Consider the following 144179-nt stretch of genomic DNA (forward strand, 5'->3'; position numbering starts at 1 on the left):
CACACATGTGCAGATCCAGGCACAAAGCTCTGTAATACTAGAGCTTGAGGTCACTAGTTCACTCCACTCAACCTTCATTTTTCAGACAGGAAAACTGAGGCCTTGAGGAATATTAATTCAAATAGTCACTCTGTATTAATACTTGGGTGGTGTCCCATAAATTCACTGATTTAGTCAGTTATTTGAAATTTGGTACATATTTTTTCATTAAGAAACAATATTACAACAGAACATTAGACTCTCTACAAAATTACAATTAGGATGGATGGTGATGATGATAATATAATCATGTAAATGTGCTTAATATCACTGAACTGTACACTAAAAAATGGTTATGATGGTAAATTTTGTTAATGTATTAAACCCAATTTTTTTAAAAATTCTTATTTAACCCACTAAGTGGATGAAATGTAGTACAAGGAGAAGAAAGAAGAGAAGAAAGAAATCCCACCACCTTTCCTGGGTCCACCTGAGAGCCCCTCCTCGAGTAAGTCTGATTAATCACATGTGCAATGTCCATTTTCCCCTTCGTCTACCACTAGCTCCCAAGTTCCCTTAGGGACCTGCTCCTTCCCATTCTCAGCCTTAATGGGGCTGACCCCAATCTCATCTCCAGCAGTGGCCAGCCACTGACTGGCTAGTCCCCTGGTCACAGTGCTGGTTACGAGCCATTTTAGGCCAAGAAGATCCAAGAAGTGCGCGTGCACACGTATTATATTTCAGAGGGCGGGTGGTATCTCCGAAAACAGGCAAACAGAACTTTTGCCTCTCTGCTGAGTTACCATAAGAGAGGCCAGCCCATCCTCTAAACGGGTGAATGGGAAACCCTGAATCATTGTAGCCACTGCTCCCACAATGACAAATGTCAAACCAAGGCCTGAGCCGGCACACAGAACTGAGCACAGCAAAGCACACAGTGTTGAAAGAACTTCAGAGAAAGGGAACAGAAGCCCTGATGAAGTCAGGAACTTCTGGAACAAGCCATACCTGAAGCTAGCAAGACCTACCCCTGAACCTTTCACTGGCACAAGCCAATAATTCCATATTTCACCTTAGCCAATTGCATTGAGTTTCTGTTTATTTGCAACTGAAAGATTCCTAACAGATACAGTTCCAGAACAAAGTTTGAAACAGACCAAGTGTGATCTTCATTTACTTCCCTTTCTGAAACCATCTCCCACCAGCCACTGTTTTTCTCTCTAGGCACCAAATGCCCTCCTTCTGTCCCAAGGTCTCTTCTGATACCCAACCCAGGCCTGCACTAACTACCAAAGTGCTTTAGACTCCAGTATAACCTTCCTCTTTCCTCTTATTTTTCCTATTCCAAGCCCCCATTCAAATTCATAAGACAAACATAAAGAAAAACACAAAAATCATCATGCATATATTAGATATGCATGTGTTGATGAGACGAAGAGGAGATTCAAAGTTTGTCTCTGTTTACATCAATATGTGCAGGTCAATACGTATACCTGGGTGGGAGTGTCACTGTTAGAAGCAAGTACAGCCCTGGGGCAGAGGCAGATTGACACCTGTTTCCCAGTGTAATCTACGAAAGGAGAGACGCCAGCTGAAAGCACAGACCTGGACATGTGAGATGCAGGGCACAGCCAGTGTTACTCCAGGGCCCAGGGTTCAGAGTCGGACCCAGGGATGAGGAAGTCTGGAACACAGCTTATCCAGAGAAGCTGAAGACTATAGTGCTCTTTGTCACCTTTGAGATTTTGCCTGAGAAGCAGCATCTTAGTAAGAAGGAGGCAGGGTCCTCACAGATAAGCAACCTGTAGCAGGAGGAATCTCCTTCAAAGGCTTGTGGCAGACCAGGTCAATAAGAGATAGACCTGTGAGCACCCCCGGTCTCAGAAATAATGGGCGGGCTATCAGGAGGCAAGGTGTTACAGTCCTCTGTCTACAGGTAGGCAAGGTGGAAAAGCAAAAGGGAAATGACTAATGTCTCTGCATCAAGACTTCCTCTCCCAGCTGCTCTCCTTCTTCTTGTTCCCCACGATTAGTTAGCAGATGTCTACGTAGACCCACAGGCTGGTGGGGCATGGGGACCTCCAGTTTACACAGAAGAGAATTTAATACGGAACAGTCAAAACAGAAGATCAGGGAGTGCCCGAGAAGGAGACCCAGAGCCGTATCACAGAGCTTCACGGAGGAGAAGGTTCTAGAGGGGTCTGACAGCTGACAAGATCATCATCAAGTGGAAACAGTGAGACCTCCTTCCAGGAGCAGGATGGCACGACTGAGGGGGTGAGGGGACAAGGGCAGAGACTGCGCTGAGTCTGGCCAGGTGGGCTTGTGGTAAAGAGAAGACACGGGTGGGAAAGGACACACAGCTCCAGGGAGACCGGGATCTTTGTGGGGAGCCGTCTGCCTCGCTGGGTAACAGGACGAAACGCGCTTACCTGCAGGCAGTGAGTCAAACCATGATCATGATCACGGGACGAGTGACGACAACCCCTGAAGACTCCTGGGAAGGTGCACAATTTTAAAATAGACTGCTCGTTAACCCAAATTATCTAGAAACTGATCGGATCTCAGACAGCGGAGGAAGAAGAAAACAGGTGCTCTGGGCCAGAGCCCCAGTCTATTCCCACCCACCTTCCCACGCCCAGCCTGGGGTTCACAGCGCCCCCTGGTTCTGCTCAGCTGGGGTCCCCACTGCATGGTGAGGCGCTCTAGGGCATGTTTCCTGCTGCTGCTGTTGCTTCAAATAAGGTCACAGTTGTATTTGGAGGCCTGGACAATGGTGGACATTTTTAGTGTATTTCAAAGTAGGTTATATTAAGTTTTACCTGGTCTGCACTTTTAAAATAACCTGCCACATTCATTTAAAAAACAGCTCTAGTGAATGGACTTAACGTCACTGAGTTATGCCTTTAAAACTGGTTACAATGGTAAAGTTTGTTATGTGTATTTTTCCACAATAAAAATATAAACATAATTTTAAAAAAACACCAAAAAAACACACAAAAAAACACCAATGTCTTTTTTTTAAACAATTAATCCTTTTTATTCTTCCTATGTAGAAATACTAAACAAAATACTTGGAAATATTAAATTTGCATTTTATCAGGTGAGTTTAAACCCTGAGCATTTCTACTAATGTACAAGGAACAGTAATAATAATAATACCCATGGTACACATTACTCTTACAATGTAAATTTGACAGTTTTCTAAAAGATATTTTATTTAATCTTCATTTCACATGATCAAAAGAAGTATTCATAGTAAAGTAACTGCATAAGACACCCAAATGAAAAACTGAGTCTTCCCTAACCAGAAGGTCTTCCTACAACACTGAGACCAAAAGATTAAAAAAAAAAAAATCCCCCAATCAAAATCACCCCTCAAGCTCTCTGAAATTAGCAGAGAATGTTTGCAGCTGACCTATTTCTCCCCCACACGACTGTGTTGATAATTGACTTTTGTCCCCCAGGGAAGTGCTCAAATATAATTGAGCAGCACCTGCCACACAGAAAGTACAGTTTTATACACCCAACAATTCCCATAAATATTGTACTTAGCTTGGGACTCAAGCACTCTGCTTTCTCATTAATTGCGTCTCTCACGGAAGAAATATAATTTACCAGAGCTGAGTTATTATGGACATGTAGATAAAATAAAACAAGTATTTTGAATTGCGAGACATAAGGCCTTTCTATTACTAAAAATTATTGAAAATGATGGCAATGACCACTTACATTGCTCAGACACTTTTCTTTAATCCTGTCGATCTCATTCTATTACATAAATCCCTCCTATAGATGGGAGTTACTCAGTTTTGTTCAATCCTGATGACAAGAAGGCCAAGGTCAGGGATTTGATTTTCATGCAGGTCAAACAGTTTTACCCCTGCCCCCCAAATTCAGCTTTACAGCCTGACACTGCAACTCTAAAATGAGTCAAATCATCCACCCCATTTACCACCACAACTTAAAATGCTGTCTGGATCTAGGATTAAGAAAAGGCAAGTCCCTTTCCACAGGCAAGCAAATGTTTGCACATTTAGACCAGCAGCTATGACTGGAAAACCTTCAGTCTGGTGTTGAGAATGTGTTAATGAAATAATCCAAAACCAATCCCAAAGATCACATATTACTGTATGATTCCAGTTACATGAATGTAACCTGGAATGAAATGTTCAAAACAGGCAAATCTATAGACACAGAGAGTAGCTTAGTGACTGCCCAGGGCTGGAGGTGGGCTTTCTTGGTGGCTCAGCGGTAACGAATCTACATGTCAATGCAGGAGACATGGGCTTGATGCCTGGGTCAGGAGGATCCCCTGGAGGAGGAAATGGCAACCCACTCCAGTATTCTTACCTGGAGAATCCCCATGGACAGAGAAGCCTGGCGGGTTACAGTCCATGGGGTCACTAAAGAGTCAGACATGACTTATCAACTAAACCACACCACAAAGGGCTGGGGCTGGGGGTAGGAAGGAGGTTGGAGAATGATAGCTAATGGGTGCAAGATTTGATTCCAGGGTGATGAAAATGTTCTAAAATTAGATTATGGTGATAACAGAATTCCTGAAAGATGACTTCCTTCTTTCTGTTCTACACACACACACACACACACACACACAGAGGCCAAATAATTAAGCCATGACCACAAAGCACTCCAACCATAACAGTGAAGATTTTATAATCAGCCTTTGAGTTATCCTAGCACTGGGCCCCTGGAGAACGAAGTGGGACAGGATGATAAACTCATCTACATGAGTTATTATGCATTTCCATTACTAGTGGTCCTTCCTGCATGAAAGAAGAAATTGCAAAAAAAAATTTTCCCGAAGAGTTAAAAAAGAATATCATAATATTCAGTACAAAAGATTACCATTTCTAGTAATTCTGACAACCTAGGGGAAAAAAAATGCAGATTCTTTTCAAGTTTGTTTACAAAATATTTCCTCTCAAAACAAAACTAATGTTCCAGCAATTTAAATTGCAGCCCTGGAGAAAGATACCTCTACCAACAGAAAAGAACATAAAATGAGAAATAAAATAGGCACACTTTGTCATCCAAATGATTACAGGGACATGATCAGAAAGATTCAGTGGGTGTCCCTCATTTTTACAGCCCCACCTAACACTTTCAGTACATAAAGCAACACGCTTTACACCATCCCTTCTGATTCAAGTAATTATCTCTGCTCTGTTTATGGATGTCATAAGGACAGAGTAAAGAAAGTAGGCAAGTTTACAGAAGCACATGTTTTTCTAGTTAAAATGAAACCATCTTCAAGGAATTTCAAAGCACCGTCTATATTCAAGCCAGGTGTTGGTAATTCATCAGCCTTCTCATTTTCTGAATGCGGGCTGTGGAAGCACACAGCTTGTCATTACTGTTACTTGAAAGCAGTAAAACCATTCCCTTAAAACTGAATCTATAATTTAGCCTCTTCATGGATTCAGGCTTCTAGTTCTAGCCCTCCCCCTCTTCCTGCCTGAATTCACAAAGTTAAATCCATGTAAAATTCCTGATGCGTAGTCTGTAGTCAAGTTCATAACCTAGACTCTTCAAGAATGAAGAGTGCTTCTTCTACGTTTTCCTGGGTCAGGAAGAAAGAGGGCATGTAACTGTGTGAAGGCAGGATCATACCCACCTCTTACATGAGGATGAGGTTTTATGGGGGTGCTTGGGGGATAACAGCCTAGCTCGTCTTATCAACTTGATGAGTTCAAATCTGCAGAGGTGTTATCTAGAAAATGTGTGATTGGGGATGGTAAGGAAGTGCTCTGCACACCTCGCAAAAGAAATACTAGTGCCATACCTGGGCTCAAAGGAAGTAAACACCATCCGGGGGCTCTGCCTACACAGATAGGGACTCGGAAGATTCTCTCTCTCACATACACACTCCTGCTGAGAAGGGCAGACAGGCAGAGAGGGTGGTGCTGTTTTAGGAAGCACTCTGCAGTGACCGAGCATGGGATGGGGCTGCCTGTCTGGTTCCCACAAGTCTATGGCCATTTCCTAGGGTTCAGTGAATCTGAGTGAGGTACAGGCCCAGTCACCTGGTTCGGGCTTATGCTTCCTTCTGAGTCCAAGCCACAGAAAGGAGACCAAGAAAGGGCCAAACTGGAAGGACAATGGTGACCTTGGACAAGGTCACAGCCTAAACCAGAAAAGATGGGTCAGAACTCTATGTGCTGGGCCCAGCTGAGCCCACTGAGTCAGTAGACTCATCAGGGGCCAAGAGACTGATTTCTGCAACCAGCTCTACAACATGGTTGAACAAAACTACATTCTTTTCCACCCTGCCCTTGCCTTTCCCCTTGATGAAGGAACCGTCTCTGCCCCTTGATTCCCAGGGATGACATTGTCTAGGACAGCATGTGGAGTAATTACAAGCAGAGGGTCACAGTGAAGCCAAGGTCATTTTCAGTTTAAGTTTCCATGTAGCATCCTATAATTTTCTAGAAGTATTAAAATGTGAATCAGAATTTATGTAAGCTTCAATAAAATCTTATCAACCTAAACTGAAGGGTAAATAGTTCTTTATTCTACAAAAATGAGATTTAGGGAACTCAGGGTGTCAAGAACAGAAACTCGGAGAAAAGCAAAGATGACTGCTTAACTGGTTAGCTGTCCAGTAATCAGATTTCTCAATCAGAAGCTTCATAAATTCGGTTCCATTTGTTCAAGCCCAAGAGCCAGAAGGAAGCACCATTTGCCACCAGAGGCAGAGTTCGTTTTTGCTTTATCAGGTCTCAATTTTGGAAGGTGCATTCCAGATAAAATTCACAAAGGAAAGAGGTATCAACTTTTCCTTAAAGTTCCCTGTCACTGGATTATACCGTTTAGCAAGGACGGTCTACTTACAGTGCAAGGAAAAACTTCTGATTTGGCTGGTGAAAATGATTCACTAATATCTTCCATGCAGTTAAAATATAATAATGGAAAAAAAATAAAATAAAATAACGGTTGTGCCCGTCCTGGCCTGTTTTCCTCAGAGTCATCCTCTCCTGTTTCTGCTCTGCTTTCTGTCTCGGGGGGGCCACGGCCTGCAGGCAGTTTCCCAGCCTCCTACGTCAGATGGTGTCCAGCTCAGCCAGTGAGAGACGGGGCAGGGGTGCAGTGGGGAGCAGGAGAAATTAAGAAGCCAGAGTGTTTCTTCTCATTTTCTCCACCTCAAATGGCTTCTCTGGCTGTATCCCCTCTGTGTCTCTTGCTCGTATGAACAGTACCCCAGCGGTTCTAGCATCCAGCAGGTGATTCTGGCCCCTGGGTTCCAGTGCAATGTCCTCCCTTTGTCCTTCTAGCCTGGAGGTGATAGGGGCTTGCTGATGTTCCTAACCCTTAAGTTTAGCTTCTAAGCTCTTGCCTCATCTGTTCAATCCTGTCTCTACTTTCAAGTCCTTTGAGTTTTGTTTTGTTTTCTGGTTAGACTGGCAACTAAAATGACTAGAACATTAGTAAGTAAAGAAAGTAACAAACCTCCATGAACCATAAACCATGCAAACAAAAATTCCACCCCATGATAAAACTGGGAAAAACTAGAGTCTCCAGAATCTCCAGGGGTTGCTTTGCTCTTCACAGTAACCATATAAACTAGGAATATTTCTAGGATCTAAGAGGAGTAAGTCTTTTCATGTGTCCATATCCACGTGTGTTTGTGTGCCTGGCTTGATTATTCAGGGATGAAGTGTACTGTGGTGGGGAAACTATAGAATCTGAGCTGGGGTCTCCTGTCTCTACTATCTATCGGTGTGACCTTGGTAAGGCCTTACCTCCTCGGGTCTGTGTTTCATTCATCTGAAAGTGGGGAATCAAAGTACTTTCCCTCACAATCTCTTCCTGTTCTAAAATTCTGTGATTCTAAGCTTATGGATAAATTTTGCACATATGCATGACTTCAAACATATGATTATTCTTAGAGCTATGCACAAAGCATATACCTTCTGTTGATGAATTTGCATTTCATCAGAGAAATGTGTCTATAACCGGTGCTCAAATTAGAACCTGAAGAATATTTTTGCCAACTTGCTTTATTATAGTATCAACTTAGTATCTGAATGTGTTTTACATATAATGTGGGTTCACTGAATCATTGTCATGATCATCTGATTAGCATATCTAAAAAAAACACAGAAGGAACCCTGCTTGAAAGTAGATGGTTCCAAAGAGGGCTGCAACGATATCTTCCGTTCCATCTGCTCCTTTGTAAGATGACCTTGCTGCACCCCATCAAAAGAGAGTTTATTTTCCTTCCCTTTGAAACTGGCTGTCCCTTTGATTTGTTTTTACTTAGCGATTATAACAGAAGTGAAGTCATGTAGCTTTTGATATCAACTATGAAGTCTACATGGCTACATAGCTACATAGCTACTATGTAGCTACTATGAACTACAGGGCTACATAGCTACTATGAAGTCTGCAGTCTACATAGGCTTCCCTCCTAAGTCAGTAAAGAATCTACCTGCAATGCAGGAGACCTGGGTTAGATCCCTGGGTTGGGAAAATCCTCTGGAGAAGGAAATGGCAACCCACTCCAGTATTCTTGCCTGGAGAATCCTATGGACAGAGGAGCCTGGCTACAGTCCATGGGGTCACAAGAGCTGGACACAACTTAGTGTCTAAACTACCACCATGAGGTCTACAGCTTCAGCCTTTACTTCTTGGGATGCTCCTGCTTGGAACCCAGATACCATGTTGTGAGGAAACTCAAGCAACTACACTGACAGGTCCAGGTGGGTGGAAAGTGAACCTCTGCCAAAAACTCCACTTGAGTTCTCAGCCAGCAGCCAGCACCAACCATCAAACACACATGTAAGGATACTTCAGACCTTTCAGCCTTCTCAGTACCCAGATAACATCACACAAAGAAGTGTGTCTGCTTAGTACACAGAAAAAAATTTTTTAATGTTGTTTTTTTAAGTCACTAAATTTGGGATAACAGTTAGGAGGCAATTTCTCCCCCATTAAATAAAGAGTTTAATATTGGAGCAGAACCTCATGCCTAAAATATATCAAGATAGTCTTCCATCATTCCATCTACCCCTTCATTCTTTCAAATTAGAGAACTGCGTCTATAACCAGTGCTTCTTTTAAATATTTATTGAACACCTACTATGCTAAATGCTGAGGAGAAAATGGAGACCAAATGCAGACCTGTCCCTGCCCCAGTGGAATTTGTTGTCTGGATGGGGAAATGGATATTAACAAAACATGTAATGACATGTTAAATAGTTAAATGTTAAATAAACAGTGATGGTACCATTGAGAACAAGCACAGTGTACTCTGGGTACTTGGTTAAGGAACTGACCTTATTAGGGAGATTAGAAAAGAAGTGAAAACTAAAGTTAGGTTTCAAGGCAGATTGAAAAATCAGCTAGGCAGAGGGGAGAGCCTCCACACAGAGAATTCCACATGTGCATAGGGCCTGTGGCAGGAGGGAGAGTGGTATGTTCAAGATCTGTTTCCAGAACTAAGATCGTGGCCTAGGATGAGGCTGGAAGCTGGTAGGAGCCAGGTCTTATAAGACTCTGCAGTTCTCATAAAGGCAGTCTTAAGGAGAAGTCAACAAGCCACTCTGATCAGATTTTCCTTTGAACCCCAGAGGAGAGAAAACTGGGAGTAACCCCAGAGAGAGTAACCTGGAGCACTCTGCCACACAAACTGCACGTGCTGTGACACGCGTGGTATCTCATATACTCAGCACACATGGGCATTCTGCAGATACCCTAATTCCTTGCTCCATTTCACCGTATTAATTGTATACATCTATGTCTCTGTAACTATATCAGAAAATCCTTTAGGTACAATGGCTGTGTCTCATTCATCTTTTCATTCCTATTCCACAGTATCTAGTGCAGGGAAAGGTACATATCAAATGTTTAGGAAGTGCTTCCTAAAAATTTAAAACATGAATAAACAATCCATTCATAAACAGCCTGTCAAAAGTGATCTCCTGAGAGAAAATTCTACAGCCTTTCTTGGAAAGCCATTTCAGTGATATCAACACTCTTTGGAAAGTCTCGCTAAAAAAGGATCATTCCTTTCTAATTGTAGCCAATTGTTGAGCTTCATCCTCCATGAAGACAGAACAGCCCACCACATTTCCAAAGGACAGTCTTCCTGTACACTTTGAGGATCACTACGGGGTCACCCCTAGTTCTCTCTCTTTTTTCAGTGACAAAATACTTAACCTTCTCACCTTTCCTCAAAGAAATCATTTAGTTGCTCCCTGGATTCATTCCAAAACCTCCATCCCTCCTAAACTGTGGAGGGCAGCAATCTAGCAGATCAGCAAATAAGGTCAAAGATGCCTGAGGGGTTTTGTGAGCAGTCCTCAGGGGCAGAGACAGGCTCTCTGCCTTAGTCTGTTCATTTTCAGGCCAACTCACATGTGTGCGTGTGGATGTGCGTGCACGTACATACATTTGTGCATATATACACATGAACACTGAGTTTTTTTTACCAGCTCAAACAATAAACACTGTTCTATTTGATGAGTTTGCCAACTGTCCTCTATTCTTCACCATCAGCCCGGATTTTCCTCTCTGATTCAATGCTTTTTTTTTTTAATAAGTGAAAGCTTTACCCCCATATCTTTGTAGATTATATGGCAGAGAAATGAGCGGCACTTTTTTTACTGATATCTTCACTATCTTCTTCTTGTGCAAAGGCACTACACAGAATGTGAAATAGATCAAGAATTCAAAAACAGTAAATCACTGGTCATTCTACAAATAACAAGTCTCCAGTAACATTAAACAGCTGCTGGTCTTTCTTTAAACAAATTTTTTTTTTTTTTTTGGCATTTGGGTGAAAACTGTTCAATTTAATTTCAAAATACAGTGTTAAAGTTCCATTTGGAATCATTTTTCATTTCTTGTCAAATAAAAATTCCTCAGTTATTTTATCATAGTCATTATAGAAGTCTGTATTATGACATTTAAAGAAGATCATATACAGGATGCTTACTGAGCTGTAAATGCTCATAAAAATTATGTATTATTTCTGTGCAGAAAAATTAGTAAGATTGTGTATATGTTAATAACACCATTACAACAAAATGTCCAAATTTAAATTAGATCATCTTATTAAACCAACAAATCCTAGCCTAGTTTCAGAAAGACTTAAGAAATATATTTGTTCCCAAAATCTACGACAGTTTAAATTACTCTCCAAATTATTCAGCATGAATACTTTTTACATTTTTAAACCGACACACACCAGCACATTTAACAAGAACTTATACATGCCTTATCTCAGTTATTATTTAACTTGAGGAAAGAATAAGATTAATAAACTATAAAAAATATTGATTGTGCTTGGAAGAATAAAACATTACTGAAGTGATGGTATAGATAAACTGAAAAGTGTCAGTCAAACGTCTCATGGAACACACTGCTGTATAATTAGTATTTCTAAGAATCTATAGTAATAAAACTACCAAAAATAGGCATCTACAAAACAAACATAAACAAGATCTCAGTCACATAAGTCAATTTTTGTAAAAGATGAAGACTGTGTTTGCTTTATTAAATATGTAAATAATCTAAACACTGCAAAAAGGATAGAATACACTTTTTGAATTCAGAATCCAAAATATATTTACTTTAATAATGCACACACTTAGTACTCACTGAATGAAACAGTAGTTGCAGTAATTTCTGTTCCTGAAGAAAATGAATGCCTGTGTAATAAATATTATGTAAATATGCTTTATAGGCTTTTTAGGAGAGGTCTGAGTCCAATTTTGAGTCTAATGCCCATTCCTCAGGGGTAATCTGTTTAAATTGAGGATAATCACTAAAGAAAGATAATGCAGCTGCCATCATAGGTTAAAAACACAGGACACGATGATCTGAGTTACCTAGAGGGAAAAGAATTCCCCAAGGTCATTCCAGCAGCCCGCAGAGGGGCCTTGGTGCGATGACCAGGGTCCTCCCAGGGTACCCTGAACTCACACACCTCGATAGCTTCTCTTCCAAAGAGAAATCAAGGTGATTCCTTTTCGCATGATCTCTCTAGCACCCAGCAGCTATGAAGGAGTGGTTTCTCTGTAGCCCGTGGACAGTACGAAATTAAGGACCAATTTCCTGTGTCAAGGTAAAAGGCACTTCGGCATTCGGTGGAACCAGTGATCTTTATCACACTCAACGCGCGCTAGAACCACGCAGAAGAGCACCATCACTAAGAAAACAAGCAGTAAGTGTAGCAGCACCCAGACCCCAGAAACTGGGTGCAGATCCTCGCTTCCTTGGATTTAAACAGATCCGGCAGTCTTTCCCTAACCGAGCGAACCAAAGAATAGGTCCCAAAGCGAGACCAAACTTTCTGCTCCAAGTGTCTTTCCTTTTGACCAGAGCTCGGAGATGACAAACCAGAGTATTCAAAATAGGGCAAAACAGAAGAGCGTCTAACAGCCGAATCAAAGCAGTTGTCCGGCGCCCGGGGCTCTGGTCAAGTCAAGTCACACGACTTAAACACGTTTCCTCGCGCATCGAAGGTGCAAAAAGAAATACTTGCAGTCTTAAATTCAACTAGGTCCCAGCCGGCTCGCGTCCACACGTACTAACTTCCCGGGACCCTAAGACTTGGGAGCCGGGACGGAGGGAGGAGGACCAGCTGCAGGGCACGCCGGGGGAGCGAAGGGGCGCGCGGGGATCCCGCCCGCCGCGCCCGCACGAGGGGGCTGCGCTCAGCTCCGGGACACCACCCCCACCGCCCCCCGCGCCCGCCTCCTACCTGTCTGAGGATGAAGCTGGTCGAAGTGGTGCTGCCATCGGATCTTTTCAACCTGCTCCTCCGGGTCGTGGTGCCTCGGGCCACCTGCACTCGACACACGGGGTCGGAGAGAAGCGCATGAGGACGCGGCAGTGGGCAGCCGGGCGACCACCCCAGGCTAGAGTCTGCCTCGGGACCAGCTCCCCGGGGGTTCCCCAGAGCCCGCACCCAAGTCTCCTCCACGGTCCCCACATACAGCCTCCACCCCACCCACCCACTCAAGCCTCGACGGCTGAAAAGATGCCCGGGAAGAGCCGCCCGCGAGCACCCACCACATCCATTAACAAAGACTCTCAGGGTGCGGGGTCCGAGTCCCCGGCGGCATGGGCTGGGGAAGGCTGCGGACTCCGGAGCGGGAGCGCAGAGACCGGACGAGGTGAGAAGGAGCAGGAGGAGGAGAAAGAAGAGGGGCGGGAGGAGAGAGGGACGCCGCGCAGGGGTGGGGGAGCGGGGCCGCTGACTCCCAGGACCCGGGGCCCCGCTCGCCCGGCGCAAAGGCGGGGCGGGGAGGGGGAGGAGGGGGCGGTACCTGCGAGGCTGGGGAGTGCTGCCGGTCCGCGCTCCGGTTCTTGGCATAGGAGGAGGAGGACATGGTTCACAGCCGCATGGCCCGCCCGTGCGCGGCGGGCGGAGGACGGCGGGGCCCCCCGGACGCTTGCACGCGGGAGGCGGGGGAGGGCGGCAGGACTTCCCCACCCGCTTCGGGACCCGCGCCGGCTCCTGCGAGCGCGGCGACACCTTAAAGGGATCCAGGCGCTCACCCCCGCGCCCGCAGCGGACCTCCGGGCAGCGGCCCCCGCCGGCGGAGGTCCCGCGGAGGGGGGTTTGTCGGGATCTCGCCGACCCAAGCCGATGGAGAGACGCGCTCTCCCACCTAGCGAGCGCCTTACATCAGAGCTTTCCAGTGGAGGAAGGGAGAGGGGGAACCTGGGAGGGGGGTGGGAGGATGAAAATAGTCTGCACAGTTTAAAATGAGACAAAGGTGGCACGGTTCATGAATCAGGACTAGGGGAAGGACACTGGTGCAGCGTGGCGGGGAGTGGGAAAAGCCGACCCGGCGTGTGTGTGTGTGTGTGTGCGCGCGCGCGCGGGTGTTTGCTGCACTGGAATTTTAAAAGGGCAAGAGCAGAACGTTTCTTCGGCGACTTCACCCATCAGCCCACTGGGGTAAGGCATGGGGTTCTGTGGTTTGGCTTTTGTCCGTGTCTTTGTATTGTTCTGTGAACTCTAGCTTCAGAACCGCCAGCCGTGCACACCCGGCAGCCCCGGGGGATTCTGCCAACCTGAGTCTGACGGGGGTGCAGCCCCGCAGCAAACCGGCGTGTCCTAAGGAGTTTTGAAGGTCACGTAGACGTGCTGAAAAGCAAGAGTTGGCCACGTGCCTCCCCTTTCTAGGCGGATATCAGTTTTCAAGGGAGAAAACTCATCTCTGAAATCATACATCTTTGGCGTTGTTGCAACCCTAAATTTCCTCCTGCAAAAACATACTAGAGATTAACTGGGGAACAAATAAAAGCGAATTGTGGGGAGGAGGACTTTGAAGTAACAGGAAGGAAGAGAAACATGCGAATTCGAAAATACAGAGACCCTGTTTAATTGTAAATAGTTACCGCAGGAGAAATCCATGAATAACATTTGGGTGGTATCTTAAATTACTACATCAGCCCCTATCACCTTGGGTTCTAGTATTTTTTGAGGGAAACAGCATGTCTCTTTTAACAATTGGTTGGCCTTATTGAGGTCCTGATAATGTTTTACCATACACCAGACACTTTCTTTCCATTCCCACCCCCTTCACTTAATCCAGACCTTCAAGTCTTTGTAAGAGTATTATAACTAGTCTCCTTGCCTCCGGCCTTCCTCTGCACATACACATGCACACACCCATACCCACCCACTTCATTCTATCTACACACTACAGGCAAAACCATTTTTTCTAAAATCTCTTAACTCACTCTTTTCTAAAAAGCACTGTTGACTTTAAAAAAAATGTACAATGTGAATTACATGCTGTATTATTTGGGGAAAAATGAGGACTGCGTCCTGGGAAATGGTGCCTCAGGTAGCCCTGAGAGACTGCTCCAAAGAGGCAGGGGTGAAGGTCAGTATACACCTGATTCTGACAAAGGGGGAAATACATACAATCACGCACATGTACAGAAGGTTTCTGCTAGTCTCATGAAGCTTTTTGCCAGTGATGAGAAACAATCATCACCATGAAGGATTTTAGTGCTTTTCTAGATATGAGGAGACAGAAGAATTGGACCTATAAAATGAGATCCTCAAAATACCTATCTGAAGATCCTGCCAGTTCCCCCACCCCACCCCAAGCACAGAGTGCCTCATTTCTGAGCTCCACCCTAAACTCCTTTCAGAGGCTGTTGAAGGTCAGCAGCACATGCTTTAGTCCTTATAGAGGTAGATGGCAAGTGTCAGTTTGTTTGATGGCGCTCATTGCTCTCAGCAGCCCCCAAGACAGAGTCCAAACTCCTTGGTCCAACAACCAATCTCCTGCTTTTTGGTCACCACCACTTTCTCCAACTTGATCACTGAACAGCAAGCAGACAGGTCTACTCATTGCTCCAACACACCAAATACAATCCCTCTTCAGCACCTCTGCCTGGAATGTGTCCTGCCCCCAATCCCACCCGCCTGAATCCTACCCTTCTTCCAAGCCTGGTTCAGCACACTCTCCTTCCACAGAAATCTTCCCTGACCATGCCCTGAAAAACTGGAGCATTTATTCTCTGGGCACTTGGTGCAGGCAGCCTTGGTTTATGTGTTCTCTTTTTGTGAAAATCTAATTCCTAAAATAGATTTTTAGCTTTTTATCTTCCATTCTTACATCTCACATGTTATATTAATAGATATTCCATCAAGTATATGGATAATGGTATGTCTGCCAATGCAGAACCCATTGCTTTAGTTGCCATCAACTCAATCCATTTTTAGTTCTCAGCCATTTTCATAGTTGATACCTAATCAATACTTACAGAGTGAATTATTATGTGGGCACTGGGATTTGAGTTTTCTGGCTTTCTATTGCCTACAGTCTTATGACTTTGAGTTATCAAAAAAGGATCTACAGTGGCATGACTTTGAAGAGTTCTCTGTACCTACCTCACAGCAAAACTGGTGAAAATAGTTTCTAAAAAATTCTTTAATCTCTGTAAATGGTCCTAAGGTTATGCAGCCACTGAACAAACATTCATTCAGGAAAATTTACTAAAACTCAGTAAAAAAAAAAATGAGCTTGTGGTATTTGAACCAAGACTTGTTCTCCCCAGCCTCACCCCCTACCACCTTCATCTGATTCAGCAAGAGGGAAACTCTGGCTATCTGATGCAGCTGGGAATATAGGGCTCCCTCTCCCTTCAGCTCCCAGTTGGAGGGTTATTTTCCTGGGAGGGACAGGACATTTATCACCCTGCAGCAGCCACCTGTTGCTAAGGCTAAGTTCCCCTCAAATACAGCAGAGGTGGGGGCTCCTATCTTTAGCCCAGCCGCCGCTTGTAGAATGGGGGTTCTGCCTGGGACACAGTGCCACAGAGAATATGAGGCCCCAGCTGCTCCTGGAGAGACAAGCCAGGAGACCCAGGCTTGCTGCCCCTCACTACCAAGCGCTTAACTCCTAAAGTGAAAATGTCACACAGAGAACGCCATTGTCCCTGCCCCCAGAACTGGAAATCAAAGAATGAAGTTGGGCCCCACTTTGCACCACATACAAAAATTAACTCCAAATGGACCAAAGATTTAAATGAAGAGTTCTTACATAAAAGTGTAAAACTATTAGGAGGAAACATAAGGGTAAATCTTCACGATCTTGGATTTGGCAATGGATTTTTAGATATGTCACCAGGAGCGCAAGCAACAAAAGAAAGAAAGTAAATTTGAACTTCAAAATTAAAAATGTCTGAACTTCTTAAATTTGGGGGCACTGTCAAGAACGTGAAAAGGGCACTATCAAGAAAGTGAAAAGACAACAGAATATGGGAAAATATTTGTAAATCATATATCTGATAAGGGACTTGTATCATATGTGTGTGTCTATATGTAAATATATATAATTTATATATGTGTATTTATATATGTATTTATGTGTGTATTGTGTGTGCGTATATATATATGCATATATATATAAAACACACATATATATATAAAACTCTTACATATATATATATAACACACACACACACATATATATATATATATATATATATATATATATATATATATATAAAACTCTTACAGCTCAGTAATAAAGAGACAAATGACCCAGTTTTAACATAGGAAAAGAATCTGAATAGACCTTTCTCCAAAGAAGATATACAAATGGCCAATAAGCTCATGAAACAATGATCGATGTTTTTAGTCATCAGGAGAATGCAAATTGAAACCATGAAATACCACTATACTATCCACTAGATAACTATAATGAAAACCTCAGATAATAATTATTGGCAAAGATATAGAGAAATTGGAAATCATAAATTCCCACTGCTGGTGGGAATGTAAAATGGTGCAGCTCCTTTGGAAACCAGTCTGGCATCTACTCACGTGTTTAAACAAAGTTACAAAATGAGCCAGCAGTTCCACTCCTGAGTATATATCCAAGATAAACAAAAACATATATTTGTACAAAAACTTGTACAAGAAAGCTCAAAGAAGCATTACTCATAATAGCCAAAAAAGTGGAAATGCTCCAAATGTCCACCAGCTGAGGAATAAACAAAAGAAATTGTGGCATCTCTATACGATGGAATATTATTTGGCAATAAGAAGGAACTAAGTGTTGATACAAGCTACAGTATGGACGAGCCTTGAAAATATTAAGCTAAGTGAAAGAAATAAGTCACAGAAGGTCATATATTATTCCATTTGCATGAAATGTCCCAAACAAATAAATCTATAGAGACTGAAAACAGATTAGTGGTTGCTTAGGCCGGGGGAGGTTGGGGGGATATTGAAGTGACAGTTAAGTCTGCAGGGCTTCTTTTTGAGGCAAAGAAAATGTTAGTACAGATACTGAAGAGCACTGAATTGTACACTTTTTCATGTTTTATCATTTATTTTTGCACTGGGTCTTCGTGGCCGCACTCAGGCTTTCTTCAGTTGTGGTGAGTGGAGGAGGCTGCTCTTCAGCTGCGGTATGTGGGCTTCTCACTGCGGTAGCCTCTCGTTGTGGAGCGTGGGCTCTAGAGCACTGGCTTAGCAGTCGTGGGGTACAGGGCTTAGCTGCTCCACACGATGTGGGGTCTTCCCAGACCAGGGATCAAACCCACATGCATTGGCAGGTAGATTCTTAACCACTGGACCACCCCGGAAGCCCTTGAATTGTACATTTTAAATAGATGAATGGTATGGTATGTGAACTATCTCAAAGCCTCTACTGTGAAAAATTCTTCAGATTTTTATAAAAAGCAAACTCAAAACAGATCATAGATCTAAGTACAAAACTTCAAAACTTCTAGGAGAAAAAATAGGAGAAAATCTACATGACTTTGGGTTTGGTGATGAAGTTTTGGATACACTACTACTAAAAATGTGATCCAAGAAAGTAAAAATTGACATGTTTGGCTTTATTAAAATTAAAAACTAGTGCTATGTGAAAGACTCTGTTAAGAGAATGAAATGACAAGTCACAGACTGGCAGAATACATTTGCAAGACACAAATCTGATAAGGAACTTGTAAACAAAATATACAAACAACTCTCAAAACTCAACAATAAGAAAACTAACAACTCCGTTAATAAATGGACAAGAGATTTGAATGGACACCTTACCAAATATAGTAGCAAATAAGCATATGAAAAGGTACCCAACATCGTTTGTCAATGGGAAAATACAAATTAAAATGACAATACAGTACCAACACACACCTATCAGAATGGCTTAAAAACAATTTTAATTGACAGTAGCAATTTTTAGTGAGGATTAGAAGCAACAGGAATTCTTATTCGTTGATGATGGGAATGCTAAATGGTACAGCCACTATGGAAGATAGTTTGTCAGTTTGTTAATAAGTTAAACACACCAACAGTCCAGCAGTTGTGGTCCTAGGTATTTACACAACTGACTTGAAAGCTTAGGTGCACACGAAAAAACCAGCATGCAAATATAGGTAGCAGTTTTATTCATAATCAACCCAAGCTTGGAGCAACCAAGATGTCCTTCAATAGACAAATGTATCTTTTAAAATATAGTCAATCATACAATGGAATATTATTCAGTGATTTTGAAAAAGAATGATCTAACAAGCCATAAAAAGACATGGATAAACCCTAAATGCATCTTGTTTAATGAAAGAAGACAATCTGAGGCTACATTTGTAGCTACATAAATGATTATGTGAGTGCTAAGTTGCTTCAATCAGGTCCAACTCTTTGCACCCCTATGGACTATAGTCCACCAGGCTGTTCTGTCCATGGGATTCTCCAGGCAAGAATACTGGAGTGGGTTGCCATGCCCACCTCCAGGGGATCTTCCCAACCCAGGGATCGAACCTGTGTCTCTTACATATTCTACATTGGCAGGTGGGTTCTTTACTACTAGTGCCACCTGGAAAGCCCACACAAATGATTACATTTATATGCAATTTTAGAAAAAGTCAAGCTAAACAACAGATCAGTAGAAAGGAGGAGGGTTGAACAGATGAAGCACAGGAATTTTTTAGGATGCTGAAACTACTCTGTAGGATACTGTAATGGTAGATATTTGACTCGAAGCATCTGTCAAAACCTAGAGAACTTTACATCACAAAGAGTGAACCTTAATGTGTGCAAGTTAAAAAAGTCATTTAGAAATTTTGGACATTCCCAAGATGGGAGGCAGAATGTGACAAAAGAATACTATTATTATGGCAGCAAACCACAAAACAACTTCACTGAAGGACATGGGGGGAAAGGTGCTAGTCTAAGTAATGATTGAAATGAGTAGAGTCTATAAGACTAAGGCAAAAGGAACTGTGCAGAAGCAGTACTGTACTGCACTTGACAAAGTTGTTCCCTGAGGAGGATGGGTTAACAATTCTGAAGTCCCTACACATATATACTGAAATGGAACAATTAGGTAAATGGATGGCAGGTGTTGGGAGCCAGGTTTTCTACTGTTGGAGTGGAAGGTTACAGATGAGCAAGGGGAGATGTCTAGGATGATCTGTGTGGTAATGGATTAGGGTCAGAGACACAGGTGTGAACTCAAGTGTAGCTTAGTGTAAATTCAGAGGGTTCCATATAGAAATATGCAAAGATATGCATGGGTTAGCATATACACACTTATTTTCCTGTCCTCAGTTGAGGGCCTAGAAATAACTGCATCTCAGTAGCAACAAATGCATCTAGAATTCAGGTCTTGGTTTCTAATACTATCCTCTAATAAAAGGGCACCTTGAAGAAATGGCTGACTCTAGGAGTGGGGCAGGAAGTATGTAAGATAAGCCTGGAGCATTATCATGTCAGAAAGTAAAGAAGTGCTTAAAAAAAAAAAAAAAAAGTGACTGGGTATATATATCAAAGGGGCACAGGAGCAAACTGAAAGAGCTGTCAAAGGCCAAAGTTGGAACAATTTGAGCAATAAAATAAAGTAATATTGGAATATATCCTAATGTATAAAATAAATGTCTATGAGCTCATAGTGATAAAAATAAATGACTGAATAAATAAATGGAAGAGAAGAGACAATCTCCCACGAGGAAGAATTCCAAATAATCTATTAGAAATGCCATAGCTACCACTCCTTCTGTGTGCACTGCACAGTGATCTTCCAAAGAGGGCAACTTGGCCAGGAGCAGTGGAGAAAGGTAAGCAACACTACCTCAGCCAGGTCTTTAGGATCAGCATCGCCTGACCAGGAGGACGATACATACCCTTGATGTCACAGGAGGGCAGAGGCACTTTCCTTTTAGGGCCTTCTCTGAAACCCACAAGCCCAGTCTAATCATGAGAAAGACACTGTGCAAATCTCAATTGAGGGAGGTTCTATAAAACACATGACTTAGAACTTCTCAAAACTGTCAAGGAAAGTCCAAGAAACTGTCACAGCCAAAAGAACCCTGAGGGGATGTGATGACTAAATGGCATGTTGAATCCTGGATGGGATCCAAGGACAGAAAAAGGACATGAGGCAAAAGCTAAGAAAGTCAGAATCAAGTATAGACTTAAGTTAATAACAATGTATCAAAATGGGTTTTAGTGGTAACAGATGTACTACAGTAAGGTTAGATGTTTATAATAGGGGAAACAACATTTAGAACTCTTTGTATTATCTTCACAACTTTTCTGTAAATCTAAAATGATCCCAAGATTAAAAAAAATTTTTTTAAGTCTAAAATGTTGTAGCTGGAAGGGAACTTAGTAACCATTTAGAACAAACCCCAGTTTTAGCTAATTAGGAATCTGATCTCAAGAGAATGACTTACTTAAGAGCAATTGACCACTTTTATACTGTCTTCCTTCCTAAAACGTTGAATGCTGCTGAATCACTTTGTCAGCTGCAAATACTCTTAAAACTTTATTCTGTCACTTAAATACATTTTGCAAACTGTTTCCTACAGTCAAAATTCTGTCTGAAGTACTGTTGAAAAAAGACATGATTTACAGAGCCCACAGAGCTCAGAATCGTAAGATGGCAGTAATTTCACGTTTAAAAATAAAGTCACAACACATTTTGTCTAGGGTCCATGCATCTACAAAAATATTACTTATATTTTTAAGCTCAGAGTATACAGAAATCCTAACCGTAGCACATGTACTCAATTGCATTCATAGGTTTGTGTAATTAAACTTTCACCTTTATATCATGATAATCCCACTGTAAATGTCTGAGTTTTTGTCTCAGGAGGATCTACTTTGTCTTGTTCTAAAGAATTTATCCAGAGTTACCTCTTCTCCTCCACCTCTCCCCTAATACTCTGGTTCAAACTTTGAAAATCTGTTTCAAAGTCACATAAGGCCACGGACTTCAGGATATTCAAGATTGTTATAGATTCAAAAATTGGAAAAAGTCTACTTTCTTAACCCTAAAACGCTTATATGCTATAAAACCCAGTGAAAATATTGTTTTCTGGATACAATTTTAAAGAGTACAAATGATTCAGATGGTAATGGAAGTAAATTTTTAGATTTAAGTTTGAAGTATAAATACTGTGAAGATGACTCACACACCTTGTGTGTGCACAGTTGGCCAGTCATGTCCGACTCTTTGCGACCACATGGACTGTAGTCTACCATGCTCCTCCGTCCATGGGATTTTCCAGGCAACAGTACTGGAGTGGGTTGCCATTTCCTTGTCCAGGGGGTCTTCCTGACCCAGGGATCGCATTGTACGCAGACACTTTTACCGTCTGAGCCACCAGGGAAGTCATTGAGATGCTAACTATTAGCTAATTTAAATTTTTTACTTTTTTTTTTTAACCAGTCCTATTTGTCATCTTTGCTTTAGTAACCAACATTTATTTATTCACCTTTAGCTGCGCTAGGTCTTTGTTGCTGTGCCTGGCCTTTCTCTAGCTGCAGCGAGTGGGGGCTGATCTTTGTTGTGGAGCTCAGGCTCTAGGTGCAGGGGTTTCAGTAGCTGTGGCTCATTGGCTCCAGACTGCAGGCTCAGTAGTTGTGGCGCCTGGGCTTAGTTGCTTCAAAGGTGTGTGGAATCCTCCCAGACCAGAGATTGCACCTGTGTCTCCTGCATTGACTGGCGGATTCCTAACCACTGGACCAACAGGGAAGTCCCAAATCTTAGTGGATTACAATACCATGGATCCCATGTTTCTGGTTCAGCCGATGGCTTGTCTCCGCTTGTCTTCCTATTCCCAGGTCCAGGCTAAAGAAGCAGCCCCAATCTGAGATGTACTAGCTCTGAAAAGAGTAGAAACCAGAGGGCTACAGGACTTTTGAGATGCCTCTTTAAGCTTCTGCTCAGATGGGGGCATTTGTTGCACCTGCTCACATCCCATTGGCTAATACACAACATGCAACCATTGCAAAAATCACTGCATGGAAACATACTACTCCAGAAGTCAAGAGCATGGGCAGATATGTACAAGCCTCTTCCAGGAAAGGAGGAAAGCAAAAACCTACAAACAACAATACAGCCCTCCACCTGAAGGATAACTTATTGAACTTGGCTTATAAAATAGTTATAAAATGTGACCACCTCTGTCCATCATCTTCATTGTGCCAGTTTTTGGTGGTTGTCATGCTGCTTCTGCTTAGTCACTTCAGTTGTGTCCAACTCTATGCACCCTACAGACTGCAGCCTGCCAGGCTCCTCTTTCCATGGGATTTTCCAGGTGAGAATACCGAAGTGGGTTGCCATGCCCTCTTCCAGGGCATCTTCCCAACCTAGGGACTGAATTCAGGTCTCCTGCATTGAAGGCAGATTCGTTACCACTGAGCCACCAGGGAATACTGCTATTTCTTTCTATAGTGTTGAAAGGAAGTAATCTAAAAGTTGAGGTTAAGGTGCTGAATGATGTTAATTAAATTCCAAATAATACTCAAATACTAGTTTTCCTACTTTTCTGTCCCCAGTAAAGAACACAGGCTTATAGAGATTCAAAGTTGTCAGAGAACTCAAATGAATCTATTCATGTACCAGTGGTTCACAACCAGTATAAACATGTAAGCATGGGACATGGAAGTGGAATATCCAGTGTTGTCAGGACCGTCACACAGAATTTTATTTTTCCTTAACCTCTACATCCTCGTGCTGCATCTCTTGCTAATGTTGCCTGCTCAAATTATCTATAACCTTTCTTTCTAGAAATACTTGGCTGCGTGGGGTGTTTGTCGCCCTTGCTTTTCCTAGCTGTGCAGTGCAGACTTCTCTCTAGTTGTACACATGGGCGCAGGAGTTGCAGCTCATGGGCTTAGTTGTCTCACAGCATGTGAGATCCTAGTTCCCAGGCTAGGGGTTGAATTCGCCTCCCCTGCATTGGAAGGTAGATGCCTAACCATTCAGCCACCAGGGAAATCCCGACCACAACCTTTCCATCTTCTAGGTGACTCCTTTATTTATTGTTCTGCATAACCACTCACTCCTTCTCCAGCCCAGGGCAAGGTCTGTGATGTATTGTTACCTACAGAGTCATGAAGAAATATTCACTGGGCTTCTGCTCTGCTGCCACCCCTGGGCTCAAAGTAGAGAAATGAACATGCTGTCCTGGAAGGTATCCATGAGTATTATTTGCTAAGCACTGGAGACACGAAGACTTTTATAAGAGCTACTGACCATATTGACAATGACAGGGCCCTTTGTCTCTTGATAGTTAAAATGGAATAGTCCCTGGATTCTAAGATAACTTGGAGTTTAAGATGCATCACTGGTAGAATAGCTCTAAGGGAAGAAAATTAAGTCCTGCAATACATGCCCATCCACTGTAAAATAAAATACATCCTGATTTCACACATGTTAAAGTGGAATGATTACAATAAGCAAGGATAAAAAAAAAAAAGATGAAGAAAACTCATAGTTTTTGAATGCCAGGCACTGTGAGGTGCTATGCAGCTCTCTGCTAAATCAATTTTTATTCTTCATTCCAAAAATATTTTATATGCCTCTGCTAGGCCCTGTGAATATACCAATGAGTAAAACAGAACTCCAAGTTCTGAAAGATTTTGTAGATCTAGTGAAGGTAAGAATATTTTCAGATACAAATAGCAAAGCCCTACTAACAGTAACCTGGACAAATAGGGGTAATGACAGATTTTTTTTTTCCCCCCACACAAGAAGTCCAGAGGAAGATAGTTTAGAACTGGTGTATCTCTCAAAGGTGCAAACAAAGAATTAGGCATCTTTAACCTTTTCTGAGCCATCATAACTTTATTCCTCATGGTCACAATATGGTTGCTTTATCTCTTGACACTGCATCTGCCTTCTAAGCCAGAAGGGGTAAGAGCCAAAAGCCTTTTCTTTTAAAATTCTTTCATCCTAGAAAGCTCTCCCAAGGAACTCTGACCGATATTTCATTGACTAAAGCCTATGTCATTGGGTCACCCATGGCTACAAAGGAATCTGGGAAGGCAAACATTATTACCTTGTTTGCTGATTTCCATATGGAGGAATATTAATAAGATGGTTGGAAATTGGATGTTGAATGAGTCAAGCTGTAGTATCCGACCTAAAGACAGATCCGTATCACACACAGACCATTCCAATGCAATGTGTCAGCTATTATTACAGAGTTACAAGATGCTACCTGCAGAAGTGCAGCAAGGTCTAGGAGCCAGAATAAGAATTTGGGCTGACACAAAGACAATTTATTAGGTGATCAAAAGTGTTTCAGGCAGAGAAAAACAACAGGGCCGAACACAGGCGCGCGCACACACACACACAAAAGCAATATTAGCACCTGAGGAATTTTGAGCTAATGTTGAAATCTAGCATGTATGTGAGAAAGTGGAAGACATTAAGAAGGGCTGCCAAGGGTGAGGTCATAAAGACCCTAACTAGTACATGACTCCTAAGTTGGTCCCTTACTGAGTATGTGACAGGACTCCAAGCTCAGGTTGGATGATTTTTTTCTCAGTAGCTTTGGTCCTTGGAGAAACCAACCTGTATGTGTGGATGCTGGGCCCCAGATTTCAACTCAGAACTAGTTCTCCTACTTCCAATCAATCTCAGTTAGCTGTCACCTGCTTTCTTCCTCAAAGCAGGTGAATTTCATTCTTTTCTATTCAGAAAACACAGAGCACTGTCAGGATCTCAGAGCCAGTTTGTTTGTATCAAGATCTGGTCTCATCATCCCCGCTGTGTGACTGAGCTAACTATACCAGAAGGTACATGTTAAACAGATCCAGCCACTTGTATGCTGCTCTTTAGATGAGCACTCCCACATCTGAAGGCATTTTACCCCATGTGAGCCCTCTGGGACCTCAGAGACTTGTGGGAAAGAAAGTTGTTATAAGATACTAGCTGACAGCCTGAATATACAAATCACTCCCAGGTAACCATCACACCAGTGTAGTGGGGAAAAGGCACAGGCCTGGGCCTCAGACAGACCAGGTCATAATTGCAACTTTTGCCACTTAACTGTGACCTTGTGAAGATGATGTCACCTCTTTGCCTACCTAACAAGTGATAGGAGAATTCGATGAGAATGTATACGAGAAGTTTTTCATCAAGTCAAAGTGCAACTTCTGATTTTATACAACTAGTTAGTGCACGGCAAAGCCACAAGCACAACGCAACCTTGGAAATCCAGTTCTTAGCATCCCCAGCATGTAGTACCTATGTTATTATATGAATTAATTAATGAATGTTAATAAACCTGTAATTTCTTCATGTTTCAAAATAGAAATGACAGGAGCAACTTAAAACTTTAATCCCCATCTCTATAGACTTCCAGGGTCTTCTTGGTCTCTCCTGAGGAGATTAAAAAAAAAGTCCCAGTTTTACTGATCAAGTCAGATGTAACTATGCTAATTCTAGCCTTTATTGAGTAAAAACTATGGTATATTTATATTAAAGAATCTTAACAAGAGCTTATTTGACCATTGGACAGCAACAGAGCAATGAGTCTGAGTTTATTTACCAGGCAAATCATAATACCAGGTTGTAAACACACATGCACATCTCTGTCTGTGTGTCAGGTACTACAGAAGGGCTCACTCATTCATTCCCAATCATCTCCTCCCCTGCCTTCTCCATATAGAGGCTGAAAGCAAAATACTCACTTTCCCAGACTCACTTGCTTTTAAGGGCAGCCTCTTGACACAGTACTGACCAGACATGTAGGTGAAAATCTCTGGGGAAGGGTTTCCTAGGAAAGAAATGCTAAAACCTACTTTAGTCTTAGGTTCTAGGTCCCATTTTAAAAATTTAGACAATGTACTTTTCACAACGCTTGTCTGAAGTTACTTGGAAGGAAAAAAAAAAAAAAAAACTTACAGGACAGCTAAAGGCAAATCTCTACATTGACACCCAACGTATATGTTCATGGGCTAATCTGTTGACCACTGGGGACAATATGACAAGCTAGCACTACAGAAGTGACCAGATGAGGACAAGGCTATCACCTCTTAGAACTGCAAACTATACAGCTATGCAGCTGATGCACTGCAGCTAGAGGACTTGGGTTCTAGAACTGACTACCATTAGCGTATGCTATAGCAGTGTCAAAAAGTAGCTGGTCAAAGAACTGTCTCTTCAACAAATGGTGTTGGGACAACTGGATGCCTATATGCAAACGAAAGAAGCTGGAGTCCTACCTCACACAATGCACAAAAATTAAATCAAAATGGATCAATGACCTACTTTCAAGAGCTAAAACCATAAAACACTTAGGACAGGAGAAAATCTTCATGACCTTGGATTTAGTAATGAACTCTTAGATATGACATCAAAAGCACAAGCAACAAAAGAAATTGTAAATAAAATGGACTCCATCAAAATTAAAAACTTCCGTGCATCAAAAAAATCATCAAGAAAATAAAAAAGACAACCTACAGAATGGAAGAAACTAGATCCAAGTCATGTGTCTAGTATCCATAATATACCAAGAACTCTTACAACTCAATGACAAACAATCCAATTTAAAAAATGAGCAGAAGGCTCACAGATATTTTTCCAAAAAAGATATACAGTGGCCAAGCACATGAAAAGATGCTCAGTACCCATTAGGGAAACACAAATAGAAACCACAGTGAGGCACCACTTCACATCCATCAGAATGACTATAATTTTTCAAAACAGGAAATAAGCATTGGTGACAATGTAGAGAAATCAGAACCCTCAAGCATTGCTGGTTGGCAGCATGAAAGTTTGGCAGTTCCCCAGAATATTAAATATAAATACCATAGTTACACCCTTATGTATAGATACAAAAGAACTGGAAATTGGTATTCAAATAACATGTACACACACATTCATAGCAGCACAATTCACAACAGCAAAAAGGTGGAAACAGCCCAAGTACCTATCAACAGATGAATGGATAAATAAACCTATGGTACATGAACCTCATTTACCATGTTATATGTGGAGATATACCTTGACAACTTCAGGCTAAGTGGAAAAAAAAGACACAAAGACTGATTTGGGGAGCTGGTAAATGCTACTAAAATGCCACTGTTCATTTCAAAATGGCTAATTTCATGTTATGTGATTTCACCTCCATTTTCTTAAAGATAGCAGGCTCCCTAGACTACATATAATTAGTAGAGGTTGTTGACCTGCTGTGAAAGTATTGGAAAGTCTTTATTTTATGATATAAAATAAGAACATAATTCCATTCTTCAGTAGCCTTTCTGGAGAATACTCAGTTTTCTGGTTTCTTCTTCTGTCCCTCTGCTTGCCTTGAACATTTCTCCTTTTGTTCAATACCCACTAGAAGAGCGAATAATAACTGCATAAGCTCTGGCACAAAGAAATCAATTAATGAAATGCAGATTTTTTCAACCACTAAAAATGGGATTATCAGGGGTCTTAGCTTCATTTATCCATACAATTTCATTATAGTTTGAAAAAGATAATAAAAGTCTAGCAGCTGGACTTATTTGTCTCAGAACTCTCGTGACAATTTTAACCAGTCTCGTAAAAGTCTGGAATGCCCGGTATTCAGGTTTCACCATAGACTTTTATTCAAGTTTATTAGTTTCCTAGTGCTGCCATAACAAAGTACCTCAAACATAGTGGCTTAAAGCATTGATTTCTTGTGAGTTTTAGAGGCTAGAAATTTGAAATCAAGGTATCAGCAGGGCCATGTTCCTTCTGAAGTCTTTTAGGGAAGAATCTGTCCTGGCTTCCTCCCGTTCTGGTGGCCCCAGGCAGTCCTTGACTTGTGGCAGATTAATTCCCATCTCTGCCTCCATCTTCACAACTTGCTGGCTGTGTCTCTGTGTCTTCTCAAAAGGGCACTGTCATGGGATTTACAGCCCACCCTAAATCCAGAATGATCTCACCTTGAGATCCTTAACTAATTACATCTGCAATTTCTTTTTCCAGATAAGTTCACATTCTGACATTCTAGGGAAGCATGAATTTTGGGAGGACGCTCTTCATCCCAAGGGGAACTTCCTGACCCAGAAGCTGAACCCAGGTCTCCCGTATTGCGGGCAGATACTTTACCGACTGAGCTACATGGGAACTTCCCTGGCAGCTCAGACGGTAAAGCGTCTGCCTACAATGTGGGAGACCTGGGTTTGATTCCTGGGTCGGGAAGATCCCTTGGAGAAAGAAATGGCAACCCACTCCAGTATTTTTGCCTGGAAAATCCCATGGATGGAGGAGCCTGGTAGGCTACAGTCCACGGGGTCACAAAGAGTCAGACATGACTGAGCAACTTCACTTTACTTTCATTCATCCCACTACTCAATGTAAGCAACCTAATTTCTCTTTTTGACACAGTAAGGCTTTTTCAAAATGCAAATTTAAATTTGGCTTGGTAAGATTAGAACCAATCTTCTGTGGAGAACTTTATTTAAAAAATCTTTAATCTTCAAAAGAAACTAAATCAAATCCCTAGAACTGAGTATGTAAATAAGAAAAATGCCTTTTGATAGAAACAAAGCATGACAGATTGGTGCTATAGTATTTATAATTTATTATTTACAAAAATAACTTCAGCTTTCTCACCAAAATGACAATAACTCCTCTCCCAGAAGTCAGGGGCCTTGGCACAATTTTTACTAAGAAGAACTTTCTTTTAAAATTCCTAAACAATAATTTTTAACATCTAAAATCAATTTTAAAAAAATCTGGATGGTGATACTTTATAACTGTCTTCAAAATATACAGTGATATCTGTTATGCAGTCAGGTATCAATTCTTAATTGATAAGTATTATAATTATTTAATGTTCAGGTAATTTTATAAACAAGTTACCAAATTACAAGACAATGTTGGTAGACCATATATTTTTCAAAGTGTAAGAACATATCTCACTTCATATAGTTTAAGATCTAGGGCAGATTTTTTCCTACATCAGTGAAAACTGTATTATAAATTGTCAGGAATTCTTTCTAATGTACCAAGATTTCCATATGAAAAAGTAGAAGTTATTTTTATTTTTTATATAAAATAGTAAGTATGAACCTAATGTAGAAATCTGATGTTAGATAATTCCTTTGGCAGAAAACACTGAATTATAAACAGGTCTTAAATACATCCATAAGATCATGAAAAAGAAAGAAAAATAACCCTGTTTTTCTTATTAACACCAAAAATATCATCTCAGTACACCGATTTAATAACATTTTTATACTATCAACAACCTGAACACAAAATTCGCTACAGTATGGCAAAAATAAAATTATTTTTAATTTAAAAGGGAGAAGAAAGTTCCGGATATATAAAATTTCACAGATAAATGCCAATATACACTATATACACGTTTCATGTTATATCATTCCAAAACTACATTAGTTGAACTTAAAAATGGCAGAACCCAAATTAGTGGGTGTGCAGTATTTATTGTAATTCAAAGACTTACACAGAATCAAGCTTTTACAACTCAGATCACAATTATACATAAATTATTTACACAAACATTAAAATAACTTTATTAAATACTGTTTGGGGGAAAATGTAAGATTTTTCATATATTATGCAAACGCTAATTATTATCAAGAGTAGTTTTGTAAATGTTTTTTCTGTTTTGTTTTCTTTATAGAAGATTCATTTCCAACAAAGTAAGGTGCTATTTTAGAATTTCTTACAAGTATATAACTGAATTCACATGGAAGGAAAATACTGGATAAAAAACAGAGGACAGACATGAAAGGTTAAAAGTTTCTTTCCAGTTACTTATATCTGAAATAAGACAATGACAGAAATTGGGTTTTTCTAATATTGCTTGTTTTTCCCTTTAAATGTAGACCAAGTAGTATATAGGAGACTGTTTTTTCCCAGGATATAGTTTCTTTGAAAAAGGAACATATTTATAATGGAATTTTTATAAATACAGAAATGACAAATATTTCCAGAGCACTATCTTCAAATGGATTCTTAGTAGAAAGATTAAGGGCTTTCTTTAAAAAACAATATAGAAATCTTGCTTCCATGCAAGTTTATTTATTTTGGCAGCTTGCAGGATCTTAGTTTGAATATGGACCCCAGTGAGCCAGGGAATTCCTGCGAGTTAAATTTTTAAAAACTCAACTTTACATCCATTGTTTCTCCCAGTCGAAATACCATGGATCTGTAAGCATAATGTATTCACATTCTGTGCTATCTAAAAAGTTGGTAGATGATGCAATAGTGGTGCAAATTCTTAGGAAAGAAAACAATCCCTATTGGTTTACTACCTAACTCCCAAAGTACGTGGAATATATTAGCACTTCAAACTCACCTAGAACATAGGCTTCAGGAAAACTGTCTTGATGGCTTCCCTATAAATCTACTGCCTGTTATTATTCCACAAGCTCAAGATTGCTTCCGAAAGCAATGGCCAAAATTGTCAACAGTCTGGCATACCATTGGTACTCAAATCACCTTTTAAAAAAAACAACACATCAGTAAAAACACACATCACTCATGCCTGGTATACATTGCATCATGTTATGAGGAATGTCTCATAGCTCAAATTCACATAGTCTGTAAAATGGAAATGCAGCGTCTCTGCACACCATGCTGCAGAAAAACAAAACCAACCAACCAACCAAAAAAAAAACCAAATGGACCTTATATCTTCATTAGATGATGGCCAAAACCACTTGAAAAGGTTTTTAAGTGGCAATTCTAAATGCTAAGGTCCCTTGTAGGAAAAAATGTTTTTTATTTTTTTCCCAGGGAATGGAAATGTTTCATGGGGCATTCCTCAACCCACTGTTGGCATGACTGGAGAACTGGCTAAATACTGTAACACACATCTGCATTTACATGGTCTTCACTAACAATAACAGAAAACATTTCCGTTCCTCCCAAAGTGCTCTTCCTTCTGTAGACAATTCTATGCTAATTATTACTCGACACATCACTGAGAGCAAAACTGACAGTACTGCAAACACAACTGCAATTTAAGGAAACGAAGGAAATACGCAGGGAAGCTAAATGCCTGCACAAAAACATGTTCGTCTTTCTAAACAATGGTGTGTGGGAAACTGAAAAAGAAGAGAAAAAAAAAAAGCAGACAAAAAGTACTTAAAGGTTTCAGTGCTTTCCCAACTACCATGACATTTAGGGGTAAATGGTGGTTTCCTTGTACACTCCTACACTCCCCTCTCTTGTTGTTTAGTGTCAGAAGGCTACTTATTTGTTTGTCCAGATTTGTGTAGAGAGATTTGAAAGTAAGAAAAAACTAACTGGATGCAACTTGAAGCTGCCTCTGATCAAAAGGCTGACTTCAAACAAGCTGGAACTGGAAAAGAACTTTTTATGGCGTAATAAGAGTAAGACAGGTTTCTGTGCTTTATTTATTCATGGGTCTTTTCAGTTGAGAAAATTTTTTTTTCCTTCTTTTAATATTTTCAGATTATAATCACAAGGGTTGAGTAGTACACTTATGAAGGCTTTCAAGAGAATACTTGGTTTGAGTTTAAAGGAGAGGCTGCTGTTGATGGTAATTTGTTTGCGGCTGTGCAATTGAATGAGCTGGAACTGCCACGGGAAAGCCTGCCAACTGCGGCAAGTTGGAAGTAGTGTTCTGGTAAGAGGACATATCCACGGACATCCCCATCTGCTGCGTGTAAGCCGCTGCAACAGGAGCTGACTGAAGGTTAGAGTTCTGGTTCATGTAAGTAGGATTGGAAACAGTGTCTTGTCCAGTGCTGCAGACAAAATTTTAAAGAGAAAACCGTATTTACTTTGCGTTGTCTGGGTTACGGTCAGAGATCAATCACTGTGACAAAATAAAAATGTCTTTTCCATATTTCTAAGTTTATATAGCTCTACTATTCTGATTATAATTTAACCACTCCAGCTATCCAACACTGTTAGTGTAATTTTCATATTTGAGAAGAAGGAAGTAGTCCAAGTGAAATAAAATATAGGATTATAAGGCCTACTAATTTTGTTTTCCCCAAAATCTCTCATGGAAAACATCTGGAAATCTCCTGAGGAGATGCAGATTCTTTCTGCCCCTGGTGTCCCGGACCAGGTGTGGTGGGAACAGGACCCCAGCTCAAGGACACCCTCAGCCCGTTTTCTCCTGTCCCCTTTCTCTCAGTCAGCACAGCGGAGACCATGTTTCTTTACCCACTCTTTACACTTTCCTCTGGTAGCGCCCTTTCCAGGCTGCCCCTGGCAGCTTAACCTGAATCCCTACATAAAAGTAATACAAGCAGGGAGAATGTGTAATCCACGCAGGACCTGAATCTACCCTCAACAGACTGTATTAACACTATGCAAAAACAAAACAAAAAAATCCCAAATCCCTACTAAGTTGAAAATCACACCAAACTGTGGGACATCTATTTGTTCCTATAATTACTATAGTGTAGCTTTTATTTCGGAGAAGGCAATGGCAGCCCACTCCAGTACTCTTGCCTGGAAAATCCCATGGACGGAGGAGCCTGGTAGGCTGCAGTCCATGGGGTGGCTAAGAGTCGGACACAACTGAGCGACTTCACTTTCACTTTTCACTTTCACGCATTGGAGAAGGAAATGGCAACCCACTCCAGTACTCTTGCCTGGAAAATCCCATGGACGGAGGAGCCTGGTAGGCTGCAGTCCATGGGGTGGCTAAGAGTCGGACACAACTGAGCGACTTCACTTTCACTTTTCACTTTCACGCATTGGAGAAGGAAATGGCAACCCACTCCAGTACTCTTGCCTGGAAAATCCCATGGACGGAGGAGCCTGGTAGGCTGCAGTCCATGGGGTGGCTAAGAGTCGGACACAACTGAGCGACTTCACTTTCACTTTTCACTTTCACGCATTGGAGAAGGAAATGGCAACCCACTCCAATGGTCTTGCCTGGAGAATCCCAGGGACGGCAGAGCCAGGGACACGACTGAAGTGACTTAGCAGCAACAGTAGCAGCTTTTATTTTATTTTTTATTTATTTACTTTTTTGGCTGCATCAACCCTTAGTTGTGGCACACGGGCTAAGCTGCCCCGCAGCATGTGGGATCTTAGTTCCCCAACCAGGGATCGAACTCACGTCACCTGCATTGGAAGGTGGATTCTTAACCACTGGACCACAGTGAAGTCCCAACATAGTGTAACTTTTGAAAGGGCCTTCCCCAGTAGCTATAATTTTTAATTGTACCAAATATACTGCTTCAATACAGGAGGATCCATGTCTATACTCCTCTATAGTTTTTCTCTCTGTAATACCTAATGTCACCCAGGATAACAAAATTTTTACATTTTAACTGAGTTAAATACCAATGTGAACAGATTTATTTAATTACCAGATAATATCTAAAATTTATACTCATGGAATTGAAGAGTGGGAAGAGACTTTCGAGATCATTACACATGACTGAACTAAAGAGACATTTTGTGTTGTTAAGCAAAGTTAACAGAAGGCAAGCTTCAGACATGGTTTTCAGGGCAGAAGTGAAGAATATAAAAAAATCAGATGACAAATTCCACAGCTGAAACATACTTCTTCTAAGAGTCAAAGCAGCAAAGGGTTTTGCTTTTTAGGAATACCCACTCCTAAAATACATCTGAGACTACATTGTTGTTGTTGTTCAGCCACCCAGTCATGTCAACTCTTTTGCGACCCCACAGCCTGTAGCCCGCCAGGCTCCTCTGTCCATGGGATTGCCCAGGCAGGAATATTGGAGTGGGTTGCCACTTCCGTCTTCACCGAGACTACTAATTAAAGCACCGTGCTAAGTGTATCAGTGGCTTGGCTTCTATAAGGGAAGTTAGCTGTATTTTTCCCCAGGGACCCAGACTATAATCCAGGTCTGGGCACCGTCTCAGTATGGGTAGCAAAGCTAAGATAGCACCATTCCTGTCTCATGGGATCTTGAATGAGCACTTCTATAACTTCATCTCAACAGCAAAAGAAGGCACTATTATTGTAAAGAAAAAGGTCTAATTACTCTCATTCTGAACGTCTGTGAAAACTTAATGTATATAATTACAAAATTAACATAGCTCCCAAAAACTTACCTTAAGTACGGAGTTTGAGCAGGCTGTGTTGTCACTGAGGAATTCACAGTTGGAGGCAGAGATCTCAGTGGACCAATCTGATCTGGTCCTAGGCTGTAACTCTGGGCAACAGTGACGTGCTGAATACTTTGACCCATATAGTTTCCACCATGTGGTTGAACTGGGTATGTCTGTTAACCAAGGAGAAAAGGTTGACTCACTGATTTCCCAAACAACTGCCTAGCAATACATTAAAACTTTAAAAGACTTAAATGAAATAAAATGAAGTAGTTCTTTGGAGAGCAATCTGATTTCATCAATCTGTCCACCCTGGTATAAAACATGGAGCGCTTCCACATCATAGTGTCAAATCCATGGAAGTTTATGATTTACTTGCTCATTCTTTTATTTTGCAGCACAGTGAAAGGAAGGGAGGTGGTGTATTTTTAAGCAGCAGGTTGGAATTCATCTAGGCTGTCTATTACTAGGTAACATGTCTTGCTGTTGAGCCACAAGGAAGACTATATACTCCCTTGAAGTCAGCACAGTATCACTTCAAGTCACTATGAGAAAGATGACCTTCTTCACCCCTATATCAGGGTGCCTTATTCAACTTCTTAAGAATGAAACTTAAAAGAATAAATTGAAGGATAAGTGGTATCAAGGCAGGGTGCAGGCCCTCTCTGGCAATGCCTCCCTCATCCTTCCTGCAGGACAGATAGGACAAAAGGAGAGAAGAATTCTGGGTAAAGGAGATGTGCCCTCAAGAACTAGCAACATGGTCTAAGTCTCTTTGGATATTTATATGTATGTGTGCCCTACTTAATTTCCAGGGTAACATCTCTTTCAGGACAGGATCTACAACCTGCTTACAAAATACAACATTCAAAACAATTGCATGTTTAACAAGTATCATATAGTAACTATCATCACTCCAGTTTTAAACTAAGCTATTTTTAAAGCAAAGACCAATAACATGAAAATTCAGAATTTTTAAAATGCCAAATAAACTACTACATTGACAACTATAATCATGGGAATTCCCTAGCAGTCCAATGGTTAGGGGGCTTCCCTGAGAGCCCAGTTAGTAAAGAATCCGCCTGCAATGCAGGAGACCCCAGTCCAATTCCTGGGTCAGGAAGATCTGCTGGAGAAGGGATAGGCTACCCACTCCAGTATTCTTGGGCTTCCCTGGTGGCTCAGCTGGTAAACAATCCACCTGCAATGCGGGAGACCTGGGTGCGATCTCTGGGTTGGGAAGATCCCCTGGAGAAGGGAAAAGCTACCCACTCCAGTATTCTGGCCTGGAGAATTCCATGGTCCATGGGGTTGTAAAGAGTTGGACACGACTGAGAGACTTTCACTTTCTTTCCAGTGGTTAGGACTCCATACTTTCATTGCCAAAGGCATGGATCTGATCCTTGGTTGGGGAACTAAGCTGTGCGGTGCAGCCAAAAATTTTAAAAAGGAAAAAAAAATCATACTACCTCCTTAGCAGACACACACAGCCCACTGACAACAGGCTAAGATGGTGGGAGTGGACCTCTTCTGCACGTTAGGGTTCCTGAATGGCCTTCACAGATGCAGCTAATGGTGTGTTACTCTAACTTTTTCTAGTATGAACTTTTCTTTTTCAAATTAGCATAGGAACTTTAAATATTTCAAATGCTATTATGTGTGAATAATATAGATAATATTCTATGAAGAATCAAACTAGACAGAATGCTAACTTTTTAAAGGAATAAGTTCTGCTTAGCGAAACACGGATTGTAAACAATATGCAACTAAACATAAAAATCTGACACAGGAAGGACAAATAACCCTTTTTAGACACACAAAGAAGTAAATACAATATCTAGTCCTATAACACAATGGTGCAGACATTTCTATTTTGTTTCATGTTCACCGCAGCAGCAGATAAACAGAAGCAATACTGAATAAACTCCAGCTGTCTTTTGCACCCAGAAGTCCTTTCTACCCTCACATGTAATGACTCTCATCATTTTCAGAAGTTCGGGGAACAGCATATTTGATAAATGCATCTTGTCTGATGTGACAGTTACCATAGTAACTATTCTTTTTTTACTTAACAATTATGTTGTGTCAAGTCACCTAGATTATGCATCCACATTCTGTTTCTCCTTGGTGTCTCCTTCACACACTCCTTTACATACCAGTTTTCATACATTAACATGAACTTTGTTCATCCAAGCTCATTCTGAATTCAACTGCTAACTGACTGAAATTTGAAAAAGGCTTCAGAATACCGGATACTGACAAATATATATATTCACTTCAGCTGGGAAGTGCAGAAAAGGTGTAAAAAGCCCTAGAAAAGATGTTCATGAAAGGCTCAAGGAACCTCTATGTATAGGCCTGCATCATATCCTCATCATGTGTGGATTTTTAACAGTATAAGCCATACATCTGAGAAAATATAAAGCATGATCTGAGAACAAAATAAGTTCCTTAAGCCTTTTTAATAATCATAGAAGTTAAAGAAATCTTAACAGAAATTTATAATAAATGTTAGATTTTGCTTGCTGAGCAACAGGAACAGCATCAGTACCTCATCTGGAGGACTCCTGACATGCCAGGCTCTGTCCTAAACCAAAGGATTTATACTTACAAAAGCTTATGAAGAATAGAACTCCCCTCATATATTTAATGGCCTCTTCATTATGTTATAAATGAACCTAAAATATATTTGTGAAATATGAGTGTCTAATTGTCCTGGTGAACACTTAACTGTTTATCCAACAATTTTCTGACGGAGATGGATTTTATAATATTATTCATGGACTACAGAAATTTTAATACTATGCTTTTTTTTAATTTAAAACTTTTTTTTACATTTTGAAAAATGTTCTCAAATGATATGCTCACCTGAATTGGAACTCCAACTGATGAAGATGGGAAATGTGCTGGGTGGTGGATCTTTGAATAGACTGAATATACTGGCGCTTCATTCATCAACTTATTATAAAGTTCCAGAGCTTCTAAGACTTTTACATTCAATTCAGACAATTCTGAATGCTTCCTGATATAGAAGAAAAGCCCTTTAATACTTTTCAAAGTTTTTAAGCATTTAAGCATATTTTTAGCAACATACTAGAATAATGAAAAGAAGGGCTTCCCTGTGGCTCAGATGGTAAAGCGTCTGCCTGCAATGCAGGAGACCCGGGTTCGATCCCTGGGTCGGGAAGATCCCCTGGAGAAGGAAATGGCGACCCACTCCAGTACTCTTGCCTGAAAAACTCCACGGACAGTCAGTCGCCTGAGGAGCCTGGGAGGTGACAGTCCATGGAGTTGCAAAGAGTCACATGACTGAGCGACTTCACTTTTCACTTAGCAACATAAATTATTTTTTAAAATTTACATTTTCTATTCATATTTTAAAAGATTCTACTGTGAAAGAATATTCAAACAGGGAAAACAGGAGGAGGAGTTATTTACTTCATGTAATGACTAGGCTGATATAACTTCATAGTATTAGGGGAATTCCTTTCCACAACTTGTAAAATGCAACCAGTTCATAATTTTGGCGCTAGAAGAATTTTGTTTTCTTATGTTACAGGTTTCTGTTAAAAATTCAATTACAAACAAGAGTAATTTTTGAATTTAGGAAGAGTCCAAGTCTTAATTAAAAATCTTAGTAGAAGAAGAAAGTACTCAGGCAAGGACCAGAGTCAGGTGTGAGATACAATATGACTGAGATATAAGCACATTCACAAACAGAATAACACAATTTTTATTTGCTTATACTCATGAAAGCCTCAACTAAAAAAAATTAATAATTATCCTTAAAAATGCAAATGAAAAAAATGTATACATAAAGTAGTCTCTACGGCTTGTTCATTCGTTTCTTTTGAAAGTGAGTGAATATAGGTCCAAATAATAATATTTTCAAGTTTGCATCTTCGAAACTGCCAGGGAATTGCAAAGTCAGGCCTTTCAGCCTGGTACAGTTTCGCTCTCATTCTGGGGCACTCCCTTCACAGCTGACAAGTTCATAGAAGTTAAATGGCCACTTAATCTGGCCCAAAGCACCCACAAATCTGTTTGTTAATGTAGCTTTTAAAATATATACACAGAGAGACTCAAGAGACAAGAAGCAAAGCAAGCAGCCAGACACAGGGCTATCCAATATATGACCTGGCCTGAGTCCTACCAGGACTTGTCACCTTTCCTCCATCAGAGACTGTTATGTCTGAAATAAAAAGTGCTGTTTGCTCTCTTGCATGTGTGACTGTATCAAGGAGGTTGAACTCTACTTTCAGAAATATTGGTTGTAAACTGCACAGGAAGTTTCAGAAATGATCGTCCATGCTAACAGATGTGTCACTAAGAACCATAGGCTCCAAGAACCAGAGTCCATATAACCCAGTATTATACTAATGAAACACCAGAACACTGAAGGGCAGGCTGAATGCACACTTGAGATCACCTTCGAGGATTTGAGACACAATCCCAAAGCAGTAACAAATTTTTACTAAACTGTGCCCGACACTATCCTGGGACAGAGAAATTAGGCAAAAGTATCATTCTCTCCTTCAGAAAGACTGCAGTCTGTTACGAAGACAAGGCCTGAAAAATAGCAAATATATAAGACAGCACATAACCGAATGCAAAATTCAGTGAAATAGGTAGGGGACCGAAGAGTTTAGAGGAGGGGATTAATGTGATTCACAGGGTTTTATGGAGAAGCCGGGACTTAAGCTGGTACCCCAGGAAGGATGGAAAGGTCAAGCAAAAAAGGAAGGCCAAGTCAGGTCAGTGGGACAGTGTAAATTAAGGCAACTGAAAGAAACAAGAAGGGTACACAAGGGAAGAGTGAAAAGGTGGTAGAAAAGGCACTTTGACAGAGGTGGTAAAAATGGTTTTTGGAAGGCAGTAGGAAAGAACGTTAGAACAGCCTGAAACAGTTAAGCTCAGGCTATGGATCTTTCTTCAATAACTCTATCTACACCTTTTTTTGAAGTCAATTTACATGTTTATCCAATATAATTTCCTAGTATGATAAATGCTACAAAATTTCATTCTGTACAATGACAGAAATGAAAGCTAAAATTTAATATTCTGACAGTAAAGTTATTTTTCTTCTTAGGAAAAACAAACTAATGTTGATCCATTCAAGGGAGGAAACAATATTTTCTTCATCTCTGAATGCTCAGCAAGGGTAAATAGTCAATAAAAGTTTGTTGAAGAATAGCAAGCATTTTCCAAAACAGGAGCTGCATCTGCAGTCAGTGGGCAAGAAGCAGAAAATGCCAGCTGGCCCATTCAGAGACTGAAATTAAAGAAAGAACTGGTCAACAGGTGAGCTTTCACTCAAAAAAGTAACTCATATCCTAAGTAAAGAATATCTTCAGAGGAAAACAATGAAAAAAATAGAGTGATTATTTGTTTTCCTCTGAAAATATTCTTTACTGACAAAAATAAAATTATACTGTCATCTCTTTGGCTTTTTTCACTACATGTCAATAGATGTTTATCAATGATAATGCTTTTTACTGTAGAATGTGTGGATGTTTAATTTTTATAAAACCAATCTCACACTGAAAGACATTTTAGTTACTTTCAAGTTTGTTATTATAAATAACACTGTGAAGAACACCCAAAGAGCTAAATTTGCATATATCCCTATGTATTTAGTATTGGCCTGAAATTGCCGAGTTAAAAGATATGGACTATTTTTAGTCTTTAGAAAGGTTTATAATAATTGCAGCCCTAGCCACACCTAAGATAATACTATTTTCTTTTTAATCTTTTTAAAAAGTAATTTTATGTATGTATTTATTTGGCTGCGCTGGGTCTTCGCTGCTGTGTGGGCAGGCTTTTCTCTAGTTGTGGTGAATGGGGGCTAGTGGCAGTGCACGGGCTTCTCATTACGGCGGCTTCTCGTCTTTCTGAGCACAGGCTCGAGAGGGTTCAGGCTTCAGGAGCGGCAGCATGTTCCCCGGCTCCAGAGCACAGGCTCCGTAGCTGTGGCACACGGGCTCAGCTGTGCCGTGGCACATGGGATCTTCCCAGACCTGGAATCGAACTGTGTCTTGTGCGTTAACAAGCAGATTCTTTAACACTGAGCAACCAGGGAAGCCCTCTTTTTAATCTTTTCCATTTGATTATTCACTAACCATTAATATACCTGCACTGAAACCAAAATAACAGATTATCAGTAGATATTCCATGCTTTCTTCAAAATAAGACCAAAAAATATGATGAAATTGACACCATCATTTCATTTACTGAGACAGGGATTTATTTTTCATTTCTATAGAAAATACAACAAATTTATTAAAAAAAAAAAAAGTCCTAGGGAACAATGCTTATAATCTTCAGTGACTAGAAAAAACCTTGCCACTACTTTTCTCTGGCAAAGGCAGATAAGAAGTAAAGTAGTTCCTGTTCTTCCTATGCTGTTTTATACCCAAGTTCAGTAAACAGATACTAGAAGGGGAGGATGGTGGGACACTACAGCCTTCTTACTTGTCTGCCATTCACCATGGCTGCCCCCTCTGACTTAAGATATAAAGCTCTGAGGAGTAAGAGAAGGGGCAAAACTAAGTTAAAAGCTCAAAACCTTGACAGTTTGACCTTCAGTGCTGCTATCTCTAAGGAAGAGTAAGACTCGATGGGATAATGAAATTAAAAGGAAAACAGAAATACAGAAATACAAGGAAGAAATATGAGAAGAGAAGGTGTGTAAATCGGATTTAGAGTAAAAAAAGAAATTTCATTGGAAAGTTTTACAAATACTACTTTTCATTATATAATAAAACAGTACTTGCCTATGATTCCTGTTCTCATTTTGTACTCTATTCAAATTTACTCTTTATTATTCATTAACCCTCAACTCCAGCCCAAGTACAAAAATGAAGATAGGAGTTCATCATTCTACATATAATACACTGCCATGAAAAAAGCTATTACCGAAATCAGAAGTACCATTCTATTAGTATTTTTAGAAACAGAAACAATTTCAAAAGATTGAACAGTTCCACAAAAACTTCCCAGCTTAAAGTTCTGCTTAAACAAGTCAACGTAAGAAAACTACACTTGTCATTTCCTGCATGAAGAATCTCACCTATCAATCTCTTCAAGTTTTTCATCTATCATTGGACCCATCTGTTGGCAGATATCTGTAAACGCAAAAATATTTAAAAATCTTGAAACTAAAAAACCAGTTTAAGTCAATTTCAACAATTTTTAACAACAGAGCACCAATATGTAACACCATGTAAAATATAAAGAGAATTAAGTTATGCTAGAGAAAGGACTGTAATAGACCAAACAGTAATACTATTCAGCACCAATATTAATATCATGTGACCAAGGCAAAGTAAAAATCAGAACAGAAATCCCACCATGTTCTTTCGAAGTACTACTTTATAGACTGAAATTTGGAGTTATCTCAAAAACCTTAAAAATACTTAGAAAACTATTATTAGTTACAATAAAATGAACCTGTCACAGTATAATAACATAATTATATACAGATTAGATATGAACATTTTTCTTTTATTTAGACCATTTAAAAATAAGACAGTTTGTATATCTCCAAATGTAAACATTGATACAGTAGCACAATATTCTATATTCATAACCAGACTTTCTTCTATAAAAAATTTAATAACATTTATACAAGACTGCTGGGAGAAATATCAATAACCTCAGATATGCAGATGACACCACCCTCATGGCAGAAAGCAAGGAAGAACTAAAAAGCCTCTTGATGAAAATGAAAGAGGAGGTGAAAAAGCTGGCTTAAGACTCAACATTCAGAAAACTAAGATCATGGCATCCAGTCCAATCACTTCATGGCAAATAGATGATGAAACAACGGAAATAGTGCAAGACTATTTTGGGGGGCTCCAAAATCACTGCAGATGGTGACTGCAGTCATGAAATTAAAAGATGCTTGCTCCTTGGAGGAAGAAAAGCTATGACCAACCTAGACAGCATATTAAAAAGCAGAGACATTACTTTGCCAACAAAGGTCCGTCTAGTCAAAGCTGTGGTTTTTCCAGTAGTCATGTATGGATGTGAGAGTTGGACTATAAAGAAAGCTGAGCACCAAAGAACTGATGCTTTTGAACTGTGGTGTTGGAGAAGACTCTTGAGAGTCCCTTGGACTGCAAGGAGATCCAACCAGTCCATCCAAAAGGAAATCAGTCCTGGATATTCACTGGAAGGATTGATGTTGAAGCTCAAACGCCAATATTTTGGCCACCTGATGAGAAGAACTGACTCATCTGAAAGACCCTGATGCTGGGAAAGATTGAAGGGAAAGAGAAGGGGACGACAGAGGATGAGATGGTTGGATGGCATCACCGACTTGATGGACATGAGTCTGAGTAAGCTCCAGGAGTTGGTGATTGACAGGGAAACCTGGCGTGCTGCAGTTCATGGGGTCGCAAAGAGTCAGACAACTGAGTGACTGAACTGAACTGATGATACATTTATCCCAGAGATTTTTCTCCCAATGGATTTTTTAAAAAGGCACAAAAACATCTATTTTAATTGCTTCAAATTTCTTAGAGAGTAAAGACACATCAGCATGCATCAAATACCCCTACATTACAAAGTAAACATAGATCATGTATAGTTTTGACCTTTAAAATTCTAATACAAGAGAATTAGAAGAAGAATAAGAATTTCTAACATTTTGACTCAGTTACTTCATGATGCTATTTCTAATTCTGTCCTTTTTTTAACTGCAAATTTCATGAGTGGGCTTATAGAAAAGTAAAGACTTCCCCAACGAAAAGGATAGGCAGGTTGTAACAACATCTTCTAAGTCATATGTTTACTATTTTACTACATTAGTCTACTTCCCACCAAAGATTTCTAATCTCTGGAAGCAACCTGAGGCAGAAAAAATTTAAGACTTTATAAATCGCTAAAACATTAAATGACATTAAGGTAATCCCTAATATTCACTTAGTACCTTCTAAGTCCAAGAGGTCTTGGGAGTCTGGTTTTGAATCTGTTGGATCTATACTCTGCAGTACCTGCAGGGCTCTATCCATCTTATCCTAAAAAAGTAACAAGACACTTTTACAAAGAGTTTTAATTTCAATGATTATAAAAATTTATTTTCAAGCATTCTCAAGAATAACACATTTTAAAAGTCTTGACAGTTTAACCATTAAACAAAAGAATGACTTTACCTCATCTATATAAACAGGCTCAGGCTCTGATTTCTTAATTTCCTCCTCCTCCTCATCAACTATATTCAATTTGTCGACAGCTGCTATGGAAACAAAGTAAACTTTAAGTTCCTCAGTATTTACTCTAGTAGTTTAGTCATTAATTTATAAATAGCCTGTGATTATTCATAAGAAAAAAAAAGGAAACACTAAATAATCACAACATTTCATAATCAATGTACGTTATTACATATGTTCATTGATTCATGGCACAACTATCTATTTAGCCCTTACTATATGATAAGCATTGTTCGAGGCATTGAAAATACACTAGTGAATAAAACAAACAGGAATCCTTACCCCGATATAACTTACATTCTAGTGGAACAAGTAAGCAATATTAATGGGAACTGTCATTACAGGCACCTTCCTAAAACTGAGTGTTATTGCTAGGGTGAAAATATATATATGAGAGTAGAGTATTATCTAATTAGCTAATTTCAGAGTTAAATCTATGAACTACACTCTTTCCTGTTATAAAAAATTATTTTCTACATGTAAAAAATAAAAAGAGACCTGACTGCAACCTGATAATAGTTACAGCAACACAAAACAAACTTTTTTTAGAAAAGAGAAGGTTGAAAAATAACTTAAAAAAAAAAAAAAATATATATATATATATATATAAATAAAATTATTTAAATGCTCACTGGAGAACTGCCACAATGTACTATATTTTAATAAAGTAAATTTGAATTAAAAATTATAATCAAAAACTATATAACCAAAGAAGTTTTAAGTCCCAACAGTTATTTCAAATATTTAGTTAACTTTCAAGTATGCCCTAAGCAGCAGAGCTCAGCATAACATGAAGATTTACTGAAAATCCAGGGTATTTTTTACTTTTAAAAATAGAAGGTCAATTTCTCCAGTCTATAGTGAATTCTACGGCATTCCTTAAGGATGGTCTGTCAAGCTTTTAAACCTAGTGTCTCCAATGTTCATATCTACTTAGTCAGACTGCAGGAAAAAGAAGTATTGAGTGGCAGAATACTCAGTGTTCATCTCTCTCAATTTTAATTGAATGCATCATTCAATCTATATAAAGATGACGCTACATATGCTGTAGAGCTTTCAATTTAAATTCTCCAGAACTATAAAGATTAGAAGCAGTATGTTCAGCAGCTGTGTCAGTACAAGTACATTCTAATGGCAGAGTAGCCGACTTCAGAATCCTGGCTTTACCTCCTACTAGCCAAATAACCTCAGCCTGTTTTCTTATCTATAAAATGGGATATCAAAAGTAACTATCTCACAGACTTCAGAAGATTAAATGAAATAGTGCAAGCAAAGGACTTTGCACAACACCTGATAAACGAGTGCTTAAACACCACTGAGCAATTTTATTTCTGACCCTCACCATCATTAGTATTATTACCAGTTGTTCTACACACTCAGCACCACCACCCTGCCCCCCAACTCCCTGCCTGCCTAACAAATGGATGCTTTCTTGGCATGGCTGGCAGCAGCTGTGTGGAACTGTCTGTGGCTGCAAAACTGAGGGAAGTTCAGAAGATGTGAACTATGAATCTACTGTCTTGATTACATTACTTTGTTATTGTTCTGGTTCCCTGGGACCAAATCAATGAAAGGAAAAAATCTACAATTTAGGAGTACTCCTAACGCCTGTAATCACACTCAGCACTTGTCAACAGACCCCCCAACCTGCCTGCTTTGATACTGTGCTTCAATGAAGAATAAAACATTTTTTGTTCTAGACATATGCAAATTGCCTCTTAAACCAAAATTACACTGATTTAAATATTTACATGGTCAAGCACAGCTTACTTTATGCCTTACATGTACCTATGCAGATTAACTCTCAAAGGATTTAAAATATAATGATAAGGAAATAACTCTTATTTGGAATTGACTTGGGATAAGTTAACCCCTTAATTTGGGAAGAAGTAGGGTAAACTGTATTGCCTATAAATAAATTATTCAAAACAAGAATCAAATGCCAATCTACTTTATATTTCAAACCGAATCATAAAATTTAAACAAAAAACTTCAATAGATTTAACCATTCCATAGATTTTAACTTACCTGCCTCTGATTCTATATTTAAATTACATGTTACAAAATTAGATGGGAAGAGTCCTATTCCTCTGTGATTTTCTCCTTTCCACCAATTAGCATCACTGAAAATACAGTACAAAAAATGCCATTTGTTACTCTATATTTCATTTCATTAGTGTCAAGAGTAATTAAGATAAAAATTAAATTTAGTCTACTTTGAAAATACTAGTTCATATTCCACTATATTTAAAAGTAGTTCCTATTAAACTTGTGTGTTAGTTGCTCAGTCGTGTCCGACTCTTTGTGACCCCACGGACTATAGCCCTTCAGGCTCCTCTGTCCAAGGAATTCTCCAGGCAAGAGTACTGGAGTGGGTAGCCATGACTTCTCCAGGGGATCTTCCCAACCCAGGGATCGAACCTGGGTCTCCTGCATTGCAGGCAGATTCTTTACCATCTGAGCCACCAGGGAAGTAAACTTAATAAGAGATATAAAAAAGTACAAATAAAATAAACATCTATATTGTCATACTTAAATTCAGAACCTATCAACAACTGGTCATATTTGATTCTGCGCTTTAAAAAAAACCAAAACATTACAGAGAACACTGACGTTTCCTTTATCAAGACCTCCAAATCCCAAACTCACATCCATCCTTCATACCACCACCAAGTTGATATGTCACCTTCCTTCAGATGTATTTTTTATTCATTTACTGTATCTATAAACTCTATATTTATCTAAAGAATTTACAGATATAGATATATACAGATATCTATAGTCAACTCTATAGATATTAAGTTTGTACAAAAGTAATTGCAGTTTTGCATTGTTGAACTTTGCCATTTGATACTGGAGTATTCTTAAATAAATATGGTTATGTTATACACCATTTTAATGCACATTTCTTGCTTTATATTTTTTTGCTAATGACTTATTACTCATCATATAAAAAATGACTTATTTTATATTTATTTTAGACTAGGGAAGTGATGCTAGACAAAAAGCAAATTGAAGCGGTTTTCTTGTTTGAGTTCAAAATGGGTCGTAAAGCAGCAGGGACAACTCACAACATCAATGACACATTTGGCCCAGGAACTGCTAATGAATGGACAGTGCAGTGGTTCAAGTGGTTCAAGAAGTTCTGCAAAGGAGACAAGAGCTTTGAAGATGAGGAACATAGTGGCCAGCCATCGGAAGGTAACACCACCATCAAAGCTGATCCTCTTACAACTATACGAGAAGTTGCCAAAGAACTCAACGTCGACCGTGCTCTGGTCATTTGGCATTTGAAGCCAATTGGAAAGGTGAAAAACCTCGGTAAGTGGGTGCCTCATGAGCCGACCACAAATCAAATAAATCGTCATTTTGAAGTGTCATCTTCTCTTACTCTACGCCACAACAACAAACCATTTCTTGATCGGATTGTGACATGCAACAAAAAGTAGATTTTATAAGACAACTGGGGATGACTAGCTCAGTGGTTGGACTAGTAAGAAGGTCCAAAGCACTTCCCCAAAGCCACATTTGCACCAAGAAAGGTCACAGTCACTGTTTGGTAGTCTGCTGCCACTGTGATCCACTACAGCTTTCTGAATCCTGGCGAAACCATTGATCTGAGAAGTATGCTAAGCAAATCAATGAGATGCACGGAAAACTGCAATGCTTGCAGCCATCCTTGGTCAACAGAAAGGGCCCAATTCTTCTCCACGACAACACCTGACCACATGTTGCACAACCAATGCTTCAGAAGTTGAACAAATTAGGCTACAAAGTTTTGCCTCATCCACCATATTCACCTGACCTCTCACCAACTGACTACTTCTTTCAGCATCTCAACAACTTTTTGCAGGGAAAATGATTCCACAAACCAGCAGAAGGCATGAAAATGCTTTCCAAGAGTCAAATCCCAAAGCACAGATTTTTTTTTTTTAAATTTTTCGAAACCACTTTCTTAGGGTTTTAACATACAAGGAGCTGTACCTATTTACTGTACAACTTGATGGATTTGCAAATTAGTATGCATCTGAATATCATCACCACAGTTTATACAATAAATATATCTATTACCTCCTAAAACCTTCTCCACCCATCTCTATTAATTTTTGGTGATAATACAATGTAAAATCTCCCTTCACAGCAAATTTTAAGTGCACAGTACAGCATTATAACCCTAGACACAATGCTGAGAGTAGAACCCTTTAGGATTGATCTGGAGCACAGATTTTTATACTACAGAAATAAGTAAACTTATTTCTCATTGGCAAAAATGTGTTAATTGAAATGGTTCCTATTTTGATTAACAACGATATGTTCGAGCTTAGTTATAATGATTTAAAATTGATGGTCCAAAACCACAATTACGTTTGCACCAGCCTAATATAAATGTTAATCAATATATATCTTTAAAATTTTATAGGTTAATTCTTTCAGATTTTATTAATCCCTTTTAAAGATCCATCACACAGATATGGCATATTTGATGTGCTCATCCCCATGCAGGCAGACACTTAGGTCATATCCAGTCTTTTCTTTCACCCTTATAAAGGCTGGGGTAATAATCATTCTAGATTTTAGGGCACACATGCAACAATTCTCTAGGCATGTTCACAGAGAGAGGCTTGCTGGGCCACAAAACCTAAGCATTTTCCATTCTCCTAATGTTGTCAAATGTTCCCTGAAGTGGTTGTGGCGATTCACCAACCTCCTTTCCCTCAGCAGCATGTGAGAATGTCATTGTCGCTCACACGTGTCAACTGTCCAGGCAACACTTGGTATTGCACAGGAGAAATCACCTCTTACTGCCGTGCCCATTTGCAGTTCCGAGCATCCAGACTGCCTCTTCCGTAGACTGCCTGTTCATATCTTCTGTCCACTTTTCTTTTTCCACTGGGTCATTTGTCTCTTTTCATGAATATATAGGAGTTCTGTACATATCTGAATAGCATTTGTTTGTCTGTATTATGCAAATACCTTAAACTCCTCAATCTATTCTCCTTCATATTTGCCTAATAGTTTCACATTTTCCTTTATAGCGCTCTTCCACATCTAGGTCTTTATTTGGGATGAAATTTTATGTACTGTGTAAAACTGAATCAAATTTTATTTATACTGCATAGAAAGTCATTCATCCCAGCAAAATTTATTTAATAGTACATCATTTTTCCTACTGATTTATGATAGTCTATCTTTCAAACAGCAAGCTGCTATCTGTTCATAAGCTTATTTCTGGATTCCATCCTATTGCAATAGTCTATATTTAATATAACATCTTAATATGCCTTGATACGTGACAGGAAAAGTACCTTCTCTGTGTTATTGTAGACCTTCATATTTCCATATTAATGTCAAAATACAAATGTTTCCAAGTCCTCTGAAAAAAAGCCTTATTGAACTTTTAATTAGAAATGAACTGTTTATGTATTAATATTAGAAAAAGTAATCTTTACAATATTAAGGTTTCTTCAGCATAAATGACATCTCACTCCATTTATATTTATTGATATATAAATATATATTTTATTTTATATTTTTCAAAGGATTTATAATTTTTTCCATGAAGTCCTTAAGTATCTTTGTTAGGTTTATTTATGCCTAGATCCTTTATAATATTTGGGAGCACTGAGAATGACATTTTTTGGTATACTCTGTTAATAAGGAATCTGCAGCTGTCGATCAGTTAAGTATTTCTTAAACTGAAGTCTGAGAATGATATATTTTCAAGAGACTTCTATACATGAAGTTTTAAATTTTGTAATTTTAATTGCAACAGAATATAAAAACAATGGATATAGTCATATTCTGGATCATCCAGATGACCTCTTTCTTAATGCAAGACGGCCATTTAACTTTGGTACCCAAGTGTGCATTTGTGTTTAAAATCTTGCCAGTAATAACCAATCTCCTAGACTGACAACATTTAACTTATGTGTGTTGATGAGCACATCTATGGCAGTTTTAAGATTGGGGTCTCCTAACATCAAAATGACATTTAATCAACCTACATATTCCATCATATTCATATTGAATTCTCTTAGTAGTTTACAACAGACAAAAACATTCTCTTTTGCAAGGATAAGCCTTAACTGAAAATAGTTTCGTATGAGTCTAAGTTATTTAATGGATTTGTGCTTTAACTAGACATCAACAAAAAGACACATGGCTTCACAATGATGTAACCCTTTACATACTGCAAGCCCGCAGACCGTAACAGGTACATAATGCCACATGAACATCAAATGACATCAAGGGATATGGTGTGTATGAAGGAGTCACAACAACCACATAAGAAACAATCAGAAGAAAATTGAGTTATCAGAGCAGTGAGCAGAACAGACTTTAAGAAAATGAGGAAGCAGCTGTGCCACTGATCAGTACTGTTATTTACCTTGTGAGCAGTAACTTACACTGGAAAATTTTCTCATTACATAAAAATAATGCTCATTTTGTAGTTTTGCTTCTATTTATTTTATAAATGTCCTTAATTTTATGCTTGTATAAAAGTATCAGAAGTGTAAACTTAAGTTCTTCTATAAACATTTTACACCCAGAAGCCTGACATTTCAGACTTTCAGCGTTCAGACCTCATACTAACCCTTCACATTCACATCTATTCTCCGTCAGGGATCATGTACTCTACTCCAAATGATTATTTAAAAAAGAAAAACAAAACAGACTCTTCAAGGAAAAAAAATGATTATTTTCTAAGTAAACATAATGTTATCTTGACTGTGTAAGAGACCTTCACTTTCCTGTTTTGTAAGATCAAAGTTCACCCATAATGAACCCACTGGATAAGCCTTTTTTCCTAGAGGTGTGTACCACGCGCGACTCTGCTTTCTTCTGGACCCCAACATTACCTCTTATGGCATTCACAATCTTCATACCACATACTTACTTGTAAAGTAATCTTAACTCCCTTACTTTATTCTAGGTTTTATGAAGAAAACAACTGCTTCCTCATTCTTTATTATAAACACAGCATATTCATATAATATTTTCCCAATAAATATTTACTGCAACAAAGTAAAACCATTTTGGGTATTTACCCATTTAAAAATATACTAATGTATCCTTACTAAGTTATTTATAATGGATACCAAGTACATTTGCAATCTGTTAGTAACGAGTTGTTAGGTCTCAGTCTTGCTAAATTTCATCAATTTCTTTTAAAAGCAAACTAAAGTAGAATTAGGCTCAATACAGACAAATCTATTCTTTATTACAACTTTAAGTGATAGAGAAATTGTGAGGGAGAGGCAGCAGCAGATTAACTGGGGAGGAGCCGAGCATAGTTTTTAGCTGGGCTGATCAAAGGTATTACAGCTATATCTCTTCCTAAAGGTTTTTTTTTTTTGCCAGTAATTTTGGTATATACCATTCTCAGTGTAAATACATTCAGATGACTGAATGTTTCTGCTTACCAACTGTGATAATAAACAATATTATTCAACACATTTTTAACCCAAGATACAAAGAACACTTTATTACCAAATTTAACAAAAGAATAAGAAACTCAAACTACCCCGTCTAACTAATTAATGGCAGAAAAGGTTCTAGTATGATTTAAATACACCAAAGTCAAAAGCTGAATATTCAGCATTCTAAATTAAGGATATGATACCGAATAACTTCAAAATATTCCAGAAACATTTAAAACATACCTGTCATCCAAAACAATAATAATTTCACCATGTTTAAAGGTGAGTTCATTGTCCTCAACGGCTTCAAAATCATACAAAGCTCTCACTTTCCTCGCGACTTTCTGATCTGACTGAATCTCTGCAGATGGATACAAGGGTTTTGTTTCTGTGTGCTGGTGCTTCTGCTCTTGCAGTGATAATTCAATAGCTAGTTTGAAAAATTAAAATGCAAAAAACAAGACAGCCAGTATTAACTCTGGTTTTTTAAGAGTTTAAAAAGGAAATATTACATAATATACTATTTAATAAGAATAAATCAGGTGAATGTTATTTGTCCAGTTAAATACTGAACAATTAGCTTTTGTGGGGTGGGGGTGGGGGGCAAAAGGGGACAGGGCAGACAACTATGACATTTTTGAAAATAAAGTTTTTGCTCATTCCTTAATATCACAGTCTGTCATACACAGCAGCTATTATTTTTACAGCAAACAGATTGTGACATTATAATATGGGTAGCTTTCCATATAGGACAAGTCATGAACATATTTTTGTGCTTGACTCATAACTTTGGCATTAAAGAAAAGGTGAAATGTAATCTCTTCAAAGGTAGGACACTAAAAACTATTACTGACAAGCACTATGAATTCAATTAACCTTATATCATGTCAGTTGTTTCTCTTAAGTTTTCAGACTCCACTAGTTTTTAGATTTGAGGTAAAATACTACAAGTAAACTCAGTTTTATTTTAATTTTTATTTCAATAAATCATTCTGCAAAGATCAGCCAACACTAAACATGTGCTTAATCCTTTACCTTTAGCTATATCTTCATCTTCTTTGTTTTTGTTTGATGACGTACCGTTCTTGGCAGTAGCTGAGACAGTCTGTAATGTATAAGTAAAATGAACACAACTACCTTTTCAAAGAAAACACAAGCTCTATAATTACTCGCACATGCTAATTTTAAAAAAAACAACTGATATAACTAATGAGTTTTACTTAAAAGTGAAGGTCTTTATGATAATTTTAAGTAGTTGTTTTCAATACTACAACAGAACATCAGAATTTTCAAGAAAATATGAAAAAAATCACAAAGGGCATGAACTGGCTTACATTTTGCATGAATCTTAGCATCTGACTCAGAACCTGACATAAAGAAAAGTACTTAAATATACATCTTTCCTGACTGCATTTCCTGATCTTGGTGGTCCAAAGTCTAATTCAACGCGGGGGCTACAGGAGAAGTAGCAAGAAGCCAGGCTAATGACTGAAGAGCAGAGGAGGGACGCAGACAAGAAGCGCAGCTCTAGGCATCCATGTTAACCCCCTTCACTACTCATTTTGTTTGAATGGTGGTGACTCTTCAGACATAGCAGAGGACTAAGGAAGGTCATGCTTAAACTTAAGGGCATGGAAGACAGAGATGTCCAGGGTTCTGAACTATCAACCAGTTCTTTATCACAGATTTTTGAGAATGACTTGCAGAAAGGACAGAGCAAGGAAATGCTGGCTTTCTATTACTTCTAAGACTTTTATTTTTTAAATTTATTTTTAATTGGAGTATAACTGCTTTACAATGTTGTGTTGGCTTCTGCTGTTTATGACAGTGTGAATCGGCTATAAGTATACATATATCCCCTCCCTCCTACCCCATCCCCCATCCCGCCCATCTACGTCATCACAGAGCACTGAAGCTGAGCTTCCTGTGCCATAAGGCTGCTTCCTGCTAGCTATTATTTCACACATAATAGTACATACATGTCAATGCTACTCTCTCAATTTGTACCACTGTTTCCCCACTGTGTCCACAAGTCCATTCTCCATGTCTACAACTCTATTCCTGCCCTTCACACACGTTCATCAGTACCATTTTTCTCGATTCCATTTATATGTGCTAATATAGGATACTTGTTTTTCTCTTTCTGACTTATTTCACTCTCTGTAACAGGTTCTAGGTTCATCCACTGCACTACATTCTACTTTGAACCCATAGATCTGATCAACTAAAAAGGTTCTTTTTGTGTCTTCAGTCTATGGTCTAAAATTGAAAAAATACACAGTTCTCTTAGTTTCTTTCCCTATCCCACATCCTGAAAAAACAAGAGACACTGAGAGCAGAACCCAGTGTTTTTCCCCACAGACCAAAATAAACCACTGACTCTGGGAATCATTATCCCTGCCTCCACCCTGGTCCTGCAAAAGCTGTCCCTATGTCCTTGAATAAACTTCTAGCCTTACAAGTCAGCCCATTTTATACATAACCTAAAGCACACTCCAGGCATGTTCACTCTTCAACAAACAGGCCTCGCGCTTTCTCAGGTCCATGAAGTGATTCATGTCATCCCTCCCTTGACAACCTCTTTACTCCTCTTACATACTGAATTACATTCCAGCCTAAAAATTCTACTCTTCACCTTCTTCACCATCCCAGTCTACAGTTACCCCTTCTTCCTGGCATCTAACTTTTGCATCCCTCATCCATCTTTGTCACTTACAATCAGTTATTTTTCACATATATAAAGCTACCCTTTCAACTGACTATAAATACCTTGAACATAAGGGCTCTCTCACACATCTATGCCTTTTGCATGACTCTAGATTCAGAGTCGCATTAAACAGATTATTTATGGATGACTCACTTCTCAAAGTTCTCATGTGTAGAATTCAGTCGACAATTACAGGCACTACACTAGACAAACTCATGTAGAGTGGAGGTGAGTGATGACTAAGATGGACCTTGCCAGCTTTGACATAAGGTATATACCTTCAAAATACTATAGTATAGGGTCATCCATGAGTCTGAATGAATCTCTTACCTGAGAACCTGATGGAGGAAAAGTAACTCCTTCTTCTTTCATAGATTTAATAGTTGCAGATATTAGACTAAACTGAGGGTCCTTCTGAAATTCTTCTGACCATTCTACCATTAATGATTTCAGTTTTTCACATACTTTAGGATGAGCCTTTTAAAGAAAAGGCAAAGAAAAAAATGGTTAAAATAAGCACTTGAATTACTTAATGAAGAGAATTACCACCAAAATTCTCTAGTTTTATGAATAGCCACACAAGTCCAGTAATCCTTAGTTTAGATGAGCACTTGATAAACACCTATTTTATTATATACTTGTTTCTTGGGAAATTACTCTTTTTGAACATTAATGTTTGTGTCTTATACAGTGACAATGAATCTGTCATATTCAGAGATTATTTCATGTTTTCCTAATATTCTCAATATTAAACTTTTTGTATCAACTAAACTAAAATTCTGAGATTTTTGTCACTAATAGCGTTAACATAGTGTTTCAGAGTTTCTATTACAAATAAATCAATAACAACCCATCAAGAAGACCCTCTCCACCCTGTTCTAAAATAAAGGCCCCCTTTGCTCACCATCTCTAATGGGAATCAGGACACAATGATGGCTAGTTTGGATGCTGGTGTCACAGAAACTTACATCTGAACTTTAGGTATGCCATGTATTAGCTGCATAATCTTAGACAAGTTACTCTTAAGTCTCAGTTTCTCCATCTATAAAATAGGAATGACCTGGGAATCTAACTTCTAAAAGTTGTTAAGAGCATTAAACAAGATAGCATACATAAAAATGCTTAAAGCAGTGGCTGCTAACCCTCAATAAAGATCAGCTATATCACTAATATATATGCTTTAGGGAGGAAAACAGTTTTTGGTGCTACAAATGCAAACAACAAATTTTAGAACAGAAAGTTTGTTTTGTTTCAAATTTATCTAAAATGATTTCACTTACAACTCTACTAATGCTATATACAGTTAAAATAACACAGCATATGTATTTTTTAATGACTCAAATTTCTTTTTTTTTTTTAATTTACCTTATTTTTTATCACAGCACGTACTTCTGTTGCGAAATCACGGGAACACACTTCTAAATGAAATATCTTTCCACAGTTTGCCACACAAGCCCCAAGAAGCTATTAATTAAAATAAAAATCAATATACAAATGTTGAGATGTAATCTCTCTTAACTTACTGAAACAAACACATTTAAAATTTTGGCCAAATAATATGACTTTCACTTACAGTTAATGCCTGCAGAGCAACATGAGGAACTTTATGATTTACCCTTTTCATTATGGCTTTTAGGCAATCTTTTGCTCTAAAAAAATGAAGAAAGTTAAGTATTCAGAATTTCAATTCAAGCATTAAATACATAAGGTATTCTACAACCAAATAACTTTAAAAGCTATTTGGTCATATAATACCTTATATGTACACCTGCAAACTTTACTTCATTAAGGGAATAAATCTATAAAATGATCTTACACGTTTTCCTCATAGACTTGTAGACGGGAAAAAATGCTTGCTGCAAAGGTTGTGTATCCCAAAATCAAAAAAATCAAATCATTTCAAAAAGGTCAGTCAACACAAGAGAACAATATCATAAAAATTATTTTTTCATATAAGACTGACTTAGCTTTCAAGACAGCAAATTCTTATCCTGTGGGGAAAAAACTAGCAAGATACATAGTCTCAAATGATTTAAGTATAACAATGCATGAATAAACTTCAAAAAGCTGTAACACTAAAACAAATGCTTTCATCAGTCTTCTAAACCTCTAATGCATAATCAGTTCAGTTTAATGGCCCCATTCCATCCTCAAAGCACTGTTATTTATATTCACTTTTTCATCATGATTTATTGCATTTATCTATTCATTACTGAAAGATCTTTTAAATATATTACATATTGTTATATTTATCTACTTCATTAATAACATGTCTAAGTCACAGGGGAACTCCCTAAATAATTATTCATTGTTCTATTCGTTGTTAACATCTGTCCCTATTGAATCAAAGCATTTTATATATACATATATTTTTTTGGCTGCACTGTGAGGCTTGTGGGATCTTAGTTCCCCGACCAGGGATTGAACCTGGACCCCCAGCAGTGAAAGCACAGTGTCCTAAGCACTGGATCACCAGGGAATTCCCTGCATCAAGGCCTTAATCATACATTTTAATATTTCAAGTTTTCAGTTAATTCTTTTCCATTTGTTCTTTCAGAATAAGATTAACCACATAAATTCAGCCAGCAGCATGTCTTTACTTTTACTCGCAAAAGGAAACAGTAAAAATCCCATTTCCTTCCAGAATTGTATCAGGAAAAGAGATACAGATTATTAAGCTCCTAGACATTCACTGGGCATGATTGGCCATCTTACCCATTAGGAGTGCTTCCAACTTTGTCACATATGTCCATAATAAGACTCCAATCTTCTGTAGTGTTGTACTCATTTGTAGCCTTTTCTATAAGAGATAAACATACAAAAAAGTTAGGATGTCTTACATAATAATAAATACCAGGAAAGACATACAAGTATCGAGAGAAAAGAAACCAGTTACACACAGGGGGAACTCCTATAAAACCATTAGCTGATTTTTCGGCAGAAACTCTGCAGACCAGAAGAATATGGCATAATATTTTCAAAGCGATGAAAGGAGAAAAATCTACAAACAAGAATACTCCACCCACCTGAAAAAAACAAAAACAAACACTCTACCCAGCAAAGATATCACTCAGATTTGAAGGAGATAGAGTTTCATAAACAAGCAAAAGCTAAACGAGTTTAACATCATTAATACGTGAACTGTGAACTTCCAGATGTTCCAGCTGGTTTTAGAAAAGGCAGAGGAACCAGAGATCAAATTGCCAACATCTGCTGGATCATCAAAAAAACAAGAGTTTTCCAGGAAAACATCTATTTCTGCTTTATTGACTATGCCAAAGCCTTTGACTGTGTGGATCACAAGAAACTATGGGAAATTCTGAAAGAGATGGGAATATCAAACCATTTGACCTGCCTCTTGATAAATCTGTATGCAGGTCAGGAAGCAACAGTTAGAAATGGACATGGAACAGACTTGTTCCAAATAGGAAAAGGAATACCTCAAGGCTGTATATTGTCACCCTGCTTATTTAACTTATATGCAGAGTACATCATGAGAAACGCTGGGCTGGATGAAACACAAGCTGGAATCAAGATTGCTGGGAGAAGTATCAATAACCTCAGACATGCAGATGACAGCACCCTTATGGCAGAAAGCAAAGAACTAAAGAGCCTCTTGATGAAAGAGAAAGAGGAGAGTGAAAAAGTTGGCTTAAAGCTCAACATTCAGAAAACTAAGATCATGGCATTCGGTCCCATCACTTCATGGCAAATATATGGGGAAACAGTGGCAGACTTTATTTTTGGGGGCTCCAAAATCACTGCAGATGGTGACTGCAGTCATGAAATTAAAAGATGTTTGCTCCTTGGAAGGAAAGTTATGACCAAACTAGACAGCATATTAAAAAGCAGCGACATTACTTTGCCAACAAAGGTCCATCTAGTCAAGGCTATGGTTTTTCCAGTAGTCATGTATGGATGTGAGAGCTGGACTACAAAGAAAGCTGAGTGCCAAAGAACTGATGGTTTTCAACTGTGGTATTCAACTGTGGATCTTTAGGTCCATCCTAAAGGAGATCAGTCCTGGGTGTTCATTGGAAGGACTGATGTTGAAGCTGAAACTCCAATACTTTGGCCACCTGATGCAGAGAGCTGACTCATTTGAAAAGACCCTGATGCCGGGAAAGATTGAAGGCAGGAGAAGGAGACGACAGAGGATGAGACGGTTGGATGGCATCATCGACTCAATGGACATGAGTTTGGGTAGACTCCAGGAGTTGGTAATGGACAGGGAGGCCTGGCGTGCTTCAGTCCATGGGGTTGCAAAGAGTCAGACATGACTGAGTGACTGAACTGAACTGAAACTGTCTTTAAGAAAAATGTTAAAGAGACGTCTCTAAGTAGCAAACATCAAAACTAGAAATATAAACATTATGAAACAAAAAATCTCACTGGCAAAGGCAAATATACAGTGAAGATAGTCGATTAACTACTTACAAAGGTAGTAGGAAGGTTAAAAGACAAAGGAAGTAAATTCATCTATATCCACAAGAGTAGTTAAGGGATACAAAAACTGAAAACTTCTAAATTTAATAAAAGGCAATTACTCTGACATGTGTGGTGAAATGTTAAGTCAGAGATTTTAGTAATATATTTTTGCCTATCCTAAGTTCTAGACTCAAGCACCAAGCTCTGCAGGTAGAAACTTATCACTCAAGTCTAGCTTCTTCCCTGATAGAAAGATGCCTAGTTCTTCTACAGGGAAAGTCAGACCAGGCTGTATTTTTCAGAGGTTGGAAATGTTTAACTATTTCTCAAACATATCTAATAATCCCAGTGAATTCAAAAGTACAGACAGGGGGGAAAAAAAAAAAAAGAAGGGAAAAATCTCTTAGTTCTACAAACCTCTTGGAAAACTATGATGCATATTTACCCAGACCTTTTTCTAGCATGTATATGGGGGAAAAATGTGTATAAAACTAAATAAAAGAGAGCACCCAAAAACTGATAATCACTTCCCTGCCAAAGTTATGAACAAGAAACAAAACAAAATATAAAATATCACTGTCATTCCTAATAGAAGCTTTAGGTGTGCTGGACAAACGGGCTCGCTAGCAGTGAGCCCCAGAGATGGACGTGTTAGCACAGGACAGAGCAGACCTCTCCCTGCAGGGTTGAGCCCCTGCACAATTGTTCCAAGAAGAAATCAATTCATGGCTGTTAAAAGATCAGATAGCTCTTATGTTGACAACAGGCACTAGGAGTGACAGTTACTCTCAGATTCACAATCAGATAAGTTATTATACCGGAGACATAAAGAGATGTGAGTTTGATCCCTAGGTCAGGAAGATCCGAGGGTATGGCAACCCACTCCAGTATTCTTGCCTGGAGAATCCCATGGACAGAGGAGTCTGGGAAACTACAATCCATAGGGTCCCATGACTGAAGTGACTCAGCATGCACGTGCACTCAAGTCATTATACCAAGGATGGAGTAAATAACGAAGTGGGGGCAGAACTCCCTGCTCAGGAAGGAGACCCCAGGGGTAGAGAAAAAGTACTTTTCAACAATGTGATCATCCTAAATATATTACTTCCTAACGTGCCTTTCCACTTAACATAATCATCTCTTCATTTTCATAAATACATGTCTATACCATATAGTAAAGGCTATGGTCTTCCCAGTAGTCATGTATGGATGTGATAGTTGGACCATAAAGAAAGTTGAGCACTGAAGAATTGATGATTTCGAACTGTAGTGCTGGAAAAGACTCTTGAGGGTCCCCTGGAGAGCAAGGAGATCAAACCAGCCATCCTAAAGGAAATCAACCCTGAATAGTCACTGGAAGGACTGATGCTGAAACTCCAACACTCTGGCCACCAGATGCAAAGAGCCAACTCATTTGAAAAGACCCCGATGCTGGGAAAGATTGAAGGCAGAAGGAGAAGAGGGCGACAGGGGATGAGATGGTTGGATGGCATCACCGATTCAAAGGACATGAACTTGGGTAAACTCCACGAGATGGGGAAGGACAGAGGACCTTGATGTGCTGCAGTTCAGGGGGTCGCCAAGAATCAGATGCAACTTGGCAACTGAACCACCACCACCACCACCGTGTTTAATAGCTGCATGATGCACACTATATACAGTGTGGCCACAGAGTGCCTACATAAGCTAGCGAGAAGTCATCAGTGAACTGTAATTTTAAATCCGTCAAGTACTCAGCCTCTCTTCTTTATTACACTTACTGGAATCATTCCTATTGATGTCCTACATAGAATAAATAACAAAATAATTAAGAGATCAGAACTGCATGCATAGAACTTTCTGTAGATGTATCATAGCATTAACACTTAACCCTGCGTCTCTCTCTGCCACCACTATTCTCCCTCCACCCAATCCTCAGAAGGAATGTAGACTCCAATATGGCAGGAAGTTTTTGCTTTGTTTTGTTCACTATTATTACTTAAAATAAATAAAACAGTATCCAGTGCACACAGCAGGTGCTAAGTAATTATTTGTCAAATGAATGAATGAATGAATGAATGGTGCTGGTTGCTCCTTCATACCCTATAACCCTGGTAAAATGACTCTAAAGGGGGAAACAAGAGCAGTTCTGAGTAAATGAACTCTAATAGCCTTTAAGAACCCCCAAGCGGCCCCAGTGAAGTCTGTGCAAGCTTCTGGACCATTAAGAGCCTCACAGCTGAGCAATAGGAAGGGGCTCACAGAATCAAGCTTCAACAGCAACACCAAGTGGCAACAAAAGGCAACAGCACCAGGGCGCTTAAAAGGGAGGTTCCCGTTCTCCGCTTGTTTACTAAAGAGGAATGACAATACCAATACCTCTGGGAGTCTATCTAAAAAGGCAGCCAGGGTGAATGGGGAAAGGAATGCCTCCAGAAGGAGGCAAAGGGGACTTCTAGTACAGTAATATGTATTTATCTTGAGTCTGAAGAGCAAATCACATATATTACATATGACTTGCCAGCTTCATGCTCAACTTTTCTCTCTGCCTATGATGGATGGGGTTTTGTTTTTGCTGTACAGATAGATCATTGTTTTTTTTAATGTCATTTGGCAGTGTTACAACTACCTGAGATTAAATATTCCTCCAATATATTTTTCTTTAAATATAAATATATATATTACTTATCTTTTACAGGTAAATCCTTAGTCTTTCTGGAATATCATCTGGCACATGGGGTGAGGTGGGGATCTAAGAATCTATCCTTTCCTCTTTGATCTGAGAAGCCAGCATCATCAATTTCCAAATTTTATCAGTATACATGTGTATCAGTACAAATACACTCACACCCACTCACGCCCGCCCTCCTCCACAACTGATTTTTAGATCATCCAATAACCTACCTATTCCTGCTAGAACTCAAATTTTTTTTTAGAACTCAATTTTTAATGACTGTTTTTTCACTTCTGGCTATGAGATACATAATTAAATGTGAAGCCTCTTCCATAGCCCCTCAAAACCCTTCCAACAATTTAAAAAATATCTCAACAGAATTTTTTTTACTTGATCTTTTATAGAAAATGGAAAAATCCTAATTTAAATACTCTATCCAGCATAGTTTACTTTCTACAAATATAGGACTCACAATTACCCTTTTTAAAAAGTGTAAAATCTAAAGACTTTATAATGGCCTGCCAAAAAGGATTTCATTTTTCAAGTGAAGGAAGTAACAGTTAAATTAGGCACTTAAAAGTATTTTAAACTCCTGGAAAAATCTTAAATATTATAATTAAGGAACCATTCTTTTATAGCATGTCACCATGCCCTATATCACATTATCCTATGTCAAATACATAGAGCGGGGGAGAGTTAAAAGAGCCCTCCTGGGGCCTAAACGCTAAATTTCCAGGGTTTGGTGGGTGTAAGTCATAACATTTCATCACCAGGTTATGATTGTATATAGAGAGCTTCAAATACACAGTGAAATACTTCAAAAAGATTCTAAGAATATCATAAAGAATCAGTCCATCAATACCTATAAGGAACAAAAGACACACCCTCTACACAGCCCATTATATTCAACACACAGCATTAAAAAGGATTCAAGTCTACCCATAAAACTTTTAAGAAAATAGGTTCCATCAGTAATTTTTTAAAAAGTTATATAAAACAAGAATGCCTTAGAGATCTTTAACGCTCTTCCTACTACGTTTGAAAATAAAAAACTCATGACTGGTCTGCTTTCAACCATGGCAGAATATCTGGTACCAGACTTGCTACTCTATTGAAAACAAGTATGTTGTTAGTCACTCTGTGTCTGACTCTTTTGCAACCCGGTAGACTGTATCCACCAGGCTCCTCTGTCCATGGGATTCTCCAGGCAAGAATACTGGAGTGGGTTGCCATTCCCTTCTCTAGGGGATCTTCCCGACCCAGAGATGGAACCTGGTCTCTTGCACTGCAGGTAGATTTTTTACCATCTGAGCCACCATGGGGCTGAAAACAAGAATAAAACAGGCCAAAATATATGAGGCAACTGTGGCCAGAAAGTGAACAAGCGGTGCACATCTGTTTCTGAGAGAAGGGAACTATGAAGTAAGCCTCACCACGGCCCTAGTGTTCTACCTGGGAATACTTTCTTGTCCCAACACAAGTAGTGAAAAGTCGCTCAGTCGTGTCCAACTCTTTTCGACCCCATGACTATACATGGAATTCTCTAGGCCAGAATACTGGAGTGGGAAGCATTCCCCTTCTCCAGGGGATAGTCCCATCCCAGGGATTAAACTCAAGTCTCCCGCATTGCATGTGGCTTCTTTACCAGCTGAGTCACAAGGGAAGCCCAAGAATACTGGAGTGGGTAGCCTATCCCTTCTCCAGCATATCTTCCTGCCCCAGGAATCCAACTGGGGTCTCCTGCATTGCAGGTGGATTCTTTACCAACTGAGCTATCAGGGAAGTCCAAAACACAAGCAGAACCAGCCCAAATAAGGTACCTAGGAGACAGAGGCCAGATTTCCAAGCAAAGGGATTTAATTGTGGGTCCTTGTTGGTCAAGGGCTGTGCTGTACACACCCACACTCCCACACACTCTGGGTGAGGTTCTATGAGGTCTAGTACAGATCACCTGCTATGAGGCTGGAAGGCTGTGCAATGCAAGGAGTCTTTACAAGTTCCTGCCTGTTACGGACTGAGTGTCTGTGTCCCCACAAAATTCACACCTTGAAGCCCTACCCCCCAGAACTGCTGGAGCTGGAGACCAGACTCTAAAGAAGTAATTAAGATGAAATAAGGTCATAAGGTTGAAGCCCTGACCCAAGACAATTAGTGTCCTCAAAAGAAGAGACACCAGAGAGCTCCCTATCTTTTCTCACATGCACAAAAATGAGGTCAGGTGAGGACACAGTGAGAAGACAGCCATCTGCAACCCCAGGGGCGAGCCCCCATTAGACACCAACCCTGCTGGGACCTTGATTTTGGACTTCCACTCACCAGAAACGTGAGAAGACAGGTTTCTGTTGCTTAGCTATGTGGTCTCCGTTATTTGTCTATGGCAGCCCAAGCAGACGAGTACTCCACCCAACTACAGAGGACCACATTTTAGGCTATTAGTTGAAACTCCCCAAAGGTTATCACACCTTAGGAGTAAAGGCATCCTAGAATCTAGTAATAGCAAAACAGACCTACCTCACAAACAAAACTAGTTAACCAACACATGGTAACTAAATTCTTGCATACTGGAATCATGTCAAATGAAGACTACTTGTACATTAAAGCACCGTTTCAATATTCCTTCAAATGTGCACAAAACTACCAACACCTGGAATAATCTAGGACAATACACTCAGTGTGCTCTCGGAAGGCAACAGATTGGTATTGGACCAACACTGCACCCAATCACATGGACATCAACAATCACAGTATGCAGATAATTAGGACTATACTGAAGGCAATATAAAACTTTATTATAATGAGGATACTGCATGTATCTCAGGACATGACTAAAGCAATGCTTAGGACTTAATGGAAAAGTTGCTTTTTATGTATTGATTTAAAAAAAAACAATTATTTTTATACCTTAAAATTATAGCAGAACAGTGGAAAACTGAAAAATTTTTTGTTTTCCAAAAGCAGAAATAACTAGAATAATGGAAAGCAAATGAATAAATAGAATTAATTTTGGTATCTAACAGGAAACCACAGCTAAGGCTTTTACTAAAGACATAAAAATGTTCTTTCTTTACACCAATTCATTACACACTAAATAACTATTTGAAAATACAGGACAGTCAATTTTTTCTAGCTTGCAAATCTTACATATTTACACTATTAAAATAAAATACACTTGCTACTAAATTAGTAGACCACACAATTCTAGTTTAGTTAAATTTAGATTAAAATATTTAAATGCCAAATACTTCACACTGATAATGTGATATATATTTCACCTGCTTCTCTGACTCCACTGACAACCACCATAAACTTAGCATTTTGGAGTGCTTGGTAACATACATTTTCTCTTTTAATTCTCCTCATTTAATGTTTTGATTTGTTTGGGGAAAATTTTTGTTGATAAAGTTTACTATGGGGAAAGCTGTAATAGAAATTCTACTTTAATACACTACTTATCTCCTAAAATAAAAACCTACTTACAGCTCTGAGTAATGAATGATAGGTAATAATTTAATTAAAAAGCAACCACAAGTGATAGTTTCAAAGTATTTTACATATGCTCAACTATTTACATTGAACCCAAAGATGATTTCCCATTTAAAACATAAGGAAACTGAGATACAGAAAAGTAACTAGCAAAGATCATATAGCTAGTAAATAGTAAAAGTGGATTCCAATCAAGGCAATGTGGCTCAGGGTATATTTTCTATTAAACTGCCTCTTGGGAGCAATTTTTGTTCAAAATTGCTAAATTAACTGTTTTAACAAGTAAGCTGTCAGTTTCTCTATGCAGAAACATTTTAAACATACTGAGTAAGAAAAATGCTAGATCAACTCTGGTTTATAAGGAAAGGATTAGATAAGAGTGTCATGCTTAACTCCATTTACTACATCATCTAGTAAAACAATATAAACATTTGAGATTCTTGCTCTGGTGGAATACAGAAGAGTGACTGCTACTCTTTATTCATTTCACGTGTCAATGCCAACATTTTTGGGGATACTAAGAAAAGTTTAGAGAGTTGGGCAGACAGGAAGAAAGAAGAAAAAAAAATTTTTAAACCATTTACTGCCTTCTAATCTTCCAATGAACACTCAGGACTGATCTCCTTTAGGATGGATGGTTGGACTTCCTTGCAGTCCAAGGGACTCTCAAGAGTCTTCTCCAACACCACAGTTCAAAAGCATCAATTCTGCATTCAGCTTTCTTTATAGTCCAACTCTCACATCCATACATGGCTACTGGGAAAACCATAGCCTTGACTAGACCAACCTTTGTTGACAAAGTAATGTCTCTGCTTTTTAATATGCTGTCTAGGTTGGTCATAACTTTCCTTCCAAGAAGTAAGTGTCTTTTCATTTCATGACCGCAGTCACCATATGCAGTGATTTTGGAGCCCAGAAAAATAAAGTCAGCCACTGTTTCCACTGTTTCTCCATCTATTTGCCAAGATGTGGTGGGACCGAATGCCACGGTCTTAGTTTTCTGAATGTTGAGTTTTAAGCCAACACTTCACTCTCCTCTTTCACTTTCATCAAGAGGCTCTTTAGTTCTTCTTCACTTTCTGCCATAAGGGTGGTGTCATCTGCATATCTAAGCTTATTGATATTTCTCCCAGCAATCTTGATTCCAGCTTGTGCTTCATCCAGCCCAGTTGTTTCTCATGATGTACTCTGCATATAAGTGAAATAAGCAGGGTGACAATATACAGCCTTGACGTACTCCTTTTCCTATTTGGAACCAGTCTGTTGTTCTCTGTCCAGTTCTAACTGTTGCTTCCTGACCAACATACAGATTTCTCAAGAGGCAGGTCAGGTGGTCTGGTATTCCCATCTCTTTCAGAATTTTCCGCAGTTTATTGTGATCCACACAGTCAAAGGCTTTGGCATAGTCAATAAAGCAGAAATAGATATTTTTCTGGAATTTTCTTGCTTTTTCTATGATCCAAAGGATGCTGGCAATTTAGTCTCTGGTTCCTTTATCTTTTCTAAAACCAGCTTGAACATCTGGAAGTTCATGGTTCATGTATTGCTGAAGCCTGGCTTGGAGAATTTTGAGCATTACCTTACTAGCCTGTGAGATGAGTGCAATTGTGCAGTAGTTTGAGCATTCTTTGGCATTGCTTTTCTTTGGGATTGGAATGAAAACTGACCTTTTCCAGTTCTGTGGCCACTGCTGAGTTTTCTAAATTTGCTGGCATATTGAGGGCAGCACTTTCACAGCATCATCTTTTAGGATTTGAAATAGCTCAACTGGAATTCCATCACCTCCACTAGCTTTGTTTGTAGTGATGCTTCCTAAGGCCCACTTAACGTCACATTCCAGGATGCCTGGCTCTAGGTGAGTGATCACACCATTGTGATTATCTGGGTCATGAAGCTCTCTCTTGTACAGTTCTTCTGTGTATTCTTGCCACCTCTTCTTAATATCTTCTGCTTCTGTTAGGTCCCTACCATTTCTGTCCTTCATTGTGCCCATCTTTGCATGAAATGTTCCCTTGGTATCTAATTATCTTGAAGAGATCTCTGCCTCTGCCGCTGTTGCTAAATCGCTTCAGTCGTGTCCGACTCTGTGCGACCTCATAGACAGCAGCCCACCAGGCTCCTCTGTCCCTGGGATTTTCCAGGCAAGAATACTGGAATGGGTTGCCATTTCCTTCTCCAATGCATGAAAGTGAAAAGTGAAAGTAAAGTCACTCAGTCATGTCTGACTCTTAGCGACCCCATGGACTGTAGCCTACCAGGCTCCTCCGTCCATGGGATTCTTCAGGCAAGAATACTGGAGTGGGTTGCCATTTCCTTCTCCAGAAGAAATCTCTAGTCTTGCCCATTCTATTGTTTTCCTCTATTTCTCTGTACTCATCACCGAGGAAGGCTTTCTTATCACTCCTTGCTAGTCTTTGGAACTCTGCATTCAAATGGGTATATCTTTCCTTCTCTCCTTTGTTTTTCACTTTGCTTCTTTTCACAGCTATTTGTAAGGCCTCCTCATACACCCCTTTTGCTTTTTTGCATTCCTTTTTCTTAGGGATGGTCTTGATCCCTGTCTCCTGTACAATGTCACGAACCATCGTCCATGGTTCATCAGGCAGTCTGTCTATCAGACCTAGTCCCTCAAATCTATTTGTCACTTTTACTGTATAATCATAAGGGATTTGATTTAGGTCATACCTGAATGGTCTAGTGGTTTTCCCCACTTTCTTCAATTTACGTCTGAATCTGGCAATAAGGAGTTCATGATCTGAGCCACAGTCCGCTCCCAGTCTTGTTTTTGCTGACTGTATAGAGCTTCTCCATTTTTGGCTGCAAAGAATATAATCAGTCTGATTTCGGTGTTGACCATCTGGTAATGTCCATATGTAGTGTCTCCTCTTGTGTTGTTGGAAGAGGGTGTTTGCTATGACCAGTGCATTCTCTTGGCCAAACTCTATTAGCCTTTGCCCTCCTTCATTCTGTACTCGAAGGCCAAATTTGCCTGTTACTCCAGGTGTTTCTTGACTTCCTATTTTTGCATTCCAGTCCCCTATAATGAAAAGGACACCTTTTTTGGGTGTTAGTTCTAAAAGGTCTTGTAGGTCTTCATAGAATTGTTCAACTTTAGCTTCTTCAGCGTTACTGGTCAGGGCACAGACTTGGATTACCATGATACTGAATAGTTTGCCTTGGAAACAAACAGATATCATTCTGTCATTTTTGAGCTTGCATCCAAGTACAGCATTTCAGACTCTTTTGTTGACTATGATGGGTACTCCATTTCTTCTAAGGGATTCCTGCCCACAGTAGTAGATACAATGGTCATCTGAGTTAAATTCACCCATTCCAGTCCATTTTAGTTCGCTGATTCCTAGAATGTCAATGTTCACTCTTGCCATCTCCTGTTTGACCACTTCCAGTTTGCCTTGATTCATGGGCCTAACATTCCAGGTTCCCATGCAATATTGCTCTTTACAGCATCGGACTTTGCTTCTATCACCAGTCACATCCACAGCTGGGTGCTGTTTGCTTTGGCTCCGCCCCTTCATTCTTTCTGGAGTAATATCTCCACTGATCTCTAGTAGCATACTGGGCACCTACCCACCTGGGGAGTTCATCTTTCAGTGTCCTATCTTTTTGCCTTTTCATACCGTTCATGGGGTTCTCAAGGCAAGAATACTGAAGTGGTTTGCCCTTCCCTTCTCCAGTGGACCACATTTTGTCATACCCCTCTCTCAACTCCACAGAACAGTTATGCTCATTTCTACAAACACTCGGACATTAGGAAACAGGGCATAAGTATAAATGTAGTAAGTATAATTTCCATTTTAACTGCCTTACCTGAAAGCTTCATGTGGAAGACTTACTAATAGATGGGGAAAAGGAAAAATGAATCTCCAAAAGTAGCCACTAACTTGCCAAAACACGACCGATGGAGAATCAAAAGCAGTTAGGTTGGGCCAATGATGATTACTTGTCTTCTGCAGAATGAGGAAATCACTGGGCACATGTGGAACACACACATCACCCATTAAACACTGAAGACTCACCTTCTCTCTTCCCAGCTCTGAAACTTACACACGAGCTTAAGGCTGCTAGGTAGTTCCCCTCAGCTCTGACTGAAATCTGAAACCATGTTCTCATCTGTACAATGGAAATTAAAATGGCTGCCATGCTTAAAAGAGGAGTTGTGAAAATTAAGTGAAAAGAAAAATGGGTGAAAAATAGGTATTTCAAAAAAGAGGATATTAACTTAGTGACTATATTAAAGATCAAGCACATAAATACATATTAAAGCCACAATGAGATGCCATTAGAATGGCTAAAATTCTCAAAACTACACCACTATGTACCAGCATAATTTTGACATGAAAATGAAGTAATATGAGCCAAAACTAAGTAGGTGGCAGCTTCAAAATGTCAATAGTTTTCAGTGGGCAAAGTCTTGATATCTGTCACATTGAACTTAGGTTCAATCCCTATACTAAATACTAACAGTCACTAACAAGTAAAGTTACAGACAAATAAAGCAATAATGTTAAAAAAAAAATTCTTTCCTCTCAACCCTCCATGTTAAGTTGTAGTATGTTGTATATTCACCTGTAGAAAAATCCCCCTCTTGCCCTCTTACTTAACTTTAAAATTGAGTCTTGAATAACATGGGTTTGAACTGCACAGATCCATGTAATATGCAAATTTTTTTCTAATAACTATAAAAAAATTTTTAGAGGTTTATAACAATGTGAAAAAGCTTGGAAACAAATCGGTCAGCCTAGAAATATTTTAAAGATTAAGAAAAAGGCGTGTCATGAATGTGTAAGATATATGTAGATATACGTATAACATCCAAAACATATTAGTAGACTGTGTTATCGGTAAGGCTTCCTATCAACAGTAGGTTATTAGTAGTTAAGTTTTGGGGGAAGTCAAAAGTTAATACATAGAGTTTTAACTGTGCAGGGGGGTTGACAACCCTAACCCCCTGAGTCATTCAAGGTCAACTATAAATCTAAGTAAGCTTAGAACTAAATTTTAGTATCAGGAAACAAAAATTTTATTATTAGCCATCAATATCATCAGTTCATATAAATCAAGAATAAACTACAATGTCTTCTCAAATCCTAAAAGAACATAAATTTCCTTTTATGATTTTACTAATCTAATAATAAACCCATATAAAAAAAAAAAAAAGGCCCAAAACAGATATGACTAGCAAAATGAAGAAAAACAAGACACAGGCCTGACCCTACCACACCTATAAAAGCCACTGACATAGGAACAGAATGTGGTATTGGTACAGGATAAAGAGAACAGTGAACAAAAAGCAGACACAGGCCTCATGCAGGGGAAGGGATTTACTATGTAGGAGAAAGTGCTCCAAACCAGTAGGGGAAGGATAGACAGTTCAACAATGGTGATTAAACAATTGATTACTGTCTATTGTGAATTGACTGTCCCATCAGATCCCTCCTTAGAGCTTGCATAAAGACCAAGTCCAGATGGATTAAAGACCTAACTACAAAAATCAAAATTCCAATAAAATTTTCACAAGAAAACATGACAACATTCTAATAGACTCAGAGAAGAGAGAAAGCTTTTCTAGAACAAGAAAAATAAAAGCAAGGGAGAAAGACAGTATTACTAAATAAAAACTTCTTTTTTTTTAACAGTAAAAGGTATTAGAAACAAAAAGAAGCAACAGACTGGGATATATATTTGCAATTCACATAAACAATGAAAGATTAGTAGAGGATGCATGTGGAATGCTAAAACTCAGTAAGAAAATAATCCAACAGAATAAGTATGTGAAAGTAATGAGCAGATGTGTATGTGAGCTAAGTCACTTCAGTCGTGTCCAATTCTTTGAGATCCTATGGACGGCAGCCTGCCAGGCTTCTCTGTCCATGCAATTCTCCAGACAAGAATACTAGAATAGGTTGCCATGCCCTCCTCCGGGGATCTTCCCCACCCAGGGATCGAACCCCTATCTTCTGTGGCTCCTGCATTGGTGGATTCTTTACTGCTGAGCCACCAGAGAAGCCCAATTTTTACAAACAGGAAAGCGACTGACCAAAAAACATGAAAAGATGTTCAACTGCAATGAAACTGAAATGAATTGAAAACAATGCCCTATTTCACACCCATCAAATTGGCATAAATTTTAAAATGTGACAATACCCAGTGTTATAGAGAATACGGAACAGGGGCTTGACTTCCACTGATGGTGGGAGTAAAATGCTCCACAAAACACATGAAAGAACAATTCAGTATTATTTAAGATTTTGCAACATTGCACTATATACATTTTTAATAAAGAATTCCTCTTCAAGATACAATCCCTGTAGAATCTCTCACTCTTACGAACAAGAAAATATGGATAAGAATTCTCACTGCAGTGTTGTCTGTAACAGCAGAAAAACTTTATGTTCATTAACAGGATAATGAGTTAAAAAACGTGGAATATTGCATAGCTTTTAAAATTAATGAACTAGCGCTACAAACATCAATATGGATAACTCTCCCAAAAAGTGCTAAATGACAAGCTGCAAATGACTACAAAGAGTATTATTTTTATGAAGTTTAAAAACATGTAAAACAATACATATATTTACATGTTTAGTATACATTATAAGATAGTTTTTAAAAATCTTTTTAAAGAGTGTTTACTGTAAGAAGAGAGGAAAAAGAATAGTGTCAAGTAGCTACTAAATATAGGTAATAATTCCCATTGTATCTTGAATATTTTCCTAAGAAAACAAGAATAAAGTGTGACAAATATTAGGATTTGACAGAGGTGATGGATAGGAATAGAAGTTTACATTATATTCTGTGCTTTATGCTAAAAATATATTTCATCATTTAAAAAACTACAAAATATATCAATTATAATTTGTAACTACTTTAATTAGGACTAGGTATTAGAATTTTGGAGAAGGAAATGGCAACACACTCCAGTACTCTTGCCTGGAAAATCCCATGGACAGAGGAACCTGGTAGGCTACAGCCCGTGTGGTCACAAAGAGTCGGACACAACTGAGCGACTTTACTTACTTACTTATTAGGATGTTTGGTACCATGTGAGCAAAATAAAGTATAGGGGGAAAAAACTGATGGTTATGGCTACCATGCTCACCTATAATAAAAAATTTTTTTAATTTTAACTTTTTACAAAGATTATAACCACTCCATGTGTTCAAGAATTGCCTTAACTACATAAATGTAATCAATTTAAACATATAAAGTAAATTTGTATTATCATAGAGCTACCAATATCTATTTTTATATTAGGGTTTCCTGTAAAATTTCATTGGAGAAAAAAATTCCATGCAGAAAATCCTAGGCCACCTCACTGTCAAGTTATTTGAACACAACACAAGCCAAAGACACAGCAATGTATACATTCAAATTTTACTTGAAGAAGTCTCCTTTTAAGATACAGTTCATACTTCAATCCACTGTGTCTGAAGAGTTTTTACAGAGGCAGAGTTTAAGCTCAGCTTTGTGGAACACAATTAAAGAAGGAGATACCAAGAGTTGTTGGAAAAGAGCAAAAATCTATCAGTGAACGGTAAATGGCATAGAGGTAGAGACTGGCAAGAAAGACTGCCTGACTTGAGTAATGAGAAAAAAAGATATGCAAATAAGAACTGGAGTTAGGGAGGAGAACAGTCATGACTCGGGAACCAATGTCATGAGACTGGAAAAAACTGATAGACAATATAAGGAAATGACAGCAGTCCTTTTAACACTATCACTAAATCTTGCTGTTGTTGACTGTATCCCTCATGTTTTACTTTCTCCTTGGAATCCCGTAAAAAGGTTGTTCTAACCAGGCTCCACCTCAGGAAACCTACACTCCCCCTTCAAGAGAAGACTCAGGGCTGGGGTGAGCGGAGGGATATGTGTGGATATTTTCTCTTTCTTTCTCAGCACAGCTTCAGAGGAATTTCATTCAACAAAACAAACAATAAATCCAGATTAGAAGAATTCCAATAAATATTTAAAGAGCTCTAATGCTACCATACCTAGCATATCCTTCAGGATTTATAGGTTCTGACTTCAAGATAAAAACGGGAACTTGCCAGAGCTTCTTACCTCCTAGACTTTGACCTGCTTCCATCTGACAAGTCAAATACCATCAACTCATGATTGCCTTCTTAGACATCTTGACTAGCTACAGCCTTTTGCCTCAAGCAAAGGATTTCTTCTCCACATGAATGATATCTGAAAGACTGTGCACGCTCTGATGAGACTGCACCAACCAAAGGAAGGTAGTTTCAACTTTCAGGTAATTATAAAATGACCACATCATACACAGGGTAAGAGGTGGTTACTCCCTGCAGGTTAAGTTCGGTCAGGAAAGTAGGGAGAGAGAGAGGCCAGTGTCAACACCTGTACAGATACAGTGTATGCCTGGAGGTCCTTGTCTTCTTTTCAGGGAAAATGACTGTTGTAAATAGAGGAAAAATATAAAGCATTGCCTGTATTTCTAGTGTTGTATTTTTCACATTATATTACAATTTTCTTTTTTAATTTTTATTTCTTTTTCGCTGCTCTGGGTCTCCCGTTGCTGTTTGTGGGCTTTCTCTAGAGGTGGAGAGTGGGGGCTATGCTTCCTTGTGGTGCATGGGCTTCTCATTTGTGGTGGCTTCTCTTGTTGCAGACATTGCAGCTAGCGGGCTCTAGAGCACAAGCTCACTAGTTGTGGCACACAGGATGAGCTGCTCCATCACACGTGGAACCTTCCTGAACCAGAGGTCAAACCTGTGTCTCCTGCATTTGCAGTCAGATTCTTATCCACCAGGGAAGTCCCTACAATTATCTTTTTATATGCGTATGAGTCCACCATTAGAAAGAGAGTTGCTTGAGGGAACACAAATCTGTTTATTAAATCTGTGTCCCCAGACTTAACACAATTTCTGATGCACAGTAATCACTCAATGTCTATTTGTTAAATAAAAGGTAAACAAAGCAATGACAAAAAAGAAACAATGGTAATAAAAATCTGGCTGAATCCAAGAGAGCAGGTGAAAAGGACAATTATATTGCAAAGGAACATTCCTGTGGACATCTCAAGTTAAATAATGACTTGCTTGCTGTATTACTTTAAATTCAAATTAAAGAAGGCTTTACGCTTTCAAAAAGCAATATATAATTTTCCTTCTATGATAGAGATATAAAGTCAATTTGAAATCCTAAGTCATACCATTTTCTTTATTAATTCCAACCACTTGCCTAAAAGAAGTTTACAATCAAGCTTTCTATTTTATTTTTAAATTGTCTTTTGGATACTGACTTCCAGTCAGTCATACTTAAGTCAACAAATAAGTACCTGAAGCTTTGGCTGATGGCACTGCCCATTAAATAATCTATACATGGTTTTGTTCTGTTTTGTTTCTTTGTCTGAAGAGCAGTGCTTCTTTTACTATAGCAGTACTAAACTGTGATCTACAAAACCATGTTGGAACCTCAGGAGCCACTGAGGAGGAGGTTTAGAAAAGCAACTAGGCTTACTTTCACTAGAGAAGTTTTCAACCAGAAAACAATAGGCTTCCAGGAAAAATCTCCCTTGAAGAGTTCCACAGTTTTTAAATTTGAAAATCATTTGTCTTATTCTAGTTTGCTTTTTTCTTTTTTTAAACTGTGACAAAACAAAAGTCTTCACAACAACAATAAAAACTGCAGGTCTCACTGCAAGGAATAAGACATCATTAGGTGTTCCAAAGGCAGAGGCTGTGAGCCTCAATGTGATGCTTCCGAGATTTACACCAGTCACCAATGTTAAACTACCAAGAAAAAAGCTGAATGAAATTATGGAAATACATATTTGAAAACTAAAAGAGTCAAAATATATAAAATTTTCTAGCTCTCTGGAAATAGAAAATACTTATTAGACTTTTGAACAGACACTTTTGGAATCACAAACCAAAATAGGGCACTTTCTAGACTTTTCCCATAATCAGAAAATTGTAACTATGAAACAGGTGCAATATTCTGTGATGTGCAGTATTCAGTATGACTGGCAATTTTCAGCCATGCGTTTCATTACACTAAATCCTAAAACTCTACCTACAGTTAACCGCTGCTACAAAAATATCAATATTTACTTTAGTCAGCTTCAGTTACTGCTTTTCTAATGCCACAAGAAAGTTCTCATACCAAGCCCATCTTTTTCTCACTCCATAATCACTGAAAACCCCTCAACCAGTAAAACATCAAGTGTTCTGGATACTTCCGAAATCTTGGCGGTTTCTTTTTCATAACCTAGTATCTCGCTCCATAATCACTTAAGACTCCTCAACAAGTAAAACATCAGGTGTTTTGGACTGTTTTGAAATCTTCGGGTTTTCCTCTTCATAACGTAAGACAGAACACCTTATAGCACTTGCGCCATCCATGGGTACAGTAACACTTCCAACTACCGTAAATAGTTGCTATCACGGCTCGGACGCATCTGGATATAAGCGAGGTAAAACAGGTTCCTTCTACTGGACGGGAACAAGTTTAAGTCTCTAAGTGCTGAGTGCCCTACACAACAGCGTCTGCTGCACCATTTCCTAAGCACGGGGCAGAAAACTGGAGGGCCTGGGGACACAAGACTTAACCAGCTCTAGTGGGACCTGAAAGTTTGTGTCATCAACTCCGCAATTGCTCAATTAGTGAAGTCTCCAGAGAGCCCCAGGCTCCTCCCTATTCCTGAGTCTGCCGAGGGGAATGGTCCTTTTTCGAGGTCCCCAACCTCAGGTGGGCTGGAGGCACGCCCCAGGCCGCTGGGGACGCGTCGAGGTTGCCCACCCTCTCAAAAAAATCCTGGCTGCCTCTGAGCGACGGCGCCGCCCCCTTTGCTAGGCTTTCCAGTTCCCAGAGTCGCCACCGCCCACTTTCTAGCACAAGAAACAGCGGCCCTGGGCCGGGCCCAGCACTTACCCACATCTTGCTCGAAGGGGTTGGCGGTGAACAGAGGCATCTCGCCTGCGCCCGAGCCCTCGTCGCTGCGATCGCGCAGAGGCTCGGCAGCTGCTCGGGGCTGGAGGACCCGCAGCTGCGGCTTCCTAGACGTCTAGCTCGGCCCCGACCACGTCCCGGCACTTCCGCCACCTCACCTGCCCGGCTCCCGCCTGATGGGCCAGCTCCCGGCCCGCGCTCCGCCCTCAACGCTCCTTTTGAGGAGAGGTCCCGTCAGCCGCGCGCATCTTCTCAACGCCCCTGTGTCCGACGCCCGCAGGGAGGAGGCAGCAGGCCTGGTCCGAAGTTCCAATAGGGGTCAGGCGGTCGCCGCGGCCACCTGTCCATGGCTAGGACCCGAAGCCACGGAGCCGGGGACCTTCGGGGCCGGAAGTCGTCGCGCCTGGGACTGGTCGAAGCCAGAGGCCCGGAAGTTGCACTGCCCGCGGCAGCTTTTCTTGGGGTTACGGTCGTCTTGGGTTCTCCGCCTAGGGCTGTGGGTTCAGACGACCAAGCTCTCTCCAAATTGGTTCCTTTCTAAGCTGTGGTGCCACACGGCCTTGAGGCCGCGGCTGCGTTCGCGTCACAGTCCCGTTGCCTTGGAAACGGAAGGAGCCTTGGTAGCCTGAGAGTCGGCGAAGGGTTTGGCTCCGCCCATGGCGCTTGCAGGGTGGCACTCTCCTCCGGCGCCTAAACTCCGCGGGAATAACCACCCTAGAAGCAGCGGCCGAAGTAACAATGGCTCTGTGCCGACTCCTCTCTTTTCGCTTTCCATCGTGATCTCGCTATATAGAATACTGCTGGACTCAATTCAGTTCAGTCACTCAGTCATGTCCGACTCTGCTACCCCATGAACTGCAGCACGCCAGGCTTCCCTGTCCATCACCAACTCCCGGAGTTTACTCAAACTCATGTCGATGGAGTCGGTGATGCCATCGAATCATCTCTTGCTCTATCGTCCCTTTCTCCTGCCTTCAATCTTTCCCAGCATCAAGGTCTTTTCCAGTGAGTCAGTTCTTCTCATCAGGTGGTCAAAGTATTGGAGTTTCAACTTCAGCATCAGTCCTTCCAGTGAATATTCAGGACTGATTTCCTTTAGGATGGACTGGTTGGAACTCCTTGCAGTTCTAGGGACTCTCAAGCGTCTTCTCCAACACCACAGTTCAAAATAATATAATATATTAGGGCCAATAAATTCTTAATATATAAAAAAATTCCTAGTATGTCTTGGGACTTCCCCGGTGGCTCAGCGGTTAAGAACCCGCCTGGAATACGGGAGAAACGTGGGTTCCATCCCTGGGTTGGGAAAATCCTCTGGAGGAGGAAATGGCAATTCACTTCAGTATTCTGGGAGATATCATGAACAGAGGAGCCTAATAAGATATAGTCCATGGGGTCTCAGAGTTGGAAAGGACTGAGAAACTAAACAATATAAACAACAGTATATTATTCATTTGCTATGTTTTCTTTCTCTTTAGAATATAAACTCCATGATTATTTTTGTTCCCTGCTGTATTCCCAGCATTTAAAACAGTGTCCAGCACCTAATAAATACCTTTCAAATGCAACTAGACAGTACTTGACAACTACCAGTAAAGCCATTAGTTGAGGTGTGGACCCTAGTAGAGCTTCCAACTTATCAATGATTATTTTTTTAATCCTAAAAATGACTTTAACATTTTAACAGTGGGCCAAACAAAACCATTTTACAACCTCTGGTATAAAGATTTGAAACAGATGAGAGAACCCTTATACATGGCATAGTTCAGAAAAGTGGTTGCATTTTGTATCATAAAGATAGGTTAACAAATAAGGAGAAAACATTTGCAGGTGAAGAGAAGCGGATTTAAAAAAAAAAATTGAACCTAGAATGTTCAAAATATATCTGGAGATTTTCTAGGTGGATTTGTCTGGGATTAAGACAGTGATGGAATGGAAAATGAGGCTAGATAGACATAAGAGGAAACAGATAGGAAAGAGCCTTAAGGAACAAGTTAAAAATTTTTAATTTTATCACTCAAGGCACTAGATAATCGATCTTTTAAAGATTTTGAGCAGCAGAGGAGTACACAAAAAAGTTTCCAGATACTAATCTGACAGCAGTGTGCATGATATACATTAAGAAGCAGGCCAGACAGCCAGTTTAGGAGATTACTGAGGCACTTGAAGAAGAGATGTAGAGATTGTATTGAGGTAAGACCAAAGGGCTAAGAATTTGCCTTTGGAAAATATTCACATTTTAAAGAGATCCCTTAACTCTTCCACATCTTTAATAGCAAACATGCTCAAGAATCTCTAGGTATTTACTGTTCTGTGCCAAGTAACTCCAGTGTCTTGGTGAATTCAATTAAAAAAATCTCTAATAGTCACTAAGATCCAGACCCTGTATTAAAAACAGGGAGATACAAAGATAGCTCATTGTTACTTCACCTAATGAAGTTATTGAAGAATTAAAAGATATGCCAATGGCAGTCCACAAGTTCAGGTGTGCAAAATTTCTGTAGTACAACCTCTTTTGAGCCCTAGTCTCCCTGATAACAAAATAATCTCATCAATTTCAGTTGAATTCAGTCTAGGGTTTTCTGTTAACTGTTGCTGTTATTTTAGGTTTACACTCTACCAATCTATATTCTTAATTCACACCACTTTCTCTGAATGTATACCAAAATCTATCCCCAGGTACGTTCTTCCAGCTCTGCCAGTAAGAATTTGGTGGATAACTCTTTTTGTTCTATAAAAGGGTCAGTGCTTCCCCAGTCAGGCCATGATGAAACTTGACGCCGGTTATTGGTCTAGCAACACGAAAAGGGGTTGTGGGAAATCCTTTTTTTTTTTTTTTCTCCCTTGCAAAAGATGAAGGAACGTGACCTCTTTTCAGTACTTCAGAAAATAAGGATTGAGGTAAGCAGAGAAAGCAATGATTTGGTTGGTTCTGGATCAAAAGGGAAACCTTGAGAAGGGAAAGTCACATCTTGGAAGGCATCTTCCTCAGATGGAGCTTCTCCATGGTCTTCAGACTACGGGAGCCACTGTACTCTAGAAGGGTCAAGCACACCACTTCTGTGGGTCCAGGATACTGAGGTAATCTTATCAGCTTGGAGTTTACAGAGTATCCACCCAGATATCCTCATCACCCTAGGTCTCAGGGTCTCATCCTTTCCCCTGCAGGGCCCTGACTTTAGTCTACACTCTGCTATGGGTTGTGAATTCAACCTTCTTTTTTCTGCTACTCTCACAATTGGGCCTCCGTGGTGGCTCGGGTAGTAAAGAATCCTCCTGCAATGTGGAAGACCTGGGTTTGATCCCTGGGTTGGGAAGATCCGCTGATGGAGAGCATGGCTATCCATTCCAGTATCCTTGCCTGGAGCATCCCCATGGACAGAGAAACCTGGCAGGCTACAGCCCATGGTGTCGCAAAGAGTTGGACACAACTGAGCAACTAAACACAGTCTCACAATTGCATCCCAGGTGGCTCAGTGGTAAAGATCCTGCCTGCCAATGCAGGAGATGCAGGTTCAATCCGTGGGTTTAAGTATTTTTTAAATAAAATTTTTATTTTCAAATAATTTTAGATTTACAAGAAAGTTACAAAGATAGTACAGAGAGGTTTCATTTATTCCTCACTCCTTTCTCCTGTGGTTAACATCTGACATTTCCATAGTAAATTCATCAAAACTAAGAAACAAACATTAGTTCATTGCTATTAACTGAGTTTATTTTACTTGGAAAATAAACGTTATTTTACCAACGTTTACATTAATGGCCTCTTTTTTTTTCCCCCAGAATCCAATTCTGGTGTGCCAGATGTCCCCAACATCACCACCAGGTTTAATGATTCACTGGAACTCGTAGGATTCAACATATAGTCACCTTCATGACTGTATTTTTTAACAACTAGAGGATATAAAACAGAATAAGCAAAGGGTATTACTTTGCCAACAAAGGTCTGTCTAGTCAAGGCTTTGATTTTTCCAGTGGTCATGTATGGATGTGAGAGTTGGACTGTGAAGAAAGCTGAGCACCGAAAAATTGATGCTTTTGAACTGTGGTGTTGGAGAAGACTCTTGAGAGTCCCTTGAACTGCAAGGAGATCCAACCAGTCTATCCTAGGTATCAGTCCTGGGTGTTCATTGGAAGGACTGATGCTGAAGCTGAAACTCCAATACTTTGGCCACCTCATGCGAAGAGTTGACTCACTGGAAAAGACCCTGATGCTGGGAGAAATTGGGGGCAGGAGGAGAAGGGGACCACAGAGAATGAGATGGTTGGATGGCATCACCGACTCAATGGACATGAGTTTGAGTAAACTCCGGGAGTTGGTGATGGACAGGGAGGCCTGGCGTACTGCAATTCATGGGGTCGCAAAGAGTCGGACACGACTGAGCGACTGAACTGAACTGAACTGAAAGGTACATAGGGTAAAGTCTGGAATATGGGCTTCCAAGAGTCCTCTCTCAGAGGCGGCACACAGGACTTGCCTAAATCAACCCAAAACATGTGTGAAATGTTATCTGCCAGGTAAGCTCATTGCAAATTCAATGCCCAGGGTTTATTACTGGGGGCTAGTCACACAGTCACCTACCTAACACCCGCCCATATTTCTAGACTCTCAGAAGGAAAGCAGATGTTCAGCATAAACCGTATTGTTTGTACAAACACTTCAGGTACCAGGAGCCATCCTATCAGGGATATTGTGGAAACTTTTCCCAAATCTAAGTTTCCAGATGCCAATCAAGCGTCAGCCTTACAAGCAGGCTCTTCCCTTTTTTTAAATTTATTTTTTATTGAACTATAGTTGAATTACAATGTCATGTAGATTACTGCCGTACAACAAAGTGACTCAGTTTTATACACACACACACACACACACACACATTCTTTTCATAGTCTTTTTCTTTATGGTTTATCACAGGATATTGAATATAGTTCCCTGGCTATACAGTAGACCTTGCTATTTATCCATTCTATATACACCAGTTTGTGTCTGCTAACCCCAAACTCTCATTTCAACCCTCTTCCACCCTATTTCCCCATGGCAACTACCAGTCTATTCTCTAAGTCCCTGATTCTGTTTCTGTTTCATAGATAGGTTCATTTGTGTCATATTTTAGACTCCACATGTAAGTGATATCAATATTTGCCTTTCTTTTTCTGATTTATTTCACTTAATATGATAATCTCTAGTTGCTTTTTTAAAAATGCAACTATAATTGACTTTACAATACTGCGTTAGTCTTGGGTGTACAGCTTCAGATTCTTTTCCATTAGTATAGGTTATGACAAGATGTTGGTTATGGTTACTTGCACTATACAATAAATCCTTGTTGATTTACTTTATATAATGGCATGACAAGCAGGCCTTTCTAAGGATTGCAGTCTCAGACCTGCTATGCTGACCCTTTTCTGCAAACTGGAGTTTCACAATTCACATAAGTTGTTATACCTCCCCTAGTCTCCTCAGATTTGTGACAGTCTCAGTCTTTCCCTGCTTTTCACGACCTTAGCAGTCTTGAGACGTGCTGACCGGATATCCTGTAAACTGTCCCTAAATCTAAGTTTGTCTAATGTCTTTCTCATGCTTAGATGAGTGTTGTGGGATTTTGGAAAGAAAATCACAAAGGCGGAGTGTCCTCATCACGTTATTGTAATGAGTGCATGTTATCTGGTGATGATAACTTTTAGCACTTGGTAAATGTAGCATTTGCTAAGTTTCTCCACTTCCAAGTTAATATTTTTCCCATTCCCTACTCTGTTCTTAGGAAGCAGGTCACAGAGTCTAGTCCACCCTCAAGGGAAAGGGAGGGCCATAAACTTCACCTTCTCTAGAGGGGAGTACTTGTAATAAACACATTATTGGATTTCTCCTATAAGGAAAATTCGTCTCTTCTCTCATATTTACCTATTTATTAAATTGTTTCTATCAATATGAACTCATGTATATTTATCTTATACTTTGCATTATAATCCAGCAATATATTTTGTTGCTGTTGTGTTTGTTTTTGCTTAAAGTGTTCCAGCTTTGGTCATTGGGAGCTCTTTCAGTTGACTTTTATGTCCCTCTAATGTGTCACTATCTCTTTTTTTTTTTTTTGAGCATTTCTTTACTTTTTGGTGCTACAAGATGCTCTAGGCTCATCTTGTATGTTCTCTGCTGTAGTCTTAGAATCAAATATTTCTCAAAGGCAAGCTGGTTCTGACGTTCTCTCTAAAGGCTGCCATGGAAGAGTCCTAACTTTCATGATGTGCCTTGAGTAGAGAGCTGCCTAGCCCGAGCTTGTCATTTCCTTCCTGTATCACTTTTACAGTAATTAACAACAGCCAGCTAGTTCCACAGTGTTTATAATTCTCTTCTCCTCTCTCAAGGGCTTCCCTGTTGGCTCAGACGATAAAGAACCTGCCTGTTGTGTGGGAGACCCAAGTTCAGTCATGGGTTGGGGTGATCCCCTGGAGAAGGGAATGGCTACCCATTCCTAGAGAATTCTTTCCTAGAGAATTCCAAGGACAGGGACTATACTCCACGGGGTCGCAAAGACTCAGACATGACTGAGCAACTAACTCTCTCATACTTTTCACCTCTTTCAAATGCTAGAGCTATTCTAGAAGCGAGTGCATGCCCTTCAACCTGTACCCAAATCCAGTTTACCATGATCTTCGTAACTGTGAAGCTACAGAAGTAGTTCTCAACATTTGGCATCAGAACTACTTGGAGAGGTTGTTAAAAACACAGATTTCTGGAGCCTCCTGCAGGGTTTCTGATACAGTATGTCTTATGTGCAGCACAACCTAACCCTTAGCCAGGTAAACATAAAACCTCATGAAAAAGGCCAGTTCTCCTCAGTTCCTTTTACCCAGTATGTAATGTCTGGCTTTTGACCAAAATTCATAAGGCGTATTAGAAGACAAAAAGCCAAAACAAAACAGTTTGAAGAGCAAGCATCAGAACTAGATTTAAACATGGCACGGATGTTAGACATTTCTTCAAATTCACGGATTCTTTGACCATGTCCAGTCTACTTACAAGTACATTAAAGACATTCTTCATTTCCATTATAGTATGTTTGATTTCTGGGCTTCCCAGATGGCTCACTGGTAAAGAATCCTTCTGCCAATGCAGGAGACGGGGCTTTGATCCCTGGGTTGGGAAGATCCTCTGGAGGAGAAAATGGCAACACACTCCAGTATTCTTGCCTGAACAATCCCATGGATAGAGGAGCCTGGTGGGCTACAGTCCATGGGGTCGCAGAAAGTCAGATATGACTGAGCACGCACACACATTTATATTTGATTTCTAGTATTTCCTTTTCATTCCTTCTTAGAATTTCCATTTCTCTGCCTAAATTACTCACCTGTTCTTGTATGCTGTCCACTTTTCCCGTTAGTGCCTTAGCATGTTAATCATAGTTCATCCAAATTCCTAAATTGATAATTCTGACATCCCTGACAGATCCGAGTCTAGTTCTGATAATTGTTTATCTAGCTAGGTGTTAGGCTGTGTTTACTATTTGCTGTAGCTGTCGGTGTCAGAAACTTAATTTCCTCTGGCGTTCTTGTTTTTGTCTCTCCTGTTGTCTTTGGGTTCCTGAGAGCCTTCTTAAACACAATCTGAGATATGTAGTCCTTTCATTTGTAGTCCCCTGTTGTCACAGGAGCCCTGTTGATGTGGTGAAGTGTTGGGGGAGGGGGTGTATTCTAAGGTGCTATGATTGAGTCTCAATCTTTACTGAGCTTGTGTGTCTGGGCTGGGACTAGGTAAAAAAGTGCTTCTCAAGTTTATCTCTTCCCCTCTTAGGTGAGACAGGAAGGCTAGGGAGGGCCGGAGTTGGGGGTTTCCCTTCTGCCAGGTTGGTGGTGGTGGTTGTCCAGTCACTAAATCATATCCGACTCTTTGCGACCCCATGGACTGCAGCATCCCAGGCTTCCCTGTCCTTCACTATCTTCCGGAGTTTGCTCAAACTCCTGTCCATGGAGTCAGCGATGCCATCCCACCATCTCATTCTCTGTCACCCTCTTCTCCTCTTGTCCTCAATCTTTCCCAGCATCAGGGTATTTTCCAATGAGTCAGCTTTTCGCATCAGGTGGCCAAAGTTTTTGGAGCTTCAGCTTCAGCATCAGTCCTTCTAATGAATATTCAGGGTTGATTTCCTTTAGGATTGATTGGTTTGATTTCCTTGTTGTCCAAGGGACTCTCAAGAGTTTTCTCCAGCATTACAGTTCAAAAGCATCAATTCTTCGGCATTCAGCCTTCTTTATGGTCCAACTCTCACATCCATACATGACTACTGGAAAAGATATAGCTTTGATTATACAGACCTTTGTTGATGAAATGATGTCTCTGCTTTTTAATACACTGTCTAGGTTTGTCATAGCTTTTTTAGGCTCTGATAAACCCCTAGTTGGTTTGAATCTGGTAAAATAGTTTCTTTTAAGGTCAGACTTCCTTAAGAAGAACAGAATGCTTTGAGCTTTCTTCAGTATGGTTACTTTTCCCCTCCCTCTGTCAGAAGCAAAAGGGGATTTTCTCTGATCTTCATTGTGGGAATCTGATAGGGCTCCTAGAGGTAAAGCTTACAAAAATGTGGGAGCCTCCCTATTACTGGGTCCTCCTGAAGTGTTTAACTCTCACACTTGTCTGCAGCGAGCCTCCAGCAGTTCATCAATTACTCCTCAGGTTTTCCTACCTCGGCACTGGTTGTGGCAGGGGCTTCTGCCCTAGTTAAGTTGTGATTCTCTATGTCTGCTTGTCTTTCCAACTTTAGGGCACCAGTTTGCCCTGTGACCTCAGTTCTCTGATGGACCTAAGAAGAGTTGTTGATTTTCCTTTCAGCTATTTTCTTCCTGTTATGTGGACCAGGGTGACAACTCCTAAGCTCCTTAGATTCTGGACTAGAAAGTGGAAATTGGCTTTTGTCTGCCTCTTTTCTGTCACAAGCATGATATTTTGGACCAACAATATTTTGAAGAAGCTCTAACTCTGCTTTTATTTTTCCAATTTTTAAAAACTCAGTTGTTTCACTTCTTTCTTAAAAATTTTTGCTGTCCACTCACCCCTTCTCCTTGGCATCACCTCTGTTCTCTCCCAGGCTCTCTTTTCCTCCGTGCCTTCCAATTCTTCCCTTTGAGACAGGGCACCCACTGTAGGGGGTGAGAAGGGGTCTGGGATGTACTTCATGCTCTGTTAACTGAGTCTTTAACCCACAGGCTACTTCTCTCCCAGAGAGGGAGCCTTTTTCTCCTCAAGACATCACATAAGCTAGCCTAACCCTGCATCCAAAACCAACGTAATTCTCTTGAAGCAACAGCTTTATGATTTTGTTCCCTCACTTGAGAAACTCTGGATTTTACCTGCCACAGAAAGTTCACTCTGGGCTGTTATTGTCTCTGGTAAATAACTCAGTTTTCTCCTATCCAGTAACCTTTTTTTTCCATAGATTAAAGCATCAGTTTTTGGAGTCAGAGGAAATTTCAAATCATGGCCTTACCACTGACTATGTGACTTTGGAAAAATACTTAAGTTCTAGGAACTCAGTTTTCTTATTTGTGAATATATGCTTCTTAAGTTTGCTATGAAGATTAAATGAGATTTTCAGAGCTTTTTGCAGAGTATGTGGTCAGTAGCACTTATAGCCTTTACAAAAGAATATTTTGCAATGATAGATGTGTTTTGTAATTGCACTGTTCAGTATAGTAGCCACTAGGCATCTGTGGCTATTGATCACTTGAAAAGATGCTGAATTTTACATTTTATTTCATTTTATCTAATTAAAATTAAATAGCCACATGTGGCTAGTGGCTAGTATTTAAGATGGAGCTAGCACTACTCAACATTGTGAAAATCAGTTGAAGGAAATAGAGGTGTCTTTTGTATGTATTACTTATGTCTCATGATACTTCTCTTTCCAAAAATACATGCTTCCTTCTTTCACCCGTCTTCGTCTTTTACCTCTTTTCATTTTTCACATCTGGAAATTTAAGACCCAGTTCAACACCCACCTTCTGAAGAAGCATTCCTTAGTTGGTCCCAATGCATGTCTTTCGCTTCTCTGAAACTTCTGTTAAACAAACGGTGAGTGCTCACTTCATTTTCCCGTCACCTAGCTTGGTAGTAGTTGTAATTCCATAAGAGCACAATATGAGGGCCTCTGTGGTTTTTGATTCTGTGCCCCTCCAAAGCAGTTATCCCATTACTTAAAATATGTGAACACTGCATTGTGAACTGTGTGTGTCTCCTCCAAATTCATCTGTTGAAATCTAGCCTCCAATGTGATGATATTTGGAGGTGGAGCCATTGGCAGGTAATTATATCAAGAGAGTGTGGCTGTCATTAATGAGATTAATGCCATTATAATAAGAGGCCAGAGAGCCTAGCTCACTCTCTTTCTGCCATGCAAGGGTATAATAAGTCAGAAGTCTGAAACTCAGAAGACCCTCCCCAGAACCTGACCACACTGGCACCCGGATCTCAGACTTCCAGCTCCTGAGCTGTGAGAAATAAGTTTCTGTTGTTTATAAGCCACCCATTCTCTGACACTTTGAGCAGCTGAGTAACTCTTTGTTTGATTGATTACTTGTCCTTTACTTCTGGGACTCTTCCACTCACATTCCAATTCCCACCACCAAATTGGCTGAAAGAAGTGCCCAAATATCCAATAAAATACTTACCTTTTCTAATCTTGAGTTCCTTTATCCTCCCCACTCCTGCACAGTGACTAAAAGCATTTTTTTCAGGTACATTACATTTTTCCTATTAAATTTAGTAAACGTTGGGTGCCTCCTCTTTTCAAAAAACTAGTGGCACAGGCAAGAGTTGATGATGGGGGCATGAAAACGATATAAAGCTGCCCTCAAATAAGTTATATTCAGAAGGGGAGAGTGATTTATGAAAATAATTGATTAATGGAAGAGAATACATAGGAAAAAGCAGGGAAATACGAAGTGATGTTGGAATATAGACCACTGGTATTTTGGTATGTGGCTATGTAAAACATGTTAATTGCCTACTTGAGGATAGTTAACTTAACATATTTGGTGTTTGGAATGCTTCTGATTCTAGTTGAGAAATTTTATCTTGAATTAAACTTTTACAAATCAGATAGGTTGAATCCTTAGCAAAATAAAACAGGAAACTATTTATGGACAGTATAGAAAAAAATCATTTTGGAAATCAGCTTATGAAAAATAAAACATGGCTCAACTATAAATAAAGAAATAAACAAATAAATTTAAAAATAAAAATATGTCACTAGAAAAAATTTGTTAAGCTTAAAAAAAGAAAAAAATAACATGGAAAAAGTAAGGAAGAAACTAAAAGATCATGTTAAAAGGGTTGGAGAAGGAAAAACGATGTATGAATTCCCAAACTCTATGTGTGCACATGTGTGTATGTTTTTTAAATAAAAATACTGAGAAGTTTATCTTAAAAGCCCACGGCCACAAGGCCTAGCTTCCTAGGACTCCCAGCAGAATTGGTTGATTCTATTCGGTAACACTGTTAGCTGAAAATACAACTGAAGGATGGTATAATGTAATTATGTGTTTCCCTGGTGGCTCAGTGGTAAATAATCCACCTGCCAATGTAGGAGACGCCAGTTCAATCCCTGGGTTGGAAAGAAGGAAATGGTAACCCACTCCAGTATTCTTGCCTGGGAAATCCCATGGACAGAGGAGACTGGTGGACTATAGCCCATGGGTCGCAAGAGTCTGACACGACTTAGCAACTAAACAACAACATAATGTAATTACACCAAAAATTAGCTTAATTTTTACTTCATAATTCACTTAAAACTGGAGAATTATTTATTTTTCCCTTAATCACCATTGTTACCAGGCCCCCACAGTAGATGGCAGCATTGCTTCACTTCCACAGGAATGGCCTTAACAACAAAATACAGAAGCAAACATTGAAACAAATTTCAGGGACTCAGTTGGGCCAATCCAACATTGCCCTTTCTATCTATCGTAGGAAGTCATATGAGTAATACCTCATTATAATAAACCAAATTTATATACAGCCTACACTGAGTTTAATAAAAAGTATTTGTTGACGAATTCATTTTGCCAATGAATGTCAGTAAACCAGGATAAGCTGTTTTAAAAATTATTTACTTATTTTTCATCAGGAGAATATAATAAATAAATTATCTCCATTTTAGTTTTACTGTAAAGATAGTATTTATTAATACATAATTTCATTTGTGCCAGTCATTCAACCATGTTTATTATGCCCACAATGACCAGAACTCCATGAATCTCTGCAGAGGTACAGTCAGAAGAGCAGTTATTTGGACTGAGCACAAAAGACAGACAGAAGCTCAACACGCATTTGAGATTTAAAATGTTGCTTTCAGGCAATATACAGCCACAACTTATGCATGCTATGGAGTAGTCATTTTTAATTATTCTAAAATATCCGTCTTTTAGCTTTAAAGGGTGCAGCCTAATTTTAATGCATGAGTGCTAAGCCATTTCAGTAGTGTCCAACTCTTTGCAACCCCATGGACTGTAGGCCACCAGGCTCCTCTGTAAATGGGGTTCTCCAGGCAAGAATACTGGAGTGGGTTCCAGTATTCCATGCCCTCCTCCAGGGATCTTCCCAACCTAGGGATTGAACCTGCATCTCCGGTGACTCCTGCATTGAGGCAGATTCTTTACCCCTGAGCCACTGGGAAAGCCTAGCCTAATTTCAGTATTCAGAATTTATTCTAAATTTATTATTATATTTTCCTAAGATCCTATATTTTTAAATCTTTCTTTTTCTAAAATAAAGAATTTTTTTTTTTTTTTTTTTAACTAGAACTGTCTTTGTCTCCTGTCAAGTTTGGGTCCCCTTTTTTTATCCTTTCCACAAACACTGCAGTCTTTGAAGTGAATCATTCCAAGTAGAGCTATATCAGGTAGGATTATATTTTCATTTTCAGTTTTCAATAATTCTGGAGGATACTGAGCATGAACCAATAGTTTCAGGAAACCAACTTCACAATTATGGCTTCAAACCAACTTCAAAATTCTATCCATTTCTTGGGCATAATTAATGCATGCCTTCTAACCCAGCGTGCATGCAGCTTGGTTACTTTTTCCTAAAAGTCTTATCTTGTTCTTACTTTAGTCAAAGTCTGTCCTTTCTAGTCAAGGGCAATTGTCAATTCAAGGACATTTCAAAGATTTATATAAAGAATAAGAAACCACATTTGTTGCAGGGATTCATCATGTTGTCCACAAATATATTCATGTTTTTAATAAGATATTTTATAGATCTCAGATTAACCATAGAGACAAGGTGTCCTAAAAACACTTTTTTGTTTGCTACCAAAAAAGTTATAGTAATATCAAATAATATCTCCGTAATGTGCTAAGAGTGACACCCTAGTAGTCATTATAATGGGTTGGCCCAAAAGTTCATTCGGGTTTCTCTGTACAATGCAGTCTATTTTTTGGCCAACCCAGAATTACCTGCGCCTGACACCACAGATGTGCAGACAGCTGTTGACTGAACAAATGGACCTGAACAGTCTCAGTCTCCGGAACCGCTCGATTCCACCCACAGGCAGGGCCTCAGACAGCCTACTAGAAGCCCTGTGGCAGTCCTTAAGCCCCTTGAGGAATCTTTCTTGGCGTCTCCCTCCTACTTTCTTTTGTGAACCTGCTTGTTGCACCCACTGTCTCTGATTCCTGTGTATGTCTCATTCCCAGCGTTCTCTGCTGAGCCCCGTCTAACTACCCCTAACAGTTAGCAACAAGCAAATTCAACACTCGTGCCAGTTCAACTCTCCACCAGGCTTGCTCCAGCTTTGCTGTCTGTTCTGTTTCAGATCTTCCTGGACATCAAATTCTGTTACCCTCATATATTAAGCCAGGCCTGGGTCATCAAGCCCCCCACTTAATATGGGAGGGAAATTCAGGGCAAATGTATGAATGTAGGTGTGAACTAGCACATTTAAAACAATGTATATTATCTCAGTAGTTGAAGTCCTTGGACTAGAAGTAAAGCAGAATTCTATAAAGATAATGGGCTCAACTTAGAAAAATAAGGGAAGAAGTTGTAATTATCATAGGGTCAATATAACACAGGAGGGCACATCCAAGCTTACCGTAGGTCTCCCTTCTAGAGGTACCAGTGCAATCGCTATAGGAAAAGATCAATGGCAAGAATTGACTGAGCAGTTTTTTGAGGAGGGAGACATTTTACTATTTCTGTTTACCACTCTACTAGGCTAAACTGCTTTATTTAATAAGTTGAATAATAAAATAGAAGCACCATAAATAGCCAGTGACATTGCTGAGTTTACATGACAAGCAAATGTTGTGGTGGATGACCCTCTACTTTTTAATGTATTTAAGATTTTTAAATAGAGAATACATTTAGAAATAAGAAAAAAAAGAAGAAAGAAGAAGGGAATTCCCTGATGGTCTAGTGGTCTGTGCTTCCACTGCAAGGGGCACTGGTTCGATCCTTGGTCAGGGAACTAGCATAAGCCACACAGTGAGGCCAAAAAAAAAGGAAAGAAAGAATGTGGAAAACATTTACTTACTTTAAAAAAAAAAAAAAACTGTACTCTAAAAGCTGTGGAAATACATTTTATGGTTCTAATTATATGGTACTTCATGAAAATAATGACTTGAAAATATCCAGAAAGCAACCTCCAGAGTGATAGAGTGATAAACTAAAAGAGGTCTGCTTTCTGAAAGCCAGCCAAATGAGTAGGGCTAAAGGAAAAATCTAAAGTAACTAAACTAAAGTAACTAAAGAAACATAGATGTTAAGAAGGAATATGATCAGATTTCATAAACTGTAGTTCATACATATTTGGAATTATTTTTCAAGTCTTGCGTTATTTCATTTGCTTATAAAAAATCAGTAAAATTAAGCATTATAATCTTCATTTTTAAAAATAAATAGCATGTAAAACCATGAAGGAGATTGACAAAGTGATTATACACCTCTTAACTAAATATTTACATGGTACAGGTGGGTAAGATTTCTTTGTAGTTTGTAAGAGGTGCACTTAAGACAATGAGCCTAATTTGACAAAATACGTATAATACTGTGGACAATAAACTTGAGATACTTTTATCTATTTTTTTATTCATTGGTCCCCTCCAGACATTGAACCCAGGCCCTCTTAGACAAAGTGCCGAGTTCTAACCACTGGACCATCAGGGAATTCACAGTATACTTTTTAAAAACCTCAAGCTCAAAGTTAAGTGGTTCCAAAGAAAATTAAGATCAAGTTGTAGATAATCTATCCACAATGAGTTATTAGGAGAAAATAGAGGACAATGTTCTTCCAAAAACATCCCCATGGTCTAAGAGTCAAAATTTATGTGCTGAAACTATTATCACAAAAATCAAATAAATTGATCTATTCTTCTAAACACCCTGTAGGGTAGTCTTAATCCACTATAAAATTATTATTTTAGGACTAACCTTTAGTAAAATCTTCCATATTCCACTTAATATGAAATAACCTTTTTTCCCCCAGATTTATAAACATATTAGCAGAATGTGGCATTTCACTTATTAGAGAAATGTCAAAATGAAACCCTAAGTGTAACAAATGAATGATTTTACCACTCTAACACTCATCACATGTGTTCCCTATTTGTGCCCCCATTAAAATGTTCATGACTTTTGTGTTCATAAAAAGATCTATAGGTTTAAACAAAGACAAATGAGAAATAACATCTTTTTCTTTGTCTAGTCTCTAGATACCAATTTTTTAAATTTATTGACTACACCTAGTCTATCTGTAAGTATAAATCATGTTGTGATATTGAGTTAGACCTAAAGAAAGGAAAATATAGTTCCTAAATACTCCACTGTAATCTTGAAGTTGACATTGTTTTTATATGACATTCATGAGGTATTAATATTTATTTCATAATAATCTTTCAGATAGGACTCAGCCAAGTTAAAGGTTAAGATGGCTTCCCGGCTGTACATACAGGACATACATGAAAACAAAGTGTTAAAATATTTTTTCATGAATTACTTTAAGGGTCTTAAGAACCTGAAATGAAAATAGTATCTAGTGTTGCTAAAATATATTGAGTGCTTACTGTATGCTAGGCACTGTGCAGAATACTTGATGAGGGTTATTTATTATCTCCTCTCAGTCTTCTAGTAGTTAACTTTATAAATTGCATTTTAAAGATGAGAATGCATGCATGCAGGGTTAGTTACCCAGTAATGTCTGACTATTTGTGACCTTGTGGACTGTAGCCCACCAGGCTACCTCCGTCCATGGGATTCTCCAGGCATGAAATACTGGCTTGGGTTGCCATTTCCTTCTCCAGGGGATCTTCCCGACCCCAGGGATCAAACCAATGTCTCCTGCAGGCGACAGGATTCTTTACTGTCCTCGTAGACGGATTCTTTACCGTCCAAGCCACCAGAGAAGCCCAAAGATGAGAATACTGAGGCACAAAGAGGCTACTATAAGATGGCAAATAAAAGATGAGCTTTGAACCCAGGAGTCTGAACGCAGAGCCTGAATAGCAGAATCAGTGTGGCATAGAGGAAGAATCATTTCAGGCATTGGGGGAATGTGACATATGCTTTTGGTGTCCTCCCTGGTCTCCTTACTGGGCAGTGTACCCATCCCTAGCCAACTCAAATATTAGCTGCTACTAGCTCACAGCTGCACCTTTTGGGGAAGGCTTGCCCTTGGCTGACAGGAGATTACTGGGAGGCCTGGGAGGCTGCTGTGGCGGCTCCTGGTCGTCAGTTTCTATGCAGGCGTGCGGAAGGCCGCTGCGTCACACATGCACTTTTGCTCGAGTCCTTCATGGAGGGGCAGGAGAGGCTGGGGCTAGACCTCTTCCTGAGCTGCATGTTTGTCTGACTTCCCCTGTCCTCTCCTACCACGCTCACTGCTTTATAGTGTTTCAGGAGAACATTTTCTCAATCAACCAGTTGAATGAATCTCTGTCTCAGGCTCTGCTTCTGAAAACCTGGCTGAGACACTGAGGAAACTTGTTTTAAAATACCTTTTAAATGGGACTCCCCTGGCAGTCCAGTGGTTAAAACTTCACCTTCCATTGCAAGGGGTGTATGCTAGATCCCTGGCTAGGGAGCTAAGATCCCACATGCCTTGCAACCAAAAAACCGAAACATAAAACAGAAACAATAGTGTAACATATTCAATAAAGCCTTTACAAATGATCCACATAAAACAAAATCTTTTAAAAAATACCTTTTGGAACCTCTAATGTAAAATAATATGAAAAAGTATATATATATTAACATATTTTAAAATAAATTAGTCTTTGAGAAGAAATACCTTTAGAATTCCATTCTTTTTGTAGGTCTCAGATTTTATAGCAGTCTCTGAGATGGATCTATAGTATGGTCCCTTATTAATTTGATTTCTATTTTATATAAAATCCAGACAACTTGAAAAACTCATTAAGACGAGACATATTCATTACAAATCACATTTCAGTTAGAACATTCAGCGCTTTTTTTCCCAATGAAGCTATTCTGGGCTCTCTTCTCTTCCCTTAGCAGGAAAGGAACCTCTATGCTTTAGCTTGGCTAAAGCAGCACCTAGCATGGCTTCCTGTAGTTAGGAGATACACAGTGAATGTATTAGATAAAAAGAAAAAATTCTCAGAATGTGTTACATCATTTTACCGGCACGTTTATCCTGAAGAATATCCTAAGAATCTAATGTAGTTGTTCTCTTTCAGGTGCATGAGATTCACCTGGGGGAGCTTGACAAATATGCAGATTGAAGGGCCCATCTCTCCTACCCTCCTTACTCATGATTTTCATTCTCTGGGGCTAAAGTAAGGTTAGGAATTCTCATTTTTAGCAACTCCATAGGAGATTTTAATGCAAGAGGTTATTGGGCCACATTTTGAGAAACACTCCTTTAAAATACTTAAACATGACATGAAGGTACCTGTTGAAAAGAAAACAACAAGATTTGCGATCTAAAGGACACCACCTTTTCTTACAGTCATGAACATTCTCTCTTCCCATAGCTATCATTACAAGATGTATAGGCCAGTTGAAGGATCTTGGAACATTTTCAGACTTGCCAAATTTCACTGAGATGATCTCTTTTGTAAACATGAGAACAATGAAAAAAATGATGTTTTTGACAAGTTTGATGTTTAAATGTATGTCCAACATCCTATACAGTGTATCATTAGATGCTTCCTAACATGCTATTTGTACTCCTAGGGGCCTGGGTTATCCTACCACACATTAACCACAGTGATCTGTATAGCCTTCAGGCAATTCGCCCTTCCATCCTTCAAAACAAAAATACAGTGATGAATGCTTTTGAAGGGTCTCTGAGGTAAATGAACTCTGTCACCTAGAAAGCACTAATAAAGTGATGTCTGCTCTGGGAGATCGTTGCTGAAACATCATAAATCCGTCAGTGACCATGATGACCATGAAAAAGCCAGAGTTTCTGGGCTGTCTCTAAGAAATTAGTTCTCCATACTGAAAGTCAGTGATTTACAATAAACTGTGTTGTGAGGGACATCTGAAAGGCTTAGGACAAAATCATTCCCAGTTTATTCACAGTTGTCCTTGCCTTTAGGAACAACCCTAAAAAGACAGTGAGTGGGTTGGCCAGCTGTGGCATTGCTACAATGGTGGGCAAAAGCCCTATTAACCCTCATCAATAAATTTGTAGTGGGGTGCCAGGGCATATTTTACTATGTCAGCTGTCACTAAATTTTGAGTCGCTTTGACTAACATTTCTTCCTAAAACATAATTTGGTAACTTAAGATGTGGAAAAGTTTCTCTCCCAGCACTGAGGAATAAACTCCTAATAGACTGAAACTCCAACCAAATAACAGAATACAAAAACTAGCTACTGAGAGCTCTGTGGAGTGAACAAAAGGCAGCAAATTTGAGAGAGAAATTAAAATTTGGAAAACATGACTAGCCTGGGGTAAATTTTTTGCTCTTTAATAGCTTGGCTCCAGGGGTAACTACAGGTAAAGCATATGCTGTGAGCGGCTTTCACAGAACCTTCTCACAGAAAGTCAGCCTTTTGTCCTGAGCAGCCAAGGAACAGAACCTAGGGTACTGTCACCCCGGGTTCTATTCCCTGAAGTGAGACAACTCAGTAAGTGAGACAAAAATACCATAATAGAGAGAGCCTAAGGAGGGAACCCCAAATGCCTATGTTTAAACTCTGGTTAAGGTTGACCTCTGAACAACAGCTACATGTGGCAGACTGCAAGCAGTTCCCCTAAAACAGAAGATCTGAACTGAGATTTGAGATTCCAGCCACTCCGGGCAAGAAAGAGCTTGTCGTTTAGGTCTAACCCATTGGTATCCTGCTGTAACAAAACCTTAGCACACTCTGGAGAAATGCAAAAGAATCCAGAGTCTTGAATTGCACAATGTAACACTGACAATCCCCAGGATACAATCCACATTTTCTTGACATTCAAAGTATCAAAGAAATGTAAGAGAAAAGATAATCAATAGAGTATCCCAGATGACCCACATGTTGGAAATTCCAAAGACTTTGAAGCAGCTATTGTACTACGCTCAGTGAGGTAAAGGAAGATGTCACTGGAATGAAAGGATAAGAAATCTCAGCAGAGATATAGAAACTATAAAAATAAATAGAATAGAAATTCTGGACTGAAGAGTTCAACATGTGAAATAAAAATTTCACTGGGTCAACTTAAAGCAGAATGGAAACAACGGGGAAAGAATTAAAGAGCTAGGAGACAGGAAAATGGAAATTGTTCAGTCTGAAGAATAGAAAGAAAAAAGTTAAAAATGAAAATAACATGAATAATATCAAACAATATAGCATATGTAATTCATAAATAAAAGTTGAAAAAAATTAAAGGGAGAAATAGACAAATCCACAATTATAGCTGGAGATTTTAACACAGTTAGAGAGATCTCTCAAATTGATAAGGCAACTGGAAAAAAATCAGCAAAGATATACTGATTGTGGACATTGTTAACCACCTTTACCTAATTGGTAATGTTGAATGTTTATATTTGAAAAGAAGAAAAGTTTTAAATCAATGACCTAAACTTTAGCCAAAGAAGCCAAAAGAGGAAATCTATGTAGAAAACTTAAAAGGCAGTGTGAGACAGAAAATTTACTAGTCATTATCGTTCATGAATTGGAATACAAAAATCCTAAGACTATTACCAAATCAAATCCAGGTAAAAAAAGATAATGCATCTTCACAAAATTGGGTTTAACTTTAGGAATACATGGTTTAATTTACCACTTTAACAATTTAAAGGAGAAAAAAAATCATATATCTTCATAAATGCAGAAACTGTATTTGATAAAACATTTATTTGTGATCACACCCTAAGAAAACTAAAAACAGAACTTTCTAAATTTGATAAAGAGTGTAAATAAAATAAAACATCAAAATTTTATTTGTGGAGCAATGAAAGCTTACTCTTGATATTGGGCAAAGGCAAGGATATCCACAATAGCAATTTCGTTCAGTAGTATACTGAGTATCCTAGACAACACAGAAGAGCATAAAGAAAAGGAATAGAGATGAAAAGGAAGAAACAAAAAGTCCATTTTGCAAGTAATATGATTGTTCCAGAGTAGTAGAACTCATAGTAATCTATGAATTACTAGAAATAATTTCAAAATATGGCACATTGCTGAATACATCAATATCAGTACATTGCCTTTGTATAAACCATAAACAAGTGGTTCAAAATGAATTCTTAAAAGTTCATTATATATATGTATACATCTTAGGTTTGGTATTATATATACACATATATATAATATTGCTCAGAGAAAGAATCACTGGTAGGATTATTTAAACACTAGTTTGTTTTTTTTTTAATAATAGACATGGTTTTAATTTTTATTAAAACTAAATGACTGGGGCATTCCAGGTGGCTCAGCAGCAAAGAATCTACGTGCAATACAGGAGACATTGGTTTGATCCCAGGGTCGGGAAGATCCCCTGGAGAAGGAAATGGCAACCCACTCCAGTATTCTTGCCTGGAGAATCCCAAGGACAGAAGAACCTGGTGGACTACAGCTCATGGGGTCCCAAAAGAGTTGGACACTTAGCGACTGTATAACAACAACAAAACAAGAGACCTAGTTAAATGTTAAAAGAGTTACTTATGTTGTGATCATTAATGTGCTCTTTGTTTCTGAATAAAAATATAAATAGATTATATTTTGTAGAATTTTTTTAAAAAATCACAATAACAGCATCAAAAATATTAAGTACCTAGCAATAAATGTTACAGTTATTAATAAAAATCTGCAAGATAGGACTTCCCTGGTGGTCCAGTGGTTAAGAATCCGCCTGCCAATGCAGGGGACATGGGTTTGATCCCTGGTCCAGGAAGATTCTACATGCAGTGGAGCAACTAAGCTGGCATGCCACAACTCCTGAGCCCACATGCCCTAGAGCCTAAGTGCCGCAACAAGAGAAACCATAGCAATGAGGAGCCCATGCACCACAGCTAGAGAGTAGCCCCGGCTTGCCTCAACTAGAGAAAGCCCACAAACAGCAACAGAGACCCAGCACAGCAAAAAATAAATAGTTAACCAAAAATCTATAAGATAAATTTATAAACTTTATTAAAAAAAACCCCTTAACTGTTAGAGAGAAGCTATGTTAATAAAAGACTCATTATTGTAATGATGTCTTTTCTCCTAAGACTGATCCGTAGATTTAGTAAAATTCCAATCAGTATTTCAAGGGCACTTTTATTGTTGAATTTGAGCAAACTAATCCTAAATTTTAAATTGGAAGAGCAAAGATAGGTAATAACCAAAGCCCTCTTGAAGAAGATGAATCAAGTGGAGCATTTTAACCTACCAGCTATAAAATGACTTATAAAGTTAGAGTATTTAGAATGGTGTACTATTTGCACAGCAACAGGCAAAAAGGCCAGTGGGCAGAACTGAGAGCCCAAATATGGATATTTGATACCCGAGTTTATCAAAGAGGGAGGGAGATGAAATTACACCCTCTACCTCTCATCACACACACAAAAAAGATGGTTTACAGACCTCATAGAAAAGCAATACAATAAAAATTTTAGAAGACAATATTGGATAATATCTTTATACCATTATTGTGGGAAGAGATTTCTTAAAACAGAGAAATATCTAAAAGATAATGAACTAAGTCAAATTTAGAACTTTTGTTCATCAAAAGACACTACTAGGAGAGTGAAAAGACAGACCATAAACTGGGAGAAGATAATTTCAACACATATAACCAAAAAAGGATTAATTCAAAATGTTTAAAGAATTCCTGTGACTAGATAGGAGAAGCAAAAATGCTCCAATAGAAAGATGGCCCACAGAAAGAACAAGAAATTTCACCAAGATGAATCTAAATCAACTCATAAGTATGTGAAAAGATGTTAAAACATTTTGGTAATTGTGGACATTCAAAATAAAACCAGAATGTGAAACCATTTCACATACTAGATTGGAAAACACAAGTCACTAACCTAATTTATATTCTCTTCATATCCACTCCTTGTGATTCAACTGATTTTCATGAGAAATTCAACTTTGTCTTCTCTTTTCTTCCTAATGAAATAAATGGGAAGAAACTCATATCACTTAGTGCTGTGTTCCCTGTTTTTGCTCTGTTCTTGATTGCTAAGTGGAAAAAGTGTTGACAATATACCATGATAACTTCTTTTTACTTTTAACCATATCTCTGGGCTATCTTTATTTCTAGGCTGATAGTATTTTCTTATTTAATCGCTTAACAGCTTTGTCAAGATAAACATTTAATAGGTTTATTGCTTAATCATGATTCTTTTATTATGTAATGAACTAATTAACTTCTTAAGCAGAACTTATGTGCCAAGATTTTACCTGAAATTTGTTCCCCGTATAAGTTTGAAGTTTTAGTTTTTCCATGGGACTACTTTTTTAAAAAAACAAAGATTTCTGGATAGAAAACTTCAGGTCACTGGCATCTTAATGTGAATTCATTTATCAGCAGTCCTCCTCCAAAACAAAGAGCACGAAATCTAAAATGGATGGTGAGGTAAAGGAGGTGTAGGCCATGAAACATGGTGGTGGTGTTTAGCCACTAAGCTGTGTCAAACTATTTTTTGACCCCAGGGATTATGGATCTCAGGCTCCTCCGTCCATGGGATTTCCCAGGCAAGAATACTGGAGAGTGGGTTGCTATTCACTTCTCCAGGGGATCTTCCCAACCCAGGGATTGAACCCATGTCTCCTGCATCAGCAGGTGGATTCTTTACGGCTGAGCCACCAGGGAAGCCTGAGCAACAAAAGGAGGGAAAGGGAATCAGAAAGCATGTGTGGATACTACAGCAGGACACAAATTTCACAATTTGCTCAGCCCTCCTTTTAAATCCTGGGCTTTCCCACTGGCTCAGCGGTAAAGAATCTGCCTGCAGAGCAGGTGTGAGTTTGATCCATGGGTCTGGAAGATCCCCTGAAGGAAGACATGGCAACCCACTCCAGTATTCTTGCCTGGAGAATCCCATGGACAAAGGAGCCTGGCAGGCTATATCCATAGGGTCAGAAAGAGTCAGAAATGAGTGAAGCGACTCAGCACACATGCACTGTCAAATCCTAATTTCAGGTGCCAATTTGTCTCTCCAAATAATTGCCATGAAAATATTCTGTATGAAGTCAGTTAAAAGACATATAAGTAGTAACTTTATTCAGAAAATAGAGGTGAGTTGTCATGATAAAGGAATTTCCAGGCTTTTATTTGTTTGTTTGTTTGTTTTTGCAAAATTCTTTATAATATTTTACATTTACTCATGCAGCACACCACTGTTCTCAATGAAAATTATTCCTGGACTTCATTGTCGTTGTTGTTCGGTCACTAAGTCGTGTCTGACTCTTTGCAATCCCATGGACTGAGGTCTCCCTGTCCCTGACCATTTCCCAGAGTTTGCCCAAGTTCATGTCCATTGAATCGGTGATGTCATCCAACCATGTCATCCTCTGCCATCCTCTTCCCCTTTTGCCTTCAATCTTCCCCAGAATCAGGGTCTTTTCCAATGAGTTGGCTTGTCACATCAGGTGGCCAAAGTATTGGAGCTTCAGTTTCAGCATCAGTCCTTTCAATGACTATTCAGGGTTGATTTCCTTTAGGATTAACTGGCTTGATTGCCTTGCTGTCCAAGGGACTCTCAAGAGTCTTCTCTAGCACCACAATTCCAAAGCATCTGCTCAGCCTTCTTTATGGTCCAGCTCTCACATCCATACATGACTACTGGAAAAGCCATAGCTTTCACTATACGGACCATTGCCGGCAAAGTGCTGTCTTTACTTTTTAATATGCTGTCTAGGTTTGTGATAGCCTTGATAGCTCAGGTGGTAAGGAATCTGCCCACAATGCGGGAGACCTGGGTTTGATCCCTGGGTTGGGAAGATCCCCTGGAGAAAGGAAAGGCTACCCACTCCAGTATTCTAGCCTGGAGAATACCATGGACTGTATAGTCCATGGGGTTGCAAAGAGTTGGATGCGACTTTCACTTTCACTTTCCTTCCAAGAAGCAAGTGTCTTGTAATTTCATGGCTGCAGTCACTGTCTGCAGTGATTTTGGAGCCCAAGAAGAAAAAATCTGTCTCTGCTTCCACTTTCCCCCCTTTTGTTTGCCTTGAAGTAATGGGACTGGATGCCATGATCTCAGTTCTTTTTAAAGTTGAGTTTTAAGCCAGCTTAAATCTCCTCCTTCACCCTCATCAAGAGACTGTTTAGTTCCTCTTCCCTTTCTGCCATTAGAGTGGTATCATCTGCATATCTGAGGCTGTTGATAATTTTCCTCGCAATCTTGATTCCAGCTTGTAACTCATCCAGCTTGACATTTTGCATGATGTATTCTGCATATAAGTTAGATAAGCAAGGTGACAATATACAGTCTTGTCGCCTCCTTTCCCAATTTTGAACCAGTCAGTTGTTCCATGAAAGTTTCTAACTGTTGCTTCTTGACCCGAATACAGGTTTCTCAGGAGACAGGTAAGATGGTCTGGTGTTCCTATCTCATTAATAATTTTCCAGTTTGTTGTGATCTATACAAAGGCATTCAAACAGTCAATGAAACAGAAGTTGACTGTTTTCCTGGAATTCCCTTGCTTCTCTGTTATCCAGTGAATGTTGGCAACAGCTTTTACATCTAGAAGTTCTTGATTCAGTTAGATTCTGCTGAATCCTAACTTGAAGGATTTTGAACATTACCTTGCTAGCATGGGAGGTGAGTGCAATTGTCTGGTAGTTTGAACATTTTTTACCATTGCCCTTCTTTGGAATTGGGATGAAAATCCACCTTTTCCAGTCCTGTGGCCACTGCTGAATTTTCCAAATTTGCTGACATATTGAGTGCAGTGATCACAAAAAACTGTAAAATTCTTAAAGAGATGGGAATACCAGACCATCTGACCTGCCTCCTGAGAAATCTGTATGCAGGTCAAGAGACAATAGTTAGAACTGGACATGAAACAACAGACTGGTTCCAAATAGGAAGAGGAGTATGTCAAGGCTGTATATTGTCACCCTGCTTATTTAACTTATATGTAAAGTATATCATGAGAAATGCTGGGCTGGATGAAGCATAAGCTAGAATCAAGATTGCCAGGAGAAATATCAATAACTCAGATAGGCAAATGACACCACCCTTATGACAGAAAGTGAAGAAGAACTAAAGAGCCTCTTGATGAAAGTGAAAGAGGAGAGTGAAAAAGTTGGCTTAAAACTCAACATTCAGAAAACTAAGATCACGGCATCTGGTCCCATCACTTCATGGCAAATATATGGGGAAACAGTGGCTGACTTTATTTTGGGGGGGCTCCAAAATCACTGCAGATGTTGACTGAAGCCATGAAATTAAAAGACGCTCCTTGGAAGAAAAGCTATGACCAACCTAGACAGCATATTAAAAAGCAGAGACATTACTTTACCAACAAAGGTCCATCAAGTCAAGGCTATGGTTTTTCCAGTAGTCATGTATGGATGTGAGAGTTGGATTATAAAGAAAGCTGAGCACCGAAGAATTGATGCTTTTGAACTTGGTGTTGGAGAAGACTCTTGAGAGTCCCTTGGACTGCAAGGAGATCCAACCAGTTCATTCTAAAGGAAATCAGTCCTGAATATTCATTGGAAGGACTGATGTTGAAGTTGAAACTCCAATACATTGGCCACCTGATGCGGAGAGCTGACTCATTTGAAAAGACCCTGCTGCTGGAAAAGATTGAAGGTGGGAGGAGAAGGGGACGAAAGAGGATGAGATGGTTGGATGGTATCACCAATATGATGGACATGAGTCTGGGTAGGCTCTGCAAGTTGGTGATAGACAGAGAAGCCTGGTGTGCTGCAGTCCGTAGGGTGGCAAAGAATCGGACACGACTGAGCGACTGAACTGACTGACTGACTAAGTGCAGCACTTTAACACTATCATGTTTTAGTATTTAAATAGCTTAGCTGGAACTCCATCACTTCCACTAGTTTTATTGGTGGTAATGCTTCTTAAGGCCTACTTGACATCATACTCCAGGATGTCTGGCTCGAGATGAGTGACCACACCATCGTGATTATGCAGGTCATTAAGGCCTTTTTTTTACAGTTCTTCTGTGTATTCTTGCCACCTCTTCTTAATCTCTTCTGCCTCTGTTAAGTCTTTACCATTTCTGTCCTTTATCATGCCCATCCTTGCATGAAATGTTCCTTTGATATCTCCAGTTTTCTTGAAGAGATCTCTAGTCTTTCCCATTCCATTGTTTTCCTCTTTGCATTATCATTGCATTTCTTTACATTGTCATTGAAGAAGGCCTTCTTATCTCTCTTTGCTTCATTAGCCAAAAATTATCCAAATTCTATTTTATGGAAAAACCTCTTCCTGATATAAAGCACTCAGTATTAAGCAGTAATCAATTTTGGCACTAGATAATGATTTTAGGGGCACATACACATGATACACTAAGGACCTTAAAATTTTTTTTTTTGGTACTGATCCCTTGAAAGAGATTATTCCTCATAGATCAAGAAATCTTGTTATAGACTCCAAGTTCCTCAAGCTCCTAAAGAAAGTTGCTTTTTTCATATCTACATAGGTTCTCCAAATGATAGGTGAATTGATTTTCATTTTACAAATTTATTTTTAAATAGCAAACCTGTATCACACAGTTAGATGTGAAAACTCACACCAAGATCTTATAAAAAGACTTCCTAAAACTCCATATTAATTTCATAACATACATCAATGAATCAAAGTTAAAATGCTATCATTTCCAAAGCAGCACTTGTCTATTTTTATATTGCTTTAAAAAAAATACAATGCTTATGATTTGACCTATCCACAGCAATTCATAATACTGAAAAAAAAAGGCTTCAGTGTTTTACACTAGTTTTTTAGTTGGAAAAGAGTCTAAATGCATTACCAAGAAGATGTCTCTTAGTGTTCATACCTATGACAATATGGTTTTGACCATAGTTATTAGAGAGACATCATGTTTCCAAACGTCTGAGAATATCTTGTTTTCTAGCTTAAGATTCATGTGATATATGTTCAGCTAAACTAACTGTAAATAAGCACCAAAAATCACTGACCTGTTTTCTGTTGCTAAGTTCATGGGCAATAAAGTAATTTAAATTAAAGTTCTTTTTACTGAAATTTGCATATTTCCTTTCCTTAAGTGTAATCTCAGGAAGGTGCAGATTCTCCTCACCTTAGTTTTCTAGGTTTTTGCCTTATTTAGACTAATTTTCAAGACATTACCATTGTCACTTTCTGAACAAAAGTGGTGACCTGACCCTTCCACATTTAATATCTAAAAATTTTTGGTAACAGTTTTATTAAGATACAGTCTCATACAGTTCACCAAGTTAAAGCGAAGTATAATTCAGTGGTTTTTCATTTATCACAGATATACACAATAATTATCAGAATCAATTTTAGAGTATTTTCACTGCCCAAAAAAGAAACCTTGTCCCCTTTAGCTATTACCCCTCAATCTTCCCACCCCATACCCTTACCCTAGGTAACCACTAATCCACTTTTTGCCTCTATAGATTTGACAATACTGGACATTTCATACAAATGAAATCATACATAGTCCTTTACAACTGGCTTCTTTTACTTAGCATAGGTAAAGGACTAACTGTTTTTACTTAGTGTTCTTTTTATGGCCAAGTAATATTCTTTATGTTCCATTGTATAGATATACCACATTTTGTTTATCTATTCATTATTTAATGGACATTTGGATCATATCCACCTTTTGGCTATCGTAAATAATACTGCTATAAATATTCACATTTTTCTGTGGATATATGTTTTCATTTTTCTTGGTGGTATATTCAGAAGTGGAATTGCTCCATGTTTAAATTTTGTGGAATTATCAGATTGTTTTCCAAAGTAACCACATTATTTTCTCTTCCCATCGGTGGTTTATAAGGGTTCTGATTTCTCCATATATCTGAGTATATTTCAGAATTTTCACTTCTTTTGTTAAATTCATTCCTCAGTATTTTATTTTTGATGCTATTGTAAATGAATCTTTTTTTAATTTCTTTTTCCAGAACTTCCTGAGTGGCAGTAATTAAGAATCTGCCTTGCATTGCAGGGGATATGGGTTCTATCCCTGGTCAGGGAACTAAGATCCCACATGCTACAGAGCAACCAAGCATCCCTTGTAATTTGGGGATTTTCTTTGCTGGTATATTCTTGTTCCTCTAGTTTTCATGTACATGTTGTAGGTTTTTGATTTGTGGTCACCATGGGGTTCATATATGTTAACCTACAATTATTCTACTTGTTTTAAATTGATAATCATTTAAGTTCAAGCACATTCGAAATGATCTATATATTTTACTCCCCTCCCTGACTTTTGGTGTTTTCGATGTTCTATTTCATGTCATCATGTTTATCTCTTAACTGTCATAGTTGATTTTTATAAGTTTTATCTTTTAATCTTATACTCTTTTATTTAAGTAGTTGATTCATAGCCTTTACTATGTATTTGCCTGTACTGGTGGTATTTTTCCTTCTCTATAAATTCTTACCTCTGTTGTAGCTTTTCTTTTCCACTTAAAACCCTTTAACCATTTCTCTTAGCGTTGGTTTAGTGTTGATGAATTTTAGTTTTCACCTGTCCAAAAAAGTTCTTTATTTCTCCTTCAACTCCAAATGATAATCTTGCTAGTTAGAATTTCCTAGATGGTAGCTTTTTCCCTTTCAGCACTTAAATATACCATATCACTCTGATCTGGCCTTCAAAGCCTCTGCAGAAAAATCAGTTGATAGCTTTATGGGGGAATTCCTTGTATGTGACTTCTGTTCTCTCTTGATGTTTACTATTCTCTCTTTAACTTTTGCCATTTTAATTATGACATGTCTTGATGTATGCCTCTTTGGATTCATCTTGCTTGGAACTGTGTGTGCTTTCTATACCTAAATATCTATTTTCTTCTTCAGATTTGGAAAGTTTTCAGCTATATAGTCATCAAATAATTTTTAGTCACTTTCTCTTCCCCTTCCCCTTCTGGGACCCCTATAATGTGAGTGTTAATAGGCTTGATTAGTCCAGAGGTCCCTTAAATGCTTCTCTTTTTTAAAATTTTTGTTTCTGCTATTCTGATTAGGTGATTTCTATTATTCTATCTTCAGATCACTTTTGTGTTCTGTATCAGCTGATCTTACTTAATTCATTTTAGTGTTTTTCACTTCAGTTATTGTATTCTTCAGCTCTATTTGTTTTTAGTTTTCTATTCCTAGTTTAAATTATTGCTGTGTTCATCTATTCTTTTCCCTAGTTCAGTTAAACCTTTAATATGAATATTTTTAACTGTTTATTTGGTAAATTGTTTACCTCTGTTTCCTTAGTTGTTTTTTCAGGAGTTTTCTCTTGTTCTTTCAATTAAAGCAAATCCATCTGTCTTCTCATTTTCCTTGATTTCCTCTGTCCCTATGAAACTGGGTGAAACAGTTACCTACCTAGGTCTTGAAGGGTTGTCCTTGTGTGGGCACTTCCCTGTGCAGTCTGTGTGTGCCTGGTTACTTGGTGGGAGAGTTAGATTTGAAGTGAGCCCTGGCCATGTCTTCCCCCTCGTGTGATGGCAGCTCTCACCTTGGTGGAAGGTGGTGCTGGAGATGAAGGGGTTAGAGCCAGAGCCAGGTGTGAGCGAGGCCTTCTCCTGTGTTCAGTGACTGTCACTGCCCATGTTCCGAGGTGCTAAAGCAGAAACCCTGAGGTTCAGGTCCAAGCAGATTTTGTTCCCTCTAACTGTGTGCTCTCCCATCCCCCAGCAATGGTAACTTCATCCCAAACAGAAGCAACACTGGAGCAAAAAGGGCCAGAGTGGGCACTCAGTGTGGGCCAGGGCATGCATGGCCTTGTCCCAGCACACCAGTCATAGCTTGAGGTTGCTCTGCATTTGTCACCTCTGCAAACACCAGTTTGCCTGGTCCTGTTTGGATGCCTGCCAAGTTTGAGCCAGCTCTGTCCCCCCACCTGCATACTTTCCTTAGTAACAGCAGCCTTCTTCCTAGTGCAGGGCTGCGCCAGAGCTCCAGGGGCCAGAGCAGGTGCTATCGTGGGCTGGGAGGCTTGCTGGAGTGGTCGTCAGCAGAAGTCTCAGGCTATTTCAATCTGCTTCCTCTTCCTTGTTCTTGCGAGTAAGCAAGCATGTATGCACCGTTTGTAAGTAGAGCCTGGGTTTCTTACAGCCCTCCTGTTAAACCCACCAGGTTTCAAACCAGTTAAGAGGACTCATGTTACCAATGTCAAGCCCTAGGGCTGAGATGTTCACATCCCAGGGAGGATCTCTGGGATCCTCCTTCTCTTTGTGTCTCCTTCCAGGGGTGTGGCTCCTAACCTGATTGCTTTTCTTCCATATCTGCCTGACTATGTGGATCGTTCCTACAGCCTCGGTTGTATAAGAGTCTTTCTATCAGTCTCCAGTTTTTTCTGTGAGAATTGTTTCATATAGATGTATTTTTGATGTGTTCATGGGGAGAGGTGAACTCGGCATTCTATTACTTCACTATCTTGATCAACTCCCCTCTATAATTGTTTTTAAGGACATTGTGTAGTACACAATTAAAAACAACCAGCTACCCAAGGAAACATGACAACATAATTGAGAACCAGCAGAAACAATAGAGAACAGAAACAAGCCCTAGAGTCCATTAGATTTATCAAAAATAGACTTTAAAAAAGAAGGTAAAAGATAATATTAAAAGTTTTTGGAGATATAAAGCAAAAAATACTTGAAAATGTTACCAAATCGAATCCTAGAAATGAAAAAGGAATAGCAGGCATTAAAACTCAGATTTAAACACATTAGAACAAAAGAAACTATTAAGAATAAAGCACAAAGAGTCAAAAGGATGGAAATTGTAGATGAAGGGGTAAGAATCATAAGGGTTGATTTGTGAAGGAAAAAACAGTATATAATTGAATCCCAGAAGTAGAGGAAAGAGACTAAGAAAGGACATATTGGAAGAGGTAATAGCTGAGAATTGTCCAAAAACTGATGAAAGATAAGTTTAAAATTCAAAACTTCTTACAAACTCTAAACAGGATAAACCAAAAGAAATGCACAGCCAAGTCCAGAAAAATTTATGAAAACAAAAGATAAAGAGGAAAAAAAAAAGTAAAAATTAGCCAGGATGTGGAGACAGCAGACAAAAGAAGACAGATTGCTTTCAAAGGAGCAAAAACTAGACTGAGAGCCAGCAACTAGCTTTTAAACACAGACAGAAAAGACAATGGAATAATAAGTTCAAGGCATGGAAAGAAAATAACCAAACTAGAAATTCGTACGCAGTGAAAGCATGCTTCCATAACTAGGGGAAATAAAGACATTTTTGGACAAACAAAATCTGAGAGAATTAGTCACAAGCACATCTCCACTAAAAGGAATTTTGTAGGGCAGCAATCCCCAATCTTTTGGGCACCAGGGACTGGCTTTGTGGAAGACAATTTTTCCACAGATGGTAGGTGGAATGGTTTCAGGATTATTCAAGTGCATTACATTTATTGTGTACTTTATTTCTATTATTATTTCATTGGGACATATAATGAAATAAATATACAACTCACCATAATGCAGAATCAGTGGGAGCCCTGAGCTTTACAGGCAACAAGCTGATCCCATCTGGGGGTGATGGGAGACAGTGACACTGAAGTGTGTTGCTTATGTCCAGTCTACTCCATAAATTCATTTTGGTTGCTGTCACTGCAGAAAACCCTGCTTCACAAAGATAGGATGTTGGAAATGGAAATGGACTTTTCAGTGCTTTTGTGGCTATCTCAGGATATTCCGCCTTGACTTTAATCCAGAACGTATGGAGATTTGAAGTTGTCTCAAACATACTTTTAAGGCCACCATCATTTGGGATCTCAAGCAGTTGATCCTTTTCTAGCAAGGATAAAATTGATTCACCTGGCTTTTTCACATATGGGTTGCAGATCCATTCCTTCTCAGTTTGGGGGTCTTTCGTGGTTGGGAAGTAATACCCAAACTCTTTTGAAAGCTGAGATAGATGATCATGTATCAGCTGAGAGAAAGAAGGCCCTGGCTCAGTCTTTTTCAAAATCTCTGCTAATGTTTGAAACATATAAAAAAATCCCAACGCTCACTCATCACCCCCATAATTCTAGTTTGACTTTGAATGCAACCACTTTATCTGCTGACTTGAACACAGTTGTTGGTCTCCCCTGAAGTGAGATTGAGTTCATTGAACAGGTTGAATATGTCATGCAAGTTTTTTGACCCATTCTGTGTCACCGAAATGTGCTGCCAGTGGTGAATGTTTTTCTAAAAGAAATCTCTGGGGTGGCTCTCATAACTCTAAAACTGTGGCCAGTGGGTCTACCTTTAGAAAGCCACCTCACTTTTGTGTATAAGAGATGTGTGCTCTGCGTCTATCTCTTTACAGAGCTGTGTGAACAGACGTTAGTTAAGGCCATGTACTTTAATGCGGTCAATAATTTTAATCACATCCTGAGAAATGTTAAGTTCAGGTGACATTTTTTGACTAGCCAGCATTTCTCTATGAATGACACAATGTGTAGACTCACATTCAGAAGTGACCTCTGACCCAAGTAGAGAAACCAGAGTTATCCAGTCATGGCAGCCTTTCTGTCCATGCATATACTGAAACAAAGTGACCAGTTCCATTTTCCTGATATGTAATCATTCAAAGATTTGAATAGTGTTGGTTGTCAACAAAAGTGAACACAATATATCCTCATGCACATCCTCCTGAAAAATATACCACACAAAAACAAGCATTGTTGCCTTGTTATCAACATCAGTAGACTCATCAACCTGACTACATGCCATGGTGACTCATTAGTCCTCTCTGACAATTGTGCCTCAGTATCCTCTGCTATTACATCAATTTATCTAGTTATGATGCTAACTAAAAGAGCAACATGTGCCACCTTTTGAACTTCAGCCTCTCCTCAAAGTTCATGATAAATGTCCTTAGAAGCAGGCAGGATCAACTCTTCACTGGTAGGAAAGGGCTTAGTTTTAGCAATGTGGTTAACCACTAAAAATTATGCTGTCAGTGCAGACACTTTTGAGGAAGTGGTGGCATTCAATAATTGTTTCAGTTCTTTGTGCTTACACATTTTCATGTTGAAAAACTCCAAAGGCCTGTCTTTTAATGCAGGATGCTTGATCTCCATGTGGCAAAGGAGTTTTGAAGGTTTCATGGCTTCATTGAGTAGCTGGTCATCATGTATTATACAAAGCAGGCCTGGAGAATGTGAATCACCTGTAAGTGAACCCTGTTGTAATTTAAGTAGGACTGTTGGTAATTTCTTTTAAATGCAGTTTTCTTTTTGTTGGCAGTCTTAGAGTCTTCTGCTTAGAGTCTCATCGTCAGGCCTTTCTCTGTTTTCAAAGAAGCTCTCCAGTGACTTTTGTTTTTTGCTCATTTTGGCTAGGATTAGCTTGTGGGCTTACTAAAAATGTGACTGAGACAAGTGCACAGTGCAGGAAGGAGGCTCAGACAAAAGTGATAAGTAAAATAATGGGCAGGTCACGCATGGACTGAAATAAGTGTTGGATTCTAACTTAAAGCCTGCCACTAGGTGTACAATTGTTCTGTTGTACTGTAGCTGTACAATTGAATCACATCAACTCACTTTCCACTATAAAACCTGCAATGAGGTGCAGCTTAATTGTCATTTGCTACTCACTGATAGGGTTTTGAAATGACTCTGCAAGCAGTTGATCTATTATGGTCCCTGTGCAGTCAAACTTCTCTGCTAACGATAATCTGAATTTGCAGCCACTCCCCAGCACTAGCATCACTACATTTAGCTCCACCTCAGATCATCAGGCATTAGTTTCTCATAAGGAGCATGCAACTTAGATCCCTCACATGTTCAGTTCCCAGGAGGGTTTGTACTCCTGTGACTCTAATGCCCCTGCTGATAGGACAGAAGGTGGTTATGTGAGCAATGGAGAGCGGCTATAAATACAGATGAAGCTTTGCTCTCTCACCCAGCACTCACCCGTGCTGTTCCTAACAGGCCATGGACTGCTGCCATGGCTCAGAAGTTGGGGACTCCTGGTATAGGGTATTCTTTGGGTAGAAAAAAAATGATCCCAACTGAAGATGTAGATTGTGGTGAAAGAAATGAGATTTAAACATTTGGGCAAATATAAATGAGTATTTACTATGTAAGTAATAAAATGCAGAAAAATATATGACAAAAGTATATTAGGAGAGATAAAATATTGGTAAAGTGTTCTATGATTCTAGCTTTTTCTGGGAATAGGATAAAAGTAGCAACAACCTCAGATACACAGATGACATCATCCTAATTGCAGAAAGTGAAGAGGAACTAAAGAGCCTCTTGATGAAGGTGAAAGAGGAGAATGAAAAAGCTGGCTTAAAACTCAAAATTCAAAAAACAAAGATGGCATCCAGTTCCATCATTTCATGGCAGATAGATGGGGAAACAGTGGAAACGGTGACAGACTTTATCTTATTGGGTTCCAAAATCACTGTGGACAGTGACTACAGCCATGAAATTAAAAGACCTTGGCTTCCCTGGTGGCTCAGATGGTAAAGTATCTGCCTGCAATGCGGGAGACCCGGGTTTGATCCCTGGGTTGGGAAGATCCCCTGGAGAAGGAAATGGCAACCACTCCAGTATTGCCTGGAAAATTCCATGGACAGAGGAGCCTGGTAGGCTACAGTCCATGGGGTCGCAAAGAGTTGGACACGACTGAGCGACTTCACTTTTCACTTGCTCCTTGGAAGAAAATCAAAGACAAACCTAGACAGCATGTTAAAAAGCAGAGACATTACTTTGCCTACAAGGGTCTGTACAGTCAAAGCTACTGTTTTTCCAGTAGTCATGTATGGATTTGAGAGCTGGACAATAAAAAAGGCTGAGCGCTGAAGAATTGATGCCTTCAAACTGTGGTGTTGGAGAACACTCTTGAGAGTCTGTCAAACAGCAAGGAGATCAAAGTAGTCAATCTTAAAGGAAATCAGTCCTGAATATTCACTGAAAGGACTGATGCTGAAGCTGAAGCTCAAATAGGTTGGGTACCTGATGCAAAGAGTTGACTCGTTGGGAAAGACCCTGATGCTGAGAAAGATTGAAGGCAGGAAGAGAATGGGACCACAGAGGACGAAATGGTTGCAAGGCATCACCAACTCAATGGGCATGAGTTTGAGCAAACTCAAGGAGATGGTGAAAAACAGGGAAGCCTGGCATGCTGCAGCCCATGGGGTTGCAAAGAGTTGGACATGACTAACAGAACAATAACAACAACAAATTGAAAATTTGGGTAAACAAGATACATTTTAATGAAATATATACTTCAGAAGGCATGTCCCCATTTTGGGTAATTAAAATTTGAATAACTGGCATTTATTTAGGGTTCGTTCACTTATGGTTATTTTACCTTTTTATTACAATTTTTAAGAAGCCAATGGTTTCTCTAGAGATTTGCTTAAAAAAGTTACATTTTGTGTTTAATTCTTAACAAAAATAAAATGGAATTAAACATGTGCAAAATAACTGAATGTCAAGTAACCAGTTATACAGCCAGCTCATTTACACTGAATTAGTAATTTGCTCAAACAGTCTGCAATTGATGTTAATTAAGTAAAAATTATCTTATGTTATACATTTACATAATGACATAAATGTCTCATTCTCTTCTCTGTAAATGTTATTATTATCTTAAATTTCAGTTCCTCCCCACTATTAGCTTCTTAGAGTAATTCCATATAAGATTGTCATTTTTATAATACTTTTGCTGACACTGTCATTGAGAGAATATTTAGCCTGAAAGTTAAATAAGTACTAAAAAGCACATACTTTGAAGAAAGTGATGGCAAACTATGACACATGGGTCAAAACTGGCCTGCTTCTGTTTTTTATGTATCCTGCAGCAAAGAATGGTTTCTGCAGTTTTAAATGATTGGAGAAAAAAGTCAAAGACCAATGTTTCATAGCTTGTGAAAATTATATGAAATTCAACTATCAGTGTCCATATCATATGCTTTATTAAAGCATAGCTGTACTTATCTCTTTACATATTATCTGTGGCTGCTTTGAGTGCCTACAAAGTCAAAAATATTTTATTACCTGGTCCTTTTCAGAAGAAATTTGCCAACCCCTATTTTAGAATATGGGAAAATTTGAAAGTTTTCAGAGATTCTTGAGTTAGTATATCTAACTGAAATGGGAACTTCAAGTTTTGACTTTGGGCTTTGGTTTGTAATGTTAACTTAATAAAGTTATGTACAGATTATTAAAAAAAGCATAGGATTCTCTTGGCTTCAACAAGCTGTGTAGAAAATGACATAACAAGCTCCATGATAAATTTATTTTTTAAATATAAAAATATATTTATGTGCCTTAAAAACTTTTATATCTTTTTATTTATTACAGTTTTATAAAATCTTTTAAATAAAGTCTTAATACCAAATATTTATGAAATATGTCAGATACTATTTTTCATATATTGTAGACATTAAATAGTAGCTTGGTTGAATGCATTTGTTCTGAATTTCTGTGTGGCCAATTAATACTTTCATATTCCACTTTTATATTTCTACATTCTTCAACTCTCATCTCTACATCTCTTCAACTCAATTGTCAACTCTCTGAAATAAGTAAAGATCTAGAAAAGGGAACCCTCTTACACTGTTGGTGGGAATGCAAACTAGTACAGCCGCTGTGGAAAACAGTGTGGAGATTTCTTAAAAAACTGGAAATAGAACTGCCATATGACCCAGCAATACCACTTCTGGGCATACACACTGAGGAAACCAGATCTGAAAGAGACACGTGCACCCCAATGTTCATCGCAGCACTGTTTATAATAGCCAGGACATGGAAGCAACCTAGATGCCCATCAGCAGATGAATGGATAAGGAAGCTGTGGTACATATACACCATGGAATATTACTCAGCCGTTAAAAAGAATTCATTTGAATCAGTTCTAATGAGATGGATGAAACTGGAGCCCATTATACAGAGTGAAGTAAGCCAGAAAGATAAAGAACATTACAGCATACTAACACATATATATGGAATTTAGAAAGATGTAACGATAACCCTATATGCAAAACAGAAAAAGAGACACAGATGCACAGAACAGACTTTTGGACTCTGTGGGAGAAAGGCGAGGGTGGGATGTTTCGAGAAGAACAGCATGTATACTATCTATGGTGAAACAGATCACCAGCCCAGGTGGGATGCATGAGACAAGTGCTCAGGCCTGGTGCACTGGGAAGACCCAGAGGAATCGGGTGGAGAGGGAGGTGGGAGGGGGGATCGGGATGGGGAATACGTGTAGATCCATGGCTGATTCATGTCAATGTATGACAAAACCCACTGAAATGTTGTGAAGTGATTGGCCTCCAACTAATAAAAAAAAAATAAAAAATAAATAAATAAAATACAAAAAAAAAAAAAGTAAAGATCTAAATTGTAGTTCCATCTTGGCCACTGACTTGCTTTGTCAACTCAATGTGCTTCTCTAGGCTTCTCAGTTTTCCTCTTTGTAAACTGTCCTAGTCTGTAATGTGTGTTGAAGTAATTTGATCTTTTGGTAGAAAAGAATTTGTGCCCATCCAGAGTGTCCTCATTATCCTTTGATTGGAATACTCACATATAAATTTTTTTGTTAAAAAATTCATTTCTATGAGCATATTAAGGGCCTCCTCATGAATCTAGGCTAAATACAAAGCATGTGCAGAACCCAGCAGCCTCCCTGAGTACAGTGAGTCTGTGGTGTTTGCCATCATATTGTTCATTGTTTCCTGAACTTGTTGCCTTATAAGAGGCTGCTTTTCCACTGTTCCCCATTAACATTTGTTTCTGCTGTCATGGCATCTTTCCACCCAAGATTTTCTTGTTTACTGTGAGTCAGAAGTGCATCTGCAATAGAGAACTTAGCTTATTCCACTAGTACTTCAGGCTCAGCTGAAGTACTAAGAAGTACTGGAGCACTAAGAAGATTCTGGAGCAAAGTCTAGACATGAGTAGCTACTAAGAGGCATCAAGGTGTTTGTCCTGTTATGGCCAAAGACTTAGGTGACTGCTCCCTGGGCAATGAAGAGATCTGTCTCCGTCTAAGGACTTATTTGCAGAAATAGTAAGCAAACTGAATGTTAAAAATCGGTGAATTCAAATAATATCACTAAATTAGGATTACATATAAATCACTAAAGTATGAGTTTTACAGTACTGTCAGAAGAATCTTTTTATAGGAAAAGTTGAATTTTTCTTAGTATAAAAAGAGGATATTGGAAGGTCAGATCAATAGAGAAAGTCATAGAAACAGAAATATACATGATACAAATAAAGAAAAAACCAACAGAGGAATTAGGCCTAAGAATAGATCAGATTTGTACTCTCTAAATGTTTATGACATGGGAAAAAATCCTGAAAATGGGACATTAACTTTGATTTTGATACTTAAGATTAGATAGTACCAGGATAAGAAATATTGTATGTACAGTTACAGGATCAGGCCTGGAAAAGTATTGTAATAATGAGAGTAGAGAGGAAGAGAGGGCTTGAGGAAACAGAAAATAGAATCAATCGACTTTATATTAAAAGAGAGATATCAAAAGAAAAAAGAATAAAGGACAAAAAATTGAGAATTAAACATACATAAGTATCCTGACAAGAAATGTGCATTCATCTTCATGATTTTGCAGTGTTATTGCTGCTGTGGTTTACAAGATGCTTTGAACAAGGATCTAGTCATAGAATTTCACCTTCTATAACTTCTGTTTACTGAAGAAGGAGTTTGCAAAGTAAGCAGGGGTCTACTTGCAGCATGCTACCAAAGATATAATGATTTCTCCAAATTAGAGTACTTGCCAGATTAAGCCATAGCCAGGAGACACTTCTGTCTGAGAGACTCAAAGGTGATGGGGCTTCCCTGCTGGGATTACTATTCTAATTATCAGAGAACCATCGTTTCTTTATGCTCCTGGGCATCAAATACGCTGACCTCCTCAACTTCAAGTAACCTCCCACCAGTACTGAAAGCATTCTCTGGCTCGTGCTTGCCTTCTGTAAAACCAAAGGCACTTGGCTGTGAGCCAGTTCTTAGTATTACAGTCCTTGGCACATTTCCATTAGCAATGAACTTTAACACACACACATACACACACATTCTCTCTCTCTCTGTCTCTCATCTTAGCATAAATTTACAAGCTCAGTTACTTGTTTTTAGCATTAAAAAAAGAAAAATTTTAGTATTCCTTTTAGTGACAATTTAGGTCTCTTGTCACTGAACTATCTTATAAGAAAAGCCTCATGTTGGCTTTTTAAAAATGGAAATTCCTAATTACAGGCCAATATCACCAATGATTATAGATGCAAAAATCCTCAAAAAAATAATAGCACTTTGAATCCAACAATACATTAAAAAGATCATACACCATGATCAAGTGATATTCATCCCAGGGATGCAAGGATTTTTCAATATCCACAAATCAATCAATTTGATATATTACATTAACAAATTAAAGAATGGAGACTATATAATCATCTCAGTAGATGCAGAAAAAGCTTTTCACAAAATTCAACACCCATTTATGATAAAAACTTCCCAGAAAGTGGATGTAGAGGGAATATACCTCAACATAATCAAGGCCACACGTGGCAAACCTACAGTGAACATCATACTCAAAGGTGAAAAGTTGAAAGCATTTCCTCTTAAGATCAAGAACAAGGCAAGGATGTCCACTCTGGACACTTTTATTCAACATGGTTTTGGAAGTCCTAGCTACAGCAGTCAGAGAAGAAAAAGAAGTAAAGGAAATCCAAATTGGAAAAGAAGCTACTGCGACTGTTTGCAGATGACATGATAGTATACATACAAGATCCTAAAGGTGTGACCAGAAAAATACTAGAACTCATCAATGAATTTGGTAAAGTTGCAGGTTACGAAACTAATACACAGAAATCTGTTGCAATGCTATACACTTTACAATGAGAGATCAGAAAGAGAAATTTAAGAAACAATTCAATTTACCATTGCATCAAAACAATAAAATACATTATCTAGGAATAAACCTACATAAGAAGACAAAAGGCAATACTCAGAAATAAGTATAAGACACAGATGAAAGAAAATGAAGACACAAACAGATGGAAATAAACATTATGTTTGTGGGTTGGAAGATCCAATGTTGTCAAAATCAGTATGCTCCCCAAGGCAATCTACTGATTCAGTGCAATTTCAATCAAATTACCAATGTCATTTTTTCACGGAACTAGAACAAAAAAATCTTAAAATTTGTATGGAGACACAAAAGACCTTGAATAGCCAAAGCAATCTTAAGAAAGAAAAACAGAGCTGGAAAAATCAGGCTCCCTGACTTTAGACTATATTACAAATCTACAGTCATCAAAATAGTATGATACTGGCACAAAAATAGAACTATAGATCAATGGAACAGGATAGGAAACCCAGAAATGAACTCATGCACCTATGGTCAAGTAATCTATGACAAAGAAAGCAATACTACACAATGTTGGAAAGACAGCCTCTTCAACAAATGGTGTTGGGATAACTGGACAGCTACATATAAAAGAAGTTAGGTCATTCTTTAACACCACACACAAAAATAAGCTCAAGATGGATTAAAGATCTAAATGTGAGACCAGATACTATGAAACTCCTAGAGGAAAACATAGACAGAACACACTCTGACATAAATCACAGTAATATCTTTTTTAAAATTTATTTTTTTTATTAATTTATTTTTTATTGAAGGATAATTGCTTTACAGAATTTTGTTTTGTCAAACCGCAACATGAATCAGCTTTAGGTATACATATGTCCCCTCTCTTTTGAACCTCCCTCCCATCTCCCTCCCCATCCCACTCCTCTAGGTTGATGCGGAGCCCCTGTTTGAGTTTCCTGAGCCATAAAGCAAATTCCTGTTGGCTATCTATTTTACATATGGTTATGTAAGTTTCCATGTTACTCTTTCCATACATCTCATCCCCTCTCCCCATATCCATAAGTCTATTCTCTATGTCTGTTTCTCCACTGTTGCCATGTAAACAAATTCTACAGTACCATTTTTCTAGATTCCATATATATGTGTTAGAATATGATATTTATCTTTCTCTTTCTGACTTACTTCACTCTGTATAACAGGTGCTAGGTTCATCCACCTCATTAGAACTGACTCAAATGCGTTCCTTTTATGGCTGAGTGATATTCCATTCTGTATATGTACCACAACTTCTTTATCCATTCATCTATCAATGGACATCTAGGTTGCTTCCATGTTCTAGCTATTGTAAATAGTGCTGCAATGAACAATGGGATACATGTGTCATTTTCAATTTTGGTTTCCTCAGGGTATATGCCTAGTGGGATTGATGGGCCATGGCTTTGGGTAGACTCTGGCAGTTGGTGATGGATAGAGAGGCCTGGCATGCTGCAGTTCATGGGGTCGCAAAGAGTCCGACACAACTGAGTGACTGAACTGAACTGAACTGAACTGATGGTAGTTTTATTCCTAGTTTTTTAAGGAATCTCCTTACTGTCTTCCATAGTGGCTGTATCAATTTACATTCCCACCAACAGTGCAGGAGTGTCCCCTTTTCTCCACACCCTCTCCAGCATTTATTGTTGGTAGAGTTTTTGATGATGATCATTCTGACTGGTGTGAGGTGATATCCCATTGTAGTTTTGATTTGCATTTCTCTAATAATGAGTGATGTTGAGCATCTTTTCATGTGTTTGTTAACCATCTGTGTGTCTTTGGAGAAATGTCTGTGTAGGTCTTTTTCCCACTTTTTGTTTGGGTTGTTTGTTTTTCTGGTATTGAGTTGTATGAGCTGTTTGTATATTTTGGAAATGAATCCTTTGTCAGTTGTTTCATTTGCTATTATTTTCTCCCATTCTGAGGGTTGTCTTTTCACCTTGCTTAAGTTTCCTTTGCTGTGCAAAAGCAAGAATAGCCAAAGCAGTCTTGAGAAAGAAGAATGGAGCTAGAAGAATTAACCTTCCTGACTTCAGATTATACCACAAAGCTACAGTCATCAAGACAGTATGGCACTGACACAAAAACAGAAGCATAGACCAATGAAACAAGATAGAAAGCCCAGAAATAAACCCATGCACCTATGGGTCCCTTATTTTTTACAAAGGAGGCAAGAATATACAATGGGGCAAAGACAGCCTCTTCAATAAATGGTGCTGGGAAAACTGGACACTCATGTAAAAGAATGAAATTAGAACAATTTCTAACACCATACACAAAGATAAACTCAAAATGGACGAAAGACCTAAATGTAAGACCAGAAACTATAAAACTCTTAGAGGAAAACATAGGCAGAACACTTGATGACATAAATCAAAGCAAGATCCTCTATGACCCACCTCCTAGAGTAATGGAAATAAAAACAAAGGTAAACAAGTGGGACCTGGTTAAATGTAATATCTTTTTTGATCCATCTCCTAGAATAATGGAAATAAAAACAAAAATAAATGGGACCTACTTCAACTTGAAAGCTTTTGCACAGCAAAGGAAACAATAAATAAAACAAAAAGACAACCCACAGAGTGGGAGAAAATATTTGCAAGTGATGTGACCAACAGGATCTCCAAATTTTACATATAGCTCATGATGCTTAACATCATCAAAACAAACGGCCCCATTGACAAATAGGCAGAAGACCTAAATAGACATTTTTTCAAAGAAGACATACAGATGGCCAAGAGGTACATGAAAAGATGTTCAACATTGCTAATTGTTAGAGAAGTGCAAATCAAAATTACAATGAGATATCACCTCATACCAGTCAGAATGGATATCATGAAAAAAATCCACGAACAATAAATGTTGGAGAGGGTGTGAAGAGAAGGGAACCTTCCTACACTGTTGGTGGGAGTGTAAATTAGTACAGCCACTATGGAGAACAGTAAGGAGGTTAATTAAAAAACTAAAAGTAGAACTACCATATGACCCTGCAATCCCACTCCTGGACATATATCTAGAGAAAATCATGATCCAAACAGGTACATGTGCCCCAATGTTCACGTATCACTATTCACAATAGCCAACACATGGAAGCAACCTAAATGTCCATTGACAGAGGAATGGATAAATAAGATATGGTATTTAAATACAATGGACCATTACTCAGCCATTAAAAAGAATGAAGTAAGCCATTTGCAGCAACATGGCTAGACTTACAGATTGTCATACTGAGTGAAGTCAGTCAGACTGAGAAAGAGAAATATCCTATGACATCCCCTACATGTGGAATTTTAAAAGATATAATACAGATGAGCTTACAAAACAGACTCACAAATTTAGAGAATGAACTTATGGTTGCTGGGGGAAGGGATACTTAGGGAGTTTGGGATGGATATGTACACACTGCTATATTTAAAATGGATAACCAACAATGACCTACTGTATCGCACATGGAACTCTGCTCAATCTTATATGGCAGCCTAGATGGAAAGGAAATTTGGAAGAAAATGAATACATTATGTATGGCTGAGTCCCTTTGCTGTTCATCTGAAACTATCACAACATTGTTAATCAGCTATACCCTACCCCAATACAAACTAAAGAGCTTTTTAAAAAATGGAAATTCTTTAAGGGTAGGAATCAAAAAGAACTCACTTTCAAGCAAATTCATTGTTATAAAATATGAGAGTATAAATACTATTCTTAGCCAAATTTCCTCTGAAATAGACTTATATTCTAAAATTTTATCAAATTTCAAATAATTCTAATAAATTTGTATGGCATGTACATGTATTATTTTCTTTGGCTTTGAATAGGACCTACCTCCCTCTTTTTCCTTTTAAGCAATATTAAACTCCTTATGAAAAAGAGTTACAGTTCTAGATATTTGCCCCCTAGGAATAGAATTGCATCCACCATTAGGATATTTGCATTTTACGCTTTTGATAATTTATTTACCACCCACTTTGTTTTTCCTCTTCTTAGTACAGCTGTGTTCCATCCACACCCAAATATGGCCTGAGTCCTGATCCACAGAGTACACTAACTTCATTACAGCTGTTGTCTGGCCAATTCTCTCCTCTTCTACCAGGCTCCACCCTTCTCAGGGATCTTGGGTCATGCTGAAGCAGTGCAGAATAGCAAAGAGAAAGCTAAAAGTCTAGAGTCTCAGATTCTGGTCTAATGAGACCAACTGACCGTGTATCTAATTAAAGTGAGTCACAACTGTGGGCCTTATAAAGTAACCAGTTTATACTATCTGTCATCTAATATTTCACCTTCTGAATTCTATGATTTTAATGCTATTTTCTGGTTACACTGTTTACAGGAGCAGGGAGAAATCTAGAAATCTGAAAGATGGCTTTCTGAAAACAGACCATTAGCAAGAGAATTATAATCTTATTATTCATTCATTGCTCAATGAATGTTTATTGAACACCTACTGTCATTCAGGCTCTCTGCTGAGTAGGCACTGAGTGATAATTATGCTTACTTTTGTTTGTTCTCAAATGGTTTTTATCGAGGTGAAATTCACATAATGTAAAATTAATCAGTTTAGAAGGAACAGTTTAATGATGTTGTACAACCATTACCTCTTAGTTCTAAAATATTAAACCTGGGAGGTGGGAGGGGGGTTCAGGATGGGGAACACATGTACACCCATGGCTGATTCATGTCAATGTACAGCAAAAACCACTACAATATTATAAAGTAATTAGCCTCCAATTAAAATAAATAAATAAAATAAAATATGAAACCCCATACCTGTTAATCCATCAGTCTGAATTATCTCCTCTCCATACCTCTATTAACCACTAATCTGATTTCTGTGTATATAAATTTACCTATTTTGGACATTTAATATAAATTATGACCTTTTTCATCTAGTTTCTTTCACTTATCATAATACTTTGAGGTTTATCCACATTATGTAGCATGTACCAGTATATCACTCCTTTTTCTGACTGAATAATATTCTACTGTATATACATACCACAATTTGTTTATTCATTCACCTATGATGGACATTTGGGCTGTTTCTCCCTTTGGCTATTGTGACTAGTACTGCTATTCATTGAACACACATGTACATCAAGCAGTTTTTAATATCTAGTAAATATGGCTCAAATATACAGTTTATGGTCAGGACTCCTACAAATACTTTTGGAAGCAGTTAACTGTTTTCCTGAACTGGATTCAATCAAAGCCACTACACTGTCATCTAATCACTGACTTCACTCATTTCTTTGTTCCTAGTTTTACTACACAATAAATTGAGAAAATATAGAGTATCTCCTAATCCTTGCTGTGTTCCTATAAATGTATAAGTATAAAACTAGAATCTAACAAATGTCCTTATAATCAATGCCACATATAGTCATATAAGCAAGGAGCCATTAACCTCAGAAAAAGAAAAAACCGTGTTTTACAAAATGTTTCCAACTGATCAATTACTTACTGGGAAAGGGAGCAGGATGAAAGTGCCAGGCTACTGCTATTCAGATCAATTAGGACAGCAAAGTTGTACTGTATGTATTTTTCTTCTTTAAATTCCAACTTGTGGGAACCATTTATTTTCTTCACTATACAATAATTTAATAAGGACTGGGACTGGGTTTATTTTTTACTTTTGTTTTTCTGTGCAGAGGCCAAATCACAAAATCACTCAAGCTAATGGTATAATTTTTGGTTATAGCTTAATAAATACTTCATGCCAACTCCTGGTCCTCAATATCCAAGACACTTGTAGTTTTATTCCAGTTTCTCTGCTTACCAGTCCAAGTGATCCGTATAATGTTTCCATTGATTTATTGGCTCAATGTAACTTTGTAGGACCTATAAAGCTTGGCAAAAACCAGTCCTTAACATTAGCCCACACTCAGTGTTCTCTTTCTTATTTTCTTCATCAGTCTAGATTTTGGGTTCATATGGTTCACCAATTTTGAACTATTTATTTTTAATATCTTTCTATAAGGCCTGGCTTGGATTAGGTATAGGCTTAGAATTGATATAAAGAAATTTTGTAGACTATATTAAGAAATTTTGCCTTGATGAGTCACTAAAACCTCTTATTTTTCTAAAATGGAGAGAATTATTTCTAGTGTGGTACATTAACTGCTCTGGCCAGTGTTAATTTTCTCAGTTCGATAATAAATGCACACTCTCTTTACATGCACATGATGCTGCAGCTGCCATTTATCCACTCAGTAGAGAAAAAATAGTCAAGTTAGTTATTTGAATTGAGTTCTGTTAAAACTGGAGGAGGCAATGGCACCCCACTCCAGTCCTCTTGCCTGGAAAATCCCATGGATGGAGGAGCCTGGTAGGCTGCAGTCCATGGGGTCGCGAAGAGTCAGACATGACTGAACGACTTCACTCTCACTTTTCACTTTCATGCATTGGAGAAGGAAATGGCAACCCACTCCAGTGTTCTTGCCTAGAGAATCCCAGGGATGGGGGCCTGGTGGGCTGCCACCTATGGAATTGCGCAGAGTTGGACATGACTGAAGCGACTTAGCAGCAGTAGCAGCTGTTAAAACTTTACATCATATAGACAGAAACTGAATTCTATTTAATCTAGGTATTAAATAGAATCTGACTGGAGGTATGACTTAAGTTTATGGTAAATTACTGACCTACAACTTTATGAGATACTTGTGCTCCTGAGAAGCCATAGCATATTATTTCTTAATTATTGATCTATATTGAAAAACTATAGGCTTTTGTGGTGGCTCAGTGGTAAAGAATCGGCCTGCCAAGCAGAAAACGTGTGTTCAGTCCCTGGATCAGGAAGGTCCCCTGAAGAAGGAAATGGCAACCCACTCCAGTATTCTTGCCTGGCAAATCACATGGATAGAGGAGCCTGGTGGGCTACAGTCCATGGGGCTGCAAAGAGTCGGACACAACTTAGCGACTAAACAACAATTGCAAAGTTAAAATTTCACATTGAGTTTGTTTCAAAAGAAAGGTGCTAATATCTTAATAAAGCATCACATTTACATAATTCTTTACTTTCCAAACATTTTCTCACCTATTATTTTACTCATGCAGTTCTACTGTGTAATAATTACAACTGCTTTCATCTACACATGTGAGTCAGATATCCTAAGGTCTTGGTGCTCTAAGTATGGTCTGAGAATCCAGCAACATCATCAAATGAGTTTGTTAGAAATGCAGAATCACCATCCTAGACCTACGGAATTACAATATTATTAAGAAATCATGAGTGATTTGCCCTGGGTTTTTTGATATTAAATCTGGAGCTAGGACTCAGATATTCTACTAGTCTGCAGCTTAGAGGTTTATCATTTGACTATTCTAAGTTACGATGAACAAGCAACATGAGTGTGAGAAAATGCCCTTCCAGTAAAAATTTATCTGGCGTTTCTATTGTGTGCCTGATATAAGTTGTCTGTTACATCAAACAATAAAACATCATAGGATCCTGGAAACAAGGTCTGGCTGCAGACAGATTTGATGGGTCTTAGGAGGACCATCTGTTTTCTTTGTCAGATTTTCACCATCAGTTTTATTAGCACTGAGAAGGATATAACTTTGTTTTCTTTAACATATGAATAAAAGTGACAGGAATTAGCACTAAACCAAAAGTTAAAAAGGGATAAAATGCATGTTAAGTTTAACAAACAGCTCTCAGTATGTAACACTGAGACTCAGTAACACTACATATTAGCACTTTCCATGAACAGATTAATGCTTTTTATAAAGATGATGCTTTCTTTCCTTAGTTTCTTATTGCCATGAGTAAAATATTAATAAGACCTACCTTTCTGAACAAAAATAATCTTCCCCTCTGTCTTACCAAGTATTTTTACAAGATCTTATCTCAGGAAAATGTTTTTTAAATTGCAAATATAAAAAGTGGTTATATATTAATATGATAATAAACGGTAGTTGGGTTTGCTGGAGTTTGTCTATTAACTGCGATAGAGTAGAACCTTCTAAAATAACTCCCAATTTCATGAATTTATAAATGTACACAAGCTAGTCAGTAGTGGAAGGAGTCACACAGAGTGGAAAGATGAAAGGTTGGGCGCAAACCTGGGGACCGTATAAACAAGACATTAAACTTCTGTAACGCCTTACACTTGCAGGGTGTTTTCTCTTGTTTGTTTTTTATGGTAATGAGATCTCTGAGTTCATAGTGAAGACAGGGGAGACCAAAAGAAGCAGGAAAAGCCTGAGAGGTCAGATGCTTGAGTCCAGCCAAGGGATATGCTGCAAACTTGGAACAATCTTGGAATTCTGTCTAGGAGAGCTCTTTGGGATGGTTGCCTGACTCTTGAGCAGCTGTGAGCCAAGTTTGCACTCAGAGAGGAAAGGGCCGTCCTGGAGGCGCAATCCTGTAAGGCTTTGATCTACCTGCTCAAGATGACTCTCAACTGGCTTAGGACAGTGAAATTCCCTAAGAGAATATGTTTTGGTTTGTTTTAAAAGAAGAATGAATATTTTTAAAGCCCTTCCAGGTCTCTTTTTCTGTTTCCTCCTAGTTCACCCTAGAAGGCCTTCCTGAAAAAAAGAACGTTAAGTACAGGAATGGATTACAAGGGAGGTTATGAGATCATCATGACTGAGACATTTAAAAATAAAATAGCACTAAGAGCTTGGGATGATTAGCTAGACACTGTCTAAAGGCAGGACAATGGAAGAGAAATTTCTTTAGTATTTTAACTCAACAAGTTACAGGCATATGCAAGACATGTTTAAAATTAGGCTTTAGTGTTGAGAGTTTCTAACATTTCAGAATTTTGCAAAAGTATATTTGAGATTTTTGTGCTTCAAATAGTAGTTTGGCTTGCAAGAGCTACAATGTAAGGATAGCAAATAAAACAATTATATTCATATATTCAAGGTGATGTTTAGGTATTATGTCTTTTTTGGTGTCTTGTAAAAAATTCAGTTACTCTTTGTGTGTGCTTCTGTGGTGCTCCATATACATTATTGATTATAAATTATATTTATATCCAAAGTATAAACACCATATGATAAAGAAAGATGGAGTCTTAATGAATTATCTCAATTATTAAATGCATTATTCTCAACTATTAAATGAGAAAAAATTTTTTAGCTTCTCTGTCATTAAAGTCTTTTCTTTCTTTTTGTTTCATGTTGCAGATGCTTTACCTATGGAGAGTGACTCAAGTTAAGTTAGTCTTAAATTACAAAGTATGCAAATTTAGCAGACTTTGGTCAAGGCTGTTTTACATATTTTGTAAATGATCGATTTTTGATACTAAATGCAACTAATGGAAAAAAATTTAAATATGTTTAGAATGCTTTTATAGAATTTTAAGAATGTTCTGAAATTTATTCATCTTGATTTTTTAATTAATTATATTAATTAAATAACAATATACTATTAGTGATATTGTCCTTTTTACTAAAATTAAGGTATTCAATTTTATTTATTTATTTATTTTTTTCAGTGTTACAGCTCTATTTATTTAGATAATAGCAGGAAAATCCATCTTTGAGGCATGAGGGCACGTCAATCCAAAGACGCGAAGAGAAGAGCGCCCCATCGCGTGGGAGAGAGAGAGGGAAGAGGGCTTTGGCTCCTCTTTTTATACGTTTCTCCGTCCCTGGGCCTGTCTTATGTAAATTGGGCTTAGGCAGGAGCGTTGTTTGTTTTACCTGAGGTTCTCACTCGGTCCTAGGTCCTCGGACCTTCCTTTGTTCTATTTTTTCGGGCTTTCCCCTTCCAGGTCTTTTAGCTACTGCCATTCTGGACTCCTTTTCCCTATTCTAACTACCTAACATCCCCCCCCTCAAGAAATGGGAGCCCCAATTCTTTGGGAATAGGGGCGTCGAGGTCTCTCTGGCTACTTCCTGCTGAACTGGGAGGACGAGGGGCATTGGGCCTCCCCCTCTTGCTAGTCTCAGGCCTCAGAGTCCTTATAGCGGTGTCCATCTAAGGGTGATGATGTTTTCTGTGGTCGGCTGTAGTTTTATATCTTTGTTGAACTGGCGCTGCATGTCGTAGCTTGACCTGGGCAGAGACAAGACAGGTTAGACCATTGACAGTACATGGAACAATCATTAGCAGCGACGGTATGGCATAACAAGGACTAGTAGGGGCACTGGCCAATTTTAAATTCACATCACCAGGATGGTTCAAGTCTCTTCTTGTTCAGAGATCAGAAGAACTATCTCCTGTCTGTTTTAGAGTACAATCTCTGCCAAGCTGTGTTGGCTCTTTAGAGCTGTCTTGAGAAATCTTATCCCCAGAGACCAGATTTTGGGGTTGTTTATTAGAATGGCACTCATTTGTAGTTCTGAATAGGTATCTGAGATCTCCCAGGGGCTCACAGGTGTATTGAGTGTCCTTTTCTGTTTTCTTCCATGGCTTGACTCATGAGTAGTGAATCCAGGAGTCATGTCCCGGCACCTTGACCGCTGTGGGAGTAGAAAGTATTACAGGGTAGGGGCCCTTCCATGTGGACTGGAGTTGAGCCTTTGGGGACCCATCTTTCCAGACTTTAATTAGGACTTGAGTCCCTGGAGCATATAATGGTGAGTCCTTAGAGTCTTTTGGGTCCTGGTTCATACCCCACAAGCGTATATCCTGTTGGAATTGCCCAATGGCCATGGTATAAGACTGGAGGGTCTGAACCTCTGGATCTAGGAAGAGGTCATTGACATAAACAAAAGGTCTCCCATATAGCATCTCATAAGGACTAAAACCAACCTGTTCCTTAGGGGCAATATGGGAACGGAGGAGAGCTATTGGTAAAGCCTCCTTCCATCCCAGGGAGGTCTCTTGGGTTATCTTTTTTATCGCTGATTTTAAGAACTGGTTGGCTCTTTCTACTTTTCCTGAAGACTGAGGCCTCCAGGCGCAATGGAGATAATAAGTAATGCCCAATGCTTTAGAGACTCCTTGGGTGATCTTAGAAGTAAACGATGTCCCATTGTCACTTTGTAATGACCTGGGCAGACCAAACCTTGGAATGATTTCATGGAGCAGTTTTTTTTACCACCTCCTCAGCCTTCTCAGTCCGGGTGGGAAAGCCTTCAATCCATCCTGTGAATGTATCTATCATAACTAATAGGTATTTATACCCTTGAGAAACTGGCATCTGGGTGAAGTCCATCTGCCAGTCCTCTCCTGGATAGGCCCCACGTCGTTGGACGGGCTGGACCAGCTGGGGTCTTGGAGCTCCTTGGGGGTTGTTTAATTGGCAAGTGGGACAAGAGGAGACCACTTGTCTTATAGTTGTTTGGAAGCCTGTTCCTCTGAAAGACCTTTCTAGTAATCTTTGGAGGGCCTTTTCTCCTAAATGAGTGGTAGCATGTAAGGAGTTAACCAACTTCCATTGGAGGGTCCCAGGCAGAAAAAGGAGCCCCTCCTTTTGGAACCACCCCATATGATCTTCTTGAAAGCCGTCACTTTAGCTTTAAGAGTCTCACCTTCAGTATATGAAGGAGTTTTTGGCAAGTTAGTCTGTGGAACTAAGGCGGCAACCCCTATCAGGTCATGGTTCTGTAACGCTGCTCTCTTAGCTGCCTGGTCAGCTGCATGGTTCCCTCGTGCCACTTCAGTGCTCCCTTTTTGGTGTCCTTTACAGTGGGAGACTGAAACCTCAGTGGGCAGATGGACTGCCTCTAAGAGTCTAAGGATTTGATCACCATATTTGATTGGGGACCCTCGGGTGGTCAAATGGCCCCTTTCTTTCCAAATAGCTGCATGTGCATGTAACACCAGAAAGGCATACTTGGAGTCAGTGTAAATGGCTATTCTTTTTCTTTTCCCAGCTCTAAAGCTCGAGTCAGGGCTATGTGCTCAGCTAATTGGGCTGAAGTACCTGGTGGCATAGGCTTAGCCTCTATGATCTCAAAATTGGAGACTACTGCATATCCGGCTCTTCTTTTTCCATCCAAGACAAAGCTGCTTCCATCAGTGTACCAGATTTCCTCAGGATTGGTCAGAGGATCATTTGACAATCCCTCTTGGGGTTTTGTCCAGTGGTCCAAGGTTTCTAGACAGGAGTGAAAGGGGAGAGAGCCCTTGGGGGTAGGCAGGAGGGTGGCTGGGTTAAGAACCTCACAAGGGGATATAGTGAGGCCTGGATTTTCCATCAGTATTACTTGATATCTGAGGATTCTTTGATCAGACATCCATAAATGCCCTCTCCCATTTAGGAGTTGTTTTACTTGGTGGCTGGTAAAAATAGTTAGTTTGCCCCCAAAGGAGAGTTTTAAAGCATCTTCTATCATGGTTGCAATAGCTGCAAGATTTCGAAGGCAGGGGGGCCAGCCTTGGGCGGTTGGATCAAGTCTCTTGGATAAGTAAGCTACAGGTTGGGGCTCAGATCCCAACCTTTGAGTTAACACTCCCAAGGCTATTACCTCTCTTTCATGGACGTAAAGTTCGAATGCTTTTTTTGGATCTGGCAACCTCAAGGCAGGTGCCTGAGTTAAGGCCTGTTTTAGTGTAGCCTCTGCCTTCTTTTGAGGAGTTCCCCACATTAGTGGGGTTGAATCATCTCGTCCCTTTAAGCTTTTATATAAGGGCTGGGCAATTAGATCATAGTTGGATATCCAGATTCTACAGTACCCAGTTAGCCCCAGGAAAGCTCGCAATTGTTTTCGAGTCGTGGGGGAGGGCAACTGGAGGATTCCTTGTACCCGATCAGAGGACAGCCTCCTGGACCCATGTGTAATCTGAACTCCCAGGTAAGTGACCTTTGTCTTGACCATCTGTGCCTTAGCACGGGAGACTTTATATCCCCTTTCTGCCAAAAAGTTTAGAACCTGAATTTTAATTTTATTCAATTTTAGAAGAAACTTCTTAAAATATCTTATATGTCACGTCTGCCTAAGCTTTGTAATATGTATTTGATGTATTGGAAAATGGTATGAATTTTAGTGACTAAAAAATTTAAATGGGTGAGATGATTCCATTTTTAAATGAATAAGTAAATGTGGAGAATTCTGTTTGGTACTAATATATAAACAAATCAATTTATCATTCCATGTACAACTATATAGCTATATGTATGCAGTATAAGGATTTTTAAAAATCAGTTTCAGTTTTCACATGATATTTCAACCCTTAACAGAGAAGAATAAACTTTATTTTTATAATACTAGAGTATGCATTTATTGAAAAAATTCATGTATAAGTGGACCCATGTAGTTCAGACCCATGTTGTTAAAGGGTCAACTGTATATACACAGTATAAATAGATATATGATGTACATTTGTATGTATATCCATCCCCCTAAAACCCACAGATATACACACACTGCACATATGCTAGAGAAAAGGAAAATTAATAAGACCATGAATCTTGGGCTGTTCTTCATCATTGCTTCCTTTAAAATTGAATATATCGATTAATTTTATTTTTTAAAAAAATATTTATTTATTTATTCTTCGATTGCATTGGGTCTTAGTTGCAGCACATAGAATCTTCGTTGCGACATGAGAGATCTTTCACTGTGGCGCGTTGACTCTTCCTTACCTTGCTCAGGCTTCTATCTAGTTGTGGCATGTGGACTCAGTAGTTGCCCCACAGCATGTGGGATCTTAATTCCCTAACCAGGGATCAAACCCACATTTCCTGCATTGGAAGGCTGATTCTTAACCACTGGACCACCAGGGAAGTCGCTTTTCATTAATTTTAGAAAAAAACTGGGGGCTTCCTTGGTGGCTCAGTGGTAAAGAATCTGCCTGCTAATGCAGGAGAGGCAGGTAAAGGGGCTGGATCCCTGCTCCAGGGAGATTACATGCCTCGGAGCAACTAAGCCCATGCATCACAACTATTGAGCCTGTGCTCTAGAGCCCGGGAGCTGCAACTACTGAGCCCATGTGCCTCAGCTACTGACGCCCACACGCTCTGGATCCAGTGCTCCTCAACAAGAGAAGCCACCGCAATGAGAAGCCCGTGCACGGCAACTAGAGGGTAGCCCCCCATTTGCCAAAAGTAGAGAAAAGCCCTTAAAGCAACAGCCAAAAATAAATAAATACATAAAATTAAAAATCGCACCAAAAAGAAAAAGTAAAATAAACCGAGCAGAACTATTTAATCCAAGGAAGTATGTACTGAGCATAGATCTATGATAGGTTTGTACAAATGATGGGAATTCATATTGGATAAAGAAACGTTTATTAAGGAACGCTACTACGTTGGTTATGTCCAGCATATGACTTGAAATCATAAAGTAATTGTTTTGTACTTCAAAAGAGGTTCCAATTAGTGAATGTTTCAGCTGAACTTTCTTGGCTTATGTGACATTACCCATTTCTCAGATGTACTTCTGGAAGTAGTTATTTTATAGGTTTAGCTTTTATATTGGTTAGCTGCTGCTGCTAAGTTGCTTCAGTCGTGTCCGACTCTGTGCAACCCCATAGACTGCAGCCCACCAGACTCCGCTGTCCCTGGGATTCTCCAGGCAAGAACACTGGAGTGGGTTGCCATTTCCTTCTCCAATGCATGAAAGTGAAAAGTGAAAGTGAAGTCGCTCAGTCATGTCCGACTCTTCGCGACCCCATGGACTGCAGCCCACCAGGCTCCTCCATCCATGGGATTTTCCAGGCAAGAGTACTGGAATGGGGTGCCATTGCCTTCTCCATTAAATTGGTTTAGTTTTTTATAAAATAATTTCAACATCACAAAGTGAAAGGGAGGTTTAGCATGTCATCATTTTTAAAAAGAAACTGAGATACACAAAAAAGTATCCATAATCCTCCCATTTAGGTTTCACCCCATCCCTATCCTCCTCTTCCCACCATTTATTAGCAGTTCAAGAAGAGCACACTGTTCACAATTTGGTACTACAGATTCTTTTCAATTTTCCCTTTCATAGCTATTTTAATCAATCTGTTTATCTGCACAGGTTGTACAAAATGGATCAGGGTAGCTGTATTAATCTGTAACACAGGTTTTCCCCTTATTTATATATCTGGATATCTTTCCATATCATCATACATAAATTTCCTCACTTTCAATAACCATTGCATTTCAGTGTAGGGGTATGTCATAATCTATGTATGTATTTTCCATTGATATGTCAATTTTTAAATATAGATGTTTTTCTTTTACACTACTGAACATACTATTTCAGGGAATATGTTGTTTTATGTGATGGTGTAACATGTATGCAAGATATTTTTTCTCATAGACTAGTTCTTGCTAAGGTCACCATAATCAGCATGATGTTGGAACCAATAGGAAATTTCTTTTCCTTAGCACACTCTTGACCATCCTCTCTTGGAAGGACCAACTTTCCTTGGAAGCTTCTCTGCTTTTCTTCCTACCTTGTATGTTGTTCCTTCTCAGTCTACTTCACCACCACTTCCTCAATCAACCTCCTCAAGATTAGTCTAGGCACTCTTTCCTTTGCGTGTTATACTTTACCTCTAGACAGCCTCATCAGTGACCAAGGCTTTAATTACCATGTATATAGGAATATATACATGTATACCATGTATACCTCCATATTTGTATCTTCACCCTTGACTCTCTGGATCCCAGAACCATGTATATTGCAACATGCTTATTACTTTTTAGATTACTTTTGATTTATTTTTCTACTGCATACCTCTCTTCATGACCCTAGACCCATGAATCCTACTGCCACAAACCCATTTTGTCTAAAACCAAACTCATGATTCCTTCTATTACTGGGCGGATTATGATCCTTCCAGTAATTTCTATTTTATTGAATGCTACTGTCATCTACAAATTTGTACAATAGAAATGGCTGCCCATATATAGTTCATCACTGTGCGTGCTTAGTTGCTCAAGTGTGTCCAACTCTTTGCGACCCCATGGACTGCAGCCCTCTAGGCTCCTCTCTCCAAGGGGATTCTCCAGGCAAGAATACTAGAGTGGGTTGCCATGCACTCCTTCAGGGGATCTTCCCAACCCAGGGATCAAACTCAGGTCTCCTGCACTGTGGGCAGATTCTTTACCACCTGGGCCACCAGAGAAGCCCAATTCATCACCAACATGGTTTTATCCCTAAATGTTCCTTCAATTCATCCATCTCTCCCTATCTCCACTGCCACCCAACCAACTTATGCTACCACCACCTCTTGTCATTGTAATATCTTCCTAACTGAGTTCTATCACCTAGTCTTGCCCTACTCTAATTAAGTTTCCACCTATAACCAGACTGATTGCCTCATCACTTTCTGCCTTATGGCCACACCAGCCTTCTTTAAATACCTTCAATATTCTCCTACATTCCCTCCATCTACATAACATCTTTATTTGTTTAAGACTTCAGGAAAGTCAGACAAGTTTTCTGCTTCTAATGGAGCATTCTAGGGGTGAAAAGTGGGAGAAGACACACCAAAAAACAAATACAAAAGTAAACAGGAAAGATAGTGATAATTGTTCATTTCTATGCTGAGAATAAATTGAAACTGACATAAGAGAGAGTGGAAAATAAAAGAGAGAGAGAATGACTAACTAAATCCTCCTTATTGGGTGGGCAGGGAAAAGCTCTTTAAAGAGGCCTCTCTTGAGGCTGAGATTTGGAATAAAAAGGTGGCCAACCATGCAGAGATCATGGGGAAGAGCATTTCAGGCAAAGGGAACAGAGACTGCAAAGACTAATATGGGAATGAGTTTGGCTTGTTGGATCAACGTGGTAGGAGTGGACATGGTGAAAAATGAACAGATTGAAGAAATTATTTTACGTTCCGTTCTCTCTGTCTAGACTATTTTCCCTTCTTTTTACCCAGTTACCTCCTACTGGACCATCGAAAAAGCAAGAAAGTTCCAGAAAAACATCTATTTCTGCTTTATTGACTATGCCAAAGCCTTGGACTGTGTGGATCACAATAAACTGTGGAAAATTCTGAAAGAGATGGGAATACCAGACCACCTGACCTGCCTCTTGAGAAACCTGTATGCAGGTCAGGAAGCAACAGTTACAACTGGACAGGGAACAACAGACTGGTTCCAAATAGGAAAAGGAGTACATCAAGGCTGTATATTGTCACCCTGCTTATTTCACTTATATGCAGAGGACATCATGAGAAACGCTGTGCTGGATGAAGCACAAGCTGGAATCAAGATTGCCGGGAGAAATATCAATAACCTCACATATGCAGATGACACCACCCTTATGCCAGAAAGTGAAGAAGAACTAAAGAGCCTCTTGATGAAAGTGAAAGAGGAGAGTGAAAAAGTTGGCTTAAAGCTCAACATTCAGAAAACTAAGATCATGGTATCTGGTCCCATCACTTCAAGGCAAATAGATGGGGAAACAGTGGAAACAGTGGCTGACTTTATTTTTTTTGGGCTCCAAAACCACTGCAGATGGTGACTGCAGCCATGAAATTAAAAGACGCTTGCTCCTTGGAAGGAAAGTTATGACCAACCTAGACAGCATATTGAAAAGCAGAGACATTACTTTGCCAACAAAGGTCTGACTAGTCAAGGATATGGTTTTTCCAGTGGTCATGTATGAATGTGAGAGTTGGACTATAAAGAAAACTGAGCACCAAAGAATTGATGCTTTTGAACTGTGGTGTTGGAGAAGACTCTTGAGAGTCCCTTGAACTGCAAGGAGATCCAACCAGTCCATCCTAAAGGAGATCAGTCCTAGGTGTTCGTTGGAAGGACTGATGTTGAAGCTGAAACTCCAATACTTTGGCCACCTGATGCGGAGAGCTGACTCACTTGAAAAAACCCTGATGCTGGGAAAGATTGAGGGCAGGAGGAGAAGGGGACTATAGAGGATGAGATGGTTGGATGGCATCACCAACTCAATAGATATGGGTTTGGATTGACTCCGGGAGTTGGTGATGGACAGGGAGGCCTGGTGTGCTCCGGTTCATGGGGTCACAAAGAGTCAGACACGACTGAGGGACTGAACTGAACTGAACTGAACCTCCTACTGTCCTCTCTTTTCTCGAGTATACTCTACTCATTCTTTAATCTCCTTCCTCAGGGAGACCTTTCTTCCCCTACAGACGTGATCAGGTCCCCCATGTGTGTGCATCATGTACACTTCCTTTGTCACATGCATCACAGTTGTGGCTTATTAATAGTAACATTCATCTCCTTGGTGATTTGATTAATTTATCTGTCTCCTTCATGAATACTTGCTCCATGAGGGTCAGACCTTGTCTGTTTTGCTCAATATGGTTTTCCTTCCTCCTGATGTGGATGAGGCACTCAGTAAGTATTTGTTGAAATGAGACTGTTGGGTCAAAGAGATGCACCTTTTAAGTTTCAATAGATAGTGCCAAGTTACTTTCCTTAAAATGCACACTGCTTGACATTTCCATTAATCTTACATAAAAGAACTCATTTCCCCTCATCTCCGTCAGCCAGATATGTTAGCATATGTTAGCATAATTAAACATTCCGCTTAATTTCATTATTTTAATAAGTGACCACTGCATTTTTCTTCTTGAGCACCTACATTTGAGATAAATCCAATTATATTAAATTCAGGCCCATACTAAACTTTTTAGGTTTAAATTAATTTGGGGAGTAGGGCAGATGCCTTCCTCGAATGTAACTCTCCAGCCTGTGTATCTCATACTCATATCTCATGCTCTCATTCGGAAATTTCTGCACTTACATATTCTATTTTGGCAGTCATACTCTACACAGCCAGGAGAGATTGGGTACCAGTGAAAGACAGGTAGGGTCTAGGCCTCCCAATGAGAAAGAGATAACAAATTAAGAGGAGAATCAGAGAAAGGAATGATTCAGTGTTAGAACAGAACAGAGTCTTGTAAGACACTGGAGACCGGGTAGGGTCTGATGGTGTAAAAGATCTTGGGTAAAGTATACCTGAGGTCTTCATGGGACCTTAGTTCAGTTCAGTTCAGTTGCTTACTCATGTCTGAGTCTTTGCAACCCCATGAACCTCAGTACACCAGGCCTCCCTGTCCATCACCAACTCCGAGAGTCCACCCAAGCCCATGTCCATTGTGTCAGTGATGCCATCCAACCATCTCATCCTCTGTTGTCCCCTTCTCCTCCTGCCCTCAATCTTTGCCAGCATCAGGGTCTTTTCAAATGAGTCAGCTCTCTGCATCAGGTGGCCAAAGTATTGGAGTTTCAGCTTCAACATCAGGATGGGACCTTAAGAGCATGGTAAAATCACTATTTCTTCAGTGGCCAGGTGAGCTTAAAGCAGAGACATAAAGTGAAATTAGAAAGAATTTCGCTGGTGGGCCCTCCAATGCAGGGGACACGGGATCCATCCCTGTTTGGGGAATTAAGATCCCACATGTCGAGGGGCAACTAAGTCTGTGTTGTGCAGCTATTGAGCCCACACCGCAATGAAGATCTTGTGTGCTGCAACTAAGACCTAATGAGCCAAATAAATAAACATTAAAAAAAAAAAAAGGAAATTAGGAGAAGTCAGATTTGTTTAAAAGTAAAGCAGTTGTTGTGTAGTCGTTAAGTCATGTCTGACTCTTGCAACCCCATGGACTGTTTGCCGCTAGACTTGTCTGTCTGTGTGATTTCCCAGGCAAGAATACTGGGTGGGTCACCTGTTTCCCATCCAGGTCTGGCCCTGCTTAGCTTCCGAGATCAGATGAGATCCAACACCTTCAGGGCGGTAAGGCCATAGGCTGGGTTGCCACTTCCTTCTTCAGGAGGTCTTTCTGACCCAGGGATCAAACTCGCATCTCCTGCATTGGCAGGCAGATCCTTTGCCACTGAGCCACCAGGGAAGCCCAGTAAAGCAGAACAGGGCCTAAAACTGAAAAAGACTTGGGCAAAATATATCCAAAACCAAGGACCACGGAGACCACTTTATAGAGTTGGCCCTAGATGTTTGTAACAATACCCTGAAAGGCCCTCACTGTTTTAGTAAGGTGGTGCTCTTACAAAGAAATAGTACACTATCTTTAAAAAGGGCCCTGTGAGACACTGGGGGAAGAGTTTAGCACCGTAACCCATAAGTTCAAGGCCTGGAGCCAAGGGTGATGACAGCAGGAAATGCCAGCGAAAGTAGTTGTCATCACTTGGCACTTGGGCATAAGGCACACGTGATTGTGCTGGTCTACTTATGGCTGTAAGGAACTGTGAGCCAGAATCCAAGAATCTGGGCAACAAACCCCTGAGTACAGCAGTGGTCCCCGAGTCTCGAGTGTGTATGTTTTAGTCGCTCAGTCATGTCTGACTCCCTGTGACCCCATGGACTCTAGCCTGCCAGGCTCCTCTATCCATGGGATTCTCCAGCAATAGTACTGGAGTGGGTTGCCAGTTCCTTCTCCAGAGGATCTTCCCAACCGAGGGATTGAACCAAGGTCTCCCACATTGCAGGCAGTTTCTTTACCATCCGAGCCACCAGGATGCAGTAGTAGTCACCGAGTCCATAGAGCCCTAGCCTAATAATGGACTTAATATTATTAATATTAAGTTCCATTGGATTGGGGGCAGGGAAAGGAGTGAGAGAGCAGAATGTGTGAATTAGCCTAGGGACTGAGACAAAGCTGAAAGGAATCATACAGACAGTGAAGTGGAATCTAACAGTGGCGAAGCCCAGTGACTCATTACTGCCTGCTAAGCCTAAATTACTTAGCTGTTTTCTCTCTCCTCCACTTTAACTGTCACTTTCATTATGTTCCATAGTAATGTTGTAACTAATTTCTGAGGAGTTTTGGATTAAATAGCTTTCTGTGGGGACATGTGAATGGGAAGAAACAATTTCTTTAGGAACGTTGTGTCCTAAAATGCTGAAATGAGATGGAACATTGAGGATTAGTCCATGTATTTCCCGTTCGGGAAGGATTTAACCCTACATTTTCTAGTGCAGCATCCAGGCTGGTTTTCAGTGCTTCATTTGATATGGATTTTTTTCTTAGCAGAACATACCTCACTATTAAATAAGTCTCACTGCTAGGAAGTCAGATAGGCTCCCTACATTTTCTCATTTTGTTTTACCTCATTATTTGTAACTCGTGATAGTAAATAATTCCTCTCCCAGTCTGGCACATTGAAATAAGCTCCATTGTGTTTTTACAAAGCTCTGTATGATTTTCCATTGTATTCCAGCCCAGTATTTTACCTTCAAGCTCTTCTGGTTCCAATTACTACTCTGGATTTGAGTCAGCACAGTGAACTTGAGCACACTCTGTCTGTTCCACCTGGATGAATGTCTGTAAATGTAGCACCTTTATTTTTATTTTTTGTAGCACCTTTAGAATAGGATAAAAAGCCCTTTGAATAACTTTGGGGTTATTGATGCTATGAATGAGGAGAAAAATCTGTATTTCATGAGATTGTTCTAGTGATCCTTTAAAGATGCTTGCAATAAAAACAAACCTGAACAATAATCAGTCGCCAGTGGCTTGCTTCACTGTACTGCTTTTATTCATGAAGATAAATATAATCTTCCCATCATATCTTCTATTTAAATGAAGCCAGGGTAATGTTCAGGGTATTTTGGTAGCAAAAAGAATATTTCACATATGACAACTAGATTTTAAAGAAAGAATTAAGAGATAATATCTTCCTATGGGGGAAGAAATTCCTAAAAATGGTAACTCATAATCAAGGCACAAAATCTGGTCAAATGCTAAACAATAGCTTGCTGTTGTCTAGGCAGTTTATTTGGCAATCCTATCACTACCCGCTGTGTGTGTTTGTGTCCAGATGGCCAAAATGCTGAGCAAATTCTGGAATCACAGGTGGTACTGAGATGCTGATTCTGCATGGGTGATTGTGGGTGGACACCCACCTTCCCCAGCAGTTAGACCCTCTTAAGTTAGCCCTGGCAAGCCATAGGATCATTGCCATCCACGTTTGGGTAGTGATTGACGTTGATTTAGGGGCGTCTCAGAGAGGAAACAAAGCAGCCAAGTGAATGGGTGTCTTCTTCCCCTGAATTGAGATGATATTTGTTGAGGTGTGGTCTGAGGACCTCTTGAATTGGAATCATTTGGGTATCTGCTTAGTGGGTCCCACACCTGGCTTATTCAGTAAATTTCTGGTGATAGAATTGAGGACTCTAAATTTTTTTAAACAAGATATATTTTAAAATAAGCTCCCTGGGTGTGATTTTTCTGAGCCCTAAATTTGAGAACTATTGATTCAGTATTAGTGAAATGACACTTAACATATGCAAACATATTGCTCTATGGAATCTAGAGCTCAAAGGCCCATCTGTCCACTAGCACAGCCATATGCTGGCAGTAACTGAGTGGCTAACCACACAGCTTTCTTTAACCCCTGGTGGTCTGTCCCAAACAGGGAATTCCCTCAATACTCATATGCATACAATGCAACTTATAGCAATCATGCAATTGCAGTTTTCCAGGGCAGTTCCAATAGAATGGACGTGTGTGCATGCTCAGTCACTCAATCGTGTCCCACTCTTTGAGACCCCATGGACTGTAGCCCACAGGCAGAAATACTGGAGTAGATTGCCATTTCCTTTTCCAGGGGATCTTCCTGACCCAGGGATCGAACTTGAGTCTCCTGAATCTCTTGCATTGGCAGGCAGATTCTTTACCACTGAGCCACCTGGGAAATGTTAATAGTATGGACAGTTCCATACTATTTTATTCTTTTCAATAAATGCAGCCTATCTATATGAATTAATCTTTTATAATTCTGCAGCAGAAAAATATTTTGATATTAAATCATTTATTTCAGAAGAAAACCTCATGTACCCCTGCACTTTCCACATCATTCAAGCAGTACCAAGAACATTCTATATGTTCTCCTCCAGATTGAGGTGATACACAGAGAGAGGAATTAGTGAAATTCCAGGCTCTAAGCATTTAAGGAGACTTAAAAATTTTGTGACATCGGCAATTGTCCAAAATTAAAGCACTTTTGAGTTTCATGAAACAGAATCAGAAAGAAGTGTTGTCTTTGTGGAGTGCTTTTAATTCTACAGACTTGATTTTGAAGATCAAGGGCCAAATTTGAGAGAAACTATTCTATATAAAAGGCCGGAGTGGTGAAGAAGGCATCATGATGGCAAGGATAATCTCTTCACAGATAGAACAGTAAGTTCATTTTTTTCCTGCTAGTGGTGAGAAAGAAGCTGAGTGAACAAGACTAAGGTTTGCCATGTCTTTGAGAAAGGGCCTAAGGTCCTGGGCCAGGTTCTGAAGTATGGAGTGGGGGTGGTTGGCTAAAGAGAGGACCTTCAAATAAATTGAGCAAGCCTTGAATCTTCAGGCAGAAGGACTACTGGAATACAGCCTGGGAGTTGGTAAACTTCATCGCAGAGCCCCTTGTGCCACATGAATGGCAGAATAACTGTTGAAGTGGTTGACCTGGAGGGTAGTCTGCTGACTTAGTGATAGATCAATGACACAGAGTGAACTTGCTGTACCCAAAAGCCAGCATAGAAGGATCCCTAGAACCCTTTAGCCACTGAAGCCAATGAACAGATATGTGAAGTGAACAACTCAAGAAAGGCCCACAGAGATAAGCACATCTTCATCCTCCATGCCAAGATATTACATATGCAATATGTGTCTTGAGGTTTCAGGTCACCCTCAAGGAGATGGAAATGGAATGCAAGAATCTCAAGTTTGCCTGAATGTTTTCAGGCAGAAGACATGAAGTTTTAAACTGGAAGTCACTGCATCAAGTAGTCAGTGAAATGTCAAATTCAATACACTTTTATGAGACTTCAAATGAGCAAATTCATAAATAAATAAAAGAATATTTTGCTGGACCACATGTTCTGATTTTTTTGGCCTAGAAAGTGTGGTCATCCTATTTAGACTAGGCTATTCTACCTCATGTCTTCCTAGAATTGGTCTCCATGTATTCTAGGTTGTGTAACTTTCAATGGTCCAACTGATTTAAGAGCTACATATCCTCTGTCCTCTCTCTTATACCTTCTACATCTCTGAAAATAGAAAAGTATGGAATGAATGGATGAATTAATGAATGCTCTACTCAAATATCTATGGAATCAAAATTCCAATAAATTACCTGCTGAGGAGGCATAATAATATATAAAACAAGAAGAAAATATACCTGGGACTTTTTTTCCATAAAAATTTAATACCCTTAATATGGGTATTTATATAACACATCAGGACACCTGAACAGAAATCAGTTCAGTTCAGTTCAGTCACTCAGTCATGTCTGACCCTTTGCAACCCCATGATCTGCAGCATGCCAGGCTTCCCTGTCCATCACCAACTCCTGGAGCCTACCCAAACTCATGTCCATAGAGTCGGTGATGCCATCCAACCATCTCATCCTCTGTTATCCCCTTCTCCTCCTGCCCTCAATCTTTCCCAGCATCAGGGTTTTTTCAAGTGAGTCAGCTCTCCGCATCAGGTGGCCAAAGTATTGGAGTTTCAGCTTCACCATCAGTCCTTCCAGTGAACACCCAGGACTGATCTCCTTCAGGATGGACTGGTTGGATCTCCTTGCAGTTCAAGGGACTCTCAAGAGTCTTCTCCAACACCACAGTTCAAAAGCATCAATTCTTTGGCACTCAGCTTTCTTTATTGTCCAACTGTCACATCCATACATGACCACTGGAAAAATCATAGCCTTGACTAGTCAGACCTTTGTTGGCAAAGTAATGTCTCTGCTTTTCAATATGCTGTCTAATTTGGTCATAACTTTCCTTCCAAGGAGCAAGCACCTTTTAATTTCATGGCTGCAGTCACCATCTGCAGTGGTTTTGGAGTCCCCCAAAATAAAGTCAGCCACTGTTTCCACTGTTTTCCCATCTATTTGCCATGAAGTGATGGGACCAGATGCTATGATCTTAGTTTTCTGAATGTTGAGCTTTAAGCCAACTTTTTCACTCTCCTCTTTCACTTTCATCAAGAGGCTCTTTAGTTCTTCACTTTCTGGCATAAGGGTGGTGTCATCTGCATATCTAAGGTTATTGATATTTCTCCCGGCAATCTTGATTCCAGCTTGTGCTTCCTCCAGCCCAGCGTTTCTCATGATGTACTCTGCATATAAGTGAAATTAGCAGGGTGACAATATACAGCCTTGATGTACTCCTTTTCCTATTTGGAACCAGTCTGTTGTTCTAACTGTTGCTTCCTGACCTGCATACAGGTTTCTCAAGAGGCAGGTCAGGTGGTCTGATATCCCCATCTTTCAGAATTTTCCACAGTTTATTGTGATCCACACAGTCCAAGGCTTTGGCATAGTCAATAAAGCAAAAATAGATGTTTTTCTGGAACTCTCTTGCTTTTTCGATGATCCAGAAGATGTTGGCAATTTGATCTCTGGTTCCTCTGCTTTTCTAAAACCAGCTTGAACATCTGGAAGTTCACAGTTCACATATTGCTGAAGCCTGGCTTGGAGAATTTTGAGAATTACTTTACTAGCATGTGAGATGAGTGCAATTGTGCAGTAGTTTGAGCATTCTTGGCATTGCCTTTCTTTGGGATTGGAAGGAAAACTGACCTTTTCCAGTCCTGTGGCCACTGCTGAGTTTTCCAAATTTGCTGACATATTGAGTGCAGCACTTTCACAGCATCATCTTTTAGGATTTGAAATAGCTCAACTGGGATTCCATCACCTCCACTAGCTTTGTTTGTAGTGATGCTTCCTAAGGCCCACTTGACTTCACATTCCAGGATGTCTGGCTCTAGGTGAGTGATCACACCATTGTGATTATCTGGGTCATGAAGATCTTTTTTGTACAGTTCTTCTGTATATTCTTGCCACCTCTTCTTAATATCTTCTGCTTCTGTCAGGTCCATACAATTTCTGTCCTACATTGAGCCCATCTTTGCATGAAATGTTCCCTTGGTATCTCTAATTTTCTTGAAGAGATCTCTAGTCTTTCCCATTCTATTGTTTTCCTCTATTTCTTTGTACTGATCACTAAGGAAGGCTTTCTTATCTCTCCTTGCTATTCTTTGGAACTCTGCATTCAGATGGGTATATCTTTCCTCTTCTCTTTTGCTTTTCATTTCTCTTCTTTTCACAGCTATTTGTAAGGCCTCCTCAGACAGCCATTTTGCTTTTTTGCATTTTTTTTTCTTGGGGATGGTCTTGATCCCTGTCTCCTGTACAGTGTCACAAACCTCCATCCATAGTTGATCAGGCACTCTGTCTATCAGATCTAGTCCCTTAAATCTGTTTGTCACTTCCACTGTATAATCATAAAGGATTTGACTTAGGTTATTCCTGAATGGTTTAGTGGTTTTCCTCAGTTTCTTCAATTTAAGTCTGAATTTGGCAATAAGGAGTTCATGATCTCAGCCAGTCCACTCCCGGTCTTGTTTTTGCTGACTGTATAGAGCTTCTCCATCTTTGGCTGCAAAGAATATAATCAATCTGTTTTCGGTGTTGGCCATCTGGTGATGTCCATGTGTAGAGTCTTCTCTTGTGTTGTTGGAAGAGGGTGTTTGCTATGACCAGTGCGTTCTCTTGTTCTATTAGCCTTTGCCCTGATTCATTCTGTACTCCAAGGCCAAATTTGCCTGTTACTCCAGGTGTTTCTTGACTTCCTACTTTTGCATTCCAGTCCCCTATAATGAAAAGGACATCTCTTTTGGGTGTTAGTTCTAAAAGGTCTTGTAGGTCTTCATAGAATTGTTCAACTTCAGCTTCAAGTGTTACTGGTCGGGGCATAGACTTGGATTACTGTGATATTGAATGTTTTGCCTTGGAAACAAACAGAGATCATTCTGTCGTTTTTGAGATTGCATCCAAGTACTGCATTTCGGACTCGTTTGTTGACTGTGATGGCTACTCCATTTCTTCTAAGGGGTTTCTGCCCACAGTAGTAGATATAATGATCATCTGAGTTAAATTCACTCATTCCAGTCCATTTTAGTTTGCTGATTCTTAGAATGTTGATGTTCATTCTTGCCATCTCCTGTTTGACCATTTCCAGTTTGCATTGATTCATGGACCTAACATTCCAGGTTCCCATGCAGTATTGCTCTTTACAGCATTGGACCTTGCTTCCATCACCAATCATATCCACAACTGGGTGTTGTTTTTGCTTTGGCTCCATCCCTTCGTTCTTTCTGAAGTTATTTCTCCACTGATCTCCAGTAGCATATTGGGCACCTACCGACCAGGGGAGTTATCTTTCAGTGTCCTATCTTTTTGCCTTTTTATACTCTTCATGGGGTTCTCAAGGCAAGAATACTGAAATGGTTTGCCCTTCCCTTCTCCAGTGGACCACATTCTGTCAGAAATAAATCCTGTTAAAACAATTGTATGTTAAAAGTGTCACTTTTCTGTTTTTCTGCTCTGGACACCAGAATTTTGATAATCAGTTAGTTCGGGACTACAAATCTACATTTTGATCTATGTAGTTCTTTGTATTGGAAATAAAAAGATTAGGATTACTAGTGGTTGAATACTCACCAAGGGAGAACGAGTATATACATTTTGCCATAGAATATATTATCCTTTTTTTGGTTGGTCATATCAGTTGTCACTTCGGTTTGGTACTTTACGAGGCAGAGTAGTAGTAGTAGCTCGAATTGCTCTGTTATGTACCACTCTTTGTGACCCCATGGACTGTAGCCTGCCAGGCTGCTCTTTCCTTGGGATTTCCCAGGCAAGAATCCTAGAGTGGGTTGCCATTTCCTTCTTCAGGGGATCTTCCCAACCCGGAGATTGAACCCATGTCTCCTGCAGCTCCTGCAGGCGGATGTTTTACCACCTAGCCAAGGGGCTTCCCATGTGAGGCAGAATCTACTATCTAACTGTCATGTGCCCTGGGTCCTTAGCTAGACCACTAACTCTCTGGTACTTAGGTTTGACTATGTGTCTAAGTTCTAGTTAGTAAGAATGTGATTGGAAATGATGTAGACCCTTCCAAGCCTGCCTTCTGAAGGCTCCCACATGTAATAATATTCTATAATCTTTCCCCGTCTGGTTCAACCTAAGTGAATATGGTATCCTTGGAGGTCTTCCATTGAAGATGGCAAAATGATAAAATGTAATAAGCCTGAATTCCTGAATCACCATTTGGAGAAGAGTTGCCCACCAACAAGAGGTATCAATTTTTGGACATGATGAGCAAGAAATAAACTATCACATTAAATCACTGAACTTTCAGGGATTTCTTATTTCAGTAGCATTAACTAATATATATCACTTATAATTTCATGTAACAGTCCACAAGTATTATATAGTGAGGCTATAAGCAAATTTCCAGTTTCTCCCTCAGTAAGAAATTGGTGAAAGCACATATATGAATAGGCTCTTGTGTTATTCAAACAAAAATATAC

The 144179-nt window shown here is 39.2% G+C and overlaps 2 protein-coding genes across 4 annotated transcripts in view; both read right to left on the minus strand.

Moving 5' to 3' along the window:
* The window catches only part of CACNB4 (calcium voltage-gated channel auxiliary subunit beta 4), a 266569-nt gene extending 253173 nt beyond the window's left edge, over window positions 1-13396 (minus strand). Inside the window, exons 1-2 of one of the 2 annotated variants that reach the window (XM_043488109.1) lie at window positions 13278-13396; window positions 12710-12793 (exon numbers count right to left, since the gene is read on the minus strand). In XM_043488109.1, the coding sequence (XP_043344044.1) occupies window positions 12710-12793; window positions 13278-13340 (147 nt within the window). In that variant the 5' untranslated portion in view covers window positions 13341-13396. Of the gene's footprint in view, window positions 1-12709; window positions 12794-13020; window positions 13175-13277 lie in introns of those variants that run through there. The other variant, XM_043488110.1, reaches the window with a different exon arrangement.
* Window positions 13397-29984: 16588 nt separating this feature from the next.
* On the minus strand, window positions 29985-75745 carry STAM2 (signal transducing adaptor molecule 2). 2 transcript variants are annotated; one of them, XM_043487843.1, is made up of 14 exons: window positions 75567-75745; window positions 56804-56888; window positions 55662-55737; window positions 55454-55552; window positions 54419-54565; window positions 52417-52486; window positions 51625-51811; window positions 45989-46083; window positions 43904-43983; window positions 43681-43768; window positions 41818-41872; window positions 37617-37770; window positions 34752-34921; window positions 29985-32449 (listed from the first exon to the last, which is right to left on the minus strand). In XM_043487843.1, exons 1-14 carry the CDS (start codon window positions 75604-75606, stop codon window positions 32218-32220), a joined length of 1578 nt encoding a protein of 525 aa, XP_043343778.1. In that variant the 5' UTR covers window positions 75607-75745; the 3' UTR covers window positions 29985-32217. The 2 variants fall into 2 exon arrangements, with proteins under 2 accessions (XP_043343778.1, XP_043343777.1); XM_043487842.1 differs by having other exon boundaries at window positions 43904-43986.
* Window positions 75746-144179: the final 68434 nt, after the last annotated feature.

The sequence above is a fragment of the Cervus canadensis genome, chromosome 15 (genome assembly GCF_019320065.1).
Source record: "Cervus canadensis isolate Bull #8, Minnesota chromosome 15, ASM1932006v1, whole genome shotgun sequence".
Taxonomy (NCBI): domain Eukaryota; kingdom Metazoa; phylum Chordata; class Mammalia; order Artiodactyla; family Cervidae; genus Cervus; species Cervus canadensis.

What these genes read in the sequence shown, in the direction of transcription:
- STAM2 (XM_043487842.1), bottom strand. Translation starts at nt 75,606, where the DNA reads ATGCCTCTGTTCACCGCCAACCCCTTCGAGCAAGATGTGG. An exon ending in GTTGGAAGCACTCCTAATGG is followed by an intron (nt 55,738 to 56,803) that starts GTAAGATGGCCA and finishes TCATTTTTTTAG; the next exon opens with AGCAAAAGATTGCCTAAAAG. An exon ending in AGATGAAGATATAGCTAAAG is followed by an intron (nt 51,812 to 52,416) that starts GTAAAGGATTAA and finishes TTTTCAAACTAG; the next exon opens with CTATTGAATTATCACTGCAA.